The following is a 144179-nucleotide window of genomic DNA, read 5'->3' as shown; positions in this document are numbered from 1 at the left end:
ACAATGGGGTAGATTGCATGAGGGACCACCTGCTCTCTGGACACCAAGTGACACTTGACAGCTGTCACACTTGCTCCGGTGTCTCTGAGAGCTTCCACCCTATGGCCATTAATGGTCACCCACTGCCTATATTTCTTAGTGTTACTAGGCAGAGGGGTTGGAGGGACCATTTCCACGTCTCCTAAAGAGACCAGGGACATTTCTGCGGGACCCCACCCACCAGGGGCACCCATCTCGCTCCCTCCCAGGGCTACATTCGCTACCTGACGGGGGGTGCACGCGGCGGTGCATTCGAATCCTTCATGGGACACTGGGGATCATAATAACAGTGTCCCACCTGCTTACAAACGTAGCAGGTCATTGGGCCCCTGGGAACAGGTTTACCTGTTGGGACCTCTGGCTTCTTTACAGGGGGAGGCTGGGTTCCCTTGGTTCCCTTGGGGATTACTTTGGGGCCCTTTCTGAAACTCCCACTGTTTACCCCTGTCCCCCCCACTCTTCTGCTGGGGACCCTGCCCACCCTTGGCTGAGTCTCCCACTGGACCCTTGTGGACCCTGGTACTGACCCAGCGGTCCGCCTCCTCAGCAAGTTTTCTAGGGTTAGATATCTTGCTATCAATAAGGTGCTAGCGTAGCTCTGGAAAACAGTTATTAGACAAGTGCTCCCATGCAAACAAATCATAAAGAGCATCATAACTATCCACCTTGCTACCCCTTACCCAACCATCCATGGCTCTGCAAAAAAAGGACACATATTCAACCCACGTAGTACCAGGCAACTTCTTACATTCTCTAAAGGCTTGTCGGTACTTTTCTGGAGTTAAGCCATACCTCAACATTAAAGCATCTTTCATATGAGTATAAGACATCCTATCCTCAGCAGGCATGCCCAACAAGGTATCTCTCCCTTCATTGGCAAAGCGACACCACAACCCCGCTCCCCAATCTTTCTCAGGGACCCGGTGGGCCAACAATGCTAACTTGAACCATTGACCAATATCCTCATTTCTACTGTAATCTTTTATCACATCTTTGGGAAAATAAAACCTACTTTCTGCAGGCCCAGATGGAGTGCTGCCACCAGAGGGATTCAACTCTAAACTCTTAGTTTTAAGCTCCATCTCCCTCAACATCTTCTCACATTCAAACGCTAACTTCTCTCTTTCAAAATCTAATCTTTTGCTCTCCATTTCAGCTTCTCTCTTGCTTCTTGCATTCTCTAACTCCAACTGCCCTCCTAATTTAAGTTTTGCCATCTCTAACTTGTACTCCCTCTCCTTCTCCCTGTCTTCCAACTCTTCAGGAGAAAGGCTCTTAGAGGAGACACTGCTGCCGGGAGATGCCACGTGCCCATTCATGTCCTCTTCCTCTTCCGGTACCACCCCCGCATCAGAGGGATTTCTAGCCTCTAACCAGGCCTTCAGTGCTTTGAGGAAGTCGTCTCTCAATCTGAGACCTGTGGTAGGAACTTTAAACTGCTTGCAAAATTTCTGTAGCTCCTTTATCCTGTACTTATTTAACAATTTCTGATCAAATTCCCCCACAACAATCTCAGCAGATGTAGCAGCTCCGGCATCCTCCATGGTCAAAACTGGCAGTGTTTAAAAAATAAGCTCCAGGAAAGCGGAGAACAAAAATAGAATATCCTACCAAAACAGATTGTGGCTGCGCTATGGTCTGCTTTCACTATGTAGCGTACACTAATCACTGCACATGAGCAAAGTTCAATCCTCACCGCTGACCACCAATGTTAGAACCGGCGGTCTCTAGTTGGCAGAGGTATACACTTCTTGATCTGTGCCAAAGAAGATGCTCTCTGACTTATCCGGGTTGCATTATAGTTGGTTAATTGCTAGCCAGTTGAACGCATTAGCTAAACAACTTTTAATAATTTCGCCGTCAAATTCCACCCCTTTATTGCAAAAAAAAAAGAATCTGCGTGCCTTCAATGTACAATATCACTTTGGCACCAAGTGATTCAGCCAGAATGGCCAGAGGGGTTATGTAGACATTAAAAAGCATAGGGCTCAATGCTGAGGCAAAGAGGAGGTAAAAGGAGGGATCCATACCTCTTGGCTCCTATTGTCGAGAAAGGAGGTCAGCCAATTTAACGCCATTCCTCCAATTCCAATGTTGCTGAGGCGATCTAAAAGTCTGTCATGGGGGACGGTATCGAAAGCTGCCCAAAGATCCAACATGACCAGGACAACCTTGCCCCGCCATCCAGCTTCTCCTTCATATAACCGGTTGTCTCTGGCAAGGAGCCCTTTACCCCCTCAGTGAAAGAGACATTAAAAAGGCTCTTCAGAGTATCAACCCTTCTAATCACTTCAGTGACCCGTTGCCACCTTCCATCTTCAAAGAAATCAAGGATGTCGTCTCTCCCATCTGGACAAAGATTGTCAACGCGTCTCTGACACATGGCACAATCCCGGAGTGCCTAAAAGCAGCTCAGGTAACACCCATATTAAAAAAACCTACCGCAGACAGCGCTGACCTCAACGACTTCCTCCCTATCTCTTACATCCCCACCCTCGCCAAACTCCTAGAAAAATGTGTCCAGGCACAACTCTGTGCTCACATTGAGAATTTCCATCTCCTGGACCAACATCAATCTGGCTTTTGTACTGGGCATAGCACCGAATTGTCTCTCACTCACGTTATGGACGACATTTTAAAAATGCTTGATCAAAATGAATCGTGCCTCCTTATCCTCCTTGGCCTTTCCTCTGCATTTGACACTGTTAATCATGACAACCTCCTATCCATCCTAGAGCACAGGATGGGTCTGTCTGGTCCGGTTTTGCAACGGTTCTCGTCTTTCCTCCATCACAGATCCCAAAGAGTGAAGGCGAAAAACTCTCTCTCGTAGCCATCTCCAGTATCCATGGGTGTCCCACAAGGGTCCGCCCTATCTCCTTCAACTTGTTCTTGGAACCACTAGCTAATGCACTAAATTACATTGACATTCTTTTCCATATGCATGCGGATGACACCCAACTCTATCTGAAATTCTCCACCATGGATAACATCCCCTCACTCAACACTACACTACTGACTACTCAAAACTGGTTAACTGTGGACCACCTCCTGCTCAACACCTCCAAAACAGAATTCCTTCTCATCTCTCCTCCAAATCACACCCCTAAGCTAGACCTCTGGATGAATCACCTCACCGCCGTCAACTACTCCCCCCTCATTATTGACTCGGCTAAATTCCTCTGAATCACTCTGGACAAGCACTTGAACATGAAGACTCGTATTAGCAAAGTATGCAAGGGAGCTAACCACCTGTTGAGGATACTCATGAAGCTCAAACCTTTCCTCCCACAAGCTGACTTCAAACAAGTGGTCCAAGCGCTTGTTTTGCCAAGACTTGACTATGGCAGTGCTACGCTCTGTGGTCTCCCCAAATATAACTTGCCCCCACTAAGGGCCTCATTGAGTGCGGCAGCCAGACTGGTTACGGGTACCAAAAGAAATGTGCACATCTCTCAAGTCTTAAAATCCCTAAATTGGCTGCCCTACGAAGTGAGAATACAGCTAAAGATTGCTTGTCTATCTCACAATGCCATCCATTTCAAAACCCCCAGTTATCTAGTGCATAAACTGGAACTATACGGAGGGACTAGACCCTCTAGGAGTGCTAACTCTCTCCTCCTGAAACCTCAGATTTTTCGCAAAAAGAGAACATGCCACCGAGCCTTCTCCGGCTCAGCTCTGAAGATCTGGAACTCCCTCCCACCGGAAATTCGTAGAATCTCCTTCAAGGATGCCTTCAAATTGGAAGTAAAAAGATTCCTTATGGACAAGTTCTTACCTTACTAGGTTGTTGGATCGTCTGCTCTAATGCATTGGACTTACACCTTTAAGCCCTTGCGCTGGATGCTATTCCATCTCGATATGTACCAGTTATGTTCTTATTATTCTGCTGATCCCATGTACGTGTAACCGTTCTTGTCTTGTGAGTTCTATTTTGATTGGGATTTTGTCTGTATTCCTATTTGACACATGTACTGCAACGGTTACCTTTCTTTCCCCACCAATGGTAAAACGATCTCATATCCCTCGGGATCATGTACGCGCTATGTAAAACTTTATAAATAAATAAATAAATAAGGCTATTTCTGTGCTATATTTTGGTCTAAAGCTGGATTGACTGGGGTGCAGTATGCTGTTGCCCTCCAGGTGGCATCATATTATTAAGTTGACTTATTTTTCTAACACCTTCGAAAAGGTGGGAAGGAGAGAAATAGGTCTATAGTTGGCGGGACCTTGGGATCAGCGGACGACTTTTTAAGTACAGGAATCATTTTTATATGTTTCCATTTATGAGGCACTAGTTCTAATGAAAGCGAAGCATTTAGAACTTCATTAAGCACTGGTTTTATGGCTTGCGCCACCTCAGCCATAAGCGGGGAAGGGCATGGATCAGCAGGAGACCCCGACTTTAAAAAACTAATTGCCAACAGGGACACATCTAAGGATATAGGTGGAAATGGAGAACAGGAGGTATTTTATCCATGGCTTGCCCGGAAGCAGGCCATATAAAGGTATTGGAATCATCCCATGCCAAGTGATTTAAAATGGCTTCAATCAAAGCCACTTTTTCATGAAAGAAAAGTGCCATTCGAGTAGTCCATTCGGCTGTGGGTTGTTGGTGCTGTATGGTGGCTTCCGGATTTAAAAATGTCTTTACTATTTTTAAAATTATTTTAGATTTAGTATCAGATTCCTTAATTTTCCTCTCAAAAAAGGCTTTGTTCTCTAAATTAACCTTAGCATAATGTTCCTTGAGAGGTGCCTTGTAAATCAATTTGTTTTCTAGATTATACTCTTTACGCCATCTCCTTTCCAGGGGCTTGCAGTGGTTTTTACTTGACCTTAGCCTGTCATTGAACCAGGGGGCTGACTGCTTAGAACTTAGAGAGCGACGTTCCACAGGAGGGGCTAGCTTATCTATATTCTGTATAATCCAAGCTTCTAACTGACTAATGTCTGCCTCAGGATCTCCTGAGAGTTTAGGAGAGGACATTTCTAAGGCATCCATCAGATCAGCAGGCCGAATTGAATGCAAGGATCTTGTCAAAGGTTTTGTTTCAACAAGGGAGGAAAGTTTTTTAGAGCGTTTTGGCCAGTGAAAAAATATTAAGCAGTGGTCTGACCAGGTTAGGGGCAGTGGGACATGTAATTTGAGCATACTATTAGAAAAACTCAGATCCAAGATGTGGCCTGCCTGATGGGTGGGTTTAAACACGTAGGGGTCAAGACCAAAGGTTGATAGCATGTCTAGGAAGGATTTAGCCTCCGATTTCACTGGCTCTTCCAGATGGAGATTAAAGTCTCCCAGTACTAGAAAGTGGGCATATTTGATGAACCAGGGTGATGGGTTGTCATTTAATGATTGCAGAAAGGAACTGGGTGAACTGGGAGGATGATATATCAGAACTCCCGCCACCGACTGTCGGGGCGACTGAGAGCAGCAGAATTCCAAATACTCTGCTCCCTCCTCTAAGTCCCCATGGTTAACTTAGTTTAATAGATAACTGCCATCCCCGCCTTTTGGTCTATCTTTCCTAAAGATTTTATAACCCTGTGGGATAGTAGTGGCTATATTGGGGTTGTAGGAGTCAGTGAGCCATGTTTCTGTTAAGAAAAGTTGATCTAATTTACAATCTGCCCTCTAAACCGACATTTCAAGAGGTGGTGGTGGACCGTATATGGTCCAGACTACCGATCGGTGACTGGACTCAGGCCCTGGCAAATTCACAACCCGTAGCTGAGGCAGACCCGATTCAAGGAGACGCTGACCTCAACCGATGGTTGACTGCCTCGCTTGATGGTTTCATACCGGTGAAAACCCTACAGAAGAGGGAGAAACGAGTGGGTTCCGCCCCCTGGTTCACGGCTGAGCTCCGCCTGCTTAAGAAAGGATGTAAGAAACTGGAAAGGGCCTGGAGGAAGAAATTTGATGCGGCCAGGCGTAAGGACTACTGGACAGCGATGAGAGCCTATAAAGCGGCCCTCCGCCTGGCAAAAGCACAATTTTTTGAGGAGCGAATACAGCTTGCCTCAAACTCCTCCAGGGAGACCTTTAAGGTGGTGCAAGAACTGCTAAAAGTTCCTGAGCCAGCAGTCACCCATGACCCTGAGAGGTGTAAGGAGTTGGCCAATTTTTTCCACACTAAAATAGTAAAAATACTAGACTCTTTACCCCAGGTTGCTATATTTCATGGGATTCAAGAAGAACCCCTCCCTGTGGGGACAAAAGAGTGTCCTTTCTCCCTTGACATGTTCGGCCCAGTTTCAGAAAGTGAAACATTAAAAGCTATAGTTTCCATAAAAAGCGGTTCCCCTATGGACCCTGTCCCTTTCAAAATCCTAAAACAAGCGGCATTCGCTGTGGTTGGGCCCATTACGAACTTGATCAACGCCTCCTTCTCTCGTGGTCTGGTGCCACCCACCTGGAAAAAAGCCGTGGTCAAGGCTCTTCTAAAAAAATCTAACCTTGACGCAGCTGAGCTGGCCAATTTTAGGCCCATTTCTCTGTTGCCAGGTCTCAGCAAAATTGCTGAGAAACTTGCTAACCATCGACTGTCCAACTTTCTTGAGTCAAATGGTCTGCTCCGAGACTCGCAGACCGGCTTCCGTCCCGGCCATGGCACCGACACGGCCCTCCTGGCGGTCGTTGAGGAATCGAGGCGCATCTTAGATTCGGGAGGATCAGTGGCAGTGATCCTCCTGGATCTGAGTGCGGCATTCGACACCGTTGACCACCAGGTGTTGACCCAACGGCTGTCAAAGGTGGGTGTGGCAGGTGTCGCCCTGAAATGGCTCTGCTCATTTCTGGAAGACCGTTCCTATCAGGTCTGGGAAGGAAGCAACAAGTCTCCATCTATTTCTCTCCAGTGGGGGGTGCCGCAGGGCTCGTCCTTGAGCCCGACATTATTCAATGTCTATATGGCCCCCCTGGAGGATGTGGTGACCCCTTATAACATCAAAATCATCAGCTATGCTGATGATACTCAGCTTGTGGTCGCCCTTCCTCAACTGGTGGAGAACCCTGACTTGTTGTACGCATGTCTGGCGGACGTCCACACCTGGATGAGCAGTTCAGCCCTGAAGCTGAACGGCTCTAAAACAGAGATCATGCTGCTTGGAAACAAAGTGCCACCACTGTCACCTTCATGTTGGCCAAGCTGTATGGGTGACTTTCCAACCATGAAAGAGGAGATCAAGAGCTTAGGAGTCTGGCTGGAGCAAGATCTTTCCCTCAGAACTCACGCCAAAAGAACTGCGGGAGTCTGTTTTGCCCTGCTGCGGGCTGCGCGGAAAATTCTTCCGCTTCTTCCTTTTCCATCAAGGAAGTTGTTGATTCAGGGTTTGATAACATCTCGCCTTGATTACAGCAACAGTCTGTTTCTGGGCGCCCCTGAATCGACTTTTAACAAGCTTCAGCAGGTGCAAAACGCGGCAGCTAGACTCCTTATGGGTATCCCCCGAACAGAATCCGCCAGACCCGCTCTCAAGGCACTGCACTGGTTACCGGTGCGGGAGAGAGTACAGTTCAAGGCACTGTCCATCGCCCATAAAACATTCCAGGGCGGCGGGCCTCCTCTTTTAGGGAGCCTGGTAGTACCCTATAAAGCGAATAGAGCACTGAGGTCTGACCAGAGCTGTCTGCTCCAGGTCCCGAGAGTAAAAAGATCACGCACGGGAGGGAGGCGATTCTCTGTGCATACAGCAATGCTCTGGAACTCCCTCCCATTAAAACTCCGAGCTGAGACCTGTACCCTGCGTTTTCGCAGAGGCTTGAAAACACATCTGTTTCCCCTGTGAGTCGCTATCTTTATTCCATGGTCCCACGGTTGATGCACTGTTCATAGCGCCGGGATGCCCCAGGGTAGCTGTGCGCTTTATAAGTTTTAATAATAATAATAATAATAATAATCTTCGAGCAATTCAAAAACCTGCATATCATGCTTCTGTTGCGAGCGGACGTTCAACAAAGCCACCGAAAACTTTCCAGATTTGGAGATGGTTTTCTGGTTGCTATTGTAAGGGGTCCTCCCATCTGGTGGCAGCGTAATCCAGTTTCATTATAGACATAGAAGTATGTCGCTCTCTCCGCTGGCGAGAGATTTACGAGTGCAATTAGACTCTGAAGATAGCTTACATAGGGTGGTATTGCTATATACAAAATTATTTTTGTCAGTTACCTGGAAACCAGCAGCGTCCCGCAACACCTCTCTTTATAGGCAAATGGCCCAACGTTAGTAAACGACTGGAGCTTGCACTGCATTCAAGATGGTGCCTCCAAATGCCCCAAACAGGTAAAAATTACTGAATAGTTAGCCCGAGGTTGTTAAAAACATGCCCAAGGGATACAGCTCATCCGGGGGTTTCTTTTAAAAGATGTCCGGGAGGCCGCGTGTCTTTTAAAAAAACAAATTGCCGCTGATCCACTCACAAATTACCTGCAACATTTAAAAAAAATGCATTTAACCACTGGCAGCATCCCTGTGGGACCCCCCCACCATATCGGGGGAGTCAGGGTATTCCTCCCCTGCCCCCTTTTCTTTATTTTGTACTTTTTTTGTGGAACTCTGCTTCAAGCTGAGTCCAAAGATGGCTGCCAAAACTTCATTGTTGAAGTGTTGGCATCCAATCAAATTTCAGTAGGATCTGTGAGTACACTGCAAGGACTCACGTCCCCAGATATCTATATTTTTTAAATTTAAATATCTCTGAAAGTACTGAGTGTATTTACAACACATCACAAAAAGCACACTTTCTGGATCAACATCTAGCTTTCTGCCAAATTTGGTGTAATCTAGGGGCGAGGAGTTGGCCTAACGGCTAGGGCGGTCAACCTCAAATCTGGGGAACCAGGTTCATGTCTCTGCAACATCCTGTGATTCTGGGCAAATCACTTAATCTCCCTGTGCCCAACAAAAAAAAATGAATGTGTTCTCATGTAACGCAACTGGTGCTCGTTTAAAGCGCTCTGATAACTGATACCTTCGGGTCAAGTTCACGTTATATAAAACTCCGTAAAATAAATTAAAAAACCAAAACTAATTCCGTTCAGCGTTCGGAATGTAGTCGTGTTCAAAAAACAATTAATCCCCATAGACATAACATGGGGAAAACGCATTATGGGACCCCTGTTTTTCTCGGCCCCCGCTTGCCGGATCACCCCGAAACTTTAAATATAGTAGCTGAACCATAAAGGGGAGTTTATTGAAAATGTATTGAAGATTTGTCAAGCAGCACCAATGTTATTGACAAAACAAAAAACACTTTTCCTATGGAAACTTTGGTCCTAACTATAACTAGCTACTGGCTATCGGCAGTAGGTTTTATATATATTCAGTGAAAAAAACACAGGTTTCAGGGACGTTATGGTAAGAAATTAGCATTTAAAAAACCTTAGAAATTCACAGAAAAAAACATAGGTTACAGGGACATTATAGTTTGGCTAACCAGGTCATAAACAGTGCATTGTGGGGGCGTGAGTTATAGTTAGCTCAGCTAACTATAACGGCTGAATTTCTCTGGTTTTGTACTAGTGAAATGTCAGCCTACCTATAACTAGGGCTTTTTTCCACTCTAAAAGTGATGCACCAGCGGTTTGTAAATAAGCCCCTCAGTATCTTACAAACTAAACTGTGACATTAAAGTATTATGATGTAAAACCGCGTTGTAAAGTTAACCATGTTGTGATTACTGAGTTGTAATGAAGTGTGTGGTAATGAATTAATTAGTTTACATATGCTGATGTTTGCTGTATTTGTAAGATGTTGAATGGCTGAACTAATAAATTGGACTTTTCTTTCAGTACCTGTAAGCTGGATGTGTGAAAGTTCTAAGCCACGTTCTTTGAAATGTCTTGAGCATATTTTATGTTTTGGACATTAAAATGACTCATATCCATACTTGAAGCATCTGGTGGGCCAATTTTGCACTTACCTCGATCTCATTCCATTCAAACTTAAGTCTCTGGGTGAAGTAATGCAATTATATAGCACAATCTATTTTTATGGAGATGAGGGGTGAGAGGCTGAATTTTTTGATCTTCATTTATTTGTGAACTTTATTGAACATACCATAAATAAAGGGACAACTAACTACTATGAGGTTTAGTTAAAACGTGCTAATGAAATGTGACCAATATTTAATGTTGCATTTCACTGACAATATATCAACAGCCAGTGACATTCTCTATTTTCACTGTGCTTTTTCCATTCTTGTACTATTTATTGCTACTTTGTACATTTATGGGAATTACACTGGTGACTATTTAATAATAAATGCAAACTGAGATCAAATAAGTGAGGCCGTCAAACATGAAGGTGGTGGAGCTGGCTCTGACCCACCAGCCATTCACGCTTTACAGCCCTTTGTTCTTCCTGATTCTGGGCCCACACTGCTGAGCAACTAAGGGGCTTATTTACACTGTATGAAACATCACTGCTGTAAAACCTGCTGGAGTGGAGAAGGTATGGTAATGCAGAAAGTCTTGAAGCGCACACTCAGCTTCGCTAATTAAAATATATTATAAATGGCTGTACAATTAACTGCCTAGCTGCAAGCAAACACGAAGCGAAAAAGAAAACAAGCACATTTGTTCCAGGAATGGGACTCCTTTAGAAAGAGGGATGAATACACTCATTTCAGGCATTTTAGAGGTTGAATACTAATGCGCACAGCGTGAGATGCAGCGTTTCTTCTATCTGATTTCACTTTGACCGGGAGCCTGAAGATTGGGTCTATATTCAGCAGCAAAATCTGAGAGGAAAACAGCAGTTCATCTCACACATTTATGTGCATACATTGCACATTTTCACCACAGGGAAGGTTAACTTTCTTTCTAATAAGATAGGACCAACTGTGAAGGTCAAAATAAAAAACTCCTGGAGGGCCTGTGATTTGAACTTTAATAAACATTGAGGGGCTTAGATGATGTCTGTCTCCTCTGTTCTTGACTGCAATAATACGGAAGCACGGTATGTGTTACACGCAAATGAAAAATAAAATGAATAGGTATTGATTTAGGATGCTGTCAGGTTACTCCTTCAGCCATTGAATTTACGCAGTGCATTTGAGTCAATTTGGGCTTGGCTTTTTTTTACTTGATGCCTCGATGCCCGCACCTACGGTGAGCTAGTGTGGGAGTATACTTTCCACTGAGACTGATAGCATAATTCAAAAACATTTGTGGCTACAATACAGCCCTGGTAGAGAAAGAGATGCAAACAGAGACTGTGTGCTTTTTTTTGCTGAGAAAGTCCTGCAGTCCTTCAAGTAGGTACACACAATGCATGTCCCTGCGCGAGGAATAATGTCACACACAGTGGTTATGTGGGACAGTGGCGGCCGACACACATAAATACTGGTGGACGGGTGGATGGGGGTCAGGAGGAGAGGGGGCCAGCGGGATGCGTACATAACCAAAGGAGGAGTTTAATAATAATAATAATTAAAAAAACACTTAGTGCTGCTGGTTGCCACGCACTCCTCTGATTCCAGTTCCTGGCATCACGTACTTCCCATCCGATCCCTGCACTGCTCTAAAGCTTGAGAGTAGTGTGGGGATTGGCCAAAGCGGGCTGTATTAATTCTCGCTCAGGCACAGGTAGTCTGTGCGCATTTCAGACTTTTAAGTGTGCATGTCAGTTTGGCAAGCCTAAGACGGCTTGCCAAACTGACATGCACACTTAAAAGTGCACATCTACCAGGCCCTCTCCCATGGCCAAGCACCAATCCTTCCTGCACTTACTGGCTCAGAGCCAGCAGCTGAAAAATAAAACAATAGTCAAATATAATTTATTTTTTTCTGCTGCTGACTCCGAGCCAGTAGGGCGACGCTCCTCAGCCATTGGGAAGGAGACCCCGCTGATGGGGGAGGGTAAATATCAGTTAATAAGAGGGTGCTGTGGGCGTTTCTGGCCTTTGTCTGGTTGCATGGACGTCCTCAAAAAGGTAAGAGTATTTACAGATTGTGTCCACACTGGATGGACCTGCCACGTTCCTATCTACTCTGAGTATTCTGTTGAGCTGTCGCTGCCCCTCCCACCTGCCTAGCATGGTCAGATGGTTGATGCCTGTCCCTGCCACCTCCACCCTGCCAGTCCAAGTTAAATGCCCCTATACCTGCCCATCTCTCCTCCATGGTCCATTTTGCTGCCACTCCCTTCTGCCCTCCATGCACTGTTGTGCTGCAATTGCTCCTCCTATCTGCCTTGGATGGTCTGTTGTGAAGTCCCTACCCCTGCCCTCTTTTGTTTGTGTCCAGCCCTACCCTCCATTCTGTCCTCCATGGCCCTTTATACAAGCCCCAGCCCCCTCCCTCTTGCCCACCATTGCTTTTGTGCTGCCACTAGTCCTCCCACTTGCCACGCATGGTCTTCTGTGCTACCACAGTGTAGGAAACATTCTTATTGTTGATGTAATTTGGAATGTTGATGTGGGGGCTCTGAGAAATCAGTTTGTGAAGCTGTGAGCTGCTGGAGGTTGCAGTTTCCTGAGAAGGAATAATGAAACTTGAATTTACACTTGTGTGGTGTAGGTTACTACATATTTGGGCGACGAGTGACTGCGCAGGGGGCATATACTGGTAACAACCTCCACCCCTGGAGAGATTAGATGAAGCTCCATGAAAACACCTGGCAACTGTCAGTTTCTGCCATTATTTTATACCTGGACTGTAAAAGTTTCCCACAGCTGAGGACTGTCGTGGAATTGCTGTATTGGGACATTGATAATTTGTGAAGGCGATCCAGCATGTACCGACACTGATCTGATCAGTTAGTTGAGGGAAAGGGGTTTGTGTATGCTTGGAGCATAAAAGACTGTGAAGAGTTCTGTTATGTTACATTTCTCAGCGCACAAGAATTGTACTGCTTTGTACTACTGATTAGACTTGATAAGTGGCTCCGTGGGAATCATATTTTGGGAGATTGAGCTTTATTGAAATAATTTGAATATATCTGCCTGTGTGTGCACTCGAGTGTCTTTGGTCGCGCACTCTGAAGTTCGAAGGATCACGTTTCAAGGTTTGCGGGCTCCTTCTGCTTTTCCGTCTCGAGAGACTGTTCCTCGCGGCTCCTGCTGTGCTTGCGCACACCGAAGTTCCAAAGATACGTTTCGAAAGCTTGCGGCTCCTGCTGTTGCCTTCGTGTCTCAAGAGACTGTTCCTGAGGGGGCGTGGCTTCGAGCCCGAGCGAGATGGCCATGTGAGAGAGCAGCTCCACTCCTAAACACGCCTGACCACATCATCCGGCAAACATATCCGGCCCCCGCAGCAGTGACGGGTCCCTGAAGTGCTCCGGTCTTATCCTGGTCGGTCACCTGAGCGCCGCCGCACTAAACGGAGCACCCCAAGCCTAAGCCTCTTTGTGGCCTGCAAGTGGCATCTAGCCGGGACCTGGAGTATTCGGGTCCCCGTGTAACCAGCGGATAGGAGGGGCTGTGTCGCGCTACGCAAGGCCAGGTAAAGCGGCCTTCTTCACTGAGGCAGATCGGGAGCATTCCGGAGGCAGTGCCAACACCTGCATGACATCAGAGGTGCGGTGGAGGTAGGAGTGACTCCCTCCTGCACTCTCATTCCCCTCCAGTTGTGCCCTCTGCCTCTTCACTGTTTCAGCTACCGGGTGCCTGCCGGGGCGTCTGGGGTGGCGGAATTCCTTTGGTGTGGTCGACTGCGCTCCTGACTGCCTGTGTGGAGCACTGGCCAGGATGTCTGCCACACGTGCTATGCCTCCTCCCGCCGGCCCCCCGCCCTCATTGGTGATTGATTCGTCACGGGCCGGACTGGGGAGTGGACCCTTCGCCCTGTCAGCAAGATGGAGCAACGCCCTACCAGGGGCACTCAAAGAACTGGGCAGAAGGCCTTAAAAATCACTGCACTGCCCCCTTGAATATAGGGAGTGGCCGTGGTCCTCCCGTGACCTACGCTGGTGGCGCCTGGTGGATTTGACGTGGCTGTCAACATCGGGGGGCCTCAACCTCGCCATCTCTGATCCTCACCGGTCCCCCCCATATCCACCTTCTCTTGGGCCTCTCTGTGTGGCACCTGGGGTCTTTGTTAGATGCCAAGGATGACCGGCGACACCATGAGCGGGAGGGGCCCTAAGCAGACGCAGCAGACAAAATTGGATAAATACTCCTACTCCAGGGCCGCTGGGTCTGCGACGCCCTCCCAGCATGATAAAGCCAGGGGTGCAGAGGAGAGTTCCTCTAACCTGTCCTTAAAAGATGTCATGGAGGCGATAGCTGGGGTCCGGGCGTCAATGGAACAACGCACTGACGCAATAACGGTGGAGGTGACCCTCATTAGAGCAGACTTTGCAAAGATGAGGGAGAAGGTTCAGCAGCTCCAGGTGACCACATCCAGCCTGGTCGAAGACGTCTCGCAAATCCATACAGAGCTCCAAAATCTGCAGTCGTTCCGTAAATATGCAGAGGACAAGCTTGACGACTATGAAGGGCGCGCCAGGCGCAAGCAACGTCCACATCATTGGTGTGCCGGAAAGGGCGGAGGCGCAATCACCGGATTTGTTTGTGGAGGACCTGATCCTAAAGCACCTATGCCCTAAGGGACTGTCCAAGTTCTTTGTGGTGGAGAGGGCACACAGAGTTCCTGGGGGGCGTCCGAAGCCGGGGGCTCCCCCGCGTCCCCTTTTGGCCCAGCTGCTCAACTTTCGCGATCACGACACGATCCTACAATGTGCCAGAGTGGAACCCCTCTCAAATTTGAAAATGCAGATATTTCCTTCTTTCCGGACTTCACCCAGGCTGTGCAGAGGCAGAGGAGGTCCTTCCTGGCAGTGAAGAAGAAACTCAGGGGCAAAGGTATTAAGCACGCCATGCTCTTTCCAGCTAGGCTGCGAGTGGAGGCGGACGGCAAACCTTGGTTCTTCGACCGCCCAGAGGATGCGGAGGACTGGCTGGAGGGCTGGCACTCTGCAGCGGAACACAATGCTCATTGAGCCGGCCTTGGCGGGAGGCACGGATGCGCACCTGGTCCTGGCTTGGTAACCTCTTTCTAACTTGCCACTTGTACATTGGAGGTGCACTGATGGGTGTGCTTCCTACTGGCCTCTACTTGACCATGAAGACTCGGGACAACGTTCCTCAATGTTGTTTTCACTTGTTCATTGTGGTTGGCGGAGGAAGGGAGCACTCTCAGCTTTCCCCACCCTTAGGTCACTTAGTTTTGTGGGTTGGGCGACAGGCACTCTGGAAGTTACCCATCTAGCCGGGACCTGGAGTATTCGGGTCCCTGTGTAACCAGCAGACAGGAGCGGCTTTGTCGCGCTACGCAGTAAAGCGGCCTTCTTCACTGATGCGGATCGGGAGCATTCCGGGGGCAGTGTCAACACCCGCATGACATCGGAGGTGCGGTGGAGGTAGGAGTGACTCCCTCCCGCACTCTCATCCCCCTCCAGGCGTGCCCTCGACCTCTTCACCGTTTCAGCTACCAGGTGCCTGCCGTGGAGGTAGGAGTGACTCCCTCCCGCACTCTCATCCCCCTCCAGGCATGCCCTCGACCTCTTCACCATTTCAGCTACCAGGTGCCTGCCGGGGCATCTGGGGTGGCGGAATTCCTTTGGTGTGGTCGACTGTGCACCTGACTGCCAGTGTGGAGCACTGGCCAGGACGTCTGCCAGACATGCTGTGGCAGACTCCCGCCGGCCCCCCCGCCCTCATTGGTGACTGATTCGTCATGGGGCCGGGCGAAAGTGGACCCTTTCGCCCTGTCAGCAAAGTGGACAAAGGTATTAAGCACGCCATGCTCTTTCTGGCCAGGCTGCGAGTGGAGGTGAACGGCAAACCTTGGTTCTTCGACCGCCCAGGGGATGCGGAGGACTGGCTGGAAGGCTGGCACTCTGCAGCGGAACACAATGCTCATTGAGCCGCCTTGGCGGGAGGCACGGATGCACGCTTGGTCCTGGCTTGGTAACCTCTTTCTAACTTTTTACCTCCGGGTCGGGGGGGCCCCGTCTGACTTTTGGGAATTGCCACTTGTACATTGGGGGTGCACTGATGGGTGTGCTTCCTACTGGCCTCTACTTGACCATGAAGACTCGGAACGCCGTTCCTCATGGGGGACTATGTTGTTTTGACTTGTTCATTGTGGTTGGCGGAGAGAGGGAGCATTCTCACCTTTCCCTACCCTTAAGTCACTTAATTTTGTGGGTTGGGCGACAGGCACTCTGCAAGTTACCCATGGGTAGTTCTAGGCCCAATGCGCAGGGGAACAGGGAGGGGGGTGGTTGGTTTTGGGGAAGGAGGGGGGTTTGTTGGGGTTTGTTTGTTCGACGACATTGACTGAGACAACTCTTGGTGACAGACACACACTTAAAGTCACTCATGGCTACACAGTGGGATAAAGGTTTTACCCTGATGAGCTGGAATGTCAATGGGCTGGGCGACAGGGTGAAGCGTACATTGGTTCTCCAATATCTTAAACGACACTCCCCTGATGTAGTTTTCCTACAAGAGAAGCACCTGGTTGGTAATTCATGTAGAGCGTTAAACAGGTGGGGGGAACAAACTGATAGCCCATGCTGGTTTCACCTCCGGATCCAGAGGGGTGGGAATCCTGGTCAAAAACGCTTTCCCCTTCCATACACAGGTGACACACACCGATGGACTTGGCAGATTCTCTACAGTGGCGGGTCGATGGGAGGGAGGTACGCTCACCTTAACCCCTGTATACGTGCCGCCAGGCCTACAGGTGAAGACATTTGCTGACCTAGGGACCCACCTGCTTTCCCTGCCTGATGGTTTGCTCCTCATGGGAGAGGACTTTAACGCAGTTGGCTTAGGTTTACTTGATCGTTGCCCCCCCCCCGTGACGTCGGCCCGGCGCAAAACTGGCTACCTGACTTCTTAGACTCCTTTGGTCTGGCGGATGCCTGGCGGACGCATCACCCTGGTGACACTGAATACCCATTCTTTTCGGGAGCCCACAGCAGTTTTTCTCGCATTGAGTACCTCCTGACCCATGCAGCCCACACTCCACACATCCGGGAGATCCGACACCTCGCGCGGGGAATCTCCGATCACTCGCCACTATGGTCCAGACTGGTCATTGGGGACACCAGAGTGGGCGTGCTTGCGCCCATCAGTCCCTGGTACCTCCGCAATACAGCAGTTCGCAAAGCTCTGCTATCGGCGATTGACCATTATTTTCTAGAGAATCAGGAATCCGTTGACTCCCCTCTGACTCTTTGGGAGGCGTTCAAGCCGTCTCCCTCATTGCTGGAGTTAAAAAGGAAAAGCAGAAAGACCTGTAACGCATTGAGACGGAGATCATATCCCTTGAAAACAGTGCATCCAGGGACCTCGACCCAGAAACAATCCACCTCCTGCAGCTTAAGAGGGACGAATACAGAAGCATTGCGACAGACAGGGCCAAGAGTTGGGGGAGTGAGAGAGACGGGAGGGTATACGAGTGGGGCGATAAAGCAGGGTAACTCCTCGCTTGGCTGGACAGAAAGGAGAGGGCCAACAAGATAGTCCCTGAACTGGTTGACGACCGGGGTGGGGTCCACTCCGACCCTGGGGCCATAGTCCGCAAATTTGCATCCCACTATGGGAACATTTACCAGTCCACATCTCATTTTCGCGAGGAGGACTCTTTCAACCTCCTTCGCGATATCTGCTTGCCCACACTCTCTGAGGAAAATGCTAACTTCATAGACAGTACCATAACCAATGATGAAATAGCCCAAGCTATTCGGAGTCTTCGACCGGGTAAGGCACTCGTGCCTAACGGCCTACCCATCGAACTTTAAAACTGCATCCCGATGGCCTAGCTCTGTATCTCCGCACCATGTTTGAAGAGAGCAGGAGGGTTGGTGTCCTTCCCCCTGACCAGAGGCTGGCATCCCTGGTCGTTATCCCCAAGGAGGGGAAACCCAGAAATAAATGCACTTCCTATAGACCGATCTCCCTCCTGAACGCGGAACCTAATATCCTTGCCAAACTCCTAGCCACACGACTCACACGTGTGGTCACGTCTCTGGTGCACAAGGATCAGTCGGGTTTTATGCCCCACCGTAACACCGCCCTTAATCTGCGTAGGGTCCACGGGGTACTGGGCAGAGCTGCCACTGTGGATGAGCTTGCGGTAATAGTGTCCCTCAATGCCTCCATGGTGTTTGACACCATGGAGTGGCCCTACCTCTTAGCGGTCCTTGCTAATTTGGGGTTTGGGCCGGTCTTCATATCATGGGTAAGACTCCTTTATTCGGCATCAATGGCCCAGGTGATAGTGAACAATAAATCAAAAAGAGAATGGACCACTTGTCATGTGTAACCAGGGTCTTATTTGTGTTGATTCCATCATAAAAAACCCTCATATACATACACAGGTAGGGATGGCGGTATATCTTGGTTCTCCGCCTCGGTGTACTGTCATCGGGTTTTTGTTAGTATATATGCTGACCTCCACCGGGAGGAAGACCAACTGGTTTTTCAGTAGTGTCCAGAAATGAGGATAAAAAAAAGAGTGTAACTGTGCTTAAGTCGAGTGAAGTTAAAATTCTCTGCATCACTTTTTCCCAAAAAGAGAAATTTTATTCCAGGAGTAGTGATGTGGGAAATTAAAAATTTGGAGTGCGGGTATAGACCGAGTTACTAGTCTACCGTACTTTCATGGATCAACATGTTTCAGCCTTCTGTTGTAGTCTAAAAGCTTTCATCAGGACCGGATTTAATTTTTGGAACGCATTGTGGCTCCTAGTTTCGTGGTGATTTCCCACTTATATTGAAGAAGGTCAGATCTGTGGTATCTGTACCTATGGGAGAAAAAAGATATGTGCAGTAGTGATACTTATCCATAAATCTCCCTGCATATATAACAGTGTGGCTTAAGTCTTATACAAATAGGTGCTACTGTAACAGTAGTGGTGTGAAAATCTTGGTGACCTGAATAGTTCAGGTTTGCTATCATTGAGAGCAAAAGGAGGATAAGCAAATAATGCACTTATTAGGAGAAAGTCGGAAGTCATAAGGACTGGTATCAAAAGGAGGAATCATCTTAATGTATCTGTTAAAGCACTGGTACTTTAGTCTCTAATTGTCTTTATGTTATGAGCTTAGGTATTTTCTCATAACGACTGTGTTGTAAGGTATAGATTTAAATGGAGGTCATAGAAGAGAGTACAAAATATGTTTGTGTCTCCCTCGCAACAGCCTTTATTTTGGAAGAACTACGAATTCAGATACATTATACTGAATCCTAATGCTGACAAACACATCATGGTGATTGGAACTAGTGTGCAAGAGATTGGAGATGTGATAAATATAATACAAAGATTTCCTCATGTTTTTTCAGATAAATTGGGGTTATTGAAGGGCTTTACCCACAAAATTATTTTGAAAGAAAAAGCAAAACCAGTTGTGCACAAGGTAAGATCTATACCGCACTTGATGAGAGAGCCATTACATAAAAAGTTACTTGCAGAAGGAATTATAGAACCAATTGAATCTTTGGAGTGGCTATCTTCAGATGTTGTGGCTCCCAAGGATGGTGGAAAAATTAGTTTATGCATAGACTTAAGGGAGCTGAATCGCAATACATGGGTGGACAGAAAATCACTACCCAATATATCTGAAATGCTGACTATGATGGGGGTGGAAAATGGTTCAGTGTTCTTGATATGTCATCAGCATACCATCAAGTGAACTTACATGAACATTCAAGATCGCTGACTTCATTCATCACTCCACTGCGGGTTTTCCGTTACAGGAGAATACCATTTCGATTTGCTTCAGCTTCAGCTGTTTTTCAAAGGATGATGCAAGGTATTTTTAGTGGTATGCAGAAAGTCCTATGCTTTCAAGATTATATATTGGTGGTTGGTGGGTCTGAGGGAGAACATGATGAGGTGTTAAATGAAGTATTATCAAGAATAGAGAAGCATGGCTTGACCATAAAAAAAGAAAGATGTCAGCTAAAAAACATCTGGTTGATTATTTAGGACATGAAATTTCTGCGGCGGGTATTGAGACTAAGAAGAATATTGTAAAGGCTACATCTTAGGCACCCAGGCATCAAAATAAGGAGCAGTTAAAGTCTTTTTGGGGGCTTGTGGAGTATTGCTCTAAGTTTATAAGTGATTTTATTGAAAAAGTGGAACCCATGAGGATGTCATTTAAAAAATTTGGCTTTGTGCGGATGGGGAGAAGAGTGTGAACTTGCTTTTAATGATATCAAAATATCTATCAGTAAGTCACCAGCATTGTATCACTTCAATGTAAATATCAAAACAATAGTAACCGCTGATGCAAGCAATGTTGGATTGGGAGCTGTTTTGTCCCAGAGAGTAAATGGACAAGAAAGAATAATAGGATTTGCTTCTAGGAGATAGCAAGGAGCAGAACGATCCTATTCTACTATTGAAAAGGAAGCTTTGGCATGCTGTTGGGGGATACATCTTTTCAAATATTATTTGTGGGGTTTACCCTTTACAGTCCGAATGGATCACAGGCCCTCGTTGTACATATTCAAGTGTGGTAAAGGACTTGAAGGTGGTGTGACACCAAGAATATCTAGGTGGTTGATGTCGGTAATGGATTTTAATTTTGTGGTGGAATATGTTAAAGGAAAAAAAAACATTGTTGCAGATTGTTTGTCTCGAATGCCTGTTGAGGATGGTGGATGGGATAAAGAAGGAGAAGAGAACGTTAAAATGGATATTTGTGAAATTACTGGATTTGCTTTGACTGAGATTGACTGGCGTAGAGCTGCGGTGGTAGATGATGAATGTAGAAAATTGAAAGATCTGATTGCTGGGGATTGGAATCAAAATGGCGAGGATAGTCAGACAATGAAACTGTATGGTGTGGTCAAGGATGAACATAGGGGCAGGTTTATGAGCCCCTTGCGCCTCATTTACGCTGCCGTTGCGGGAAGGGGGGTGTTCCGGCGCAGGAACGCCTCCTAAAAGTGGCTGAGTGAAATCTATAAGATTTCACTCAGTCACTTTTAAGGCCATGCTGCGTCAAAACCCTGCGCCTGCTTGAAGCAGGCGTAAGGATTGATGCAGCATGTAAGGGATAGGGCACCCCCGAGCCTTGCTGGAGCTGCATCGCGCTTGCAACGCAACTCCAGCAATGCGCCGCCTTTCCGACGGGAGATGCATCACGCATCTGCCCATCCGAGTGCCACGGTGCGCCGCATTGTAAATGCGGCGCATCAATGGTGGCACATGGGTGGGCAGATGCGTCGCAACTCTTCTGGCGCATCTCTGCTGATTAGCAGAGATGCGCCAGACGTCATAAATCTGCCCCTAAGTGTTTGTGGATATAAGGTTCTACGAGCTGAGCGTGTAGTTTAAGAGCAAAGCTAATTGATATGGGACATGAAGGACATTTAGGTAGAAGTTTGACAAAGAGAAGGTTGAGACAGTTTTTCTGGTGCCAGGAATGGTTAGAGAGGTAGAGAATAAAGTGAGAGATTGCATGGCATGTGCCAACAGTGATAAGAGCAAATTAGCGAGAGAACCACCCTTATGTTGTAAGGAGATACATGAGAAGCCATGGGAACATTTGGCAATGGATTTTATTGGTCCAGTGAAGAAGTTGGGAAGATAGGCCCGGTTTTGATTGGTCATTGTTGATTATCATAGTAAATGGTTTGTTGTTAAGACTTTGGAGTACATAATGACGGAGAATGTGATGAGAGCCTTACAGGACATTTTTATGGAGGAAAGGATTCCTAGAGTAATTACCACTGATAATGGGGTACAGATTTATTAAAATCTGAACTGGTAACATTTTTGGATCACCTGGGGATCAAACACGAGAGGGTAGCATTGTTCAGACCTCAGACGAATGGTTTGGTTGAAAGGGTAAACTGTATCATAATGGAAAATACCCTACTTTCTTTGGCCAATGGATTGTCTTGGAGGGATGAGTTGAACAAGATAGTATGGGCTCACAGAGTGACTCCACACACAATTACAGGTGAATCACCATTTGTTGCTCTGAAAGAAAGGGAGCCTGCCACGAGAGAGTCATCAATGTGGTTGCAAGACAAGAAGAGAGTCTGGGTTGATCTGGATGCCATGAGATCCAGTGTGAGGGAAAGGCAGAGCATGAGCAAACAAATGTATGATCACAAAAGAGGGGTGAAATCTACTCACTGGAGATGTGGAGATTGGTTGGTAACAAGGGGTGGAGGTATTGTAAAAAAAAGGAGAGAGCAAGTACTCTCAACCTAGTAGAGTGGTTGGGGTTAAAAAAACATTGTGGTTGTATTGGAGGGTGGTAAGAAAGGGAGTTTCGGTAGTCTGAGCAAAGTGCTTGGTCCCACCCATTCTTGAGAATGGTGTCTTAATTATGTATAAATCAATCTTACTTGTATCATATCACATATTTTTAATGCTTTATTGGCAAATACCTATTTTCGATGTATTTTTCACATAGATTTTGGTTGTCTTTCTTTGTAGGGGTGAGATATGTAGGAAGCATTCTTATTGTTGATGTAATTTGGAATGTTGATGTGGGAACTCTGAGAAAGCAGTTGGTGAAGCTGTGAGGGGCTGGAGGTTGGAGTTTCCTGAGAAGTAATAAAGAAACTTGAATTTACACTTATGTGGTGTAAGTTACTACACACAGCCCCTCCCACATGCCCTGTGTAGTCAGCTTGCTGCCCCTGACCCCCTCTTACCTTCCCTCTGTGGTCTCTGTGTATGCCATTATAGTCTCACTATTGCTCTCAATGGTGTGTTGGGCTTCCAGTGCCCATCCCACCTGCCCTCCATGGCCAGCTTGCTGCTCCTTCCCTGTCTTTCCCCTGCCCCCTTCCTCCTGATCTTCATGGTCCGTTATACTGCAACAGTCCCTCCTATCTGTCCGCTGTGGTCAGCTTGCTGCCCTTGCCTCTTTACCCTCTGCTCCCTGTTGTCGATGTGCATGGTCCTGTTCCCTCCCTATTGCTTTACATGGTGTGTTTGCTGCACTGCTGTCCTGCTTGCCCGGTGTGATGTATTGTGCTGCTGCAACCCCTGACGCCTGCCCTGTAAGGTCAGTTTAGTGCTCCTGCCAATCTCCCTCCTGCCCACTCTTATCCGAGTCGGTGTCCTTACCTCACTCCTCATGCCCTCTGTGATTCAATGTACCAAACTTGCCAACATTTTGAACTTGGTATAAGGGAGATTTTGAAAACAAAACCTGGGGAATTGATTTTCCCCAATGACTTACATTGAAGAAGAGGAGATTTTAGGAAGGAGACAAATAAAATAAAGGCCTTTTGGGCTTAAAAACATCAGGAGTCTCCTGCCTGAATTGGGTGTGTTGGCATGTATGGTTGTACTGCCCCTGCCTCTTTCTTCTGCCCTCAATGTTCTTTAATATTGCCACAGGCTTTCTTGTCTGTACTGCATTGTTGGTTTGTTGCCCCTGCCCCCCTTTTCCCTGCCCTCCATGGTCCATTGTGCTGCCACTGCCCCTCCCACCTGCACAGCGTGGTCAACTTGTTGCCTCTGCACCCTCCTCCATGAGAGAGTCTTAGTCCTATAGAAAGTATGGCTAGTGCCTAAACACCTAACATGAGGACATATTTTCTAAGTTCTCAAATAGCAACAAAGCACTTTTAAATAATTTGCTCTCTTTATGTTTTTTTATCCAGTTGATTGCTTGATTATATATTACACTTGAGGGAGAGTATGTGGCACTACAGTCAGAGCTGCAGACTCTGCAACCGGGGAACCAGGTAAAGTTTCGATGTCAGCTCGACATCCTGTGATTCTGGGCAAATCACTTGATCTCCCCGTGCCTAAAATCAAAATGAATGTGTCCTTGTGTAATATAACTGATGCTCATGTAAAGCACTCCTTTAAATGTGGGTCAAGTCTGGTCTATATAAAACTGGAAAAAAACTAAATAATTAAGTGTTTTGCACACTTCTTTCATTGGGCTACATGTGGGCTACATTTGGGTGTTATTTGTGCTATATTTGGGCTCTTTTTTCTCCGCAGGCCATCTTGGGAGACCTATTTGTTATGGAGCTCCCTAATTTCATCATTTACTGCAGTATCCTCAGTAGAAAATACTTTCAGTTTTCCACTTTGATTCCATCAAGATGGCGTACGTATGTGCTACACCTTCGGCATAAATTCAGAATTTTAGGAGTCTAGTTGCTCATGAGAACACTATAGTAAAATTGCTGATCACCAGGGAGTTAGCTGGCAGTCAGCTGCTGGTGTTGAAAGGGCATGATTCAGTATGCATGTGTGCATATGTTGAGAGTGCATGTTTCAGTTTGCATGTCAGAATATTTTAATGAAATATAAGAACTATATTCGAGAACTCACATAAAACGTGTCCTAATTTTTCATTCTACAGCACTAACTATAATTTCTATGACAAACTGAACCCCCTTATTTTGTTTCTTTCTAAATTAAATGTTTGAAGTTTTACAAGTTTGATTCAATCAACATGGCTTCAGGTGTGCCATACTTTTGTCATAAGTAACACCATTAGTTGTTCTTTAGAACACTCTGGGAGGCTGCAGTAGAACACAAGGGAATCAACTAGCAGCCAATCAAATTTCAGTAGCATTTCAGTAGGATTTTGGGCTCCCAGATATCTATATTTTTTATACCTAAATATCTCTGTACTTCTCAACGGATTTACAATAAATCACAAAAAGCACGCTTTCTGAATGAACATCTAGCTTTCTGCTGAATTTGGTGTAGTTCCATTCAGCGGTTCAGGCTGTATTCATGTTAAAAAAATAAAAAATCTCCATAGTCACAACATGGGAAAAATGCATTTTGGGACCCACCCGTTTTTCTCGTCTGCCACTTGACAAATCACCCCGAAACATTCAACACAGCTGCTGAACCAAAAATGGTGAAGTTTTGTGAACAGTTCATGAAGATTTGTCAAGCGGCGCCAATGTTTTTGGCAAAAGAAAAAACGTTTTTCCTATAGAAACTTTGGTCCTAACTACAATTACCTACTGGCTAACACCAGTAGGTAATGTATATGTATGTATATGTGTATGTACATATATTATATACACTGAAAAAACCATAGGTTTCAGGGGCGTTATAGTTAGCTGCACATTTCCCTCGTACAAAACCTTAGAAATTCCCCCGTTATAGTTAGTTCAGCTAACTATAACTCGCGCCCCCGCAATGCACTGCTGATGACGTCACATATTACATCACTCATGACATGGTCAGTGACATCACTGATGACATCACTGATGACATCTCAAATGACATCACTGATGACATCACTGATGACGTCATCCATTGACTGTGTGTTTCTGTAAAGTTTAAATATGTTTTATATATATAGTGAAAGACCTATGGAAGAATGAGTGGGTGTATAAGTGTGTGAATGGATGATTTAGTAGGTGCGTGACTGACTCTATAAGTGAGTCATTAACCTTAATTTCACAAAAACCACTAAACAGATTTACACCACATCACAAAGAGCGCATTTTCTGGTTTAAGATCTAGTTTTCTGTCAAATTTGGTGTAACTCCATTCAGCCATGTAGGCTGTACCTACATTTCCAACTATAAAATGAATGGGGAAAACATGTTTTGGGCCCCCCTTTTCCTAAGCCCCTGCTTGACGGATAACCCCAAAACTTTTGAGGAATCAGCTGAGCTGGAAAAGCATTTTCATGAAAAGTTTTGTGAAGATTCGTCAAACAGCATCAACATCATTAGGAAAACAAAAAATGCTTTCCCATGGAAACATGATCCAAAATATGACTACCTAATGCCGACTGATCTCATAATGAAAAATTCATCCTTGACCCTACAGCACAAAGAGCCAGCCTATGACCGTGCACGGTTGGTCCCACAATTGCACTACTTTGAGGTTTTTCTTAACTTCACCAACTAACACCAAAATGTTGTGAAGCTCCACGGTTTGATAGAGGGACTCGCAGATACAGAGCATAAAAGTAACCATAGCTATTTGGAAGTTTTGTAAATGTAATCACACATTCACTATAATGTTAGTTAAAAAATGCTGGTTAACTTTTTATAAGAAATTTATTTTCGAAGCACAGAAGGCTTATCTCTGACTGCGGACATGCACATTTCCTGTGTTCTGACCCTAGCGACCCCTTTGAGCCCAAAGTATATTATGAATTGGTTGGGGGTTTAGAGGTCAAAATGTTGAATGGATGTCACCATTTCTAAAATTCATATCATATTAAAAAGCTTTTAACCCAGTGGATTAACAATAAATGTGATCAAAATCCAAAAATGTAATCCTTCAATCATCTGAACTGCACACCATTCTTTTTGTGGGTGGTGGATGGAAGGCAGTTTTGCAATAGTACAGTGTCAGAAATTGGATCCAAATTACCAATCTAAAAACACACACTAGTTAGGTCTCAACACAAGTTTCTGTGAAACCCTGCTCAACCACTTGCAGCTGTGGCACACACGGCAAGCAATTTCACAGAGACATGTGTGTTAAATTCAAGTAGTACCAACACTTTTAAAGTCAAGAAAACAAAACAATAAAATTCCCAAAGCAATTTAGAAAAAAAAGATAAATGTAATTAGGTAAAAGATACTAGGACATTTAAATTGGATGAGGGGAGCCAGAGATATGATTTTTTATAGTTTTAAGGCAAAAGTACTTAGTAAAAATAATGTGTCATTGAAAAATATTAGTTTGATATTGATCGGGTTCTAGATACAATTTCAGGCTGACCTCAATGGAGTGCAGGTTGGATATACAAAACTGGTTATCCAGTTTAACAGTATTTTCATTTGGGAATCGCGTTTTTTCTGGAGGTCAAATCTCAGTGGGGCAAAGTCCAAGACTTTAGGTGGTGAGGGTCCCTCAAAGCCAGATATGGTGTTGTTGAGCTCCTTAAGGTCTGACAACAACGACAACAACAACAGCATCAGCATTTGAATGCATACAAATAAAAAACACAAACTATCTGGCACAAACCTGTTAGGCTCTGAAAAGAGAAACCTTTTGTAACCGAAGCTGCATTTGTCCTGTTGTTGTAACTCGTTGGAAACAGTGGCCTACTCACTTGGATAATGTAATCGCATATCAGAATGTTTAATTCACCCGTTATTATTTGAAGTCCTTCTATATTGATATCATAGGACATGCATTCCAAATGTTAGTTTGATGCATCGGGCCAATTGCCAAGCAACTATTCTTACAAGTGCCACATTTCAGAGCATCTGCCTTACCGTGGTGCATACAATAATGATACAGTCACGGCAGAAATTATAGTGTAAGAGGGCCATAGTCAAGCAAATAGCAATGCCTGTAGATTGTCAATGCTGCGATACCAACATAACATGAACCCACTCTACATTCTGCCCAGGGTTACAATTGGGAAGATGGGCAAATATATACTTTTGGAGCATTAGTACGTTATGTTCTGCCATGGTTGACAATTAGGGCCTCATTAATGGCATTTTAGCTTACAACACCACAGTAAGGCACCTTGCTGCACTGGCCAACACCAAAGTGAAAGGGTAGTATGGTGCATTCCTGTCCTTTCTGCCTGCGCTGGTGCCATTTTGGCCACCTAGCACCAACGTAGGCACAATTGCATCATGGTGTAACAGTGCATCCAGTGCAGGAAGGATTGTTTTTGTGCAGGACTGTGCACCTTCCTGTACAAAAACAATTCTTCATGGAGTTTTCTTCTCAGAATGCAGAATGCAGCACACAAGGAAAGAGGAAAACATCAGGTGAAATAAACATATTTCTCCTTATTACGCCTGACCTCAGGAGGCGTATGGATTTGACGCTTACCCAGGCTTACATCATTTTATAAATCTGGGCCAGCATCAAATTATTGTTGCGTGGGAAAGCTGTTGGCACGCCTCCCGGGCACAGAGTAAATTGACGCAGCAATTTGCGCTGCGTCACCTTACTCATGATTTATGAGGGCACTCAAAGCCACACGGGTGGCTTTGCGTGGCTGCATAAATCATTGAGAGCCCTGTGACACACATGTACCACTTTAAGTGGTGCAAAAGTGACACAGGTCTCACAAAAATAAACCCCTCAGTTTCTTAGCAGTGGGGGCATAGTGATTATTCTCTTATAACACAACTGGTGAAAGAGGCTGCCTAACTTAGACAATCTGTGTTTTCAAATTCATGTGTAACCAGCCCCACAAAATCAATATCGTATTCTACTTCAAACCATACGTTCTTTTTATATTCGTAATTTTCATCAATTCAGAAAAATACACAAACTTCCATTCCTTACAAAGTTTCATTGATGTTTTGCGCTTCTGAACCCATGTGCCCAATCATGATTAAAATCACTATTTGTTGCAGTCGCTATCTAGTCGGATTTTAGCAGTGGGGATACATATACTTTCCTGTAAAGATGTATGCTAATGTAAGAGGCAGTAAAGTACATTTTCACTGCTTGCTTTGAAATCCTGATCTCCCCAAACAGTTTGTTCAGATTTGCTTTCTCTGGCAGTATTAATACCTAAGTATATTTGTTGTCTCTGTTATGATTATGGCACAGCTGTGATAATTGTCTAGCTGTTAACAATTATTCCAGCCTATAAAAAATGTTTTCCCAGAATAATCCCTGTGGATAAATCTGATACTATTTGCTGTACAAAGCATGCTCTGCAGTGCTCTGAAACATGACCTTGGAGCTAATGAAGAAGAACATGCCATACATAGCGTGGTGAGGACCAGCATCACTCCTAAACTGAGGAGACAAGATACAATTCTGACATTAGAAACCAAGGCTGTAGAATAATAAGCAATAGCGTAAGCCATTAAATATGCTCTTTACTGTCTCTCATTCCTCTTCCCACTTACGGCCTCATTTTGAGTGCTGCTGCTCCAGCGCAAATCTGGAAATGGAGAATAACATTTGCCGATATCCTCCCTGCGTTGCAGACCTGACGTCACACTAGCTCATTCACATACATATTCATTGGTGGGGCCCATAACACCAACACTCATACGTCTCTCTCACGAGTCTGCACACAGGAGGGATGAGTAATTCAAGCGCTGGACATGTGGGGGGAATACCTTATAATCTAAGGAGAGAAAAGTTAATTTACAAAATATACATTAACATCCTTCGCCTATAGATCCCTAATCTCAAACATCAAGGCACTCCACCCACTTGGTCAACGGACCAATTTAGTTGGATTTGTTGATGGTGATTTAGAACCAGCTAAAACACATTTTAGGACTCAGAATCCTTATTTCCCTTAATGAAACCACAAACTCATATTTGTTGCTAATCAATTTTTGTTTATCTACATTTTCGTAATGATTTTATATTTGCATTTGTCTCGTCAAACTTTAGAATTTTCAGATCAATTCAAATAAATTGCAGAACATCATATTTACCTAATCTGGCTATTTGTAGTCCTCTAATTCATTGGCTCTGCATAACTAAAATTTTGTCGTAAATTGTTCGAAAAAGCAGGCCAAAGCTCAAAGTCCTCTGCTCAGCACATTACAGCCCCAATTTATCGAAGGACCAGAAATCGTGCAAGCATCTATCATAGCCCGTGGATTTAGAAAAAGTTTGCAGTCATCAAGCGATTGGGCAGCATCTGGATCATCAGGAAAGACGTCACGAATAATGTCATGAAATGGAAGAAGGGGAAGAGCAGCAAGCTTTCTCCCTATTCTACTACCCCTTTTATAATACAATCAAGTTAAAGAAGATACAATTTTTAAGCTTTAGAAAAGTCGTGATTGGCTGGTTGAGATAGTTTGATTTTTATTCCCAGATTCTTAGTACAGTTCGAGGGGTGAGGTCATTGGTCAGCGAAGTGTCGGTTTGTTCCGGTTTACTGTAAGGTTGATTGTTCCCCTGTCTTGGCGAACGTCCCGTTTCATATCCTTGACCGGGTACATGATGAACAAAGGTCGCTACGAGGTTTAGGAGACTTCTTGCACATGCACAGCTCACTCCGCGCCTCATGAGACAGTGGCCACTTCTGCGTGTGGTGACAGCAGCCATATTGGATTTAGGCCCAGATGGCAACTTAAGCGAAACAAACCCAAAATAATAATTAATTCATAGAAATAGTGATTCTAATGTTAACCCCTTGCTAATCCCTCTAGGTGCTTGTATTTATCTAGCATATAGCGACATTTAAAGCCATTATCTTCACCTTTTTCGATCCTCCTCGAGGATGCAACATCACAAAGCAACATATATCATGCAGTATTCTATTACCACATATACTATTGTTAATATGCATACAGATTTTAGTTATAAGAGTTATTTAGCCATGCAAATAGAAAATCCCATGTGTAGTTTAAGTTTTAATAATGTTGATTAGTATACATGCAATACTCGTTTAATAATATTATAAGTAATAGATTATATAATTAGTATTTTCATGCAAAAATAGAGGAGGTATAAAAAATTTTGCACTACCTGCTCCATCACTGCCATCATTGTGAAATTTGAGCGCATTTCTCCAGGTAATACCTCACCAAGACACTGCAGAAAGATGAACACTATGCAAGTTTGCCGATCGGTACCATGGAAACCATAGATTGTTGCCTATTCCGACAGGAACAACTAGGAATCGGACAGTAAAGGTGCTGGTGGAAATTCCACAAGAATGCAGGAAAGATGTATAAAATTATAGACGTGCATCTGTGATTAACAGGGATACTTTTCACCAAGGGGTTCTCGCAGACATCATATTGACAATGAGCGCAAAGCTCGTTACTGTAGATGATGTCCACGAAGTGAAAAAAGGTCCCCTTTATGCAGTTACCAATCTTCACCTGTATGTTATGTATGGGCTCTGCATTTATTCTCCCCCAGTTATCATCAGCTGTGCAACAGTAGAGGAGTCATGGCAGAGTCATGCAACACATTACCTCACCTACACCTGCTCCTTATTAAACCTAGTGTCCCTGTCAAACACCCCCAACAGCCCCTCTGGCCATTCCTCCCTCCACCTCTCAAATTCATCCTCCTATCACATTCCCACACCACCCTCAGCATTACCCACCCTTCCCTATCCCACATTTAAAAAAAAACACTTATTATGTCACCCATCCACACACCACCCTTTCTTCAATCTAACCCCACCTCTGCCCAGCTATATAAAAAAATCCTGGTCTTCTGCCATACACCCCCAGAACCCACTGTGCTATCCCTCCCCATTCCCACACAAAGCTGTGTTCTTTTTACTTTCCATTGGAGCAGAGAGCCAGTGTTGTGCAGAAAAGCTATCTGTGACTTTGGGTAAGCACAGACAGGAATTCCTGTATGACATTGAAAGAGTGGGGCACAACTTTTGATTCCCACAGTTGCTATGGCATAGCAGTTAATACCCTGATACAGAATGTAGTTATTCATGCTAATGCCTTACAATGGAAGCAATGCATAACATATTGTATAGACGGATAACAATGAATAATAGGATGTTTGTCACAAAGACGTTCCTACTTTCAACCGCTGCATATGGGCAGAGGAGTAATGGGAAAGCCATACATTACATAGTCTCCTCTGTCTAGAGTGAACAGAAAATACCTGCCCGCCTGCCACCAACATAGCCTGGTGCCCTGCTAGCCACCCACACCACCCTCATGTCATTCCTTTCCTTGCTCAAATATAAAACAAATTCTAGCCTCCTGATGCCCACCATGTCCCATACTCTGCGCCTGCCCTCTCCCTCCCTGTAAAAGCTGAGCGCAGGGCCAGATGTATCAAAGGGTTTTACCCTTTTTGTGTCTATGTGAAAATGTGTTCTTACATATGGCCCTTAGAGCTCTCACACGAATGGAGAGCTGACTCTGCACTGACAGCCACTGGCCAGTGCAGCTTATGTTTCCGTTGTAGGCGTGGGTCTGCAGAGGCTCACGCTGAAGCAATAGAAGATTAGTGCAGGCACAACAACCCTCACGTTTTCCCACTTTGATTGAGTCTGTGGAGACCTGGGGGCTGCAGTAGAAGGTGTGCAAGAACGCCAAACCCAATTAGGCCTACTCAATCAAGTCTCAATGTACACAAGTGAGGCAGGGAAACACATCCGAAATCAGTGCTTCTTCTGGTGATGCAATAACAATGGGAAGCAACTTTTGTTTACCAATGATGTTGCATCATAGCAGTGAGAAACCAATGTTGAACTGCTTTCTTATGCTACAGTCTCTCTATGAGAGACATACTAAGCAGTTGGTTGGCGCTGAAGTAATTATCTCTATATCCCGTACCCGAACTTTGTCAAGTTGCTGCTCAGGACCATAAAATCTATTTCCTGTAAGGCAGACAACATTCATGTCATGATGTCATCGGATCATTTCCATTTATTGATCATTTTATTAAAATGTACACTTCTCTTCTCACACGTGTTTTTCCAATCAGGGTAACAGTCTATTCTGTCTAGTGGCTCCACCTTTTCTTGGAGGCCAAATTTGCAAAGTGTCACTTTCGCAGCACTGTGCTGTCCTTGTGCAACACAGTGTGCAAAAGGGACAGCCTTTGATTTGTGCCTGATGAACTGGATTTCTAGTTTTTTTGTACTTGGAGAGACAGGTAGCAATGTGCAAGATCACAAGATCCTGTGGAGTGGAGGGTTTCTTCTTTGCAGGATTTATCAAGATAAGAGTGGATGCCAAGATTGATGTGGTTTAAATACTGATCTGTATGCAAGATAATTGCTACTTCCTTGGAAAATCCTGCAGGAACAGTGTGGTGATGTACTCTTCCACCTGCATTCCATGTTCTGTGTTTGTGTTCAATGGAAGTGGAATGTAGTGGAATGAAGGTGGGTTGGAAGTTCTAGGAATGTCAGTGGCCAAGGCAGTTGCTGGATGGAGTTAATGACTGTGGCCAATAAACATATCTCTCATGCTATCCTGTGCGAGGTGTGTTGTGTTGGCTCACACTATGGCAAACTGCCACAAGAATTGGTGATTGCTCAGGAGTTTTGCTGAGACTGTGGACCATGGACATCCAAAAAACATCTCCAGAAGTGAGCAGAGGTGAGTAGGGATCTATGCTGGGAACAGGATTCTGGATTCTGGGGCCAAGCAGTTGTTCACTTCTAGGAAGGCCTTATGGGAGGAAGAGGCTTCGTGGCTGTATGGGTCATGACAGATACTGAAAAAACCCCACAACATCTAAGGTATTCTAATATTTACCTGAATCTCTGCCTTAAGAGCCCTGCCACTGAGCTGCTGAAGACAGCTTGCAAAAGAGAGTCCCTGCTGTAAGAGCCTATAATCCACGATGTAGCATCTCTGCTAAACCTGTAAGTGTATAAAGCTGTAAGACCGAGGAGCAGAGGATGCCTGCTTCTAGGTGGAAGTATACCCTGTTAGATGGTGAATTAGAAGAAGAAATGTGAGGCCTGTTGCCTAAGTTGTGTGGACCTGCCTCCAGCTATTCATACTGAAATGGGTGAGTTCTTTGGACCTAACCAGAGGAAATAAAATAAAAACAGTATTGGTAAAGTTCCCTTTACCAGACTTGGAATCCTTGAAGCCTTGTAGTCTTGTAATGTAATGTACAGTAAAGTGGATTCGTAGAGTGCTGCTTGTCACCTGTCAGGGTATCCAGGTGCTCAGTAGGTGAGTGTAGGTGTGTGGTGAGGATGGGCTTGAGTACAGGCAGTTTCTGTGGTCCTGCAATAAGACTAATTGAAAAGCCAGGTCTTCAGCTTCTTGCAGAATTCAGGAATTGAGGAGGAAGCCCTGATGTGTTGGGGAAGGTCGTGCCATGATATGGAGACTTAGTAAGAGAATTATCTACCTCCCATCTGCTTCTGTGGATGTGGTGTGTGTGTGATACTGAGAGTGATGCTGAGTGAAGTTGTCTGGTCGATTGGTGGAAGTAAAGCTGGTGACTGAGGTATGCAGGCCCCGTGTTGTGTAGTGACTTGAAAGCATGTGTGAGAAATTTCAACTGACAGTGCTTCAGGATGGGGAGTCAGTGGAGCTCTCTGAGGAGTCGTGTGGAGTGTGATTGGTGCAAGAGATCCAGGATGAGTCTGGCAGCTGTGTTTAGGATGGTTTGAAGTCTGTGAAGAAGATGCGTTGGGATGCAGGCTTAGAGTCTGTTGCCATATTTCAATCTACTTGTGATTAGGGTCTGCATGAAGGTACATCTGGTGTCCAGTGTGAGCCACATGAAGATTTTATGTAACATGCAGAGGAAGTGGAAGTATGCGGTGGTGACAACGTTAAAATGGGATTTCATGATGAGGTTGGTGTCCAGGATGAGGCCAAGGTTCCTTGCATGGTCGGTTGAGGTGGGTGTGAATCTAAGTTCGGCGGGCCACCAGGTGGTGTCCAAAGGTGAGCTCTTTTTCCTGAAGATCTGCACACCAGCAGTTTTGTCGGTGTTTAGCATGAGGTAGTTCTCTTTCATCCAATTGGCCACGCTGGTCATGCATCAATTAAAGTTTGTCTGGTGGTGCCGATGTCGTCTGAGAGAGAAAAAATTATCTGGGTGTTGTCATCGTTAGAGATGATGTTCATTTTGTGGGATCTGATGATATTAGCCAAAGGAGTCATGAACATATTGAGAAGTGTGGGGCTGAGTGATGATCATTTTTGGACTCCCCAGATGAGTTCCTTGGGTTCTGATGTGTACATCGTCAGCCTATCTAACTGTGCTCTTCCAGAGAAAAAGGACACTATTCATTTAAATGCTGGTCCTTGTGTTCCTCCTGTGTGTACTTTGGTGATGAGTATATGGTGGGAGACAGTGTTGAAAGCGGCAGAGAGGTCAAGGAGGTTGAGGGCAGGGGTCTGCTGAGGGTTTTTTGAAGAGGCCGGTCACTTCAGTGTGTTTCCTGCTATCTGGGAAGAAGGCTGTCTTGAGGGAGATGTTGATGAGTGAGTTGAGTGCAGTGCTAATCATGGCTCTTCCTAGGTTGAGGCTATTGTGGGGGCAGGGGTCTGTGGGAGCCCCAGAGTGAACTGTCTTCATTCTTGCTGAAGTGTCCTCGATGGATAGAGGGTTACATGCTGTCAGTTGGTAGTTTTTGGTTAATGAGGTTAGCAGACTGGGAAGGTCAATGGGGGAGGCTGGGGTTCAAAATTGCTGCAGATCTCAGTGATACTTATGTGGAAGAAGTTGGAGAGGTTGTTGCAGAGTTGTTGTGCCGGGGTGATGGTATTGGTTCCGACGTTTGAGTTGGTTAATTCCTTGATGATGGCCAAAAGTTCCCTACAGTTGTTGGAGCTAGATTTGATTCTTTAGGGTCCGGGCCTTTTTCTTGGTCTCTTTCACTTGATGGTGATAGTGTCTAAGTGCAGCTTTGTAGGTGTTTCTTGCAGTTGTTCCTTGGGTGGTTCTCCATTTCCTTTTGACTTGACTCAGACTCTCTTGGACTCTCTAGCTTTTTTTATGGATCTTTTCAGTTTGGTGTTTTTTAGGGGTGCAGGTCGTGATCTAATTGTTGAAGTTGTTTGTGTCGTTGAATAGGACATTGGTGCGTCTGGGTAGTGTAGCTGGAGGGCATTGAGGCATGGAGTTTCTGTAACTTTCTTCCAGCAGTGGCTTGTAGCATTGGTAGGATCTGTAGGAGTGGTTGGTGGTCAAGTTATGTAGAAGTGGACAATGGAGTGGTCTGTCCATGTGAGGGGAGGGATGTGGCTGATTTTAACCTTGCCACTGAAGGAGAAGATGGGGTCCAGGGTGTTTCCAGCTTAGTGGATTTTGCCTTGTATGTGCTAGGTGATGCCGATGTTTTGTAGACTTTCGAGCAAGTCCTTGTAGCTGGAGTCTGAGGGGTTGTTGAAATAAAAGCTGAGATCACCTAGGAGTATGAAGTTTTTTGTGTCCAAGGCGGGCTAGGGATATGGTGAGGCCTGTGAGGAGATTGTTGTAGTGGGTGCGAGGTCCTGGGGTTCGGTATGCGACAGTGTCTGTAAAAGTGCTTTTACAATCTGTCTGAAGCTTGAAGTGCGTGTGCTCCATAAAAGTGGCTTCTGGGTCAGTGTAAAAAGTACACTTGATGGTGTATTTGTGGATGATGACAAATCCTCCTCCCACTTTACGAGGTCAGTACTGGTGCAGGATTTTGTATGCAATAGGGATGGCTGTGGCAATGTCCGTTGCTGATGTGGGGTTGAGCCAGCTTTTGGTGAATTAGAAGAAATCCGGTGTGTTGGAGTTGACAAGGTACCACATTTCAGCAGAAGGCTTGCCGAATGAACATGTGTTGTGGAGCCTGCATGCGAGTGAGTGTTGCTGTGCTGGGTGGGAGTGTAGTGCTGTGTGAATGCAGGTCTTGAGTTTTGACTTGGTAAGGGGTGCAGTGTGTGTGTGGGTGGTGGGAGCAGGTGTGTGGAGGCATGCGAAGTGGCAAATCTAGCAGGCAAAGGGGCCCACCGTGAACTGAGGTGCAGCACAGAAGCAGCATTTGTGGCAGTGTTCAGGGTTTAGAAGGTGGAGTGCATCAGCAGTGTAGCTGCAGGAGGTATTTAGACTAGGATTCCTGGCATTGGATACAGTTCAGGTATGGGCGGGTGAAGATGGGCTTGCCATTGATGCAACTTCAGCACGCAGGTGGTGCAGCCATGCAGCGGCCTCCATTATGTGGGCTGTGGAGAGTGGGAGGAGAGCGGGGTGAGAAAGTCCATGGGAGGGGCAAGGTGGGAGAAAGCAATCAGCAGAACAAGTCAGGGGGGGGGCACAAACTGACAGAGGAGACCAAGATACAAAACAGGGCAGTAAGAGGAGCAAAGTCTGCAAAAAGCAGCAGTTGAGAGAAACAACAGATGCAAAAAGGAGCAGGGGCATTTTTAAAGTTTTTTATATAGCGCAAACTTGACCCAAAGGTATTGGGTATCAGAGCACTTTACATAGCACCAGTTGCGTTACATGAGGACACATTCATTATTTTTGTTAGGCACAGGGAGATTAAGTGATTTTCCCAGAATCAGAGGATGTTCAGGGTCATGGCCGAGACTCGAACCCACTTCCCCAGATTTGAAGTCGACTGCCCTGAACCATACAAACAAAGAAAGAGTGGTTACCGAGTCCGGGGCAGAATGAGCAGCTAACAGAAAAAACATCAGGAGACTGATACCAACATGAGTCAGAAGGGCAAGGCGAGGCCAAGGTCAAACTGAAGCAGGAGAGAGATGTCTGGGCACCTACTCCAGTGAAGGACTAGGAGTATTGCCAACTGATATTCATTTAACCCCATTTAAAACACAGCTGCCAAAAGGTACTGCTTGGTATTGTGCCTGGATCACTTAGTCTTCAAACCACATGAAAGTGTGCTCAGTGTTAGTTCACTGGACAAATGCTTTTAGTTATTTTTGCCACTGCAACAAGTTGATTTTGAAGTTGGCGGGAGGATTGCCTGCCCTCTGAGCCACAAGATGGTCTTTGCCTCCATCATCCCAGTGGAGGGCCTCTTGGCATTTTTAATGATTTCTCTGTACTTGGCATGTGTTTCCGTTCCTAAAGTGTATCTGCACACGCAGTACTGTAGGCAGAGCTAAATACCGAGTGGGCAGCATATCTTCAGCATCTTTTTTGCTTTTCTCAAATAAACCCTCAAACCAGGTGCTTGTTCGACTAAATAAAAAATAATTGTCTAGATGTTTAACGAGTTTTCAGTCTGCATAACAGGCCATTGTTTGTTTGCATGATGAGCTTTGGCAGGTTCCTTTTCATATCCAAGTTTAAAGATAAGAATTAGTGAAATTGGAGACCCAGCAAGGTGCCTAGAAGAACCATTGGTAGGGGGTTTAGCAAATGAGAAAGCATACTGAAGCCTACTTGAGAGTCTGAAATATATTCGGGCCAGAATCACTGTTCCTGAGGCAGGGTTCTGTGAGGTTTTACACGCTGACCATCATAACTCCTCTTCTCCCATTTTTATGATGTATTTTAACTTGGTAGGAGGAGGTAATTTTGTGTATTGCATTTTTATGTGGTTAGGGAGGGGTGGTTAATGTTGTGGGAGGGAAATTTAATGGGGTTTCAGATGAGTCAGTGTGTTGTAGGATGAATTTTAAGGGGGCCAATTAAGGGCCAATAGCCAATAAAGCGATGAAGTGCAGCTGGAGGGGTTAGGATAGGTGGGCGCACTACTTAAGTTTTTTTATATGTTTGTTTAGGTTAGGGAGTTTACCTCACTTGTGTGGGTGGGTTAAGTACCCGCGACAGGCAAGGGCCCGAAACCTATTGAGGCGACTTCAAAATTACCTATCACAAAATAACCTGGTTTTGCAAGGGGGGGGTCCCATGAGTTTTTGACCCTGGGCTCGGCGTAAATCTGGGAAACCTACCAAGCCCACACATTTCAGAAAACTCGACACCCTGGGGAGTCCAGTAAGGTATGGCTTGCATGGGTCCCCCAACATTTCCCTACAGAGAATTCCCTGCAAACCTCAACTTTAGATGAAAAAATCACTTTTTCTCAAATTTCTGTGTGGGAAAGTTCTGGAATCTGCGTGGATCCACAAAGTTCCTTCTACAGACCCGGGGGATTCCAGGGAGATGTGGCTTGCGTGGGTCCCACAACGTTTTCTTACCCATAATCCCGGGCTGACACAAATTTCCTACCACCCAGCGTTCCCCCAGGTCTCCCGATAAAAATGGTGCCTCACTCGTGTGGGAGGCCCAAGTACCCGCGGCAGGCAAGGGCCCAAAACGTATTGAGGGGACATCAAAATTCCCTATCACAAAACGACCTAGTTTTGCTAGGGGGGTCACCTGGGTTTTTGGCCCAGGGCTTGGCGGTCAGCTAGGGAAACCTACCAAACCCACACATTTCTGAAAACTAGACACCCGGGGGATTCCAGAGGGGTATGGTTTATGTGAATCCCCCAACATTGTCTTTCCCAGAATCCCTCACAAAAATCAAATTTAGCTGAAAAAATGACTTTTTCCACATATTTTTGTGTGGGAAAGTTGTGGCATCACCGGGCTGACACAATTATCCTACCACCCAACGTTCCCCCAGGTCTCCTGATAAAAATGGTGCCTCACTCGTGTGGGAGGCCCAAGTACCCGCGACAGGCAAGGGCCCAAAACATATTGAGACGACATCAAAATTGCCTATCACAAAATTACCTGGTTTTGCAAGGGGGTTACCTGGGTTTTTGGCCCAGAACTTGGCGGCCAGCTAGGGAAACCTACCAAACCCACACCCTTCTGAAAACTAGATACCCGGGAGATTCCAGGGAGGTATGGCTTACGTGGATCCCCAACATTTCCTTACCCAGAATCCCCTGCTAACCTCAAATTTAGCTGATAAAAACCACTTTTTCCACGTATTTATGTGTGGGAAAGTTGTGGCATCACCGGGCTGACACAAATATCCTACCACCCAGCGTTTCCCCAGGTCTCCTAATAAAAATGGTGCCTCACTTGTGTGGGAGGCTCAAGTACCCTTGACAGGCAAGGGCCAAAAACGTATTGAGGCGACATCAAAATTGCCTATCACAAAACGACCTGGTTTTGCAAGGGGGGTCACCTGGGATTTTGGCCCCGTGCTCGGCGGCCACCGTGGGGAAACCTACCAAACCCACATATTTCTGAAAACTAGACACCCACGGGATTTCAGGGAGGTGTGGCTTGTATGAATCCCCCAATGTTTTCTTACCCAGAATCCCCTGCAAACCTCAAATTTAGCTGAAAAAACCCACTTTTTCCACATATTTTTGCGTGGGAAAGTTGTGGCATCACCAGGCTGACACAAATGTCCTATCACCCAGCATTCCCATAGGTCTCCTGATAAAAATGGTGCCTCACTCGTGTGGGAGGCCCAACTACCTGCGACAGGCAAGGGCCCAAAACATTTTGTGATAGGCAATTTTGATGTTGCCTCCATACGTTTTGGGCCCTTGCCTGTCACGGGTACTTGGGTCTCCCACACGAGTGAGGCACCATTTTTATTGGGAGACCTAGGAGAATGCTGAGTGGTAGGAAATTTGTGTCCACCTCGTGATGCTACAACTTTCCCATACAAATATGTTTTGAAAAAGTGATTTTTTCAGCTAAATTTGAGGTTTGCAGGGGATTCTGGGAAAGAAAACGTTGGGGGATGAATGCAAGCCATACCTCCCTGGAATCCACTGGGTGTCTATTTTCTGAAATGTGTGGGTTTGGCAGGTTTCCCTAGCTGGCCACCGAGCACAGGTCAAAAAACTCAGGTGTTCCCTCTTGCAAAACCAGGTCGTTTTGTGATAGGCAATTTTGATGTCACCTCAATAAGTTTTGGGCCCTTGCCTGTCGCAGGTACTTTGGCCTCCCACACGAGTGAGGCATTATTTTTATCGGGAGACCAGGGGGAATGCTGATTGGTAGGAAATTTGTGTCAGCCCGGTGATGCCACAACTTTCCCACACAAAAATGTGTGGAAAAGGTGATTTGTTCAGCTAAATTTGAGGTTTGCAGGGGATTCTGGGGAAGAAAATGTTGGGGGATCTACGCAGGCCATACCTCCCTGGAATCCCCCTTGTGTCTAATTTTCAGAAATGTGTGTGTTTGGTAGGTTTCCGTTGCTGGCCACCGAGCACGGGACCAAAATCCCAGGTAACCCCCCGTGCAAAACCAGGTCGTTTTTTGATAGGCAATTTTGATGTCGCCTCAATAAGTTTTAGGCCCTTCCCTATCACAGGTACATGGGCCTCCCACACAAGTGAGGCACCATTTTTATCGGAAGACCTGGGAGAACGCTGCATGGTAAAGAAATTTGTGTCAGCCCGGTGATGCCACAACTTTCCCACACAAAAATATGTGGGAAAAGTGATTTTTTCAGCTACATTTGAGGACTTCAGGGGATTCTGGGTAAGAAAACGTTTGGGGATCCACGCAAGCCATACCTCCCTGGAATCCCCTGTGTGTCTAGTTTTCAGAAATATGTGGGTTTGATAGGTTTCCCTAGGTGGCCACCGAGCACGGGCCAAAAACCCAGGTGACCCTTCTTGCAAAACCAGGTCGTTTGGTGAATAGGCAGTTTTGCTGTAGCCTCAATACGTTTTGGGCAATTGCCTGTCGCGGGTATTTGGGCCTCCTACACGAGTAAGGCACCATTTTTATCTGGATACCTGGGGGAACACTGTGTGGTAGGAAATTTGTGTCAACCCGGTGATGCCACAACTTTCACACATAAAAATGTGTGGAAAAAGTGATTTTTTTTCAGCTAAATTTCAGGTTTGCAGGGGATTCTGGGGAATAAAACTTTGGGGAATCCACACAAGCCATACCTCCATCAAATCCCCCAGGTGTCTAGTTTTCAGAAATGTGTGGGTTTAGTAGGTTTCCCTAGGTGGCTGCCCAGCATGGGGCAAAAAACCCAGGAGACCTCCCCTTACAAAACCAGATCGTTTTGTGATAGGCAATTTTGCTGTCGCCTCAACACGTTTTTGGCCCTTGCCTGTCGTGAGTATTTGGGCCTTCCACACGAGTAAGGCACCATTTTTATCGGGAGACCTGGGGGAATGCTGGGTAGTAGGAAATTTGTGTCAGCCCGGTGATGCCACAACTTTCCCACACAAAATGTGTGGAAAAAGTGTTTTTTCAGCTAAATTTGAGGTTTGCAGGGGATTCTGGGTAAGAAAACGTAGGGGGATTCACGCACGCCATACCTCCCTATAGTCTACCGGGTGTCTAGTTTTCAAAAATGTAAAGGTTTGCTAGGTTTTCCTGGGTGCCGGCAGAGCGAGGGTTCAAAATCTACAGCTAGGCACTTTGCAAAAAAACGGGTCAGTTTTCACTGTGAAAATGTGGTGTGTCCATGTTGCGTTTTGGGCGGTTTCCTGTTGTGGGCACTAGGCCTATCCACACAAGAGAGGTACTATTTTTCTTGTAACACTTGGAGAACGTGGGGTGGGTGGAATTTTGTGGATTCACGCAGATTCCAGAACTTTCTACCACAGAAATGTGAGGAAAATGTGATTTGTTTGACACATTTTGAGGTTTGCAAGGGATTCTGGGTGACAGAACATGGTGAGAGCCAGTCAAGTCACCCCATCCTGGATTCTCCTGGGTATCTACTTTTTAAAAATGTATAGGTTTGCTATGTTTCCCTAGGAGCCGGCAGAGCTAGGGTTCAAAATCTACAGCTAGGCACTTTGCAAAAAAGGGTCAGTTTTCACTGTGAAAATGTGGTGTGTCCACGTTGCGTTTTGGGCCGTTTCCTGTCGTGGGCACTAGGCCTACCCACACAAGTGAGGTACCATTTTTCTTGTAAGACTTTGCGAAATGCGGGGTGGGTGGAATTTTGTGGATCCACTCAGATTCCAGAACTTTCCACCACACAATGTGAGGAAAATGTGCGTTTTTGACAGATTTTGAGGTTTGCAAGGGATTCTGGGTAACAGAACCTGGAGAGAGCCAGTCAGGACACCCCATCCTAGATACCCCTCGGTGTCTTGTTTTCGGAAATGTGTGGGTTTGGCAGGATTCCCTAGCTGGCCGCCGAGCACAGGTCAAAAAACCCAGGTGTTCCCTCTTGCAAAACCAGGTCGTTTTGTGATAGGCAATTTTGATGTCACCTCAATAAGTTTTGGGCCCTTGCCTGTCGCAGGTACTTTGGCCTCCCACACGAGTGAGGCATTATTTTTATCGGGAGACCAGGGGGAATGCTGATTGGTAGGAAATTTGTGTCAGCCCGGTGATGCCACAACTTTCCCACACAAAAATGTGTGGAAAAGGTGATTTGTTCAGCTAAATTTGAGGTTTGCAGGGGATTCTGGGGACGAAAATGTTGGGGGATCTACGCAGGCCATACCTCCCTGGAATCCCCCTTGTGTCTAGTTTTCAGAAATGTGTGTGTTTGATAGGTTTCCCTTGCTGGCCACCGAGCACGGGACCAAAATCCCAGGTAACCCCCCGTGCAAAACCAGGTCGTTTTTTGATAGGCAATTTTGATGTCGCCTCAATAAGTTTTAGGCCCTTCCCTATCACAGGTACATGGGCCTCCCACACAAGTGAGGCACCATTTTTATCGGAAGACCTGGGAGAACGCTGCATGGTAAAGAAATTTGTGTCAGCCCGGTGATGCCACAACTTTCCCACACAAAAATATGTGGGAAAAGTGATTTTTTCAGCTACATTTGAGGACTTCAGGGGATTCTGGGTAAGAAAACGTTTGGGGATCCACGCAAGCCATACCTCCCTGGAATCCCCTGTGTGTCTAGTTTTCAGAAATATGTGGGTTTGATAGGTTTCCCTAGGTGGCCACCGAGCACGGGCCAAAAACCCAGGTGACCCTTCTCGCAAAACCAGGTCGTTTGGTGAATAGGCAGTTTTGCTGTAGCCTCAATACGTTTTGGGCAATTGCCTGTCGCGGGTATTTGGGCCTCCTACACGAGTAAGGCACCATTTTTATCTGGATACCTGGGGGAACACTGTGTGGTAGGAAATTTGTGTCAACCCGGTGATGCCACAACTTTCACACATAAAAATGTGTGGAAAAAGTGATTTTTTTTCAGCTAAATTTCAGGTTTGCAGGGGATTCTGGGGAATAAAACTTTGGGGAATCCACACAAGCCATACCTCCATCAAATCCCCCAGGTGTCTAGTTTTCAGAAATGTGTGGGTTTAGTAGGTTTCCCTAGGTGGCTGCCCAACATGGGGCAAAAAACCCAGGAGACCTCCCCTTACAAAACCAGATCGTTTTGTGATAAGCAATTTTGCTGTCGCCTCAACACGTTTTTGGCCCTTGCCTGTCGTGAGTATTTGGGCCTTCCACACGAGTAAGGCACCATTTTTATCGGGAGACCTGGGGGAATGCTGGGTAGTAGGAAATTTGTGTCAGCCCGGTGATGCCACAACTTTCCCACACAAAATGTGTGGAAAAAGTGTTTTTTCAGCTAAATTTGAGGTTTGCAGGGGATTCTGGGTAAGAAAACGTAGGGGGATTCACGCACGCCATACCTCCCTATAGTCTACCGGGTGTCTAGTTTTCAAAAATGTAAAGGTTTGCTAGGTTTTCCTGGGTGCCGGCAGAGCGAGGGTTCAAAATCTACAGCTAGGCACTTTGCAAAAAAACGGGTCAGTTTTCACTGTGAAAATGTGGTGTGTCCATGTTGCGTTTTGGGCGGTTTCCTGTTGTGGGCACTAGGCCTATCCACACAAGAGAGGTACTATTTTTCTTGTAACACTTGGAGAACGTGGGGTGGGTGGAATTTTGTGGATTCACGCAGATTCCAGAACTTTCTACCACAGAAATGTGAGGAAAATGTGATTTGTTTAACACATTTTGAGGTTTGCAAGGGATTCTGGGTGACAGAACATGGTGAGAGCCAGTCAAGTCACCCCATCCTGGATTCTCCTGGGTATCTACTTTTTAAAAATGTATAGGTTTGCTATGTTTCCCTAGGAGCCGGCAGAGCTAGGGTTCAAAATCTACAGCTAGGCACTTTGCAAAAAAGGGTCAGTTTTCACTGTGAAAATGTGGTGTGTCCACGTTGCGTTTTGGGCCGTTTCCTGTCGTGGGCACTAGGCCTACCCACACAAGTGAGGTACCATTTTTCTTGTAAGACTTTGCGAAACGCGGGGTGGGTGGAATTTTGTGGATCCACTCAGATTCCAGAACTTTCCACCACACAATGTGAGGAAAATGTGCGTTTTTGACAGATTTTGAGGTTTGCAAGGGATTCTGGGTAACAGAACCTGGAGAGAGCCAGTCAGGACACCCCATCCTAGATACCCCTCGGTGTCTTGTTTTCGGAAATGTGTGGGTTTGGCAGGATTCCCTAGCTGGCCGCCGAGCACAGGTCAAAAAACCCAGGTGTTCCCTCTTGCAAAACCAGGTCGTTTTGTGATAGGCAATTTTGATGTCACCTCAATACGTTTTGGGCCCTTGCCTGTCGCAGGTACTTTGGCCTCCCACACGAGTGAGGCATTATTTTTATCGGGAGACCAGGGGGAATGCTGGTTGGTAGGAAATTTGTGTCAGCCCGGTGATGCCACAACTTTCCCACACACAAATGTGTGGAAAAGGTGATTTGTTCAGCTAAATTTGAGGTTTGCAGGGGATTCTGGGGAAGAAAACGTTGGGGGATCTACGCAGGCCATACCTTCCTGGAATCCCCCTTGTGTCTAGTTTTCAGAAATGTGTGTGTTTGGTAGGTTTCCCTTGCTGGCCACCGAGCACGGGACCAAAATCCCAGGTAACCCCCCGTGCAAAACCAGGTCGTTTTTTGATAGGCAATTTTGATGTCGCCTCAATATGTTTTAGGCCCTTCCCTATCACAGGTACATGGGCCTCCCACACGAGTGAGGCACCATTTTTATCGGAAGACCTGGGAGAACGCTGCATGGTAAAGAAATTTGTGTCAGCCCGGTGATGCCACAACTTTCCCACACAAAAATGTGTGGGAAAAGTGATTTTTTCAGCTACATTTGAGGATTGCAGGGGATTCTGGGTAAGAAAACGTTTGGGGATCCACGCAAGCCATACCTCCCTGGAATCCCCTGTGTGTCTAGTTTTCAGAAATATGTGGGTTTGATAGGTTTCCCTAGGTGGCCGTCGAGCACGGGCCAAAAACCCAGGTGACCCTTCTTGCAAAACCAGGTCGTTTGGTAAATAGGCAGTTTTGCTGTAGCCTCAATACGTTTTGGGCAATTGCCTGTCGCGGGTATTTGGGCCTTTTACACGAGTAAGGCACCATTTTTATCTGGATACCTGGGGGAACACTGTGTGGTAGGAAATTTGTGTCAACCCGGTGATGCCACAACTTTCACACATAAAAATGTGTGGAAAAAGTGATTTTTTTTCAGCTAAATTTCAGGTTTGCAGGGGATTCTGGGGAATAAAACTTTGGGGAATCCACACAAGCCATACCTCCATCAAATCCCCCAGGTGTCTAGTTTTCAGAAATGAGTGGGTTTAGTAGGTTTCCCTAGGTGGCTGCCCAGCATGGGGCAAAAAACCCAGGTGACCTCCCCTTGCAAAACCAGATCGTTTTGTGATAGGCAATTTTGCTGTCTCCTCAATACGTTTCGGGCCCTTGCCTGTCGTGGGTATTTGGGCCTCCCACACGAGTAAGGCACCATTTTTATCGAGAGACCTGGGGGAATGCTGGGTAGTAGGAAATTTGTGTCAGGCAGGTGATGCCACAACTTTCCCACACAAAATGTGTGGAAAAAGTGTTTTTGCAGCTAAATTTGAGGTTTTCAGGGGATTCTGGGTAAGAAAACGTTGGGGGATTCACGCACGCCATACCTCCCTATAGTCCACCGGGTGTCTAGTTTTCAAAAATGTAAAGGTTTGCTAGGTTTTCCTGGGTGCCGGCAGAGCGAGGGTTCAAAATCTACAGCTAGGCACTTTGCAAAAAAACGGGTCAGTTTTCACTGTGAAAATGTGGTGTGTCCATGTTGCGTTTTGGGTGGTTTCCTGTTGTGGGCACTAGGCCTATCCACACAAGAGAGGTACTATTTTTCTTGGAACACTTGGAGAACGTGGGGTGGGTGGAATTTTGTGGATTCACGCAGATTCCAGAACTTTCTACCACAGAAATGTGAGGAAAATGTGATTTGTTTGACACATTTTGAGGTTTGCAAGGGATTCTGGGTGACAGAACCTGGTGAGAGCCAGTCAAGTCACCCCATCCTGGATTCTCCTGGGTATCTACTTTTTAAAAATGTATAGGTTTGCTATGTTTCCCTAGGAGCCGGCAGAGCTAGGGTTCAAAATCTACAGCTAGGCACTTTGCAAAAAAGGGTCAGTTTTCACTGTGAAAATGTGGTGTGTCCATGTTGCGTTTTGGGCCGTTTCCTGTCGTGGGCACTAGGCCTACCCACACAAGTGAGGTACCATTTTTCTTGTAAGACTTTGCTAAACGCGGGGTGGGTGGAATTTTGTGGATCCACACAGATTCCAGAACTTTCCACCACAAAATGTGAGGAAAATGTGCGTTTTTGACAGATTTTGAGGTTTGCAAGGGATTCTGGGTAACAGAACCTGGTGAGAGCCAGTCAAGACACCCCATCCTGGATACCCCTCGGTGTCTTGTTTTAAAAAATGTATAGGTTAATATGGCTCTGAAGGTGGCACCCCACCTGCTGAACCTCTACAAGGAGTGCTATGAGACCGGCGCCCTTCCAACCGACATCCGCACAGCTACGATAGTGGTGATCCGCAAACCCGGCAAACCTGCGGACAAATGTGCTTCATACAGGCCCATTTCCTTGATCGCAGTGGAGGCCAAGATCCTAGCTAAGCTGCTGGCCAACCGACTGCTCCCCTACCTCGCGGATTTGATTCACCCAGATCAGTCGGGTTTCATGCCGGGCCGTAACACCGCACAAAATCTGCGGCGCGTCCATGGCGCCCTGGGCCGGACGGCGACACTCCGGGAAGATGCGCTGTTGTTGGCGCTAGATGCCAAAATGGCATTCGATACGGTGGCCTGGGAGTATCTATTCGCGGTTTTGGCCCGGGTGGGACTGGGCCCTCGGTTGCTTGGAAGGATCCGACTATTATACACCCGGCCTACGGCCTGTGTATCGGTCAATAACCACCGCTCGACCTCCTTCTCCCTGGGTCGCGGCACGAGACAGGGCTGCCCTCTGTCACCGCTCTTGTTTGCCCTGGCGCTGGAGCCCCTGGCGGTCTGGATCCGTAATGACCCCGAAATTCGGGGCCTCAAATGGACAGCGGATCATGAAGACCGCATTTCGCTGTACGCAGATGATATCTTGCTATACTTGGCCTCCCCCGCTCGATCGCTTCGCCGGGTACTGCATATTTTTCATATTTTTGGGGCCCACTCAGGATACCAGATCAACTGGTCCAAATCCCAGATGTACTCACTACGGGGCGATCCGCCGCTTAGCCCTAGGGGGTATACCACACCGGTTGCAGTGCAGGGCTTTCAATATCTAGGAGTTTTCATACCATTAGATGCAACACTATTCTATGTGCGAAACCTTGAAGGCCCTTTGCAGAGGTTCAAATCTGACCTGCTCCACTGGAAAACGCTGCCCCTCACGCTCCTTGGCCGTGCAGCCCTCTTCAAGATGCTAGCGCTCCCCCGTTTCCTCTATGCCCTGCAGAATACGCCTATCCCGGAAGCCTATTTCTTACAGGTTGACGCGACACTGCGGGGATTGTTGTGGGATACCGGAACGCCGCGTATCGCAATGCAGAAACTAACTATGGGCTGGTATGATGGGGGGATTGGTCTGCCGGACCTACATCTTTATTATCAGGCCACACAACTTATTGCGATCAACCAGTGGGTGTTCGGGGCGCATGATGACCCTAGCTTCCGCACCGACCGCTGGCTCATGGGGAAAGGTGGATATAACCGAGCACTGTACTCAAACCGAAAGAAACGGGGTCTTACTGGACCCACGGCCAGAACGGTGGAAATTTGGCATCTCCTCCAGAAGCGAATGGGGTGGTCAGGGCGGCTGACTAAGGCCACTCCGCTGTGGGAACCGGATTGCCTGGGACGGCTGAGCACATGTGTGGGGTTCAATAAGTGGGACCTCATTGGCATTTCCACAGTGGGAGACATGTGGGTTAAAGGTAGAAGGGCGACGTTCGCAGAGCTGCAGATTAAATACCAATTGGCCCCTTCGGAGCAGTTCAGATACTTACAAATTAGCCATGCAATTGACGGCGCCCTGCCCGCTGAGGCCCCGCTTCCAGCCTCCTCACCCTTGGAAGACAGATTGTTGCTTGACCCAATGGACCGTAGGGCGACTTCCCTAACATATAAGAAACTAATCAATAACCGAGAGGACCCGATGCGGAAACTGCGGGCCAGATGGGAGTCAGATGTGGGCGAGCTGTCTGACGAGGGATGGAGAGATGCGCTGGCCTCCCCTCGGGAGGTGGCAATATCAATGCGCCTCCACCTGGTCCAACTCAAGGTTCTACACCGGGTTTATTTTGATGCGGTCCTGTTGTGCAGTTTGGGTCGGCGCCCAGATGAGCGTTGTATCCGGCAGTGCTCTCAGGTAGGCACGTTCACGCATATTCTATGAGCGTGCCCCCCCATACAACACTTTTGGACAGAAGTCACCCGGGAATATGTCCGGATCTCTGGTAGACCCCTAATCAACTGCTATGACCTTTGGATCGAGTTTGTCACTGAACGAATTTACCCTTGTTGTGCTGATGATCGCTAATGATGCCTTTAAATGTACTCTGTAAAATTGCATATTGCCTAATGATCACGATTGCTGTAACTGCTGCAGATTTTAATGTTAATAAACAGTTATTTAAAAAAATAATAAAAAAATAAAAAAATGTATAGGTTTGCCAGGTTTCCCTAGGTGCCGGCAGAGCTAGGGTTAAAAATCTAGAGCAAGGCACTTTGCAAAAAAAGGGTCGGTTTTCACTGTGAAAATGCGGTGTGTCCACATTGCGTTTTGAGCGGTTTTCTGTCGCTGGCACTAGGCCTACCCACACAAGTAAGGTATGTTTGTTCTCGGAAGACTTTGGGAAATGCAGGGTGGGTGGAATTTTGTATATTCACACAGATTCCAGAACTTTCCACCACAGAAATGTGAGGAAAATGTTGTTTTTTTGACAAATTTTGAGGTTTGCAAGGGATTCTGGGTAACAGAACCTGGTGAGAGCCACACAAGTCACCCCTTCCTAGATTCCCCTTGGTGTCTTGTTTTCAAAAATGTATAGGTTTGCTAGGTTTCCCTAGATGCCGGCAGAGCTAGTGTTCAAAATCTACATCTAGGCACTTTGCAAAAAAAGGGTCAGTTTTCACTGTAAAAATAAAGTGTGTCCATGTTGCGTTTTGGACCGTTTCCTGTTGCAGGCAGGAGGTAACATTTTTATTGGGAGACTTAGGGTAACACAGAATTGTAAAGCAACTGTTATTACCTATTGACTTTTGATGCACTTCTGCCTTCCAAATGAAAGACAATGTGTAAAAAAGAAGTCATTTTGAAATATTACCTATAAGTCTCATGCTAGTATGGGTACTCACAATTTCGGAAATGTGCAAATATATACTGTTTCTAAACTCTATATTTTGTTCCAATTTCAGAAATACATAGGTGTCTTTCATATCGATTTTTTCATGTATATATTTTCCCAAATGAATTGCTATATACCGGGTACATAATGAAAAACCATTGCAAGATGCTGCTCTTGTTATTGGCCCTGGGTTCGTCGGGTTCTTGGTGAACCTACAAGTCCTAGATATCCTCACAACCAGAAAGGTATAGCAAATGTAATGGTATATTGCTTTCAAACAGCTGTCACAATTAGAAGAAGTTACAGGTGAAAACGTTGGCACAAATTGCTATATTCAACGGTTAGTTTCTATAAAGAAACCTTGAAGGATCTACATAAATGACCCCTTGCTGAATTCAGAATTTGTGTACTTATCTAAAATGTATATCTTTCCAGGATCCATTATTGCTTTCATACCCATTTCAAACCATTAACCGGTAAGAGGTTGAAAGCACAAAAAATAGCAAAAATAGGTTATGTCCTAGAAAAATGCTAAAACAGTGTAAAAAATGTTGGTTTTCTGACAAAAGTCTGTTTGTCCCTGAAAGCTGGAAAGATGGGGATTTCAGCACCACAAGCCCATTTTTTATACCATTTGCAGGGAAAAAATGCTTTCATCTGTAGCCCTTTTTAACCTGTATTTTGGCTAATTTGTGGGTCCCCTCCAGGGGAGTCCACAAACCCTGGGTACCTTTAGAATCCCCATGATGTTGGAAAAAAAGGATGCAAATTTGGTGTGGATACCTTATGTGGTCAAAAGGCTACAGGGGCCGAAGGGCGAACTACCCCAAATAGCCAAAAAATGGCTTAGCACTGGGGGGGAAAAGGCCTAGCAGCGAAGGGGTTAACAATCATAAACTCTTACAAAATACTTACACTCACTGGATGATGTCATCAGTGATATCAATGACCATGTCATGAGTGATGTAATATGTGAGGTCTTAAGCAGTGCATTGCGGGGGTGTAAGTTATAGTTAGCTCAGATAACTATAACTGCCGAATTTCACTGGTTTTGCACAAGTGAAATCTGAGCCTAACTATAATGTAACCTTTGGTTTTTTCATGGAATATATATATGTATCTATGTGATCAAGGCCGCATGTCTGGCAGCCGAAAAGCGTCATTTGGACACTTGATGCTTGAATAAATCATCATTTAACTCTCAACTTTGCCTTTGGAGTCTGTTTCCTGGTGTTGCGCCTTTCTTTGGATGGTGGTACCCCTGGGATCCTGCTGTGGAATATATATAGATATATAGATATATATAGAGAGATAGAGAGATAGAGAGATAGAGAGATAGAGAGATAGAGAGATAGAGAGATAGAGAGATAGAGAGATAGAGAGATAGAGAGATAGAGAGATAGAGAGAGATAGAGAGAGATAGAGAGAGATAGATAGATAGATAGATAGATAGATAGATAGATAGATAGATAGATAGATAGATAGATAGATAGATAGATAGATAGATAGATAGATAGATAGATAGATAGATAGATAGATAGATAGATAGATAGATAGATAGATAGATAGATAGATAGATAGATAGATAGATAGATAGATAGATAGATAGATAGATAGATATATGAGCTACTGGTGGTCGCCAGTAGGTAGTTATAGTTAGGACCATGTTTCTATAGGAAAAGCATTGATTGAGTAGTCTATAACTTTGGTGCTGTTTGACGAATCTTCACAAAGTTTTCCCCAAAAATTGTGCCAGTGATTTTTGTTGTGTATTGAAAGTTTTGAAGTGATCCATCAAGCAGGGATGAAGTAAAAGAGGGGGGTCAAAAAAACTGCATTTCCATGTTAATTCCCTTTGGAGTTATGAACACGACTACAGTCCAAACCTCTAGATGGAATTACATCAAGTATGGCAGTTTCCAGTTTTTCGGTGTAAATCCATTCAGTAGTTTTTGAGAAATTAAAAGAAATCCACATTTGTTTATCTGACATCGCTATGACTTTGTGAATAATAACAAGCTTGTGCAGGGAAATGAAGAGCTCTGATTGGCTGCCAACACTTCAACCAGGAAGTGTTGGCATCTATCTTGGGACTCGGCTTCAGTGAAAAAAAAGAAAAGGGGGGTGGCGTATGAATACCCTGACCACCGACAGGGCAAAAAAGCTTTATTTAGAAAAATAAATTGCAGTAAATTCACAAAATTCTAAAATTTGTGGCAAAAAAGTTTTAAAAAAACAAGCGTGGGCTCCCGTGCTTGTTTTCGAATGGCCCCCCAGGTCCCGGGGTAATTTTATTAAAAAGAAGAGGGTACACAGGGCCCTGCTCCTGAGGCTCCTGGAGCCAGAGAGACCATCATCTCTCCGGGGCTTTTTTTTTCAAATAAGGGAGAGGGTTCTCACCGACCCCACCCATGAGCAGCAAGAGGCAAAATAAAGGTGACAAACGAGCAGAAAGAGGCAAAATAAAGGCAAGAAATGAGCAGAAAGAGGCAAAATAGAGGTAAAAACCAGCAGCAAGAGGCAAAATAAAGGTGGGAAACGGTCAGAAAGAGGTAAGATAAAGTTGAGATATGAGCAAAAAGAGGCAACATAAAGGTCAGCAATCTACAGAAAGAGGCAAGATTAAAAGGTGAGAAACAAGAAGAAGGAGGCAGAATAAAGGTCAGCAATCTACAGAAAGAGGCAAGATTAAAAGGTGAGAAACAAGAAGAAGGAGGCAGAATAAAGGTCAGCAATGAGCAGAAAGAGGCAAGGTAAAGGTGAGCAACGAGCAGAAAGAGGCAAAATAAAGGTCAGAAGCAGGCAAAAGAGGCTAAATCAAGGTCAGCAATGAGCGGAAAGAGGCAAGATAAAGCTGAGAAATGAGCAGAAAGAGGCAGAATAAAGGTCAGAAACGAGCAGAAAGAGGCAAAATAGAGGACAGAAATGAGCAGCAAGAGGCAGGATAAAGGTCGGAAACAAGCAGAAAGAGGCAAAGTAAAAGAACAGAAACGAGCAGAAAGAGGTAAGATATTAAGATAAATGTCAGAAACAAGCAGAAAGAGGCAAAATAGAGGCCAGCAACGAGCAGAAAGAGACAAAATTGAAATCAGCAATGATCAGAAAGAGACAAAAAATAGAGGTCAGAAATAAACAGACAGAAGCAAACTGATGATCAGAAATTAGCAGAAAGAGGCAAAGTAAAGCTCAGAAATTAGCAGAATGTGGAAAATAGAGGTCAGAAATGAGCCGAAAGAGGGAAAATAAAGGTCAGAACCGAGCAGAAAGAAGCAAAATAGACATCAGAAACAGGCAGAAAGAGACAAAATAAAGGTCAAAAGTGAGGCGAAAGAGGCAAAATAATTGTCAGAAACTAGCAGAAAAAGGCAAAATAGAGGTCAGAAACGATAAAGAGGCAAAATAAAGATCAGAGCTGAGCATAAAACAAGCAGAACCAGCTCAGACACTCATGCACCAGTCACAGAACAAATCAGGCACTCTCGCAGCCACTTACAGATCCATTCAGACACTCATGCACCCACTCACAGACCCAGTCAGACACTCATGCATGCACTTACAGAATCATTCATACTCTTTCTTACCCACTAACAGCCCTATTTGGAGACTCAAGCACCAACTAACAGACCTACTCAGAGACTCACACACCCACTCACAGACCCACTCAGTCACTGATGCACTCACTCACAGACTGACACACTCATGGAGGCACTCACAAATCCACCTAGATACTCTCACACCCACTCACAGACCCACTCAGGCACCCACTCAGACACTCACACACCCACTCACAGACCTACTCAGACACTCAAGCACTCAATCACACACTCAGTGAGACATTCACGCACTCGCACACACACTCACAGCACTCACAGCACAGTGCCATCTATGCTGAGCTGTAAAATGACAAAAGCCTTTTACCATTCCAGGGCTATTTGAGGTGAACACATTTAGAGTGTTGCTGGTGTTGAGGGTGCTTTATACAGGAGTGGCTGTCCACCTAAACTTGGGAACTACCCAGAGTTCTCTGCTTCTTTTTTGCACACTGTATGTGTCACTCTATGCCCAAAAGAGTTTTGTTTTGACATATACTGGATGCTCGCTTGTGTCTGGGCAAAGCTAAACTGCTCATAAGAGCTGTAATGACAGTATAACACATGTCAGGGGTTGCTTTTATTCATTGTTTTGTTGGTATTTTGCCAATTCAAATCTGTAATACTGTGCCTGGAGTGATAAAAGCCTTTTGTCATTTTACAGCTCAGCATGAATGGGACTGTGCTAATCCTATGCTTCAAAACGTTGCTGTAGAAATGTCAAAATACTTTGTCTCTTTCTATCTCAGCATGGATGGCACTGTGCTAATCCTATGCTTAAATAATTTGATTGGAAAGCAGGCATTTGAGGTGAGCAGATTTAGAGGGTCACTGGTGTTGAGGGTGCTCTCTACAGGAGCTGCTTTCTACCTAAACTTGGCAAATACCCAGCATTCTCTGGTTCTTTTTTGCATAATCTACGTGGCACTCTATGCCTGAAAGGGTATTGTTTTTTTTAAACAGATTTTATTCATTTTCTGCATAGTATAGCACATTTTGACTGTACGGTTTGACAGTATTTATGCCTGTATGAACAGCATAATTAAACAATTGTGCATAATTTTCCATGAAACAGTGCACCCTTACATATGATATTCAGGACCGGTCCTAATTTAGGTTAAGCCAGTCGATCATTGGGTTGTTATCTTGTACATCATTGCAACTATATTGTGAGGTACTGAAAAAGAAAAAAAAAGCATTTTTTTAAAAAGAACACAATATTTCTGTAACAAAACTTCCGCCCCACCCTCCCTGCTGACGAGTGCAAGAAGGACTAGTGTGCACCGCCTGGTTGGTGCAAGCCTGGCTGGGTATGTATGCAAATGCGTTTGAGTCGGTAAGGGAACCATATATTTAATGATTGCTGTGCTTTGATGTATAAGATTTGAGGCACTGGAGAGCGTAGAGATAGTGAGGCTCATTTACGAATGCGGATCCGCGGGGGAAGTACTTCTGTCACCTAAAGGGGGAAAACTAGGTTTGGGGCGTGAGAAGGGTGCATGTGCAGATGTAACGGTATCATTGGGGGCTGAGCATGTCAGAGGCTTTGAATGCTTCTAATAAAGCATCCCAGTTCATGGCTATAGGGTTCTTTTGGAGCCTTCTATTTTCTTCTCTGCGAATAGCTACACTTTCCGCTAAACCCCATATTTCGACTTTTTCCTTCCAGTGTTGTATCTTAGGGGGTGACGATGATTTCCACCTCCTTGTGATGCCCCTTTTCGCTAGTATAAGAGTTAGATCTGCAAACTTGGAGGGTACTTTGTATCCCTTTTGCCGCCGGTATATACCTAATATGCACGTTTCTAGTGTTTGCCAGCCAGTGTCGCCCTCCACCTCAGTCAGGGTAGCACTTATCTTTCCCCAGTACTCTTGTAGTCTTTTGCAGGACCGTATCATGTGGATGAGATCTGCATCTTGTTCAGGACATCTGGGCAGGAAGCCGCGACACTGGGGTAGATGGAGTGTAACTTGTGTGGCGTCAGGTATACTGTTTGAGTTATCATGTATTGCATACATTTAAATCGGGTGGTACTGGATACTCGTTTAGGATATTCTAGTATTATTATCCATTCTTTGTCCGAGAACGGTTTGTTAACCGTTTGTTTCCATTTGGTGCGTATTTGAATCAAAGGGGATGGTTGATGAGTACGTATCCCATAGTAGAGCCAGCCTACCTATGCCTACCCATACCCATGAGGTATATTAAGTGAACAAATTCGTTTGTGGTGAGTTCCAGTCCCTGGGGTGCCCAGTGCTTCTTAATTTACCATGTCAGGCTGGCATGAATTAGAAATAGTGTTCCTGTGACCCCTTGTTCGTTTGTGAAATCTGTGTGCGATAGGAGCGTCCCTTCTCCAAAGAGGTCGCCCACTGTATTTACCCCTGCTTGTGTCCAGAGATCTAGTTTGCGATTCGTGAGAGTGCCCATGTTGGTGGGTATGGCCAAGAGTGTAATATTGGGAGCATAATGCTGGAGGTACTTGTGTATTTTAGTGCCTGTTTCCAGTAAGCAATTGCAGTTCTGAGTAGCGTCTGCGCAGTGGGTGGAACCACATCACTCGGGCACAGCAACCTGTGCAGTAGCCCCTGTGCGAGCATTTGGTTTGTGTGGGCTATCCTTTGTAAGTTTCGGCCTGCTAGCCAGTGTGAGAGCCACTGCAGCTGCGGTGCTAAGCAGTAGGCATAGAAATCAGGTGCTCCCATCCCTCTGGCATCTGACGGGAGTTGTAGCTTCTTTAAGATAATACGTCTGCAGCCCATACTCCTTACTAGATTGGTAATAACGTATTCATTGTTTTGAATATGGTTCAGGGAATCCCTACTGGCAGGTTCGTAAAAAAGTAGAGTAGGTGCAGGAGCATTATCATTTTCGACACGGCTAGTCTTCCTGCTACAGATAAGGGTAGAGACTAAGCCTGGGCAAAGCACTACGCTACGCTCGCGTAGTTTGCGAAGTTCGCGCTAATTCTCACTACGCGAATTGCACGTAGCACAGTGCGAACACGCGTAGCATAGTGTTGCGTAGTACTGCGGTCATTTTTTGCTTGCTCGCGGTCCTCAACGTCAACTTGGCGACCGCGAGCAAGCAAAATGACATCCCGGCGAGACTTTTTCCTTGTTCGCGATCAGCAACATCAAGTTGGCGATCGCGAGCATGGAAAAGAAACCTCCCGGCGAGATTCCCAACACGAGGAGGTCAGGTTTCTCATTGCGAGTGGTCGCGTATGCTCGCGACCGCTCGCGATGAGAAACTACCAGTTTGCGTTGAGAAAGCTGCCGCTCGAGTAAAAATCTACTCGAGCAGCAGAAAACTACAGCTTGCACTGTGCAAGATGCCATTTTCAATGATTGCACAGTGCCGGTTGCTTGTCCGCACTGTGCAATCATTGAAAACGACATCTGGCACAGTGCGAACAAGGTACTACGCAGTTCGCAAAGTGCTACGCGTAGCTCGCGTAGTGCAAACTGCACTTTGCATAGCTTCGCGAAGTGCTACTTCGTGAACTACGCCCAGGGTTAGTAGAGACATCCAAAAGGTAATCTGAGCCCTTAGTGCACTTGTTGCTTTTTGTAAATTCTCTTCTATGAGGTCCTGTTGGTTTATGTATACTTGTATCCCTAAATACCGGAATGTGGTGTGAGCTGTGGTTATAATGTGGTTTCCCAAGGGGATGGTTAGGCCTTTGTTTCCATTTCCACAGCGAAATGCATACAATTTTTCATAGTTTATGGCCAACCCCGCAATGGATTCAAACTGTGCAAAGATTTGCGCTACAGTGTCCAGATTGTCCTGCAGCCTTCTGGTGTAGACTATAATATCGTCTGCATAAAGTAATAATGCATAATAGGTGCAGTTTATAGTGATATCCCAATCATTGGATACCGCCCATATTCTGTGGGCTAGTGGTTCAAGTGCAAACACAAATAACATGGGTGATGGGGCCATCCTTGTTGTGTGCCCCTTTGTATATGGTATATCTGTGATATATGGGATCCAGTACGTACCCTGGCCATTGGGAGGTAGTAAAGCAGTTGGATCCATCTTATATATATTGTGGGATTCCAAATTTCTGCAGGACGGTCAGCATATAATCCCAGTTTAGTGCATCAAATGCCTGGGAGATGTCTAATAAAAATACATCCCGCCTCCGGTGCCTCTGTGGCACAAGCAAACATTATGTTGCATAGCCTGCGTATATTGAGGAATGTATTACGTGCTGGTATAAAGCCGCATTGGTTGATATGGACTAGTTTTGTAAGGAGGAGTTGTAAACGGTTGGCTAGAATTTTGCTTCGAATTTTGTACTCTGTATTCAGCAGGTAGAGTGGGCGGTATGCCGTTAAATTGGTATGATCTCTACCAGGTTTGGGCAGCGAAGTTATTAAAGCTTGAACTGCAGTGGGGGGCAGAGCACCAGTCTCGTAAGCTTCATCATTTAATTTCTTAAGGCAGGGTATTAATTGTGCAGGGGTGGTGTATAGTTCTGCTCGCAAACTGTCTAGTCCTGGAGTTTGTTTTAGGGAAGCCCCTTGATTGCTGCCCCTATTCTGGCTGATGTAATAGGGTTGGCCAGTGCATTTCAGGCCTCTTCTGTTGTTTGGCGTGAATTGGTTATGTCCAGAAAGGAGTGGAGCTCCTGTGGGTTTGCTCCTTGTGGGGCAGTGTGTAATAGTTTGTAATGATCGTAGAAGGCTTTATTAATGTCCACTTGCGTGGCCGCCCTGGTGCATTGGGGTGTCATAATTTCAATTATTGGTGTTGGAGGAAGGGCGTTTTTAAGTATGCACGCTAGTAATGTACCTGGTCTGTCCTCTTCGGCTTGTACTTTATACATGTAAGCTCGTGATCTATGATGCGTAATTGTTCCAAAGCACAACATATTGTATGCCGTCTTCTTGGAGCTCCGGCTTTGTAGACAGATCAAGGGCTGCCTGATTTTTGAGTTTACTTAATTTATCTTTGACTTGCGTTAGCTCCCTATTCACCTGGTGGTGAGCTCCTGTACCGGTACCGATTGCAGTGCCGCGCAGACTACTTCAAAAGCCTCCCACTCCACACTCGCTGAGGATGTTAAGCTGGCATTTTCAGTATAGTAGTTTGCGATGGTAGTAGCCAGTGCGTCTCTGAACACCCCGTCTTCTAAATGGCAAAGATTTAGACTCCATGTGGGAACACGGAAGGGGACACGTCCCCAAGCGATTGTGGATTCCAGCGCTCTGTGGTCTGATATTGTTTTCCCTATGTACGCCATGTGAGTGACTTGTGGTAGGAGCAACACACTGCAGAATATGTGGTCAATTCTAGTATGGAGGTCGTGTGTTGGTGAATAGTAAGAATATTCTCACATTTCCGCATTATGACTTCGCCACATTTCTCTTAGGGACCACCCTTGCACCGAGATCTGCAATTACTAAGCTTGGCCTGTCGTGAGAGCGCCGGAGAGGGGTGGGTCGGATCGGTCCAGTGTGGTATCTAGTAATCGCCTCCTAGTACCCAGGAAAGTTAGGTCCAGTCTGCGAGAGCGGCACCTACTTGTGTGTAACAAGTGTGTAAAAAGTGTCCTGTTCTGTAATAGGGGCATATAAACTCCCCATCACTAGTGGTCTACCATCCAAGACCCCTTGAAGTAGCACATACCTGCCTTCCTTGCCTATTTGTCTCTCTTGTACAACAAAGGGAATCCCTGAGCATATCCACACAGCTGCTCCCCGCGCAAATGCGGAGTAAGTTGTGGCATGAAATTGTCCCCTCCATTTTTTTGTAGTTTAGTGGTGACTGCTGCTATTAAATGTGTCTCCTGTAATAGCACTATCTGTGCTTTACGCCTGGCTAGTTGTGCATGTATTCTGTGTCATTTGTGTAGAGATCCCTATCCCCGTATGTTCCAAGTGAGATAATTATAGTGCTGCATTGACTCCATATTGGGATTTGTAATGTCATGTTAAAAAAAAAACAATCGGTCCTAAGTGTAAATGTTATGATGCCCGTCAGCATCCCCTTGAAGTAACCCAATATTCGGTCCAACTGTGGAACTTTGTTTGACCAAACTTTGTGAACAGTTCTTATTAACTCTACGGTTAACGGATTTGCAACTGCAATGGAGGCCATGGTTGTCTTACGATGTTTGGGGTCTTCAAAGACTCCTGGTTAGTCACTCTGTAAAGGGTGTAGCTTCCCATCCCAGGAGTCCAGCCCGCTCCAGCCTAACATTAGTATTCAAGTCTCCGGGCCAAAAGTAGTGTCCCCCTGTGAGAGTCTGATGTAGGCCTCAGTTCATGTAAGCCTCCGGTATAATGACTAATCATAGATGATTCTTGTTACCTCATTGCACAGTGGGGTTCCTTCATTTCTACGTTGCTCAGTAAGCCTGGTTTGGCGATGCGGGTTTCTCACCTTCATCTGGAGAGGCCTCCCAGTGATAAGGTATTAGCCTCTGCATCTTTTTGGCTATTGTTTTACATCTACACAGCACAAGTGCAGCCTCCAGAATTGTGTCTCAAAAACGGGAAACCCAATAGGCCCTTGGAGGCTTGGGCAGTTAAATAAGCAGATAAGTGTGCCTACAAGGGATTTGTTCAGATATGTGTTTATAGCAATTGAAAAATTTATTTTAGGCAAGCTCTATCAAAGTGGCTTACAGTTGGATTACTCCAAAAACAATTCTATTAATTTATCAATGTATAAATCATCCATGTAAAGATAAGAAAGATACCTGCCTCCAGAATTGGGCTGCGGGGCAATAAGGATCCATGTTGACTGGTATTAAGTTGAGCAATTCATTTGCCGTCTGAGGAGTCATAGATGGGAAGAGCAGTTGGCTGGTGTCTAGTTTTGACTGTGATTACTCTGGATTCTCGGAGTGTGGCTGCCGCTATCAATGCCAATGTTCGCCCTTCCAACATTTGCTCAGGTGTAGGTGCTAGGTCCTCTTCTTGCCTCCGTGCATCCGGGCATTCGGGCGCCGGTGCTGGGTTAGCCGCCTTCCAGGCCGTGGTTTGGCATTTCAACTAAGGGCCGGATTGATGGGTAGGTCAGGGAAGGTGTGCTCCAGCCAGTCTCACGCTTCGGTTGGGGTGTCAAAAAAGTTACTTTTCTGATCATGCAAGATTTTAAATTTTGCTGGGTACAGGAGGGCATATTTTAGGTTCCGAGATTGAAGGTGTTGTTTGACGCCTTGATATGAGGCACATTTCTTCTGGACTTGTAGCCTGTGCTCTGGAAATAGTGAATTGCGCACAGTGTCATGTTTGAACAACACTTTTTCTCTAGTCACTTTAAGAATTTGGTCATGGTCTCTATAGTTGAGCACTCGAGCAACAATAGGGCGAAGCGGCAATCCGGGCACTCTTCTCTTGGTGAGGACTCTGTGGGCCCTTTCCACGCTAAATGTTTCAGTTAATCTTCCTTCAGGCATCAAGGTTCGTAGCCACATTTCTATGAATAGCGTGGCGTTCTGACTTTCGGTGTTTTCTGGCAGCCCTATCATGTGAACAGTATTATGGCGTGATCGTCCTTCTGCGTCTTCCACCTGTTACTGCAGAATTGCGATTTGGTGTTGAAGTTGTTCAATTGTTGCAGAATGCTCTTTTGCTTTGGAATCAGTTCTTGCAGTGTGTTTTTGTTGGCGCTCCCCTGACTGCCACCTTCTTGTGGTCAGCTCTAACAAGGGCAACCTCTGTGGTGGGCGATCCCAGTTGCTGTTCCATTACTGTGCGAGATTGCCTTATTTCCTGGAAAATAAGGTATAATTTATCCAGTTGCGGGCCTTCCGCGGTGGAGGTCACTGCCTCTGTGGGTGCATTGGCAGAAACAGTGTTTGTCTCTTCAGCTTCCTGATATCTCCGCTTTGTCCATCCAATTTCTGTGCATATGATCTCTCCACGGTGTGAAGATTGCTCATGCCAGCCAGCTTTGTCCGATAATGCGGATTTGCAGTCGATGTGGCGGGGATGTCGGATCCCGGGATGGGAGCTCTGCAATTTTACCACCCCCATGTTCGGTGTATGTTACGCCCCCCCCGAGTGATGACTTAAAGGTCTCAAGGTGCTGAGTGGAGGAGGGTGGATCTGTGGTTCAGTCGAAGAGCCAGGTCTTGAGGTCCTTACTGAATTGTGGCAGCGACGATGATTGTGTGAGGTGCAGAGGCAAGGAGTTCCAGGTCTTCGCAGCGATGCAGGAGAAGGATCTTCCTCCAGACGTTGTCTTGCAGATCCGTGGGCTGGTGGCCTGGGGCAGTTGGGTGGAGTGGAGATGTCTGGTAGGAGTGTAAAAATCAATATAAGTATATATGTCAAAACAAAACCCTTTCAGGCATAGAGTGACGCATAAATTATGCAAAAAAAGTAGCAGAGAACTATGTTTAGTTCACAAGTTTAGGGGGAAAGCAGCTCCAATGTGGAGCACTCTCAACACCAGCGACAGATCCAGGCCAACATGAATGAATAAAAGCAACCCCTGACACATGTTTTGCTCTCATTACAGCTCTTCAGAGTGGTATAGCTTTGTCCAGACACAAGGGTCACCCAATATAAGTCAAAACAAAACCCTTTCAGGCATAGAGTGATGCATAAATTATGCAAAAAAGAAGCAGAGATCTCTGGGTAGTTCACAAGATTAGGTGGAAAGCAGCTCCAATATAAAGTACTCTCAACACCAGCGGCACTCTAAATGTGCTCACCTCAAATGTCTGCTTTTCTATCAAAGTCTTTAAGCGTAGGATTAGCACAGTGCCATCAAAAGCAGGCATTTGAGGTGGGCAAATTTAGAGTGTCCCTGGTGTTGAGAGTGATCTCTATTGGAGCTGCTTTCCACCTAAACTTTTGAACTACCCAGAGTTCTCTGCTTCTTTTTTTGCATAATTTATGTGTCACTCTATGCATGAAATGATTTTGTTTTGACTTATACTGCATCATTTTAATGATAAACTGAACCCCAAATCAATTTTTCAAAGCTTCACTATAGATTGCAGTCCCCAGATTATGCAGCAGATGATGGATTATGTGGCAAATGTGGCAAGACCATAAACATGTTGAAAAAACTGTGGCTTCAAAATCGCATAATTCTAGAGGTCTATAGCCAGGGCTACTAGGACTGTGCAGCAATGGAGGACGACATCATGCAGAAGCGTTATCTACATTAGGAGGCGAGAAAAGCTCAATTGTGGGGCATTATGTGGCACGTTATCTAACTGCATTATTTCGGTCCATCGGAGCTTGAATCAACATCTTATGTTTACATTTGTAAATGGTGCTGCAAATATGGGGTAAATGTGGTGAACATATAATTATGTGACAACGCAGCAGTCACAGAACTCTATAAATCGACAACCTCTGATTAGTGTCCTTTTCTTATCAATGCTCTGTTAAAAAAATGTACCTGACAGGTAACATGGGTAATGTTGCCAATTCTGGGGGTTTGGTGATGCACACATGCCAACACACACACTGATAGAAAAAGAGATATATGAAGCTTTCACATTTCGTTTGGGTTTTGAAATGCCATTATTAATTCACTTCAAGCAGTGTAAAATAAAGCACATTGATATTAAGGCAAAACACATCTTAAATATTGTTTTAGTTTATAACCTGAAGTAGTAGAGGTCAATGCAGAAGTCCTCCAGCACATTGCTTCACTACTTACTTACTTTGGATGCCATAATGTCTGCTATGATGTATATTACTATACCAAAGACGTTTTGTGTTTTTTTTAAAATATATTTTTATGTGCAGTTGTCCTGATTTATGTATAATTTTATTACGTATAAATCAATGAAACCCAGAGAAGCTGTGACTGCCCCAATTGTAAAATAGCCATGAATCTCCAAGGTAATAAAAAAATATAAAGACAATTTTGAGTGTGTAAAAAACTCATGTGTGTAACGTACACATGCACGTACTTAACCTACTTTACACTTGTGCGTGTTTTTTAGTGTGCCACAGAATATGACACGTTTTTCGAATCGGTGTGTTATACTATCTTAAATTAGGATTACACTCTACTAGAGTTAAATATGCACAGAGGCTTAAAAAGACAGAAGGAAGCGTGAATAGCATACGCTCATGACTTTTCTCTTCTGATTGGCATCATTTACACTTGTTCCTATTAAATATTGTGTCTAAAATAAAGTGATCAACATCCACGCGAAAACCCATCATTTACGCTCACTGCCAGTTATGGAAATAGTAGCCCGAGTGCGTCATCTTTGCCTGTGATAATCCCAGCGCGCGCGGTTTCGCTTTGATTTATAAGGGACCATCGGCAAGAAGAGAATGTCACCGATTCAATAATGTAAGGCGTTGCCCACGTCAGTCCCAATACCCCTTTTCAGTTGTTCAGGCTACATTTGTGTTGACATGCTAAACGCATCAAACATTACAGATAATTATAATAATCGGATTAAATGCAGCGCAGAACGCTCAAGTTTGGCCATATATTTAGCAGTTTTTATTTGAGTACATGATTCTCATCAGCCTGAAAGATGTTTAGACATAGAACCAAACGCATCTGTAGATGCTGTTTATTTAATATAAGTAGAAGGTAGGACGTGCACACTTCGCAGGCAGGAACTAGATTTCATACCTAAAAACAAAGATGAAAATGCTTTTTAAGTTTGCAAATGTTTTCCTTTGTAAAAAAATACACATGTATTAAACATATCTTTAATAAGTTGGTGGAAACATGAAGGCATCGATCGTTGTGCTCAGCTTTACTATTGTATATCGTCCAATCTTATCAAGACCATCTACCACAAAGCCGCATCAACAAATAATTGAATGTATTACAAGCGAACCGGAGGGCTGTGGCGGTCAGCCGGGCTCGTCCTGGACTGCTTATAACTCAGCGGAAAAGAATTATGAAAGCTGACTGCTTTTTTCAGATTTCTTTACCAGAGCACCAGTTGTGTTACAGATGGACACATTCATTTTTGTTGGGAGGGAGAGGTGCAGGCAAACACTGACCACTTTGTTTAACCCGTTGTATGCTCATGACGAGCCCAGCTCGTCATGAGGCACAGTGGAGCTGTGCTCATGACGAGCTGGGCTCTTCACAACGGTCGCGCCACTCCCACGCGTAATTGATTCCCCGCCTGTGCGGGAGAATCAATTAGTGGGCGGAGTTGTGACGAGCCCAGCTCGTCATGAGCACAGCTCCACTGTGCAGCATGACGAGCTGGGCTCGTCACGAGCACAGCGCCGCCGCCGCCGCCACCGTCCCCCTGCGCCGTGGGCGAATTACACCCACGGCAAAGTGGTTAATAGAAACAAGTGCACATCACAAAACTTCCTGGCCAACCGCCTTACAAAACTAAAACTCCAGAGAACAAGCCCCTATCCGACCCCAACCTCTACGAAACCCCCAAACATGCCCACCTTGTAGATAGCTCATTAACTGTACTGCAGTTCAACATTTCTAAATTGAATTCCCCTTACATCCTATTAGTATCTATATGAATCTGTAAGTAACCAAGGGGCGTATTTAAAAGAGTAGTCACAGAGCGTGGGGTTAACCTCCTTGGCTTAACTCCACGCTCCGCCACTTCTGAAACGCAGGGCTGCACCGTATTCACAAGAATAGGGTGCAGCCCTGCACTTCCCCCTGCGCTGGCACTAATTTAGCTGCCTAGTGCCAATGCAGGCACCTTGCACCATAGTGCAAGGGTGTCTGCGTTGAAGGGGAATGATTGTTTACAATGCAGCACAAATGGCAACAGCAAAAACGAGGAGATATAAAGCATTTGTGCTCGTCGTTTCGCCTGTTTAAGTCCAGGTTTTCCTTGGCCTCAATTTTGGCGCAGCCCCATATTTATGCCACCCTTGTAACTGTGGAAGAGGTGTGGCGCCGCGGCCAGGGCGACTGACGCCGGAATCTGGGGATCACGGTTCGATCCCCGGCGCTGGTGGCAGATTAGCCCAGCACCATGTGACTCTGGGCAATAGCTTCCTTAATCTTCCTGACGGCCCCCAGCACCTAGAGACCCTTACGGGTGATTGTTCACGCTTTACAAAGGTGAATTATTATTATTATTATTATACTATGGGTCAGCATCAAAAGCAATGGGTGTTGCGGTGGAATGCCCACCACAACACCCATTGCCCTCCCCTTTCACGCTGAGTGTAGCGTGAAAGGGTGGCTTATTTACAAGGCAGAGTTAATGAATAAATGAGCAAAACGTCCGGGCACCGAGACCCTACCATAATCCCATTTAATGTGTGCAACAATTACCTCCAGAACATACTCCCTTTCCTGAAACCTGAAACAAACGGTCATCAAAACCCAAATTGGACCCCACCCCCTTCTGTCCTGCTTGGATGGCTGCCCATTTTACCAACAATTGGCCCACTATCCAAATCACCACCGCCTCTGCCTCAGGCCCTGTACTGCACCCAGAAAGAGACAAAGGAGCAGTAAGCGTTTACATTGTTCCTTCCGCCGCACTAGCCTCCACCCCTTAACCCCAGACATAGTGCCCGTAGCATCCTGACAACCAACTTCTCAAGCACATGAAATCCTCCCGCGCCCATTCCCAGGATGCTGCTTGTGACGCAGACCCAACTCGGAAAGAATGCATGCCGTACTCAGTAGCCCACACCCCAAACCTACCCAGCACCAACTGGAGCACCACCGGTAGCTGATATGCTGTCACCCTTCCCCCTTGCATATAAAGGAAAACCACCCCACTATCCCTCTTGCAACCTTCTGCCCAGCACTTGCCGCATGCCACTGGGCACGGTCCCGAAGTACCCATGTCGCTCAAAATAACCTGCTTCGTTTGAGCCCTCTGGTCAGTCTTGGATTGCTGAATCACCACCTCCCATCTCCCTGGCGTTTCAATCCCAGAAAAGTCTTCTAAAAAAAGATGGATTTAGGCACAGATCTATGTACTGGGATGAATGTATGACGTTGTTCTGCATTCTGTCTATCAATTATTGTTTTTGCATTTGTCACCCCGAGTTGGATGGGTATGCCCAGACGTGGATCCTGTGCTCTTCATGTCACTGGAGTCAAGTTATCCTGGCTGATGAGGGGTGAAACCCCGAAACTGGTCCTATGATGCTTGTTTCCAGTCCACGGAGGAAATGGCCTGGCAGTTCGGTCAGGACTGTTCCCATTGGGCGCAGGGTTAAGACTGATTTGCATATGGCTGGGTTCGAACTGGAATGACATGGGGAGGAAAACAACTATGGATTTAGGCCCAGATCTCTGTACTGGAATGAATGTATGACGTTGTTCTGCATTCTGTCCATCAATTGTTGTTTTGCATTCGTCACACCGAGTGGGATGGGCATGCCCAGACGTAGGTCCAGTGGTCTCCATGCCACTGGAATCAAGCTATCCTGGCTGATGAGGGGTGAAACCCCCAACCCGGTCCTAGGATGCTTGTTTCCAGTCCAGGGAGGACCTGGCCTGGCAGTTCAGGCTGGACTGTTCCCATTGGGCGCAAGGTCAACACTGATTTGCATATGGCTGGGTTCAAACTGGAATGGCATGTGGAGGAAAACAAAAGATGGATTTAGGCCCTGATCTCTGTACTGGGATGAATGTATGACATTGTTCTGCCTTCTGTTATGTTATGTTACTAGGTATTTGTTAAGCGCGCGGCTACTCCCAGGAGTGTCCCGGCGCTGTCCATCAATTGTTGTTTTCAAGCTTCCCAGCAATGGTCACCCGAGACAAACCTTTGTCGATCAACCTCAAAATGTATTTATTGCACTATGTCTTCGCTGCATGCCCATCCCGATGCACTGCGCAGTGCCCCTGATGCCAAAAGCTCTTTCTAAGCCTGTAAGTATGCCCTGCACACTTAATCTGCTAATGATCCTCCCTCCAGTTGTACCATCCACTGTTGCCGACGGGTGTCTGTCCGCTTCGTTTGTTAACCCACGGAATCTTCCCCACTGTGAATGAGACAAAGCATCCTCAAAGTCATTGTCCACAACTGGAACGTGGTCCACTCTGAAAGATATGTCATGGCACAAGCAGCCCATCACGAACACCCTCAACAACTTCAGCACCTGCATGTCCCTGGTTAATAGTCTGATTACCACCTGTACCACCACCATGTTGTCCACCCGGAATAACACCCATCTGTGTGCCACCTCTCTGCCCCAAAGAGTCACTGCTACCACCAACGGAAAGAGTTCCAGGAAGGTGATGCTCCTCCCTCTGTGAGCCCATGCCACTGGCTACTGCTCCACTCACCATCTACCCTGCCAATACACAACAATACCCAGCCCTTCGGCTGTATCAGAGAAAATTTGCACATCCCACTCAAGATCCCCCTTCTCGCCAAAGGAATTCTGTTGAAATCCCGCAAGAATTTGCACCACATCCTCAGATCCTCTCAAATTCCCACCGCAATTTTTATGTAATGGTGGGGAAGAGCATTCCCCGACAACGATCTCTCCAGCCTTCTGTAAAAAGACCTTCCCGCACGTACAAGTCTGCACACAAAATTGAGATGATCCAGCAGAACTTGAACGTCCTTCACTTTGACCTTCTCCTTCTCCAGCATGCACCTTACCAAAGCCAGAATCTTTTCCCGCTTAGCCTCCTGTAGTCTGGCTTCCATTCGAACCAAATCAATTTCAATGCCCAAGAACAACAGCACCGTGTTGGGCCCTCTGTTTCTCTAGTGCCAATGGCACCCATAGGTCACCCATGAGCTCCTGGAAGCTAGCCAGCAACTTCTGGCAGTCCACCGAACCGGGTGCCCCACCAAAAATAAATCATACAAGTAATGTGTCACCAGTTGATGGTCTGTCTGCCATGTGAATACCCATTGCAAAAATGTGCTAAAGAACACAAACAATGCGCAAGCTATTGAGCAGCCCATCTGCAGCACTTTATCCACGTACCATTTGCCATCAAAATGCATACCCAGTAGCTGAAAATCCTCTGGGTGTACCGGAAGTAGCTGAAAAGCTGATGTTGCACTTTGTCATCAATACACATGGGCCCGCCGCCACTACCAGTGAAATGGCCTCATCCACTGACAAGTAGGACACTGACATCACCTTCTCTGTGATAAAGTCATTTACCGACTTACCCGCCGGCCATGAAAAATGCTGGATAAATCAAAATTGCCCTTCCCCCTTCTTGAGAACAACCCTGATTGGAGACACAATAAGGTTCCCCATAGGCCAATCACCCAAGGTTCAGCCATTACTCCCTCCCGAACCTCCTTTACTAACTTGTCCCTCACCACCTGCTTGTATTCTGCTGCCGAACACAAACTACCTGCTCATCGACGCATTCTCGGACCCTCATACCCCAACCTAAAACCCCAGTGAAATCCCTCCTGCAGCAACTCTGCATCTTCCGCTCGCCCGTAAAATCCTAACCAGTACTCCAACCTCTCGAGGTTAACAAGAGTATGAGTCCTTTGCCCCAGGGCCTTTGCCCCCCTCTACCCGCTGTTGGGTCTGTACATTTCTGCTGATGTCCTCCCTATCCTCCCCCATACTAGTGCCACTGCATCCCGCTGTGAGTGTTGTATGCACCCCATGCCCCATAACAGTTGACCAGGGGGTGTCTACCTGAACACTTTGAACATTCGTGGTGGAATTTGCAATACCCCAGAGTGCACAACTCATTGTTAAATCCCAACAAGTCCCTCCTGTCCCTGGCAAAAGATTATGAGGGTCCACCCACCCCTCCCCGGGTGGGACACCCTTTAAGGGACCATATACATTACGCAGACCACTTGCTGTGAATATAGTCTTTCTCCCTTTGACAGCCCCTATAGTGTGCTGTCACAAATCAAAATCCAATTTACCCCACTTGGCTTCCGGGTCCCACGCCCATCGCGCCTGAAAATCCTCATCGCACTGCACCTAAGCATCCCCCTACCGTGAATTAGACGTTCCAAATCACCTCCATGTACTTAAATTGGGCCACAAAGCGATCTGGATATTTCTTGCAATATATGCTGGCATATATTAAGAAAGCCGCCATCCAATTTTCTATCATAAGAGGAACTTTTAGCTGCTTGGCCAATTCATATTTTTCCTCCTTAGAACCTTCTTTCAACCTCACCTCTCTATGCAGGAGTTTTAACATTTCCACTTACTCCCCTTTCCAAATGTGCTCCTTTGTAGCCAACATCAAATGGACACCCAACGGTTTTGTCACTCCCATATGAGGTATGTCTTAAACTTCAACACCTTACTATCTGGCCTGTCTTTCTTTCCTCCCCCCCTGCAGCCACCCCTAAGTCCTCTGTTTTGTTGGAGCCCCCTCCTGTGCCCCATTACCCACCTCTTGCTTCCTTTTTTGAACCATGCACTGGCATCCATTGTAGGAGTGTAAACCTTTTTTATGGCCTTACCTGATGCCAAGGTTGGTGCCCGTGCTGATGCCATCCGACTTGTCGTCCTGCATCAGCCTTACGCACCTGCAATATACAAGACACCTTGTTAGAAGGCTACACCCCCGCTAGCTTCCGGCTCTTCTTCCTGGAGCTCGGCCTTTTCCAAACAACTGTTTTCATCATAGTCCAACGTAAACCCACCCATTGGTCATCCAAACACTCATTGCCCAGCACCTCCAGTGCCTTATACTCTCCAACCTTCACCGCTGCACTGCTACGCCCAGCCCCTTGGAGAGCTGAAGCCACCCTGCCCTGCCGGTTTGCTGCTGCTGTTCATGACCTACCAGCTGCTGGAGCCAACTGGGTCATTCCGGACATTCTTGCATTGTACGCTTTGGGATTAGGCCTGAGCGGCCAAATCCAGGCTGGCCCCCCGCACACCTGCCCCTCCCTCCTCCCAATCCGGCTCCATTTCCTCGCCTCCCTCACAGGCCTCTCGAAGAATCCGCCCTTCCCCCACCCCAGCCGACTTCTGATGACTTCTTGGCTCATGCCCATCCCCAGGCCCCTCCTCCCACCCAGCCCCCCTCCTCCCCTCTCCCGGCAGCAACGCTTAAATCTAAGGGGTCCACTGAGGTGGCTCGTCTCATTGGGCCCTTTACCTCCTCGTGTCTGGGGAAGGTGGGTGGCTCCACAGATTCCCCTTTTTTGCCCTTGCTCATACCTGCGGACCCGTATATGCGCCTGCACCCTTTGCCCCGCTCTCCCGGGCCCGGCTGCACCCTCCTACTGCTCTGCGCACGGGCTGGCCAGCCCAACAGGATTGTGTAAGACACGCGCTACCCTCCCCTCCTTTCCCAACGCTGACCCTGACCACAGCAGGCCTGGCCTCTGCCCTCGATGTGGCCACATCCCTGAGGACTGAGCAGCCGCGAAAACTCACTTTTCGGGGCACAACCCCTGATGTCCACCCAGCCCAGAGCGGCGATCATGCCAGCACAGCCACCGCCACCCCGGCAGATGTCTGGGGAGGCACATGAGTTGGGCAGGGTGGAGCTTCCCCAACCGCCAGGTCCATCCTGCCAGCTTCTCTCAAGAGACGCATCATCTCCGCCACTAACATCTCGCTGCTAGACATGGTAAGAGTGGAATTCCTATTCAACACTAGACGAAAACACATAATGAACTGCGACAAAGAAGCAACCAATGACAAGGGTTACCAGCCACCAGGTCACCTGAACCTAAAATGGTGGCCGGTAGCCCAAATTGTACTCCTAAATTGATGTTGCGCTATCTTTGGGCTATTATATAGCCCAACACAAAATGGCAGTCGCTGGATTGCACCACCCTCTTAATCTGCCTAGGGGACAGACTTCCCCCTGGTCGGCTGCCCTCAAAACCCCCTTTGGGCACGGAGAGATTAAGTGATTTGCCCAGAATCATAGGATGCTGAGCGTCCAGCCCCTGTGAACTGGGTTCCCCAGCTTCGAGGCTGACTGCTCTAGCCGTAAGGCCACATCCTCTCAGCTGTTGATAATAAAATTCAGTTCTCTGTGGAGGTAAAGTGCCTCCTCCTGCTCAGCAAGACTGTCCTTGGAAACTTTTGCTTATCTCTCGGACAACTGACAGGTCTGATATATTAGAAACCTGATTTTTCAATAACAATGGATATCTATTTGTCAATTAAAAACTTCTAAACATTTTCATTGTAAAGGTACTCTATTCACACACTCTTACACTGCGGATGACATCACAGGCTTTGCCTCTTAAGGGTAAGAGAAAACCTAAACCTGATTTAACCAAATGAAACTGATCAAACCCTGTACAATTCAGAAGCAAAGGACACTGCCCTTCAAATTTCAGAGATATAGTTAGTCAACTGCAGCTCTCTATCCATTGGGCTGCCTCCTCACTAAATTAACATCCTTCAAAAGGTCTGAAAGACTGCTCTACACCTCATTTATGGCCCATGGAAACCCCATATATCACCCAACATCGCAGAAACCTTTACCAGGCTACTCCGCTCTAACAGCGACTACTATCTTGCAATCCCTAAAGCAAATGTATGCCCTAAAGAGACAGACACATTTCAATGACCTGGCCTCGCCTCAGGAACAACCTGCCTCGACATCTACTTAACTCCAACGACCTCCTGGCATTCACAAAAAACTTAAAACCATTCTATTGTAATCTTTGACTCTTTTGGTCCACATTGCTCTCACTCTCTCTCTAGCACCTAGAAGCAATTTACTGATGCCATCAGTGCTACACAAATATTTTTTAATAATCGAGTAAGTAATGGAAATCGCAGAAAGTAGAGACATTATACTTTCTGTTCTTCCAGTTACTTTATGTACCCTCAGACAAGGGGTACCTATGGCAGTGCCATAGAGCCCAAAGGGCCAGCCAGAGGCAGAATCTGCTACCCCACCCCTAATTCACATTTGTGTGTCTTACTGTATGTTCCAGGTGAACAAATAAATAGTTGTAGGAAAATGCCCCTGTTTGCTTGCTTACCCCCATTTTTTGCTATATTTTGTTGTTGTTGTTTTGATTTTGGACACTGCTGTCAAGTGCCCGGTGCATGTGGTCTGATCCCTAAAGCATATCAAAATTACTATGACTACACTCCTGATTGGCATATTTAACTAACCTATAAGTCCTGAGTAAATAGTAAAAAAGTGTACCCAGGGATTTTAAGTTAAATGTCACTAGTGGACTGCAGCACATATTGTACCACTGCTAAAATAACTGTGCAAATCATGTCTCAAGGCCTGCCCCTGTAGCTGTGTATGCAGGTTTGACTCTACAATTTTGAGCTGGCAAAATAAACCTTTTACCAGGCCTAAACCTTTGTTTCAAATACTTATCAGTTCACCATAACATAAGCCCTAAATGCCAATGGGGCAGAGCGCATGGCATTTAAAAAGTATAACATGTGTATTTTATGTTTCACACGTACTGGCAGCGGAACAACTCCAAACTCATTTTTCACTGTGGCAAGGCTGACTTTCTCTTAGGGGAGTGCTGGGTTGCATTTAAGCACCTCATAAAGAATAACTTGAGTTTGGGAGTAGCTGGAAAATTATTTAAGAACTCATCTCAATAGTATTTAAAATCCAAGTAAATGGTCAAGTGGGATTTTATATTACTGCTGTCATATTTTATATTACTATTTTGAAAATGGTATTCTTAGAAAAGTTATCATTTTTCTGCCTTAGCCAAACGTGCATTTCTGACAATGCCCACTGTCACTTAGGAGCTGAATGGCTCCTTGATTAGGTGTGAAGTTGCTCCAGAACTGATATAAAGGGAGAGGGATTGACCTTTCCCTGACAGGATGGGCATCTGGCTTGAGCCCAGGAACTTAATTAACTTCAAAGGATGCCTACCTTGTACTCATAATAGGGACTACCCCCACTATTAACCATTTAGCCAGTCAGCCACGAATCCCTGTGGGAGAGGAGAAACCCCAGAACTGGTTTGGAATGGCCACAAGGAGGGGGAGGGTCCTTTATCATGGCCCCATCTCTGGGTGGGCACAGGTAGCTCTGCACAAGAGAAGATATGTTCTGCCATGTTGATTTGGGTAAAGAGAGACACTGTAGGATAGGTAAAAGTAAAACACCCAGGAACTGCTGAAAACATGGGTAGGGACACAACTGCAAACTTTTCCTCCATTGGTTAGGAGGAGTCCTGGAGTTTACCCCACCCACATGCTAGCACTCGGCATAAATGGGGCACCTCCCAATAGCCTCTTCAAAACAGCTCTAGACCTGTGGAATAAAGACAAAGGACTGCACCTGCTATAGTGATATGTGAGGAGAACCCCAACAGTTGGACCTGCTTCTATTTGTCTCCAGGACTGAGAAGTGGACTATAAGGGTCATTTGGCTGACCTTCTGTTAAGCTAAAGGGACGCAAAAGCTGAAAGAAGCACAATTTCCTGAAGAGCCTAGCTAACCAGGTCTAACTGAACCTGCCCAGGAACTTGCTGGTGGCCTCTACTGCAGTGAATCCTGAACCCTAAGTGGTGTCTCTAAGGACATGGGGCTCCTAGATAAGTGCCAGAGTTTACTTCTCCTGCATAACCCTAAAAGCTGGGACTTAGAAACTCTATCATTTTTGACTGGAGAACCAACAGGTGACCGGGACAAACCTGCCAAGCCAATCTGACAAAAGTGCTTTGCCCCAGAGCCAAAGATTCAGGTTGCAACTGATCAGAGCTTGTCTGCAGCTGCAAACCCATTTCTAACCAGGGTTTAGATTTTTTTATTCCTATTCCAGTCAAAGCGAAACTAGGAAAAGGTTTGGACTTCGGAAGGGTAACATTGACTATTCCCACTGCAGCCTAAGCAACTGTAGGGAAAGTGTTGGACTTCAGAAAGGTTAAGTTTACTATTACCACTACAGCTTCAGTCTAAGCAAAGGTAGGGAAAGTGTTGGAATTTGAAGAAGTCAGATTTACTATGCCCAATCCAGTCCAAGCAACAGTAGGGAAAGTGTTGGACTTTGAAGAATTCAGATTTACTATTCACACTCGAGTGTAAGCATGAGAAGGGAATGAATTGGACTTCAGAGGGAATAAATATAAGAATACAAATCCTATTCATTTATTATGAATATTTAAAAACATAATACAAGTAAATAATTGAATTATATCACATAAATCAAATACATACTACAGTATTTAACAAAAACAAGAACCTATTTTAAATCATGAAATAAAAAAACATAATGAAATTGCTTCTAATTACATCCACTCCCCTGCCTTAAAAAAACATGAAAACTTACAAAATGTCAACATAAGTAAAAAAATATTTATGTTAAATAATTACCTAGGAACTGATCATTTCACATACAAAATTATAAAAACACTTACCAATAAATTAATTGGGAATTGAAATAAAACAATTGATTAACATAATAAGTAAAACATTAAAATTATGCATAATTAATATCAATTAACCGTGTGTAAAAAACAAAACTTGAAAAATACGTTATTACTCTGCAAGAAAATGCCACAGTATTAACAATTACATTTCTAACAAACATATACAAATTAAACTAGCCATTAAACAAACACTAAATAAATTGAACAACAATTATAAAGCTAAGTAATTTATGAATTTAATGATAAATTAAAATGTAATTTAACATTAAAAAATAGATGAAAACTAAAATATATAATTTTAATTGAATTACTCACCCACCCATTTCCCATATAAACCCAACCTGCTACTAAAATATAATTTACTATTGAAAATAATGCAAATAAAATATACATTAAAATAACTTAAACTAAAAAATATAAAATAAAAACTGAGCAATTAATTTACAACAAGCTAATTAGTAATAAGTTTAATTTAACTATGACTTAACTTCCCACTGAGTTTCCTTAACAGCCCAACAACATGTAACTACATTATAAATTAGTAATATATTTAAAAATAAAACACTAAAGCGCTTACAACTACAATCATTATTTGAAAATATATAAATTATATTAACAATACTAAGACCTAAAATAAATATATTAACTAAAACATATTAAGTTAATTTAAAAAATAATATTTTTTATAACTATATCAAAGAAAAAGATAATAAAAACAACAATAATCTTGAAAACAATAGTATAAACAGAAAAAACAACATGTTTACCTACTATATACTTCCTGTCCCACGATATTTCAGTAATAATGATATTTTTGAAGCAATATTTGTCCCACGATATTAAAAAACAATATTCTTGCCAAATACCATGTTTTGCGATTACTGTTATTGATTTACCAGCAAGTTTTTAAAAAGCCAAGACAAGTTTCTCATATCTCTTTCAAGACAGCGACCATTTCCGACTTACTCACATGACTCCTTTCCTTTAAATAATGGGCAGTTTTGTGACTGACATTGTTTACAGATGGCACCTTTGAAAGTGCACACTCACCGTTTCTCCATGCGCTGAGAATTTACTGCAAGGCAATTTTAACCTCCCTAACCTTTGCCAGCTCCACTAAACAGACCAACAATTAATCCTGAAGGTTGACCCTGAGGGAAATATGATCGACTTCATATCCAGACAAGACATAGCCCCATGGCAGCTAAGCAAGTGCCTGGCATGCTATGCCATCGAATCCCTATTTACATGCAGGGACATCTCCACTTTGAACTACACTTTTGTACGTGGTGCAATACACATTACTTACAAGAATTATGAAATTAGGCAACATCAGTCCTGCGGCCACCTTCCTTAGAGAATGTACCTTGGGTTATTTGACTGCGCAGTAACACAAATGAACTCTGTAGGCGCATCGTTGGGTGAAGAGAACCATGTACTACTGAGACGGCTCAAATATGGCAAATCCAGTGTATTCAGGTTCAATCAATGGAAGATGACCTTCAACTGGCCTAAAAATCTGCGTGACCTCACTCAAGGATTAATTCTCCTACCATCCTAGGCCGACATTATTAAATCCTGTATCAAACCTCAAAAGAAAGACACAAAATCAATTGACCAAACAAAATTTACTTGGGTGTTTCAAATAACCCATGGAACACTGCAAATATACAAAAAAGCAGCAGGGTATGAAGACTAGCACCAAGAGAATATAAAAAAAACTGTCCAAAAAAAGGACTCCAACAAAGGGTACACGCCTTAAGAAATTCACATCTCAAACTGGTATGGACAACTAAGGCCAAATATTTTGAATCAGAATGGGCACATGTTCACTCCCTTCCAGGGTCACACAATCAAGCAAAATTCTGGCAGTACGTCAATAAATTAAACAATAAAGCCAGTGTAAGGGGTAACGGAGTCACTATGGAAAACTGAATTAAACACATTGATGGTTAGCACAACGGCTAACTCTATTTAAGGCTGAGACAGACTACTGGGCCAAGATTCTCACCCGTTCTACTATCACTGCTTCCAAATGGCCCACAATTTGGAGTGGACTGCAAACTCCACTCCTCCGGTGGTGCTGGCAGAGTTTTGCGTAGAGTTCTGAAAAAACTCTACCAACCGCTGCGTGGCGGAGTTTTTTCTGGCGCGCCGCTCGCCAACGCTAAGTTGCCAAGTATGAGCTAGGAAATCGAGTGCTAGACTGCCTCCCGGTGAGATTTCTCAACGTGGGCGGTCGCAGCAGGTCGCTACCGCTCGCGTTGAGAAAGCTGTCGCTTGCGTTGAGAAAGCTGCCGCTCCAGAAGAAAATCTACTTGAGCAGCAGAAAGAAGCAGTGCCCTATGGCGCGCCGCATGGTGCTGTTCGTGCTCATTTTAGAGTACGGGACATGCTACCAGTACTAAAAATCTGTGCGAGCAGCAAGACGTAAGAAACTCTGCATCTTGCAGAACTCAGCTGAATTTCGCAGAGTTCTTAAGTAACTTCACAGAATTTCACAGTGTGAAACTCCGCGATTTCCACCCATCTCAACCAAAAATCCACACTACTGGAGAGGACCCATATAACATCCAATTCATAAGAAAGGTTTCAACACTGACCCACCAAACTATTTACTAATAGCTTTGTTACATGTAGAGACCAAAGCCTAGAAGAACTAGAGGCATGGTCCACTGAGGGAAACATAATTCCATACTAACAAACCAGGTTCAGGCCTAAGTCATCAACAATAGAGAACACAGTTGCCTTGGCTGAGGAGGGAGAACATGGCGGCCGGCGAGTAGCGGGTCGCAGAGGCTCCTGGAGCTATGAGACTTTCTCATTCACCAGAACGGTTGAAGTTACGGACATAGGGGTAATGACTGGGACAATGAGGAGGAAATAAAGAAATTAAGGGAGCTTACTGTAATTGGGGGCTGAATGAGCGACACAACCCCTCCCCCTTTCATGCCAGTGGGCCAAGCAGCAGCGCCATCAGTTGGATTACCCGACCGGGACTCCCATTGGGCTCGAGCAGCACTCGAGCTCGGCAGAGGGCGAAAAGCCACTGCCCAGCTCTCAATCCAGGGGAGCGATGGTAGAGGCAGCACAAGGGCTGCAAGTCCCCGAAAGGAGGAGGAAAGAAGGTCGGCGAATGTGGAGTCAAGTAAGGAGGAAGACAGCAGAAGGACACTAGAAAACCTCAGAAGGATTGGTGGAAAGGGAGGTATTATTTTTAATGAGGAGGCAAGTCTGAGAAAAAAGCAGTATAGTCGCTGTTAGGCAACAGGAAGGTTTGCTCGGTGGAAAGTAAAGGCAACTCAAGACCCGGACAGTGGCGCGAAGGTACAGGAAAGGAGCACTACCCAGGGCAGATATTTCCTTAGAAGTTTAGATCCATATAACATCCAATTCATAAGAAAGGTTTCAACACTGACCCACCAAACTATTTACTAATAGCTTTGTTACATGTAGAGACCAAAGCCTAGAAGAACTAGAGGCATGGTCCACTGAGGGAAACATAATTCCATACTAACAAACCATGTTCAGGCCTTAGTCATCAACAATAGAGAACACAGTTGCCTTGGCTGAGGAGGGAGAACATGGCGGCCGGCGAGTAGCGGGTCGCAGAGGCTCCTGGAGCTATGAGACTTTCTCATTCACCAGAACGGTTGAAGTTACGGACATAGGGGTAATGACTGGGACAATGAGGAGGAAATAAAGAAATTAAGGGAGCTTACTGTAATTGGGGGCTGAATGAGCGACACAACCCTTCCCCCTTTCATGCCAGTGGGCCAAGCAGCAGCGCCATCAGTTGGATTACCCGACCGGGACTCCCATTGGGCTCGAGCAGCACTCGAGCTCGGCAGAGGGCGAAAAGCCACAGCCCAGCTCTCAATCCAGGGGAGCGATGGTAGAGGCAGCACAAGGGCTGCAAGTCCCCGAAAGGAGGAGGAAAGAAGGTCGGCGAATGTGGAGTCAAGTAAGGAGGAAGACAGAAGAAGGACACTAGAAAACCTCAGAAGCATTGGTGGAAAGGGAGGTATTATTTTTAATGAGGAGGCAAGTCTAAGAAAAAAGCAGTATAGTCGCTGTTAGGCAACAGGAAGGTTTGCTTGGTGGAAAGTAAAGGCAACTCAAGACCCGGACAGTGGCGCGAAGGTACAAGAAAGGAGCACTACCCAGGGCAGATATTTCCTTAGAAGTTTAGATCCGGGGGAGGGGGGTTAATGAGGTCAATGGGATCATCAGGGCCAAGGGAGTGTGCAACTTGCAGGAACAAAGGAAAGCATCACAGATTCAGTAAGGGAATCTTTGGGATTAAACTTAGAGCAAGTAACAGCTGAAGACTGGGTTATTCCCAGGAAAGGGAAAGGGAAACTCAAGAAGAAAAAAGCAAACACAGAATTTTAAAATCACTCCCTCTCTGAGGACTTTTCTTAAGGTGATGCCAAAAACTGTAATTCTAAAAAACTCAGGTATACCCTCTCTGACCATCATTTCACCACCTGTGAAGGGTGACGGTGTTGTAAGTCCGAATAGGTTCCAAGTTCTGGCCGAGGCACCCCAGTTTGCTGAAGCTACCACCCCCAGCATCTTGAAGATGGAGGGGGATAAAATAATGCTGGTTTTAGATAGGGACTCCGCACCCCCTTCCCCACCCCAGCAGACAGTGGGCCAAGGAGGCTCACAGTCAGGATCTACAAGACGAGATGTTGAGGATAAACATTCAAGAAAGGGGGTAAAACAAGACCTAGTACCCTTACCTCCAGCTCATTCATCACCACAATCAGTATCCAACTTAATCCAACTCTTAACGACGAAAGTCAGGAGTAGATTTGAAACCTCCGAGCTGAATCAGATGATAAAGTAGAAAAGAAGTTGGATGACCTTACGGCCAGGACGTTAATATTGGAAACCTCAGAGAAGGATTTGACCCTTCAAACAGAGGCTAATAAAAGAGAGACTACCCTGTTGAAAGGTAATGGAAAGGGGATGCAAGAAAAACTAGGTTCCTTGGAGAACAACCAGAGTAGGAACAATCTGCACCTGTTAAAAGTGCTGGAGGAGGCAGAAGGGGATGACTAAATCATTTGTCGTAAGATTGATCAAAGAAGGGGCCAAGGGTGTGCTTCAATCACACTGTCACGGGAGAAGATGACGGCCGGCTAGACTGACCGGTCGGGAGCTCCGTGCTCACGAGGCAGTACACAGAGAACTACATACGGACACGAGCCAGGAAAATGCCTAATCGAAAAATAATTAAGAAATGCCATTGTCACTAGAGAAGATCGCTGCATCCGGAAACACCGGAGAATCTGTAAACAAGCTCAAACTCACCACGCTGCTGGAGAACGGCAAGGAAGCGACCCGGGTCAGCAGCGGTGCTCTCCGTCTGTTTACCAGCTTGTGGGCGGTGGCTTCAGCGGGACAACGGAACTGCCGAAGGGCGGCCGCAAGAGTCCCTTTCTCCTTCCGGGGCACCGTGAGAAGTGCAGCGCAAGGCAAGCTTTCCCCCCTCTCCGCGTTGAGCATGAGCGGGGCGAGATCAGTGGGAGGTCAATCGGCGGCCACGGAGCCATCCGGACTGCAGGAGACGCGTGCAGCGACCACCGGAGCTCTCCTGGAGACGTCCTGCATGAACCGGGTAAGCGGATTAGATTGCCTGGAGGGGGGATTCTCGCTGGAAAACACGGCGCTGGCAACGGGGGGAGGAGGAATTAGCACCACCGTACCAGGGGAGGAGCGGGGGGACATTTTCACTACTTCCAGCTCCTCAGTGACAATAATAACGGCAGATAAAGAGCAAGATAAAAAATCAAGTTACTGACTCAGAAATAGACAGTTCGTGGAAACCACCCTGACTGCCACTATCAATCAAAATGCCGTGCTTCGAAGTACGAAAAGGGGAAGTAAAAAACAGGCTACAATAGCAGTCCCTATCCCCCGAGCCAAAGGGAAACAAGCAAACGAAAAAGGGCCAAGAGGAGGAGAGGGGGTCCTAGGCCGTAGAATCAAGGTTACTCCATCCCTGAGATCATTTTTTAAAGTCCAAGTACAAGATCAAGTGACGAAACCAAATTATCCCGGTAAAATCCAAAGTTTTGATAAATCCATGAATAGTAAGGAGACTAAAAAGACTATGGATGGGGATAGAGCGCTAGCCCCTCAACAGATGCAAGTAACAAATGACACACCTAGCGTGGAACATACAGAGCAGCATTTAAACCCTCCTGAGCCCACCCAAAACTCCACAGATCAAATTCTGGAGAGAATGTTGCAAGAAATGAGGGCAAAATTCGCAATCTCTGAGGATAACCAGTCTAAGATACAAGAGGCTTGTGAAATGCTAGACGCTAAGCTGAATGTATTAGGGGAGAGAGTAACAGCAGTGGAGGCGGCTGTGGAGATCCTCAGTAAAGAAGCGGAATTAAATCAGAAGGAAATTAAGATGTTGAAAATAAATGATGAAAGCACTAGAGGTAAGCTAGAGTCCTTAGAAAATCAAGCAAGGAGGAATAATCTAAGAATTTTGAACGTGCCGGAGGGACAAGAAGGGGATGACATTAAAAAATATATTGTACTTCTACTAGAAGAAAACTTCCCCTGGGCAAAGGCGGAAGTCTTAACAGAGGATATACAGAGGGTGCATCGAGACCCCTTCAGTAAAAACAAAATGAGAAAAAACCCGAGGAAAATCTTAATAAACTTCAAAACCTACACCCTCAAGGAAAAAATGTTGAATGAGGCCTTAAAAAAGGGCTCTCACAACAAAGATGATTGGTCCTTTAGAATTAGATCGGATATCTCTAAGGCAACCCAGGACAGACAATAGGAACTTGGACAACAGATGCAGCAATTAAGATCTCTAGGGGCCACAGTCCAGATGAAGTTCCCTGCGGCTCTAAGAATGATGTGGAGGAATAAAATGCATACCATTAGGGAACCAAAGGAGGCTGAGCTTTTCCTGGAACAAATGTGAGGTCAAACGCAAGAAAAATAGTAGACTACCAATTTAAAATTACCGAAGCGAGCACGGAGCCCAAAAGGGCTATTAATATTGCCCAGTGAAGAAAGAAGGGAGGCTTCTCCAGGGATGGATGAATTATTAGAAATAAAAGTGAAAAAATTTAAACACATGGGTGGGAAACAAACTAGGGAAAAAAATAAAAAAGAGTCCTCACAAAAAAAAAAGATGAAGGAGAATGGGACCTGTAAATTAGTGGAGAGACCCCCGAACAAAAAAGAAATAAAAGAATGAAGAAAGGCTCAGCAGTAATTAACATACTCTCTTGGAATGTTAATGGTCTTAGAACTAAGAGCCAGAGAAGGAGAATATTTGAATATTTAAAAACAGTAGATAGTGAAATTCTAATATTACAGGAAACGCATCTCTTGAAAAATGAATGGGAAGAAATAGGAAGGATCGAAATAGAGATGGATAGATTCATATGTATGTACAAACTAGGACTGTTGTATTAAAGGAGTAGCAATATTATTCAAAAAATCTTTTAAAGCAAAAATACAATCAGTGGAAGTAGACAGAAAAGGGAGATGGGTGGTAACCAACGTGAGAATAATCAATAAACAGTACACCATTGTTGGTTATTATGGGCCCAACACAGACGACGCAGATCCGTTACAAAAGCTGTACACACACTTATTGTTGGTATCCTCCCTAATAATCATGGGGGGAGATTTTAATATAATCCTGGACCCCAAGGTGGACCACCTCCCCCCAAGAAAGGAAGCAAACCTTTTTAAAATGAGGGGTTGGTTGGGGATCTGTATAAAAGATCTGGGTTTGGCAGATATTTGGAAGGAGAAAGGAGATAAAGTGCAAGCTTTTACATTCCAAAATAAAAAATTAGGGTAGTGGTCCAGAATAGATTACTTTCTGCTGGACAGAAGTCTAATAGATAGCACGCAAAAGGTGGAACAACTACCCGCTCACCTATCCGACCACTCAGCAGTTCTACTAAAACTCCAAATGAAACAAAATACCACCGTAGTAAGATGGACGGTAGACCGCACAATTCTCCTGGATCCACAGAATATAAAAGCTCTTAGGAAAGAAACGGAACACTATTTTCAAATGAATAAAAAAAGCACCTCTATTCAAGTAACTTGGGATGCCTATAAGGCAGTAATAAGAGGAAAGCTACTCAGTATAGCTGCATATAAATCTAAAAAATGAAATATAAAATTGCCGAACTTGAAGGCATAATAAAATCTCTTGACATGCAATTAATCACACAAACTGTGGGCACAGAAAAGGAAAAAATAGAACTGGAAAGGTCAATAAATAAAGAAGCCCTTGCGGAAATATTGGAAAATATTGTGAAAGAGAAATGGGAGGCCAGTAAACTGTCCCATTATGAATATGGAGAAGGATGTAGTAAAATGCTGGCGTGGAAGACAAAAACTGACCAAACCAGAAATAAGATAGTAGGTATACAGCCCGAGAACTCTGCTGAAATAAGCACTGAAGACTCCGTAATTATACAGGAGTTTGTTAAATTCTTTGAAGAGCTGTATACAGAAGACATCACGCCAACAAAGGAACAACTCCAAAAATATCTAGAGGGGTTAGATCTCCCAATACTATCACAAGAAGAAGGAGAAGACCTAAACGCTAGAATTACAGATAAAGAAGTAGACGCTGTCATCAGAAGTTTAAAGGGAGGCAAGGCTGCCGGTCTGGACGCCCTGCCCAATGAGCTCTTTATCAATTTAAGAGAATTTCTGGTTCCCCCTCTTGTGGATCTGTTAAATAATATTTTTGAAGAGAAAGGAGAATTTCCAGACTCTTGGAATGACGCAGTAATCAATATCCTCCTAAAACCAGGGAAAAACCCAGGTAAATGCGAGTCTTACCGCCCAATATCTTTATTGAACTGCGACTACAAAATATTTACACAGATCATGTCAAAGAGGTTGGGGAGAGTAGCTGGCCTTCTGATTAATACCGACCAAAAGGGGTATGTAAAGGGAGACAGTTACTGGATTTAACACATGAACTAATTGGATCAATTGACTTAGCCATAAAAGAGCAGATACCCCTATCTATAATTACCTTCGATGCGGCTAAAACATTCGACAGAGTGAATTGGTCTTTTTTGAATAGCCTTTTGGTCAAATATAAACTGGGAGAACTTTCAGGGAATGGTAAAGAGACTATATAGTAATCCAAGGGCCAAGATCTTAATAAATGGGAGCCTCACAGAAGATATAAGGATCAAGAGAGGTACAAGATTGGGATGTCCCTTGTCCCCCCTACTTTTTAATCTATATATCAAACCCTAGCACAAACTCTCAGAAATAATCCGGAGATACCCCCCTTCCGACATCAAGGATGGGAGAAAAAAGTCACTCTCTACGCAGACGACTTAATGATCTTTACGGAAGGCTTCATGGGATCAATAAACACCATAGAAGAAACATTGGAAAATTTTGGAAGAGTATCGGGATACCTGACCAATCAAGCAAAAACGGAAGTAATGGAATGGAATACCAATAGCAATAATCATCTTGTAAAAGAAAAGATAAGGTATTTAGGCATAGAACTGGTCAAAGACCTGGATAAAGTAGCCCAGATAAATTTAAAAAAACCTCTTTGTAGAGACAAGGAAACTACTTAAAGTATGGGGGGCCTACCACTGACCTTCCTGGGGAGGTCGAACATAATCAAAATGTCAATCTTACCCAGATTCACCTACATTAGCTCAATTCCAATAGAGTTTAAGAGGGAATCAATAAAGAAGCTACAAGGGGAATTAAATAGTTTTATATGGTCATCAAAAGCGACAAGAATAGCCTGGCAAAAACTAAGGAGGAAAAAAGAACAAGGCGGGATAGCTAGCCCCGATTTGCTAGAATACTGTAGAGCTTTTCAATTTAAATACATGAGGCTATTACTAAAAGAGTATGAGTACTATCCCGCCTACCTACAAGCAATGATCGTAAGTGGATGGCATTTTTTATATAAATTCGGACACCCAAAATTCTTTAAAAAGGTGAAGCTGAAGGTTCTCAAATCAGCCGTAAAGTTATGGTATCACATTAGAAGTACTCTTAGGATACCCTATTACAGCAAATATGCCACTATATGGGACTCACCAGGGACCCCGGAATGCCTCAAAGACAGGCTTGCAGTTCCACTAAGAACATCCGGAATACTCAAGTGGGGTCAACTGATGTCAGAGAACAAAATCATTGAGTGGGATCAATTAGAACTAACAACAAAGGGTTCCTTGTCAAAATTTAAATTTTATCAACTTTTAAGTTGGGCAAAAACTTTAACAGAAAACAAAAAAGGAAACAACAAAATGGAGAAGGAGATGCAGGAAAACTCACCCCCCCCAAAAAAAAGAAGTTTCTAGATGGTATTGGGCCCTCATCTCAGCTGGTGAAGAACACTTTGCGGTCCCGGATGAGACCTGGGAAAGAGATCTGTTAATGCCGGATGTACAAAATATCTGGCAAACATCTATGGAAAAATGTTGGTCCATAGTGAAACCTGCTGCCTTAAGGAGAAATCACTTGTTTACCACCCATAGAGCCTATTAGACCCCGAAGAGGCTGTCAAAGTTCAGAGGGGCTACAACGAAGAAATGCCGAAAATGCGGTAAGGAGAAAGCAGATGACCTGCATATGTTCCGGCAGTGTCCACATCTCGAAGAATTTTGGCATGAAGTGGGTAAGACGCTCGGTGCACTATTAGAAAGACCAATTGATGTAAGTATTGATCTTGTTATATTTGGGATTGACCAGTCTGAACACCTAGTTAGGCCAACCAAGAAACAAGAGAATCTACTATTTTTGTTAATTTTATTAGCAAGAAGGGAAATATGCATCAAATGGGTAAGCCCTGCACCCCCCACATATAGGGATTGGTTGGCATCAATTCATAAAATAAACAAGCTGGACAGGAGGGGCAAAACCAGCAAAAAATATAATTTTTGGGAAATTCGGGAACAGTTTAAACAGCTTTAAATGTCTTTACCCGATCTTGCCAACTACCTACACTTCACCCGATAGTTTACCCCATGTTGTTCAATGTCCAAGGATTATGCAATGGCAATAAATAAATAGGCAAAGTGCCTGTTTGAGTAGCCAAATGGCTACCTCCCCCCCTCGGAAATATTTATTGGATCTGGTTATGGAAACAAAGGGACCCTTACCGCTATGCCAAGGGAAACACCTCCGCTGGTCTACAAAAATACGGGGAAATGAAAGGGTCGGTGCGATGAAGGTGGGGTCCCCGAAAACTCCTTACACCAACTATTGCAGTATGAGTACAAAAAAAAAAAAAGAAGGGGCCAAGGTAGATTGGCCTGAACAAGACATAATGAATGACATTCAGAGGGTACATAGAGACCCCTGTAGGTTAGCGCCGAACAAAACAATACCTAGGAAAATTGTGGTTCACTTCCATACATATAGAATAAAGCAAGAAATCCTCACTAAGGCCTTACAAACTAAGACGTTAACCATGGGTGGTACCAGATTTGAGTTAAGGTCTGATGAGTCTCAGATTACTGCAAACAAGCAGTGGGAGTTAGGCAAGCTCCTTGACCCATTAAGAAAACTAGGTGCCACAGCGCAACTTAGATTCCTGGCAAACCCTACGCGTAATGCACAACAACAGAATGCAGAAATGTAGACATGCAGAAGATGCAGAGGAGTTTATAAAGTCCTTATCAAATGCAGAGACACACTGGAGTGGGTTAAGAGGGTTAAGGGGCAGAGGAAAGTATTAAGGTTTTTCTTCCTTTCTTTCTTTCTTTCCCTTGCTCTTAGGCTCCTGGGTTTCTTTATTTTCTTACTCTACTTCTAATCACTCCCTAGGTGGGTTTGTAAGTTCAGTAAAGCAGTGGGCAGTTCTGGTGGTACTCTACAATAAGAGGTTTTTTTTGTAGACTCCGGGAAGTGTTGGGTTCACTAAGTGGGGAGCAGTGTGAGAAAAAATAAAATTATGATTTTAGGCGTCCCTGATACATTTGGCTTATGGGGTGGAGGATGTGCTTGGACCTGAGCGTTCGGATTGAGTTCCTGTCATGGAACATGAACGGGCTAATAGTCAAACACAGGAGGGAAAAGATATTGAAATATTTGAGGGATATTCTAGCTTAAGTGATAATTTTGCAGGGAATTCATTTGACTGGACAAAAGATGAGAGAGATTTTTAAGTCTAGAATATGGGTTCAAGAAACTATTTTTAATAGCCAGCAGATTACTATAAAAGGTGTGGCAATCTTGGTTAAAAAAAACAATAGAGTAGAGTAGAATTCATAAGGCAGGCAGGTGGGCTATTGTAGATTAAGGTGCTACCATCGCACATACACGGTTGTTGGCTGTTACGGCCCCAACCTAGATGACCCTGGTCCATTCAGTGACCTGCTGACAGAGCTTTTAGATTTCCCGGACAAAATTGTTTTAGCAGGGGATTTTAACGTGGTGCTCGACAATAATTTGGATTGCTCATCTAAGAGCAAAGCGATAGCAAAGAGCAAGATGCAGGCTTTAATAAAAACCACTATGAAGCAGTTGGGGTGGTGTGATATATGGAGAGTGAAAATGGGGGCTGTAAAGAGCTATACCTTTTTCAATAAAAACTACGGTCACCAATCAAGGATTGACCTCTTTTTGACCAGTCAATGACTAAAAGATCAGGTTCAGGCAGTAAGGCTTGTAGGAGCAGATATGTCAGATCATTCAGCAGTAATTTTAGTCCTAGATGTAGGAGAACCCACACCTCAGAGGAGAAGGACTATGGACCAAACTATAATACTGGATGATGGGGCAATCGAGAAACTAGGTTTAGAGTCCCAGGAGTTCTTTGAAGTTAACTTGGATACCGCCCCAATGGGGGTTGTCTGGGATGCGTACAAATCGATCAATCAATCAGGGGTTTGTATAACGTGCTTCTCGCGCTGTGGGGGCGGCTCCGGATCAGTCGAAAAGCCAGGTCTTGAGGTCCTTTCTGAATGCGTGCAGGGTAGGGGAGCATCTGATGTTCACAAGGAGCTTGTTCCAGGTCTTGGCTGCGATGTAGGAGAAGGCTCTTTCACTCATTCTGCTTCTGCGGATGCGGGGGACCTCTGCCAGGGTGAGGTCGGAGGAGAAGAGGTTCCTCTTGGGTACGTGGAAAGATACAAAGCCTTTTTGAGGGGGAGAATTATGGCTAGCCAAGTACTTAAAAGCAGAAAGTATAAAGCTGAGGTAGGGGAAATTGAGGGCAATATACGGTGCAAGGAACTGCCGCTTTTAATGAGTGGGGTACAACAGGGGCAGGGACAGCTACAAACAGCTCTTCAAACCCTAAAGCTAGATCTGGTGGGTGTGGTAGAGGAGAGAGTACAAGAAAGATGACAGGCAAGTAAACTCGCCCACTTTGAATATGGAGAAGGGTGTGGGAAAGTCTTAGCTTGGAACGTGAAGAAGAACCAGGCAAGAAGCTTTATTAAGGAAATTAAGTGTGAGGAAACACGAAGGTGTCTTTCAACTAGAGATGGAATTGAAGAGGTTTTTTTCATTCATTTTAGGAAAGTATATCAAGAAGATATGCTCACCACGGTTAAAGAGGTGGACGGTTGGTTGGGCGAGGATGTCCCCATCAAAGTTAGTGAACTGAAGGAAGAAACCATCAACAGTAGAATCACAGAGGGGGAGATCAGGAAAGCTATAAAGGGGGGAAAACCAGGTAAAGCTGAAAGCTCGGATGGATTACCCGCCGAGGTATATCAAAAATTGGGCAAGTTCTTTATACCAGCAATGGCGAAGTTATTTGGGGCGATCTTTGAGAATGGTAGCAAGCTGCCAACATCATGGAATGAGGCCATTGTGACCTTGAGCCCTAAACCAGATAAACCTCTGAATATATTAGCAGAAAGATGAAATGGGATGGCAGGGATTTGTTAAATGAAGATCAAAAAGGTTTTGTCAGGGGAAGGGGTATACGAGACCTCATGTATAACCTAATAGGAGCGATTGCTATAGCTTACGTTCATAAAGCTTCCCTGGTAACTCTGCCAAGTGCTTTGATAGGGTGAACTGGATGTATCTTCAGAAAATACTGAGGTTGACGAACTTGGATGAAAAGTTTTGCAGGACTGTAGAAATGATGTATAAGAACTCAACAGCAAGAACCTTGGTAAATTGGAATCTCTCTAGGTCCTTTAAAATCTCAAGGACAACCAGACAAGGTTGTCCACTGTCCCCCCCTCCTATTTAACCTATATATTGAACCCCTTGTGGTAAAAATCAGGGAGAGTGATGGAATAAGTCCCTTCAGGTATAGGGGTTGGGAGAAAACAATGGGGCTGTATGTGGACAACCTATTGATTTATACGTCTGATTTGCTCTCCTTGGTCCTGTTAATTTACGATATGACTGCACATTTTGGGCGCATCTCAAGCTATGAGGTAAACAAACATAAAGCGAAATTATGGCTTGGAACATAAATACACAGCAAGATCGCACTAAAGGGGAAATGAGATATCTAGGTATCAGATTTACACAGAATATAGAATAAATCCCCGAAGCTAATTTCAAAAAGGTTAATAGGGAAGTCTGTAAGCTACTATCAAGTTGGGCCCACCTGCCGTTGAGGATCATCGGAAGGGCGAACCTTGTTAAAATGTCGATCCTCCTAAAATTTACCTTCCTGTTTCGAAACATACCTATGGCCTTTAAGGAACAATGGCTTTAAAAGGTTCAGGCTAAGATCTCTAGTTTCATTTGGGCATCTAAAGGAGTACGGATCGCTTGGAAAAAGCTTAGATGAAAGGAAGATAAGGGAGTCTCTATCTACCGGACTTGTCCTATTATGCCTGGGTTTTTCTTTAAAAAAATGGAAGGATGCTTTTGAACGAACCAGATGGATTGGACATTGGGAAAATTCTCAGGGCAATGCTATCAGAGGTGAAAGGGGGGACAAAAGGTTTCATGTTTAAATTTGGAGACCCGAGATTTCTAAAAAAAAGTACGCCTCAAAACTTGACAGGGATTCACTACCACATGGTATAGAATCAGAAAGGAGACGAAGCTCATCTACTATAGTGGGCGGGCCCCTACATGGGATGCCCCAGATTCCCCTCAGTGGACTAAGGATAGCTTGGCTGTAGCTTTAAAATCAGCAGAAGTACTGAGATGGGGTCAGATTGTAGATAAGGGGTGCTTGATCCCATGGGAGAAATGGCAGGAGATCACTAACAACAAGCTATCCAGGTTTAAATATCTACAAATTAAAAGCTGGCATCACTCGGCTGGGGTTGACAACGGCTCCTCGAACAAATTCAAGACTCTGATGGCTGGAAATATCAAAAGGAGAAAGGAAGTGGCTAACTGGTAATGGCTCCTAATGAATTTAGCAGATGGTGACTTCAGATTACCAACGACCTGTGTGCAAGAGACTTGCCGGTGACGGAGCTAGAAGACCTATGACAAGTATCTTGCAGTATTTTGTACTCCACGGTTCGCGCTGCAAATTTAAGGAGGAACCATCTTTTCTGTCTTCACAGGGCCTACTGGACACCTTAAAAAGCTGTCTAAATTGGGGAAAGGAGCCATTCCTAGCGGCCCAAAACGTGGTCAAGAAAAGGTGGATGATATCCACATGTTTCTGTAGTGTCCCGGGATCCAATGTTTCTGGTCGGACGTGAGTAACTGTATGTCTGGGATTCTTGGTAGGACGCTCCAGATAAGCAAAGTATTGGTTTTCGTTGGGGTCCCGATAAATTATGAGATATTTTCAACCAATGGAAGAACGTTTACTTTTTATTTGGTGCTTTTGGCACGTAGAGAGATCTATAAAAATTGGATAAAATCTGTGCCTCCGACTAAGGTAGACTGGACTAATTCTGTAAAATACACAATCCGGTTAGATAGAGCTTCAGAAAACAAGAGCAATGAGTTTTGAGTGCTATACGAACAGTGGGTAAATGACTTGAATTCAACGACAGTCCTGTGATTAGGCCTTTATTACTTTACTATTCTGGTGGCTGGCTCACAACGGTGGTGCTGGAGTGAGTGGACCACGGAAAGAGAAGTTCTGTGTAAAGCGCTTTGCCATTGACCCAAAAACAAAGATCTCTTGTTGGCGCTTTGTCAAGGGGGGCTACAGAGTACGTTGCTTTTTTCTTTGTTTCTTCAAGGCGAATGAGGACTAAAAAAAAACCAACAAAAAAAAACATGGTTGCCTTATTCTTTCTGGTTGTCCATACCTCGCAGGTTTTCAATCCTCCCTCCTTCATCTGCTTTATAAACTACTCAGCTGGATTTGATGGTGTGGACCAAACATACCATGATCAAAGCTTGCACAACAAGGCATTTCCCCCTTCCTTTTGAAGGCAATAATTTTCCTGTACTCTAATACATGGCTCAGTGTCAAGCTAGGCAATGGGAACAAGGTCACATCCGAAATACCAAAATAATCGCGGCTTGAAACAGGGCTGCGCGTTAACACCTATTTGTTCAACCTTTACACAGCTGACTTAGGTCGAGCCAAATCCAAAGCCAAAACAGTTCCTCCGTGGCTCGGCATACACAAACTTCCCGTATTCCAATATGCGGACGACTTTCTTATTCTGGACCAAACCAGAAATACATTGCAGAGAGCTTTGGATCAACTTAATCTGTATAACCTCAGCAACAAGCTTATAGCCAATGCTTGGAGAAAAAGGCCATGATATTTGGAAAATAAAAACATAAATCCAAACAGACATTGAGGCTTGGAAAACTGAAAATCAACAACACTACAAAAAACAATTATTTTAGAGGTTTTTTTCCAACAACCGCAAGACCATTATACAACTACAGTTCCTCACAAAAAAAGGTTCAGCACAATTATTCACTCTATGTAAAATAAATACACACATACACTGCCCTTTGGCCTAAGCAATCTTACGAGTTGTGCGAGCAAAACTGCTACCCATTGTTTGGAATGGCCATCTAACCTTGCATGGGAAACTGTTGGTTGCACCGGACAAAATTCAGTGCGCCACCTATAGGCGAATCTTTAATTTACCTAACTACACAAGGAAATTGCTGCTTCGCCTCGAGTTCGGTCTGACCAGACAAGACCTGGAATGCAAGTGGTCTCATATTAAATGCTAATATTCACTTCTTGACAGCATACTCTGGAACTCGAAAACAGGTATTATTGGAGTCTTTAAGGCCTCAAACAAGCCCTGGGAAGCATACCTAAAAAATGCTGCAAACCTAGAGACAGTAACAACATTGCCTATAACGTTGATGCTCAAAGTACGGCCTGGCGGCCGCATTCGGCCCTCCTGACCCTTAGATGATGCCCCCTGATCAACAGCAACACTGGACTGCTGTTTATTGGCCTCAGCAGTAACAATAAAAGGATGTTAAACAAGCAGCCATGCATTTATTTAAAGGCTAAGGAGTGTTAAATAAAGGATGCAGCTAGGGAGTCCTGAACCACTTCGCTTTAGGAACACCTTCATTTTTAAAGACATCTTGCAGCAAAAGTGTAAGATTTGATAAAATCTCTTTAAAATTCAAACAGTGTATTTAATTAACATGCAGAATCCTTTCAATTTAGCACATCAGATTATATCAGTACATTGACAAGTATTAATCAAAAAGTGATAGTTTTCAAACATTAATTCTTATCTCCACCCTGACAACAATGTTAATAGTGAACTAAAGAGGCAAGTCAGTTGTTATGCACATTCTTTGGGTGGCTAGGGTTCCTATCTTGCATGAATATTATAGTTTAGTAAATCCAAACCAGGAGAAGGTTTTGTACAGTGCACATCTTGAAGTTATGTATTTCCTGGTCCTCTTATATGTGATAATGAAGAATAAGGAGGGAGCGTGAAATAAAACATTTGACTAGCATCACACAATTTGATCATGTGGGGAAGCCGGTATTAATCCCAGGTTTTCTGGTTTCACATTGTTCAATTCAACCACTAGATGTATATGTTTTGCTCCTGCTACACCCACCTTACTGCTAATCCCCTATCCCTATGTCCGAGTGCCCTGCTGAAATAACGCGGCCCGGCCTCAGTCACATCACGGAACAAACTTTTTGGCCCTGCAAAAATGTTCGTGAGTACCCATGGTCTATAACTACTCAGGCTATCAAGGCAATGCTGAAAAACAGGTGCTGGCCATTTCTCATAAAGCAGATATAGAGAAAAATCTGGACGCACCTTACGCACACATAATTTCAAGCTCTTACAAAACAACATAGATGCAGCCTTAACTAAAAAAGGGCGTCAGTAGAAAGAGCCTGTGCTTAATACTACGTGCAAGATTAATGACACTGCTGATTCAAGAAAATTGGACCAACTGGGCAACTCAGGCTGGTCGGCAGAGCTGCAGGTTTTGCGACTACAGGAGAGAAACAATGCTTCACCTCTTATGTTGCTTCCCAGTGTTTTTAGCAGAGCACTGTACTCTGTTGAGGCCAATGCATTTAACTCATGGAATCTGTACTAGTAAAGAAAAATGGGCCTTTTGTCTATGCACCAACAGACCGATGGCCTTAGCCCGGTTTGGCAAATTTATAAATATTTTGCACACCACAATAAAAAGACTGGACATCGGAATATAACTGGGGGGCTGTACCCGCTCACCCAGGTAGGTCCCAAAGACTCTTGGTCAGGGCCGGACCGGCTGTAGTGGGCATCGAGATTTTTACTGGGAGGCTGGAAGGGTGGGGGTTGGTTTTGAAGTGGTAGGGGCCAGTTTTGCAGCAGTGCTGCAATATCGGCTACAGTAACAAAAACAGCAAACAAGCATTTCCAGCCTCTTGGGGCAGGCAGTGCTTCTCCAGGAGTCATCCTGACACCTCACCCCTCCCCCCAGGACTGGCCCAAGAAAATTGCCATGACTGTCTTTGGTTCCCAGTCCGGCCCTGCTCCTGGTATGGTTTTACTGTTATTCAATTATTACGGTTTAATAATTTAAAATATTTTACTAATAGTAGTCTTCACATATTTGCATATCACACAATTCTATGTTTTTAATCTGTGTTTTTTGCACCAATTTTTATTAAGTGACCCAATAAAGGATTTGCTTCTTACTTCTGATAGGTGAAGGGGACATGCTAATTATGATCGGAGCCTTTATTATTTCTTTCTACATTTTTTACTTTTTGTGCACATTGTGGTTTACATGCCGGCTAAATTTTTAGTGTTCACAGGATGTGAGTTGCCGACTACGTTTAGCTCACTGGTAATCAACACCCACATCACCATTAGCTGTTTCTTTTCTAATTGAGATGCTGACTAAACATGCTATGTTTTAACATTTCTTGTAAATGTTGATGTCAGTGGGTCATAGCTCTCTGATTTTATTGTGGATCGACGAATTGCAATTTGCTTTGATTTTTTCTGACTTACATTGTTCAAATCTCCTAACAGTTAGGTTTTGCAATAATGCACTGGGGCAGCTTGCTCTGGTCATTTCTGTAGCACACATGTGAGTAAGTTTCCTTGGTGGTTGTGCTTCCTTGTGAACTATTCCAATTTGATTCTTTTCATGTTTACAGGATATTCCCCCCTGATGAAGGACCATCAAGGTCTGCTACGTACTTTGCTATCATTACCTCTCTTAGAAAGAATATTTAGTTCCTTCCAGCCCCATGTAGAAATGCGATAGTACATACACTTATTACCTCTAGGCGTGGTACGCAAACTCGCTGTACCTGAGCCTTTCTCTAAGCTGGATACGAAAATTACAGGTGGTACAAAAAGTGGCAGCGTGCCTCCACGTCAGTTTTCTTAACAGTGGCAGCTGCTACCTGGACGCAGCAATGGGGCGAGATGGGGAGAAAGGGGTGAGGGGATCGGGTTAAATAAAAAAATTATCACTTACTTCCTTGCCGGCCAGCTGGCCAGCCACCGACGCCTCTCCTACGTCCTCTTCCTGGCTTCTTCGGGTAAACAGGAAGCACCAGGGCTCACACACTCACTGCAGCCAATCACAACGCTGCAATGCGATTGGTCTGAGCACCGTGACACGGTGCTCAGCCAGGGGCTGAAGGGATGGGCATGTTCTCCACAAAGGCTGTAACGCAGCCTGCATGGAGAACATTCTATGTATGCATGACTGTTTGGCCAGCCCGAGAGGGCCGGATAATCACTCATGCTCTCATAGGGACTGCAAACCAATCCTCACCCTGCTCTGAGAGCAGCCCCGCCCCACAAAGAAGTCTCAACAGGAAAAATTTAAATAATAACCTCAAGTTGTCATTTTACTTTTTTAACACTGCATAAAGCAGTGGGGCGACGCTCCTCCGCCTTAGCGGAGGAGCCGCCACTGCTCCTTATTCACTGCTCAGTCACTTCCAATTTGATGCACTTGCGTTGGCCCGTTGAAAAAAGGATTACGTTTACATTCTAATTCTCATTCACGGGGCTGTCCATGAAACTGGCCCTTTTAGTCTTCAAACCTATGTTACAATCTATTCAAAAAGCTTGCGATTATCCAATTCAGGCTGGCTTCTCCCTCCCAAGTATCCGGAGAGGCGAGGGGGCTTCACGTTCGCAGTCTTAGGCACAACTTGATGAACCATAGAGTCTCCTTCCAGTGTTCTTTAAAAACTTAAAACGAGGCTCTTTAAAGCTCTGGTGTCGTCTGTTAGCTCCATCCCATCGTTCTCAGTCATCAGTGCCTAGAAGCCCACTACCTTGGGCATTGTTGAGTCTTTACAAATCAGACATAATAATTTGTTTTGGATCAACCAATTGCAATTTACAGACTATCATTGTTTCATAAGCTACGAACTGCTATCAATGTATACTCTAAATTATTGCAAGATATGTATGAATTTAATAAATACTCTTGGTTAAACCATACAAACACTGTGGTGAAAATGTCTCAAGCGTCATTGAGGCTGGGCAAGTGACAGTGCTCTTTGGGACTATTTTCACTCCTGGAAATAACAATTACTACATAAAACACACCCACATGTACATATTGGATCAATTCACATAGGATTTTGTTTTTTAAACGGGAGTGCGCAACGGAACCTCTTCTGTGTTTTGTTCCTAGGTGGGAAACACTGCCATGCCCAGAAGTTTTTAACAAGTAGAGACGTAGTGAATTTCAGGTAGGTGAGATGCACCAGCACCGATCTGTTTTTTCACAGAATGCTCTGCAAACATTAAACTATAGCTAAAAAGCACCATTTCCCCATATTTCTGTGTTATATAAGACCACAATTCTCTGTTAATGGGAAACATTCTACGTTTCTGTGTTTCCACATATTTTCTAATAAAAATGGTAAGCAGTGAAGTAGGTGAGCCGAACGAAGAACAGCCCACAAGGGAGACCGCGGCAAACGAGTTTGTAAGATGAGAATGTCATAGGCCTTTGCAACAAGAGAGGGCTTTAGTGTTTGACCCCAAGATGGACAGCCAAGAAGGGAACCCTAAAATCGTCAAAAATATTTATACAAACTGTGACCTAGAGGAAATAAGGGAGGTCTTATCTGGGTGGTCTGCGCCAGATATATTACCTCGATTACCCTTTAAACTTAAAACTATGGCTAGAACATAACTTCAACACTTTAGGCGAAGAAACCATCGAGTTGTGCCTAAGAAGGCAATTTTCTCATATTTATGCGTCGTACAACACTGAAAGGTGATGCCAAAAACAGCATTTCCACCGTCCTCTAGTGCCGCTCTCTTTCTCTGAAAATGGTGCTTCGTATATGTGGTTTGGTTCACTGCAGTATTAAGAAACAGACCAAAACTGCAATTATGCCAGCTGTTTTAAAGAAGCTCTCTTTTTGTTGTGCAGATATTTGGCACATGGGCTGGTGTCAGCAGGGATTTTTGCCTCGGGTTGGTCACTACACAGGGAAACCTCAGAAATGTCCGAAAGTGCGATAACCTGAGAAATCCAGGGAGACTTGGCTCGCATGGATCACTTCATATTTTCAAAACCAGCATGACCGGCAAATGTTAAGTTATGGTTAAAGAAATCACACATTTCCTCACGTGTATGTGCGGACAACACTGTGCTGCCAATGTCTCCATTCATGCCATACTGCAAATCTCCCTCTAAAAAATAATAGGCAGCTATACCAATTGATATACTGTGCAGAATCAGTCCCAAGAAAGCTGTAGTAACATTTGTCAAATTTCTTGGAAATAGAATCACTCTCGATGCACTCAATGGTAATTTTACATATATTTGGCACGTTCATCTTCTGTGCAGAATGTTGATTCTCACGTGTGGGATTCAATTTCTTCACTAATGATTGACTAAACTGTCATGCAATGCAACGCAGTGTTGCATGAAAGAGAGAGAGCAGAAATGCATCATATTTAATAAGATATGGTACACTTCTGCTCTCTCCTTGAGATGGCGCACTTGTGGTAGCCTAGAACCAACATAGGCACCCTTTTTCTCATGGTACAATGATACCTGGGTTATGGGCAGGATTATTTTTGTGCAGCAATGAAGCTATTTCTCCTCGTTTCGCCAGCATCAGCTAGGCACACCATTTTGGCACAAACCCAGGTTTATTGACTTTAATAAACCTGGGTTTGTGTCAAAATACATGGGTGGATATACTGCAATGCCCATGCTTTTCTCATGTATCCAGGGCACAAGTCCTATAAAAAGAAGTGGGGGGACTGACCAAATAAGACAGTATGCAAATGACATCATGACGTAACAAGGTAGCGCTATAAAAGAAATAAAATAGTGCTATTTAAATTATTTGTGTAAATACTGGGACAGACCAACCCATCTGACAGTCTTACAGTGTCTGTATTCAAATACAGGGCCAGAACAAAGGCAAAAGCATGCATCACTTAAGTGCCTGTGAAGAGATAGCAAGCTGTGTGTCTTTGCTTCCCTTTGTGGCATTCACATTTAAGCGTGAGGGGCCACCAGTCAGCATATACAAACAAAAGGAGGCCGCATGGCCCCTTAACTTAGGCCCAGCTGGAGGTGAAAAAAAGCCCCCTCGCTGCCTGCACATAGCTGCTGGGAATTGAAAGCAGGCAACGTGCAGGCCCTGCTGGACGTGTCCTTGTGTCTTACTCTAGGAGAAGTTCAACGTATTTCTATGGGGCCTAACTTTTATGGCGGGGGGATGGTGTCCACCTTGTGAAAATAGTGGGTGGACGCCGTGTACCTGTGTGTACCCCCGACCCCCGGTGCAAGTTAACGTAAGGCAGCGCAAGGCCACACGAATATTGATTTGTGTGGCATTGTGCCACCTAAGCACCTTTGTTCCCTTGTGACGACTTGCATGATGCAATGACAATGGAAGCCCTTAGCGATTCTGGAATCTTGCTGCTTAACAAACATAGGTGTTGAATTATTGTTTTAGCAATACTACAGCATTTGGAAAATACCCAGGGTAAGAAACGCTGCTGTGATTCAAGCAGCCATAGACTTCCTAGCTATTTATGAAAAAGTGGCGCACTGCAGCAAGTCACCTTGCTGCGCTACATCACTGGGAAAGGGCAGGAATGCGCTGTAAAGAAGGCATATGGCGCATTCCTGACTTTTCCCCTTTCGCTGGAACTCAATTAGCTGCCTAGCGCCAACACAGGCACCCTTGCACCATGGTGCAACAACGCCTGCATTACATGCAGGTTTTTTTTGTGCAGGAAGGGAATCCTTCCTGCACAAAAACAATCCTGATAGGCATATCCTTCTATCTATGTGTGCTGCACATAGAAAGAGGAAGTAACAAACAGAAATAAAGATATTACTCCTCGTTACACCTCTCCAGGGGAGGCGTATCCTTTTGGTGCATTCTCAGGTTTACAAGCTCTTGTTAATATGGGAATGAGTCAAAACCCATGGGAGTTGCATGGGAACACCCAGGCAATGTCCAGGCAACGCCCATGGGATGCCTTCGTACCACAGAGCAATGCAACGCTGTGATTTTCTCTGTGTTGCGTTACACCAGATTTTTGGAGCCACTCAAAGCCATGCAAAAGGGCTTTGCATGAATTCAAAAACCTAAATTAGAGGTTGGCGTCACACATGTACCATGTTGCGTGGTGCAAATGTGATGTAACCCTCTCTTAAACATGCCCCCTAGTTTTGGGAAATGTCTTGGTTTTGGAGGTGTCTCTTGAGTGCTAGGTAACTCCAGCACTGGGCCAAATACTGCACACATTTTACAGGTTAAATGCCTGTAAAAAAAAGAGCCATTTAAAAGCATTTTAAATAGTCAAGTGTTCAGTCTGTGCAAATAAAAATCTACACATTTATGGGGCTGTATTTATAGGACATATCTTATGCAGGCTGCGTTGGTTTGGAAACGGATGTTCCTATGTCTCTTTTGAGACTGTGGGAATGTTTGTTGGCCATTCGTCAATTGATGGGTCACAATTTTCTGAACCTCTTCACTAATAAAAACAAGTTGCCGATTGTTGAAAACATCTTATATCACGGGGAGAATGTATTTTGGTCTAACTGCTAGGGGTGACTTTGAAAACAGTCACTGATCGCTGGGTCAGTGTCCTGTGGCCTCCGTGCACAGGGTGACTTTGAATTCAGCCACTAAAGTCAAGTCTTCATGGGTCTGATTAGACCCGAGGTTATATCTGAAGTTGCAATTTAGCACTTTGACTAGTTCCAGATTCCACATTCTTTGCCCCTCAGAAAATCTCCCTTTCCTCCCTTTAATATTACAGAAGGGGATGCATATGCTTGTGCAGCCTCTTCTGTAATATCAGTAGCGTTGGTGCACATAAAGCGTCAGAGCTCTCTGCAGGGGCGTTCCCTCATAATGCCTCCATCATTGGTCTATGGATTCTCTTTGGACTGGATTACTGTAACACACTGTACCTCAGTCTACCCACAAATCTGGTAGCCATTTTGCAACAAGAGCAGAACTTTGTAGTCAGGACAGTTTTAAACTTCAAATTTCAATCATGTTTTTGTTTCACAAACAACATTGTACTGGTTGACAGTGGAGCATAATGCACACTTCAAATGTTTGTAGTTGACTCACAAATCATTTTATTGCCATGAGACTATTCTCTAACCCACTCTCGGGATTCTGAAAATCTTTTCTGGGTCTGCACCCCTTGGATCAAAAGGGTAACACTTCAGAGGTTTTCTTTTAGGTTTTCAGTTTATAACTCGGGAACAATCAGCCACTGGAGCTGAGAAAACGCTGATTACCATTTGGAATTCAAAATGGCTCTGAAAACCTTTCTCGTCTGTTAATCCACTTTAGTGACCTCATTGCTTTTCTTGGAGATTCTTTGTTTTCTCAGTAGCTTGCAGCTTCCTTGTACAATTGCTCTCCACATCCTTAAATCAATAAACCACAGCATTATCAGTAAGAAAAGCTCGAGAGATCGATTCCTCCCTGTATATCAACAGGGTCCAGCGTTAGTAGTGGTCCTTGGATACAGGTCTTCCCCTAGCTGAAAACCGCAGGCATGCCCGAGATTTTCAATGGGGAATACGCCATGGCAAATGGGTAGCGTCATCCCCGTCCCCTGTTTGCAAACAACCTTTTATCCTGCTGGGATGTTAATTCATGTATCCGCTCCCCAGTTCAAAGTAGGCACCAGTCATAGGAAAAGCTGAAAACCTTCAACCCTGTACAGCCCAAAAGGATTCTTGACAGTCCTCCACAGTCCTGAATCAGGAATCCTTTTGGGGGAGAACAATTGGAAAGAGGGATCACTGAAACCCCAGCCACTTTCTTTGATGGTGAATGACAGTAAACGACCCCTACTGCTCTTTCCTTTCCTCTCAGGACGGAAGATTGAGAGAGTCGAAGCAGTGACACCTGGAACCGTATTACATAAAGTGCCCCAGGGGAGCAACGGGCATTTGCACCCAATTAGTGCTCCCCAGGTCGCTTTAATATTACAGAAGGGGATGCATATGCTTGTGCAGCCTCTTCTGTAATATCAGTAGCGTTGGTGCACATAAAGCGTCAGAGCTCTCTGCAGGGGCGTTCCCTCATTTGCATGGGGGAGTGCCCCAAGCGAATGAGAGAATCCCATTGCCTCTGCCCCCGCAGTTTTACAGACATGGGTGCAGAGACAAAGAGGCCTTCACGTGGCGCAGTGTAAGTGCGCCATCTAAAAGGTGGTACACTGTCAGTGTCCCCCCTAATGGCAGCCCTCTGGAGTGGAAAAAGGGGTTCCCATGGCCCCAGACATCCCCTTGGAAGTGGGTGCAGTCACTGTCTGCACCTTGTTGCAAGGGGATCTCTAAGTGTGGGCAAGTTGCCGCCTGCACTGTGAAAACATGTAGTGGCTGTAAAGCAGCTGCTCCGTTTTTCACAGCAATATATTCTGCTACCAGGGCAGCCCAAGTTCATGGCTGCCCTGGGGGCAGCGCATCCATGATAATGGGGCACATTTTCACTGTTTACACCTGTGTACCCAATGAAAATGCCCATTTACAGTGATACACCCCTAATCTGCTTCCCCTGGGAAAAAGGAAAGATTATTTTAGGAGAGTTTCCACTTTTTAACAGTAACACTCTTGTCTGTTTTTTTGTGTGCAGGTTATTATTTTGGATATATGTCACAATATTGAGTGACTGTAGGAAAGATAATTAATTGGGGTGGATGGAATTCCACCACAAGTAATAAATTAACTAACCTGTTAGATCCGGCAGCGGCGTCACTAGGGTTGGGGTCACCCAGTGCAGGTAACTCATGGTGTCACCCCCTCACGACTTGGGCACCCGGTGCCCACGAGAACCCGGAGAGAAACTGCAGGGAGCAGGATCTGGCAGAGGTGCCCCTGCTGCCGGCGCTGGGTCCATTCATTCCGGGCCAGCCTGGAGAGCATGGGGGGCAAACCTGCTGCTGTCACTCCCAGCTGGGGGGGGTTGGGTGGGAGGAAAATGAACGGGGCGGTTGAAGTGTGGAAGATGCGTTGTGACAGGACCTCTGTGGGTTCCAGTGCTGGCGACAGGAGTCAGGGTGTGATCTTGGGCGAGTCGCCCAATGCCGGTGAGATTACATTTTGCGTGAGTGCCTTAGAATTTAAGCAACTGTTTTCAGGCACATTTCACACCCGATACTGTGCTCACGTGGTTACTTACATCCTTATTGTAAGTCTCCCACAAATCCGCACGGTCTGCGCCATGTCATCTGAGGCAAGCAGTTAGTCATCCCGGTGGGCCAAGTTATTGTGAGTGTACGTGGTTAGGGGGCTGCCACACGGCAGACAGGTGCTGTGTGTGATCTTCGGCAAAGGATTACTCATATCCCAGCAGGCCAATACGGCCTGCCCCAGTGATGCGTAAATTATACAGAACCTGCTTGGGGTGTGCTGTGAGGGGTAGGAGGACTGATAGAAAGGTGTTTCTGGATGCCCACTTGGAGCAGGAAGCAGTCAAAGCGCTCTCGTGGCATCTTTATAGGGCACGTTTGCGAATGATATGGACTCTACCCGGTTACCATGCCTATGCACAGGTTTGAAAGACAGCATGCAATTCCCACCCAGAAGATGCCCCCTAGTGCCCACACGGAGGGCACACTGGCCCATTGAAACTTTGGCAAGTCATATTCTCGGCTTGTCGTTGCCCATTTCAACCCAGCTGGCACCAGAAGAGGCAGAGGATTCACCTACTCCCTCAGTGTAGGGGTACGGGCATGAGTTCAGTAGTGCTGCATGCCCATTACAGGTAAGGTGCTTCGAAAGTGTGGGCGGGGACTGACGGTGTCACCCCATGTGATGGTGTCACCCGGTGCGGTCCGCACACCCCTAGTGACGCCACTGAGATCCGGTAAGAGGTTTCAGTAATTTAAACCCAAATTCAACCCCAGGTAGACACAGATTAGACAGGCTTAACTTAAAGCAAATGTGTAAAGCATTTAGAAGCACCAAAATAGCTAGACAGTGAAGAACACACTACAATACAAATCCCAGTTCAATTTAGGACAATAGAATAATATTTAATAAACAGAAGGACCCCAGAATGAAAACTATCCAATAAGGGGAACCAGAGATATGAATTTTGGAAGATTTAATGAAAATGAGTGTAAACAAATCACTAAGTGCCAATGATAGACTATGGACACAGTGGACCAAGGCTTAGGCATGATTTCAGGCTGATCATGATGGCAAGTGGGTCACACATACAAAGTAGGTCTCTTTCGGTCAGAGATTTTACCTCGTGAGTCTCCGAAATGGAAGTTGAAGTCCTCCACCAGGACAAGGTTGCAGGCTGTATCAGAGGAAGTCCTTTTGGAATCAGTTACGTTCCCACTGAACCTGCTGGTTTTGGCAGGAAAAGCTCTGAGAGAAACAATTTAAATGTCATACCCAGAGAAGTTCTCACATTGGGTGTATACTTTTGGAGCCTTCCCTCAGTCAAGATTTCTACCTTCGGACTGAGTCTCTTTTTTTGAACTCAGAATCCTCCAGCAGGACAAGGTTGATGGCTGTATCTGATGATGAGTTCCACAAGGCTTTATTTCATCTCCCAGGGACCCACTAAAATAGATTTGCTGCTGCTGAGAAGCTTCAAGTAGGCTAAACCTAATCCTTCAGCCCAGCAAAATCCTGCCTTGGGTGGGTTGCCTTAGGTGGTTGGTTCCGGTCCTCCGGAGAACTGGAAGTCTAAAAATGTTTTTAGTCCCAGCTTATAAGGATTGTTAGGATCTTGACAAAGCCAAATGTCCCAGGACCTCAGGAACAGCATTTGGGGGTCAAGACTCACTCCAACAGAGGTCACCATCAGGGTCCAGGCCCAGTTGCTACTGGTCAGCTGGGCACTAATGGGGAAAATGCTTCTTGCCGCTGAATGCATCTCTGTAGCCACACACGAGGTCAGCCAACTGGCTCATGGATTTCACTTCTTTCTTCTGGGTACAATTGGGAACAGGTCTTGCCCTCAGGTCTCCTCACAGGTCTCAAACAGCAGATGCAGTTCTTCTTCTGTTCTTTCACAGGTCATTGGAGGAGGTTATCTTGGGGTGCCTCCCTAATGTACGGGGTACAAGTTCCTAGGGCAACTAGGACAACCCTATTCAACTTTGCAGCAGTTACTGTTTACCCTACTGTAAACAGTACCACAGTGCAACTTAATCGCAAAATCTGGAATAGGATAACCCGTAATCCTTTGCGAAGAGCTTGAGCACCCACCCAGTCAGTCCCCTTTTCTTGGTCAGTCAAAACCACTTTTGAGAGTAGCTCCCTTTCCACTGGGTTTGGTTCCAATGTGCCTAAGCAAAGAAAAGGTTGTCTTTTGTAGCTCTCATCTAACATTTACTTGTGAAAGGGCAGGCCAAGTTAATTAAGTTCCTGCATGGTATTTTACCAATCCAAAGCTGTAATACTGTGCCTGGAGCGTTAAAAGCCTTTGGCGTTTTTCAGCTTGGTTTGGGTGGCACTAGTTAATCCTATGCTTAAAGACATTGCTGTAAAAATGGCAAAAAGCTTTGTCAAATTGTAGCTCGGCATGGATGGCGCTGTATATATTTTGATTAGTAAGAACTTTGTCACCTTTTGACGAAACTCCACTAGACTTTGCAGATCGATTGCTTTTTCTACATTGGCTGATGATGCAAAGATTTGTGGTAATTAGATAAGGGGGTGCAAAATAGAAAGGAGGTCCCAAATTAATTTTTTCTACCACAGTATTTCCCATAGACTTTTTAGACAGGTGTAGTGACAAAATGACTGAACTGATTTTCATGCAATTGGGCAGGAATATAGATTATGGTATGGAAAAGGGATCTTTTTTGGTATTTGATGTGAATTCAGTCAATCGTTTACACAGTGGCGAAGGAAGGGGGCCTGAGGTGACATGTCTGCAAACACGCCCTGTGACGCGTTTTAAGTTGGAGAATTAATTCCTCCTCAATCCTGAGGGTCCCTGGGGGCCAACCAGCCCACCAGGTACCTCCAGTATGCTCCAGAGAGGTGTTCAAAGGCCACGCCCCTTTTTACAACACTCTGCAACGCAGCTTGTGGCGCTTACTGGAGGTACCTGGTGGGCTAGTTGTCCCCCAGGGACCCTCAGGATTGAAGAGGTATTAATTCCTCAACTTAAAAGGCACCTCAGGGCATGTTTGCACCCATGGCACCTCAGGCCTCGCCCCCTTCCTTCACCACTGTGCATACGCACCCCGTGGCGCATTTTTAGTTGGGGGATTAACTCCCCTTGAATCCTGAGGGTCCCTGGGGTTCAACTAGCCCACCAGCTACCTCCATTAAGCACCACAGAGCTGCTTTGCAGAGAGGTGTTAAAGGAGCGTGCCCTCAGAACACCTCTCTGCAATGCAGCCCCCTGGCGCATACTGGAGGTTCCTGGTTGGCTAGTTGGCCCCCAGGGACCCCCAGTATTCAAGGGGAATTCGTTCCCCATCTGCAAACGCGCCAGGGGGCACGGTTGCCGAGTGCTGCAAGGAGGGGGCGTGGCCTCCGGTGCGATGCCGGTCTTTTTTTTTTTTCTTTTAAGAAGGGGGACTGTGTGCCCCCCCTTCTTTTTCTAATTTATTGGCCCTGGGGACCCCATCTCCCTGGGCCTGCCCCCGAATATTTGTTTTTTTTCAATTAAACAATTTGGAAGGGGGCCACGTGGCCCCCTCCCAAGGCCTTAATAGGCCCTGGGGACCCCATCCCCCGGAGCATGGGCTTTTTTTCAAAATTTTAATTTTTAACAAAATTTTGGGGAGGGGGGCCTCGTGGCCCCACTCCCGGGCCACTTGTAGCCCTGGAGACCCCATCGCCGGGGCTGGCCCTCTCCGTTGGGGACCGTGGGAGGGTCCCCAATCCCCCCACAGTCCCGCATGGTCCCCACATCCCTCGGGAGCCGGCATTGCTTTTCCACATTTGGAGCTGCTAAGATGCAGCTCTCCGTGTAGAAAAGCAATTTGGTTTGCCCTTTGAAAGAGAGAGCAGGTTTCCCTGCTCTCTCTTTCAAAATCCAAACTAAGTTTGCTCTGGCAGTGCGGGAGCCGCGAGGCTCCCGCACTGCCATAGCAAACTACAGTGTCCCGTGGGTGGGCACCCCGGGACACTACAGGAGCCGGCCCTGGGGGGTGGCGGTCCCCAGGGCCATCAAGGGCTCCAGGAGGGGGGCCGTGCGGCCACCCTCCCAACATTTGAAAAGCCCTGGGGAGGTGGTGGTCCCTGGGGCTGGGGGGTCCGTCACGGACCTCCCAATTATAATATTTAGAGCCCCAGGGCGGTGGTGGTCCCCAGGGCATTTGCGGGGGCTCGAGCCCCCCCACACAGGTTATTTTGTTTATTTAAACAAAAAAAACAAGCCCCGGGGGTGGCGGTGCCCGGGGCTGTGGGGGGGCTGTGAGCCCCCCGCATATATTGTCGGGGGGGGTGCTCCCTGGAGATTGGGGAGCCTTTGAGCCCCCCACCCATTTATTTACGACCCACTGGGCCCCCCATTACAATTAAAATATTGCCCCCTGGGACTTGGCCCACCCGGTGGGCTAAATAGTAACAAAACGCGGGAGCCCACGCTTTGCTTGTTTTTTTTCTCGGCAGGATCCGCGCACCCTACACGGATTTTGCCGATTTAAAAAAAAAAATTAAAACATTTTTGGCCCTGGGGGTCCTTGTGGGACCCCCTAAGCAGGCCTAGGGGGTCAGGGTGTTTCTACCCTGCCACCTTTTTGCGTTTTGCGCACTTTTGTTGCTGATTTCTTGTGCCTCGGTTCTTCCAAGGCACAAGATGGCTGCCAACACTTCCTGGTTTGGAGTGTTGACAGTCAATTAGCATACAGCTTGTGATCGAGAGGGTGAGCGGATCCTCTGCGGCCATAGATATATATGTGTTTTTACTTTTGATTTTCTCAGCAACTACTGAACGGATTTACACCATTTAACAAATTTGTTGTAATTCCGTTCAGCTGTTCGGGCTGTAGCTGTGTCTAAAGTTTCCTATGGGAAATTGCATAGGGAAAACACGTTTTGGGACCCCCCCTTTTTTCTTGGCCCCCGCTTAACGAATCACCCCGAACCTTTCAAGATAGGAGCGGATCGGACCACCTCACGAGTTTTAAAAATTTCACGAAGATTCGTCAACCGGCGCCAAAGTTATTGGAAATAGAATGTTGTGAATTTCCTATGGAAAATAGGTCCTAACTATAACTATCTTCGGGCGACCGCCAGTAGATAATATATATATATATATATATATATATATATATATATATATATATATATATATATATATATGCACAAAAACACCTTCTCCTTGCCGAAAAGATGAGAGGGACACAGCGGAGCACGGTGAGGCAGTCTTTATTAATCTTTAAGGCATGACGCGTTTCGGAAATATCTTTTTCCTTTCTCAAATGCCATAGTTCTCATAGCTGATTAGACTGCTTGTATGTCTTAAAGTAGTCCAGCCTCTCCTTAAATAGAGTGAGCACACCTGATCCCCATGAACTCTAGCACCACCCATGCAGCTTAAGATGTAAAAACTACTTGTCCCACAATGCAGCACGATGTCAGGCTGTTGCGGGTGATACTTGTGGTCTGGATTGTAGTTACTCACAGTGAGTGAAGGGCCAAATTGAGAGCGTGGTCAGGTGAAAAATTACAGCTTGAATTGAAGAAAACTGCCTCGCTTGCCCCTACTTCCAGCCGCACTTCCCCACTTTGGGCCAAAACTGGAGACGACGGCACAGTGTCCACGGCTCTCCATACAATGATGGACTGGCTTGGCCAGCAGTTCTTCTTCCCTCGTAGGTCGGGTGGCGGTTCTCAGCTGCCGATTCCTCGGAAAAACGAAAGTGTTGCCACTGGTGCCTTTGTTGCTGAGAACACTTGAACGGAAGGGTCCCTCTTGCGTGTCAAGGGCCAACACGCCAAACATGCACAAAAACACCTTCTCCTTGCCGAAAAGATGAGAGGGACACAGCGGAGCACGGTGAGGCAGTCTTTATTAATCTTTAAGGCATGACGCGTTTCGGAAATATATTTTTCCTTTCTCAAATGCCAGAGTTCTCATAGCTGTTTAGACTGCTTGTATGTCTTAAAGTAGTCCAGCCTCTCCTTAAATAGAGTGAGCACATCTGATCCCCATGAACTCTAGCACCACCCATGCAGCTTAAGATGTAAAAACTACTTGTCCCACAATGCAGCGAGATGTCAGGCTGTGGCGGGTGATACTTGTGGCCTGGATTGTAGTTACTCACAGTGAGTGAAGGGCCAAATTGAGAGCGTGGTCAGGTGAAAAATTACAGCTTGAATTGAAGAAAACTGCCTCGCTTGCCCCTACTTCCAGCCGCACTTCCCCACTTTGGGCCAAAACTGGAGACGACGGCACAGTGTCCACGGCTCTCCATACAATGATGGACTGGCTTGGCCAGCAGTTCTTCTTCCCTCGTAGGTCGGGTGGCGGTTCTCAGCTGCCGATTCCTCGGAAAAACGAAAATGTTGCAACTGGTGCCTTTGTTGCTGAGAACACTTGAACGGAAGGGTCCCTCTTGCGTGCCAAGGGCCAACACACTAAACATGCACAAAAACACCTTCTCCTTGCCGAAAAGATGAGAGGGACACAGCGGAGCACGGTGAGGCAGTCTTTATTAATCTTTAAGGCATGACGCGTTTCGGAAATATCTTTTTCCTTTCTCAAATGCCAGAGTTCTCATAGCTGTTTAGACTGCTTGCATTTCTTAAAGTAGTACAGCCTCTCCTTAAATAGAGTGAGCACACCTGATCCCCATGAACTCTAGCACCACCCATGCAGCTTAAGATGTAAAAACTACTTGTCCCACAATGCAGCGCGATGTCAGGCTGTGGCGGGTGATACTTGTGGCCTGGATTGTAGTTATTCACAGTGAGTGAAGGGCCAAATTGAGAGCGTGGTCAGGTGAAAAATTACAGCTTGAATTGAAGAAAACTGCCTCGCTTGCCCCTACTTCCAGCCGCACTTCCCCACTTTGGGCCAAAACTGGAGACGACGGCACAGTGTCCACGGCTCTCCATACAATGATGGACTGGCTTGGCCAGCAGTTCTTCTTCCCTCGTAGGTCGGGTGGCGGTTCTCAGCTGCCGATTCCTCGGAAAAACGAAAGTTTTGCCACTGGTGCCTTTGTTGCTGAGAACACTTGAACGGAAGGGTCCCTCTTGCGTGCCAAGGGCCAACACGCTAAACATGCACAAAAACACCTTCTCCTTGCCGAAAAGATGAGAGGGACACAGCGGAGCACGGTGAGGCAGTCTTTATTAATCTTTAAGGCATGACGCGTTTCGGAAATATCTTTTTCCTTTCTCAAATGCCAGAGTTCTCATAGCTGTTTAGACTGCTTGTATGTCTTAAAGTAGTACAGCCTCTCCTTAAATAGAGTGAGCACACCTGATCCCCATGAACTCTAGCACCACCCATGCAGCTTAAGATGTAAAAACTACTTGTCCCACAATGCAGCGCGATGTCAGGCTGTGGCGGGTGATACTTGTGGCCTGGATTGTAGTTACTCACAGTGAGTGAAGGGCCAAATTGAGAGCGTGGTCAGGTGAAAAATTACAGCTTGAATTGAAGAAAACTGCCTCGCTTGCCCCTACTTCCAGCCGCACTTCACCACTTTGGGCCAAAACTGGAGACGACGGCACAGTGTCCACGGCTCTCCATACAATGATGGACTGGCTTGGCCAGCAGTTCTTCTTCCCTCGTAGGTCGGGTGGCAGTTCTCAGCTGCCGATTCCTCGGAAAAACGAAAGTGTTGCCACTGGTGCCTTTGTTGCTGAGAACACTTGAACGGAAGGGTCCCTCTTGCGTGCCAAGGGCCAACACGCTAAACATGCACAAAAACACCTTCTCCTTGCCGAAAAGATGAGAGGGACACAGCGGAGCACGGTGAGGCAGTCTTTATTAATCTTTAAGGCATGACGGGTTTCGGAAATATCTTTTTCCTTTCTCAAATGCCATAGTTCTCATAGCTGATTAGACTGCTTGTATGTCTTAAAGTAGTCCAGCCTCTCCTTAAATAGAGTGAGCACACCTGATCCCCATGAACTCTAGCACCACCCATGCAGCTTAAGATGTAAAAACTACTTGTCCCACAATGCAGCACGATGTCAGGCTGTTGCGGGTGATACTTGTGGCCTGGATTGTAGTTACTCACAGTGAGTGAAGGGCCAAATTGAGAGCGTGGTCAGGTGAAAAATTACAGCTTGAATTGAAGAAAACTGCCTCGCTTGCCCCTACTTCCAGCCGCACTTCCCCACTTTGGGCCAAAACTGGAGATGACGGCACAGTGTCCACGGCTCTCCATACAATGATGGACTGGCTCGGCCAGCAGTTCTTCTTCCCTCGTAGGTCGGGTGGCGGTCCTCAGCTGCCGATTCCTCGGAAAAACGAAAGTGTTGCCGCTGGTGCCTTTGTTGCTGAGAACACTTGAACGGAAGGGTCCCTCTTGCGTGCAAAGGGCCAACACGCTAAACATGCACAAAAACACCTTCTCCTTGCCGAAAAGATGAGAGGGACACAGCGGAGCACGGTGAGGCAGTCTTTATTAATCTTTAAGGCATGACGCGTTTCGGAAATATCTTTTTCCTTTCTCAAATGCCAGAGTTCTCATAGCTGTTTAGACTGCTTGTATGTCTTAAAGTAGTCCAGCCTCTCCTTAAATAGAGTGAGCACACCTGATCCCCATGAATCTAGCACCACCCATGCAGCTTAAGATGTAAAAACTACTTGTCCCACAATGCAGCACGATGTCAGGCTGTTGCGGGTGATACTTGTGGCCTGGATTGTAGTTACTCACAGTGAGTGAAGGGCCAAATTGAGAGCGTGGTCAGGTGAAAAATTACAGCTTGAATTGAAGAAAACTGCCTCGCTTGCCCCTACTTCCAGCCGCACTTTCCCACTTTGGGCCAAAACTGGAGACGACGGCACAGTGTCCACGGCTCTCCATACAATGATGGACTGGCTTGGCCAGCAGTTCTTCTTCCCTCGTAGGTCGGGTGGCGGTTCTCAGCTGCCGATTCCTCGGAAAAACGAAAGTGTTGCCGCTGGTGCCTTTGTTGCTGAGAACACTTGAACGGAAGGGTCCCTCTTGCGTGCCAAGGGCCAACACGCTAAACATGCACAAAAACACCTTCTCCTTGCCGAAAAGATGAGAGGGACACAGCGGAGCACGGTGAGGCAGTCTTTATTAATCTTTAAGGCATGACGCGTTTCGGAATTATCTTTTTCCTTTCTCAAATGCCAGAGTTCTCATAGCTGTTTAGACTGCGTGTATGTCTTAAAGTAGTCCAGCCTCTCCTTAAATAGAGTGAGCACACCTGATCCCCATGAACTCTAGCACCACCCATGCAGCTTAAGATGTAAAAACTACTTGTCCCACAATGCAGCGCGATGTCAGGCTGTGGCGGGTGATACTTGTGGCCTGGATTGCAGTTACTCACAGTGAGTGAAGGGCCAAATTGAGAGCGTGGTCAGGTGAAAAATTACAGCTTGAATTGAAGAAACTGCCTCGCTTGCCCCTACTTCCAGCCGCACTTCCCCACTTTGGGCCAAAACTGGAGACGACAGCACAGTGTCCACGGCTCTCCATACAATGATGGACTGGCTTGGCCAGCAGTTGTTCTTCCCTCGTAGGTCGGGTGGCGGTTCTCAGCTGCCGATTCCTCGGAAAAACGAAAGTGTTGCCACTGGTGCCTTTGTTGCTGAGAACACTTGAACGGAAGGATCCCTCTTGCGTGCCAAGGGCCAACACGCTAAACATGCACAAAAACACCTTCTCCTTGCCGAAAAGATGAGAGGGACACAGCGGAGCACGGTGAGGCAGTCTTTATTAATCTTTAAGGCATGACGCGTTTCGGAAATATCTTTTTCCTTTCTCAAATGCCAGAGTTCTCATAGCTGTTTAGACTGCTTGTATGTCTTAAAGTAGTCCAGCCTCTCCTTAAATAGAGTGAGCACACCTGATCCCCATGAACTCTAGCACCACCCATGCAGCTTAAGATGTAAAAACTACTTGTCCCACAATGCAGCGCGATGTCAGGCTGTGGCGGGTGATACTTGTGGCCTGGATTGTAGTTACTCACAGTGAGTGAAGGGCCAAATTGAGAGCGTGGTCAGGTGAAAAATTACAGCTTGAATTGAAGAAAACTGCCTCGCTTGCCCCTACTTCCAGCCGCACTTCCCCACTTTGGGCCAAAACTGGAGACGACGGCACAGTGTCCACGGCTCTCCATACAATGATGGACTGGCTTGGCCAGCAGTTCTTCTTCCCTCGTAGGTCGTGTGGCGGTTCTCAGCTGCCGATTCCTCGGAAAAACGAAAGTGTTGCCACTGGTGCCTTTGTTGCTGAGAACACTTGAACGGAAGGGTCCCTCTTGCGTGCCAAGGGCCAACACGCTAAACATGCACAAAAACACCTTCTCCTTGCCGAAAAGATGAGAGGGACACAGCGGAGCACGGTGAGGCAGTCTTTATTAATCTTTAAGGCATGACGCGTTTCGGAAATATCTTTTTCCTTTCTCAAATGCCAGAGTTCTCATAGCTGTTTAGACTGCTTGTATGTCTTAAAGTAGTCCAGCCTCTCCTTAAATAGAGTGAGCACACCTGATCCCCATGAAGTCTAGCACCACCCATGCAGCTTAAGATGTAAAAACTACTTGTCCCACAATGCAGCGCGATGTCAGGCTGTGGCGGGTGATACTTGTGGCCTGGATTGTAGTTACTCAAAGTGAGTGAAGGGCCAAATTGAGAGCGTGGTCAGGTGAAAAATTACAGCTTGAATTGAAGAAAACTGCCTCGCTTGCCCCTACTTCCAGCCGCACTTCCCCACTTTGGGCCAAAACTGGAGACGACGGCACAGTGTCCACGGCTCTCCATACAATGATGGACTGACTTGGCCAGCAGTTCTTCTTCCCTCGTAGGTCGGGTGGCGGTTCTCAGCTGCCGATTCCTCGGAAAAACGAAAGTGTTGCCACTGGTGCCTTTGTTGCTGAGAACACTTGAACGGAAGGGTCCCTCTTGCGTGCCAAGGGCCAACACGCTAAACATGCACAAAAACACCTTCTCCTTGCCGAAAAGATGAGAGGGACACAGCGGAGCACGGTGAGGCAGTCTTTATTAATCTTTAAGGCATGACGCGTTTCGTAAATATATTTTTCCTTTCTCAAATGCCAGAGTTCTCATAGCTGTTTAGACTGCTTGTATGTCTTAAAGTAGTCCAGCCTCTCCTTAAATAGAGTGAGCACACCTGATCCCCATGAACTCTAGCACCACCCATGCAGCTTAAGATGTAAAAACTACTTGTCCCACAATGCAGCGCGATGTCAGGCTGTGGCGGGTGATACTTCTGGCCTGGATTGTAGTTACTCACAGTGAGTGAAGGGCCAAATTGAGAGCGTGGTCAGGTGAAAAATTACAGCTTGAATTGAAGAAAACTGCCTCGCTTGCCCCTACTTCCAGCCGCACTTCCCCACTTTGGGCCAAAACTGGAGACGACGGCACAGTGTCCATGGCTCTCCATACAATGATGGACTGGCTTGGCCAGCAGTTCTTCTTCCCTCGTAGGTCGGGTGGCGGTTCTCAGCTGCCGATTCCTCGGAAAAACGAAAGTGTTGCCACTGGTGCCTTTGTTGCTGAGAACACTTGAACGGAAGGGTCCCTCTTGCGTGCCAAGGGCCAACACGCTAAACATGCACAAAAACACCTTCTCCTTGCCGAAAAGATGAGAGGGACACAGCGGAGCACGGTGAGGCAGTCTTTATTAATCTTTAAGGCATGACGCGTTTCGGAAATATCTTTTTCCTTTCTCAAATGCCAGAGTTCTCATAGCTGTTTAGACTGCTTGTATGTCTTAAAGTAGTCCAGCCTCTCCTTAAATAGAGTGAGCACACCTGATCCCCATGAACTCTAGCACCACCCATGCAGCTTAAGATGTAAAAACTACTTGTCCCACAATGCAGCGCGATGTCAGGCTGTGGCGGGTGATTCTTGTGGCCTGGATTGTAGTTACTCACAGTGAGTGTAGGGCCAAATTGAGAGCGTGGTCAGGTGAAAAATTACAGCTTGAATTGAAGAAAACTGCCTCGCTTGCCCCTACTTCCAGCCGCACTTCCCCACTTTGGGCCAAAATTGGAGACGACGGCACAGTGTCCACGGCTCTCCATACAATGATGGACTGGCTTGGCCAGCAGTTCTTCTTCCCTCGTAGGTCGGGTGGCGGTTCTCAGCTGCCGATTCCTCGGAAAAACGAAAATGTTGCAACTGGTGCCTTTGTTGCTGCGAACACTTGAACGGAAGGGTCCCTCTTGCGTGCCAAGGGCCAACACACTAAACATGCACAAAAACACCTTCTCCTTGCCGAAAAGATGAGAGGGACACAGCGGAGCATGGTGAGGCAGTCTTTATTAATCTTTAAGGCATGACGCGTTTTGGAAATATCTTTTTCCTTTCTCAAATGCCAGAGTTCTCATAGCTGTTTAGACTGCTTGTATGTCTTAAAGTAGTACAGCCTCTCCTTAAATAGAGTGAGCACACCTGATCCCCATGAACTCTAGCACCACCCATGCAGCTTAAGATGTAAAAACTACTTGTCCCAGAATGCAGCGCGATGTCAGGCTGTGGCGGGTGATACTTGTGGCCTGGATTGTAGTTACTCACAGTGAGTGAAGGGCCAAATTGAGAGCGTGGTCAGGTGAAAAATTACAGCTTGAATTGAAGAAAACTGCCTCGCTTGCCCCTACTTCCAGCCGCACTTCCCCACTTTGGGCCAAAACTGGAGACAACGGCACAGTGTCCACGGCTCTCCATACAATGATGGACTGGCTTGGCCAGCAGTTCTTCTTCCCTCGTAGGTCGGGTGGCGGTTCTCAGCTGCCGATTCCTCGGAAAAACGAAAGTGTTGCCACTGGTGCCTTTGTTGCTGAGAACACTTGAACGGAAGGGTCCCTCTTGCGTGCCAAGGGCCAACACGCTAAACATGCACAAAAACACCTTCTCCTTGCCGAAAAGATGAGAGGGACACAGCGGAGCACGGTGAGGCAGTCTTTATTAATCTTTAAGGCATGACGCGTTTCGGAAATATCTTTTTCCTTTCTCAAATGCCAGAGTTCTCATAGCTGTTTAGACTGCTTGTATGTCTTAAAGTAGTACAGCCTCTCCTTAAATAGAGTGAGCACACCTGATCCCCATGAACTCTAGCACCACCCATGCAGCTTAAGATGTAAAAACTACTTGTCCCACAATGCAGCGCGATGTCAGGCTGTGGCGGGTGATACTTGTGGCCTGGATTGTAGTTACTCACAGTGAGTGAAGGGCCAAATTGAGAGCGTGGTCAGGTGAAAAATTACAGCTTGAATTGAAGAAAACTGCCTCGCTTGCCCCTACTTCCAGCCGCACTTACCCACTTTGGGCCAAAACTGGAGACGACGGCACAGTGTCCACGGCTCTCCATACAATGATGGACTGGCTTGGCCAGCAGTTCTTCTTCCCTCGTAGGTCGGGTGGCGGTTCTCAGCTGCCGATTCCTCGGAAAAACGAAAGTGTTGCCACTGGTGCCTTTGTTGCTGAGAACACTTGAACGGAAGGGTCCCTCTTGCGTGCCAAGGGCCAACACGCTAAACATGCACAAAAACACCTTCTCCTTGCCGAAAAGATGAGAGGGACACAGCGGAGCACGGTGAGGCAGTCTTTATTAATCTTTAAGGCATGACGCGTTTCGGAAATATCTTTTTCCTTTCTCAAATGCCATAGTTCTCATAGCTGATTAGACTGCTTGTATGTCTTAAAGTAGTCCAGCCTCTCCTTAAATAGAGTGAGCACACCTGATCCCCATGAACTCTAGCACCACCCATGCAGCTTAAGATGTAAAAACTACTTGTCCCACAATGCAGCGCGATGTCAGGCTGTGGCGGGTGATACTTGTGGCCTGGATTGTAGTTACTCACAGTGAGTGAAGGGCCAAATTGAGAGCGTGGTCAGGTGAAAAATTACAGCTTGAATTGAAGAAAACTGCCTCGCTTGCCCCTACTTCCAGCCGCACTTCCCCACTTTGGGCCAAAACTGGAGACGACGGCACAGTGTCCACGGCTCTCCATACAATGATGGACTGGCTTGGCCAGCAGTTCTTCTTCCCTCGTAGGTCGTGTGGCGGTTCTCAGCTGCCGATTCCTCGGAAAAACGAAAGTGTTGCCACTGGTGCCTTTGTTGCTGAGAACACTTGAACGGAAGGGTCCCTCTTGCGTGCCAAGGGCCAACACGCTAAACATGCACAAAAACACCTTCTCCTTGCCGAAAAGATGAGAGGGACACAGCGGAGCACGGTGAGGCAGTCTTTATTAATCTTTAAGGCATGACGCGTTTCGGAAATATCTTTTTCCTTTCTCAAATGCCAGAGTTCTCATAGCTGTTTAGACTGCTTGTATGTCTTAAAGTAGTCCAGCCTCTCCTTAAATAGAGTGAGCACACCTGATCCCCATGAAGTCTAGCACCACCCATGCAGCTTAAGATGTAAAAACTACTTGTCCCACAATGCAGCGCGATGTCAGGCTGTGGCGGGTGATACTTGTGGCCTGGATTGTAGTTACTCAAAGTGAGTGAAGGGCCAAATTGAGAGCGTGGTCAGGTGAAAAATTACAGCTTGAATTGAAGAAAACTGCCTCGCTTGCCCCTACTTCCAGCCGCACTTCCCCACTTTGGGCCAAAACTGGAGACGACGGCACAGTGTCCACGGCTCTCCATACAATGATGGACTGGCTCAGCCAGCAGTTCTTCTTCCCTCGTAGGTCGGGTGGCGGTCCTCAGCTGCCGATTCCTCGGAAAAACGAAAGTGTTGCCGCTGGTGCCTTTGTTGCTGAGAACACTTGAACGGAAGGGTCCCTCTTGCGTGCAAAGGGCCAACACGCTAAACATGCACAAAAACACCTTCTCCTTGCCGAAAAGATGAGAGGGACACAGCGGAGCACGGTGAGGCAGTCTTTATTAATCTTTAAGGCATGACGCGTTTCGGAAATATCTTTTTCCTTTCTCAAATGCCAGAGTTCTCATAGCTGTTTAGACTGCTTGTATGTCTTAAAGTAGTCCAGCCTCTCCTTAAATAGAGTGAGCACACCTGATCCCCATGAATCTAGCACCACCCATGCAGCTTAAGATGTAAAAACTACTTGTCCCACAATGCAGCACGATGTCAGGCTGTTGCGGGTGATACTTGTGGCCTGGATTGTAGTTACTCACAGTGAGTGAAGGGCCAAATTGAGAGCGTGGTCAGGTGAAAAATTACAGCTTGAATTGAAGAAAACTGCCTCGCTTGCCCCTACTTCCAGCCGCACTTTCCCACTTTGGGCCAAAACTGGAGACGACGGCACAGTGTCCACGGCTCTCCATACAATGATGGACTGGCTTGGCCAGCAGTTCTTCTTCCCTCGTAGGTCGGGTGGCGGTTCTCAGCTGCCGATTCCTCGGAAAAACGAAAGTGTTGCCGCTGGTGCCTTTGTTGCTGAGAACACTTGAACGGAAGGGTCCCTCTTGCGTGCCAAGGGCCAACACGCTAAACATGCACAAAAACACCTTCTCCTTGCCGAAAAGATGAGAGGGACACAGCGGAGCACGGTGAGGCAGTCTTTATTAATCTTTAAGGCATGACGCGTTTCGGAATTATCTTTTTCCTTTCTCAAATGCCAGAGTTCTCATAGCTGTTTAGACTGCGTGTATGTCTTAAAGTAGTCCAGCCTCTCCTTAAATAGAGTGAGCACACCTGATCCCCATGAACTCTAGCACCACCCATGCAGCTTAAGATGTAAAAACTACTTGTCCCACAATGCAGCGCGATGTCAGGCTGTGGCGGGTGATACTTGTGGCCTGGATTGCAGTTACTCACAGTGAGTGAAGGGCCAAATTGAGAGCGTGGTCAGGTGAAAAATTACAGCTTGAATTGAAGAAACTGCCTCGCTTGCCCCTACTTCCAGCCGCACTTCCCCACTTTGGGCCAAAACTGGAGACGACAGCACAGTGTCCACGGCTCTCCATACAATGATGGACTGGCTTGGCCAGCAGTTGTTCTTCCCTCGTAGGTCGGGTGGCGGTTCTCAGCTGCCGATTCCTCGGAAAAACGAAAGTGTTGCCACTGGTGCCTTTGTTGCTGAGAACACTTGAACGGAAGGATCCCTCTTGCGTGCCAAGGGTCAACACGCTAAACATGCACAAAAACACCTTCTCCTTGCCGAAAAGATGAGAGGGACACAGCGGAGCACGGTGAGGCAGTCTTTATTAATCTTTAAGGCATGACGCGTTTCGGAAATATATTTTTCCTTTCTCAAATGCCAGAGTTCTCATAGCTGTTTAGACTGCTTGTATGTCTTAAAGTAGTCCAGCCTCTCCTTAAATAGAGTGAGCACACCTGATCCCCATGAACTCTAGCACCACCCATGCAGCTTAAGATGTAAAAACTACTTGTCCCACAATGCAGCGCGATGTCAGGCTGTGGCGGGTGATACTTCTGGCCTGGATTGTAGTTACTCACAGTGAGTGAAGGGCCAAATTGAGAGCGTGGTCAGGTGAAAAATTACAGCTTGAACTGAAGAAAACTGCCTCGCTTGCCCCTACTTCCAGCCGCACTTCCCCACTTTGGGCCAAAACTGGAGACGACGGCACAGTGTCCACGGCTCTCCATACAATGATGGACTGGCTTGGCCAGCAGTTCTTCTTCCCTCGTAGGTCGGGTGGCGGTTCTCAGCTGCCGATTCCTCGGAAAAACGAAAGTGTTGCCACTGGTGCCTTTGTTGCTGAGAACACTTGAACGGAAGGGTCCCTCTTGCGTGCCAAGGGCCAACACGCTAAACATGCACAAAAACACCTTCTCCTTGCCGAAAAGATGAGAGGGACACAGCGGAGCACGGTGAGGCAGTCTTTATTAATCTTTAAGGCATGACGCGTTTCGGAAATATATTTTTCCTTTCTCAAATGCCAGAGTTCTCATAGCTGTTTAGACTGCTTGTATGTCTTAAAGTAGTCCAGCCTCTCCTTAAATAGAGTGAGCACACCTGATCCCCATGAACTCTAGCACCACCCATGCAGCTTAAGATGTAAAAACTACTTGTCCCACAATGCAGCGCGATGTCAGGCTGTGGCGGGTGATACTTGTGGCCTGGATTGTAGTTACTCACAGTGAGTGAAGGGCCAAATTGAGAGCGTGGTCAGGTGAAAAATTACAGCTTGAATTGAAGAAAACTGCCTCGCTTGCCCCTACTTCCAGCCGCACTTCCCCACTTTGGGCCAAAACTGGAGACGACGGCACAGTGTCCACGGCTCTCCATACAATGATGGACTGGCTTGGCCAGCAGTTCTTCTTCCCTCGTAGGTCGTGTGGCGGTTCTCAGCTGCCGATTCCTCGGAAAAACGAAAGTGTTGCCACTGGTGCCTTTGTTGCTGAGAACACTTGAACGGAAGGGTCCCTCTTGCGTGCCAAGGGCCAACACGCTAAACATGCACAAAAACACCTTCTCCTTGCCGAAAAGATGAGAGGGACACAGCGGAGCACGGTGAGGCAGTCTTTATTAATCTTTAAGGCATGACGCGTTTCGGAAATATCTTTTTCCTTTCTCAAATGCCAGAGTTCTCATAGCTGTTTAGACTGCTTGTATGTCTTAAAGTAGTCCAGCCTCTCCTTAAATAGAGTGAGCACACCTGATCCCCATGAAGTCTAGCACCACCCATGCAGCTTAAGATGTAAAAACTACTTGTCCCACAATGCAGCGCGATGTCAGGCTGTGGCGGGTGATACTTGTGGCCTGGATTGTAGTTACTCAAAGTGAGTGAAGGGCCAAATTGAGAGCGTGGTCAGGTGAAAAATTACAGCTTGAATTGAAGAAAACTGCCTCGCTTGCCCCTACTTCCAGCCGCACTTCCCCACTTTGGGCCAAAACTGGAGACGACGGCACAGTGTCCACGGCTCTCCATACAATGATGGACTGACTTGGCCAGCAGTTCTTCTTCCCTCGTAGGTCGGGTGGCGGTTCTCAGCTGCCGATTCCTCGGAAAAACGAAAGTGTTGCCACTGGTGCCTTTGTTGCTGAGAACACTTGAACGGAAGGGTCCCTCTTGCGTGCCAAGGGCCAACACGCTAAACATGCACAAAAACACCTTCTCCTTGCCGAAAAGATGAGAGGGACACAGCGGAGCACGGTGAGGCAGTCTTTATTAATCTTTAAGGCATGACGCGTTTCGTAAATATATTTTTCCTTTCTCAAATGCCAGAGTTCTCATAGCTGTTTAGACTGCTTGTATGTCTTAAAGTAGTCCAGCCTCTCCTTAAATAGAGTGAGCACACCTGATCCCCATGAACTCTAGCACCACCCATGCAGCTTAAGATGTAAAAACTACTTGTCCCACAATGCAGCGCGATGTCAGGCTGTGGCGGGTGATACTTCTGGCCTGGATTGTAGTTACTCACAGTGAGTGAAGGGCCAAATTGAGAGCGTGGTCAGGTGAAAAATTACAGCTTGAATTGAAGAAAACTGCCTCGCTTGCCCCTACTTCCAGCCGCACTTCCCCACTTTGGGCCAAAACTGGAGACGACGGCACAGTGTCCATGGCTCTCCATACAATGATGGACTGGCTTGGCCAGCAGTTCTTCTTCCCTCGTAGGTCGGGTGGCGGTTCTCAGCTGCCGATTCCTCGGAAAAACGAAAGTGTTGCCACTGGTGCCTTTGTTGCTGAGAACACTTGAACGGAAGGGTCCCTCTTGCGTGCCAAGGGCCAACACGCTAAACATGCACAAAAACACCTTCTCCTTGCCGAAAAGATGAGAGGGACACAGCGGAGCACGGTGAGGCAGTCTTTATTAATCTTTAAGGCATGACGCGTTTCGGAAATATCTTTTTCCTTTCTCAAATGCCAGAGTTCTCATAGCTGTTTAGACTGCTTGTATGTCTTAAAGTAGTCCAGCCTCTCCTTAAATAGAGTGAGCACACCTGATCCCCATGAACTCTAGCACCACCCATGCAGCTTAAGATGTAAAAACTACTTGTCCCACAATGCAGCGCGATGTCAGGCTGTGGCGGGTGATTCTTGTGGCCTGGATTGTAGTTACTCACAGTGAGTGTAGGGCCAAATTGAGAGCGTGGTCAGGTGAAAAATTACAGCTTGAATTGAAGAAAACTGCCTCGCTTGCCCCTACTTCCAGCCGCACTTCCCCACTTTGGGCCAAAACTGGAGACGACGGCACAGTGTCCACGGCTCTCCATACAATGATGGACTGGCTTGGCCAGCAGTTCTTCTTCCCTCGTAGGTCGGGTGGCGGTTCTCAGCTGCCGATTCCTCGGAAAAACGAAAATGTTGCAACTGGTGCCTTTGTTGCTGAGAACACTTGAACGGAAGGGTCCCTCTTGCGTGCCAAGGGCCAACACACTAAACATGCACAAAAACACCTTCTCCTTGCCGAAAAGATGAGAGGGACACAGCGGAGCATGGTGAGGCAGTCTTTATTAATCTTTAAGGCATGACGCGTTTTGGAAATATCTTTTTCCTTTCTCAAATGCCAGAGTTCTCATAGCTGTTTAGACTGCTTGTATGTCTTAAAGTAGTACAGCCTCTCCTTAAATAGAGTGAGCACACCTGATCCCCATGAACTCTAGCACCACCCATGCAGCTTAAGATGTAAAAACTACTTGTCCCAGAATGCAGCGCGATGTCAGGCTGTGGCGGGTGATACTTGTGGCCTGGATTGTAGTTACTCACAGTGAGTGAAGGGCCAAATTGAGAGCGTGGTCAGGTGAAAAATTACAGCTTGAATTGAAGAAAACTGCCTCGCTTGCCCCTACTTCCAGCCGCACTTCCCCACTTTGGGCCAAAACTGGAGACGACGGCACAGTGTCCACGGCTCTCCATACAATGATGGACTGGCTTGGCCAGCAGTTCTTCTTCCCTCGTAGGTCGGGTGGCGGTTCTCAGCTGCCGATTCCTCGGAAAAACGAAAGTGTTGCCACTGGTGCCTTTGTTGCTGAGAACACTTGAACGGAAGGGTCCCTCTTGCGTGCCAAGGGCCAACACGCTAAACATGCACAAAAACACCTTCTCCTTGCCGAAAAGATGAGAGGGACACAGCGGAGCACGGTGAGGCAGTCTTTATTAATCTTTAAGGCATGACGCGTTTCGGAAATATCTTTTTCCTTTCTCAAATGCCAGAGTTCTCATAGCTGTTTAGACTGCTTGTATGTCTTAAAGTAGTACAGCCTCTCCTTAAATAGAGTGAGCACACCTGATCCCCATGAACTCTAGCACCACCCATGCAGCTTAAGATGTAAAAACTACTTGTCCCACAATGCAGCGCGATGTCAGGCTGTGGCGGGTGATACTTGTGGCCTGGATTGTAGTTACTCACAGTGAGTGAAGGGCCAAATTGAGAGCGTGGTCAGGTGAAAAATTACAGCTTGAATTGAAGAAAACTGCCTCGCTTGCCCCTACTTCCAGCCGCACTTACCCACTTTGGGCCAAAACTGGAGACGACGGCACAGTGTCCACGGCTCTCCATACAATGATGGACTGGCTTGGCCAGCAGTTCTTCTTCCCTCGTAGGTCGGGTGGCGGTTCTCAGCTGCCGATTCCTCGGAAAAACGAAAGTGTTGCCACTGGTGCCTTTGTTGCTGAGAACACTTGAACGGAAGGGTCCCTCTTGCGTGCCAAGGGCCAACACGCTAAACATGCACAAAAACACCTTCTCCTTGCCGAAAAGATGAGAGGGACACAGCGGAGCACGGTGAGGCAGTCTTTATTAATCTTTAAGGCATGACGCGTTTCGGAAATATCTTTTTCCTTTCTCAAATGCCATAGTTCTCATAGCTGATTAGACTGCTTGTATGTCTTAAAGTAGTCCAGCCTCTCCTTAAATAGAGTGAGCACACCTGATCCCCATGAACTCTAGCACCACCCATGCAGCTTAAGATGTAAAAACTACTTGTCCCACAATGCAGCGCGATGTCAGGCTGTGGCGGGTGATACTTGTGGCCTGGATTGTAGTTACTCACAGTGAGTGAAGGGCCAAATTGAGAGCGTGGTCAGGTGAAAAATTACAGCTTGAATTGAAGAAAACTGCCTCGCTTGCCCCTACTTCCAGCCGCACTTCCCCACTTTGGGCCAAAACTGGAGACGACGGCACAGTGTCCACGGCTCTCCATACAATGATGGACTGGCTTGGCCAGCAGTTCTTCTTCCCTCGTAGGTCGTGTGGCGGTTCTCAGCTGCCGATTCCTCGGAAAAACGAAAGTGTTGCCACTGGTGCCTTTGTTGCTGAGAACACTTGAACGGAAGGGTCCCTGTTGCGTGCCAAGGGCCAACACGCTAAACATGCACAAAAACACCTTCTCCTTGCCGAAAAGATGAGAGGGACACAGCGGAGCACGGTGAGGCAGTCTTTATTAATCTTTAAGGCATGACGCGTTTCGGAAATATCTTTTTCCTTTCTCAAATGCCAGAGTTCTCATAGCTGTTTAGACTGCTTGTATGTCTTAAAGTAGTCCAGCCTCTCCTTAAATAGAGTGAGCACACCTGATCCCCATGAAGTCTAGCACCACCCATGCAGCTTAAGATGTAAAAACTACTTGTCCCACAATGCAGCGCGATGTCAGGCTGTGGCGGGTGATACTTGTGGCCTGGATTGTAGTTACTCAAAGTGAGTGAAGGGCCAAATTGAGAGCGTGGTCAGGTGAAAAATTACAGCTTGAATTGAAGAAAACTGCCTCGCTTGCCCCTACTTCCAGCCGCACTTCCCCACTTTGGGCCAAAACTGGAGACGACGGCACAGTGTCCACGGCTCTCCATACAATGATGGACTGACTTGGCCAGCAGTTCTTCTTCCCTCGTAGGTCGGGTGGCGGTTCTCAGCTGCCGATTCCTCGGAAAAACGAAAGTGTTGCCACTGGTGCCTTTGTTGCTGAGAACACTTGAACGGAAGGGTCCCTCTTGCGTGCCAAGGGCCAACACGCTAAACATGCACAAAAACACCTTCTCCTTGCCGAAAAGATGAGAGGGACACAGCGGAGCACGGTGAGGCAGTCTTTATTAATCTTTAAGGCATGACGCGTTTCGTAAATATATTTTTCCTTTCTCAAATGCCAGAGTTCTCATAGCTGTTTAGACTGCTTGTATGTCTTAAAGTAGTCCAGCCTCTCCTTAAATAGAGTGAGCACACCTGATCCCATGAACTCTAGCACCACCCATGCAGCTTAAGATGTAAAAACTACTTGTCCCACAATGCAGCGCGATGTCAGGCTGTGGCGGGTGATACTTCTGGCCTGGATTGTAGTTACTCACAGTGAGTGAAGGGCCAAATTGAGAGCGTGGTCAGGTGAAAAATTACAGCTTGAATTGAAGAAAACTGCCTCGCTTGCCCCTACTTCCAGCCGCACTTCCCCACTTTGGGCCAAAACTGGAGACGACGGCACAGTGTCCATGGCTCTCCATACAATGATGGACTGGCTTGGCCAGCAGTTCTTCTTCCCTCGTAGGTCGGGTGGCGGTTCTCAGCTGCCGATTCCTCGGAAAAACGAAAGTGTTGCCACTGGTGCCTTTGTTGCTGAGAACACTTGAACGGAAGGGTCCCTCTTGCGTGCCAAGGGCCAACACGCTAAACATGCACAAAAACACCTTCTCCTTGCCGAAAAGATGAGAGGGACACAGCGGAGCACGGTGAGGCAGTCTTTATTAATCTTTAAGGCATGACGCGTTTCGGAAATATCTTTTTCCTTTCTCAAATGCCAGAGTTCTCATAGCTGTTTAGACTGCTTGTATGTCTTAAAGTAGTCCAGCCTCTCCTTAAATAGAGTGAGCACACCTGATCCCCATGAACTCTAGCACCACCCATGCAGCTTAAGATGTAAAAACTACTTGTCCCACAATGCAGCGCGATGTCAGGCTGTGGCGGGTGATTCTTGTGGCCTGGATTGTAGTTACTCACAGTGAGTGTAGGGCCAAATTGAGAGCGTGGTCAGGTGAAAAATTACAGCTTGAATTGAAGAAAACTGCCTCGCTTGCCCCTACTTCCAGCCGCACTTCCCCACTTTGGGCCAAAACTGGAGACGACGGCACAGTGTCCACGGCTCTCCATACAATGATGGACTGGCTTGGCCAGCAGTTCTTCTTCCCTCGTAGGTCGGGTGGCGGTTCTCAGCTGCCGATTCCTCGGAAAAACGAAAATGTTGCAACTGGTGCCTTTGTTGCTGAGAACACTTGAACGGAAGGGTCCCTCTTGCGTGCCAAGGGCCAACACACTAAACATGCACAAAAACACCTTCTCCTTGCCGAAAAGATGAGAGGGACACAGCGGAGCATGGTGAGGCAGTCTTTATTAATCTTTAAGGCATGACGCGTTTTGGAAATATCTTTTTCCTTTCTCAAATGCCAGAGTTCTCATAGCTGTTTAGACTGCTTGTATGTCTTAAAGTAGTACAGCCTCTCCTTAAATAGAGTGAGCACACCTGATCCCCATGAACTCTAGCACCACCCATGCAGCTTAAGATGTAAAAACTACTTGTCCCAGAATGCAGCGCGATGTCAGGCTGTGGCGGGTGATACTTGTGGCCTGGATTGTAGTTACTCACAGTGAGTGAAGGGCCAAATTGAGAGCGTGGTCAGGTGAAAAATTACAGCTTGAATTGAAGAAAACTGCCTCGCTTGCCCCTACTTCCAGCCGCACTTCCCCACTTTGGGCCAAAACTGGAGACGACGGCACAGTGTCCACGGCTCTCCATACAATGATGGACTGGCTTGGCCAGCAGTTCTTCTTCCCTCGTAGGTCGGGTGGCGGTTCTCAGCTGCCGATTCCTCGGAAAAACGAAAGTGTTGCCACTGGTGCCTTTGTTGCTGAGAACACTTGAACGGAAGGGTCCCTCTTGCGTGCCAAGGGCCAACACGCTAAACATGCACAAAAACACCTTCTCCTTGCCGAAAAGATGAGAGGGACACAGCGGAGCACGGTGAGGCAGTCTTTATTAATCTTTAAGGCATGACGCGTTTCGGAAATATCTTTTTCCTTTCTCAAATGCCAGAGTTCTCATAGCTGTTTAGACTGCTTGTATGTCTTAAAGTAGTACAGCCTCTCCTTAAATAGAGTGAGCACACCTGATCCCCATGAACTCTAGCACCACCCATGCAGCTTAAGATGTAAAAACTACTTGTCCCACAATGCAGCGCGATGTCAGGCTGTGGCGGGTGATACTTGTGGCCTGGATTGTAGTTACTCACAGTGAGTGAAGGGCCAATTTGAGAGCGTGGTCAGGTGAAAAATTACAGCTTGAATTGAAGAAAACTGCCTCGCTTGCCCCTACTTCCAGCCGCACTTCCCCACTTTGGGCCAAAACTGGAGACGACGGCACAGTGTCCACGGCTCTCCATACAATGATGGACTGGCTTGGCCAGCAGTTCTTCTTCCCTCGTAGGTCGGGTGGCGGTTCTCAGCTGCCGATTCCTCGGAAAAACGAAAGTGTTGCCACTGGTGCCTTTGTTGCTGAGAACACTTGAACGGAAGGGTCCCTCTTGCGTGCCAAGGGCCAACACGCTAAACATGCACAAAAACACCTTCTCCTTGCCGAAAAGATGAGAGGGACACAGCGGAGCACGGTGAGGCAGTCTTTATTAATCTTTAAGGCATGACGCGTTTCGGAAATATCTTTTTCCTTTCTCAAATGCCATAGTTCTCATAGCTGATTAGACTGCTTGTATGTCTTAAAGTAGTCCAGCCTCTCCTTAAATAGAGTGAGCACACCTGATCCCCATGAACTCTAGCACCACCCATGCAGCTTAAGATGTAAAAACTACTTGTCCCACAATGCAGCGCGATGTCAGGCTGTGGCGGGTGATACTTGTGGCCTGGATTGTAGTTACTCACAGTGAGTGAAGGGCCAAATTGAGAGCGTGGTCAGGTGAAAAATTACAGCTTGAATTGAAGAAAACTGCCTCGCTTGCCCCTACTTCCAGCCGCACTTCCCCACTTTGGGCCAAAACTGGAGACGACGGCACAGTGTCCACGGCTCTCCATACAATGATGGACTGGCTTGGCCAGCAGTTCTTCTTCCCTCGTAGGTCGTGTGGCGGTTCTCAGCTGCCGATTCCTCGGAAAAACGAAAGTGTTGCCACTGGTGCCTTTGTTGCTGAGAACACTTGAACGGAAGGGTCCCTGTTGCGTGCCAAGGGCCAACACGCTAAACATGCACAAAAACACCTTCTCCTTGCCGAAAAGATGAGAGGGACACAGCGGAGCACGGTGAGGCAGTCTTTATTAATCTTTAAGGCATGACGCGTTTCGGAAATATCTTTTTCCTTTCTCAAATGCCAGAGTTCTCATAGCTGTTTAGACTGCTTGTATGTCTTAAAGTAGTCCAGCCTCTCCTTAAATAGAGTGAGCACACCTGATCCCCATGAAGTCTAGCACCACCCATGCAGCTTAAGATGTAAAAACTACTTGTCCCACAATGCAGCGCGATGTCAGGCTGTGGCGGGTGATACTTGTGGCCTGGATTGTAGTTACTCAAAGTGAGTGAAGGGCCAAATTGAGAGCGTGGTCAGGTGAAAAATTACAGCTTGAATTGAAGAAAACTGCCTCGCTTGCCCCTACTTCCAGCCGCACTTCCCCACTTTGGGCCAAAACTGGAGACGACGGCACAGTGTCCACGGCTCTCCATACAATGATGGACTGACTTGGCCAGCAGTTCTTCTTCCCTCGTAGGTCGGGTGGCGGTTCTCAGCTGCCGATTCCTCGGAAAAACGAAAGTGTTGCCACTGGTGCCTTTGTTGCTGAGAACACTTGAACGGAAGGGTCCCTCTTGCGTGCCAAGGGCCAACACGCTAAACATGCACAAAAACACCTTCTCCTTGCCGAAAAGATGAGAGGGACACAGCGGAGCACGGTGAGGCAGTCTTTATTAATCTTTAAGGCATGACGCGTTTCGTAAATATATTTTTCCTTTCTCAAATGCCAGAGTTCTCATAGCTGTTTAGACTGCTTGTATGTCTTAAAGTAGTCCAGCCTCTCCTTAAATAGAGTGAGCACACCTGATCCCATGAACTCTAGCACCACCCATGCAGCTTAAGATGTAAAAACTACTTGTCCCACAATGCAGCGCGATGTCAGGCTGTGGCGGGTGATACTTCTGGCCTGGATTGTAGTTACTCACAGTGAGTGAAGGGCCAAATTGAGAGCGTGGTCAGGTGAAAAATTACAGCTTGAATTGAAGAAAACTGCCTCGCTTGCCCCTACTTCCAGCCGCACTTCCCCACTTTGGGCCAAAACTGGAGACGACGGCACAGTGTCCATGGCTCTCCATACAATGATGGACTGGCTTGGCCAGCAGTTCTTCTTCCCTCGTAGGTCGGGTGGCGGTTCTCAGCTGCCGATTCCTCGGAAAAACGAAAGTGTTGCCACTGGTGCCTTTGTTGCTGAGAACACTTGAACGGAAGGGTCCCTCTTGCGTGCCAAGGGCCAACACGCTAAACATGCACAAAAACACCTTCTCCTTGCCGAAAAGATGAGAGGGACACAGCGGAGCACGGTGAGGCAGTCTTTATTAATCTTTAAGGCATGACGCGTTTCGGAAATATCTTTTTCCTTTCTCAAATGCCAGAGTTCTCATAGCTGTTTAGACTGCTTGTATGTCTTAAAGTAGTCCAGCCTCTCCTTAAATAGAGTGAGCACACCTGATCCCCATGAACTCTAGCACCACCCATGCAGCTTAAGATGTAAAAACTACTTGTCCCACAATGCAGCGCGATGTCAGGCTGTGGCGGGTGATTCTTGTGGCCTGGATTGTAGTTACTCACAGTGAGTGTAGGGCCAAATTGAGAGCGTGGTCAGGTGAAAAATTACAGCTTGAATTGAAGAAAACTGCCTCGCTTGCCCCTACTTCCAGCCGCACTTCCCCACTTTGGGCCAAAACTGGAGACGACGGCACAGTGTCCACGGCTCTCCATACAATGATGGACTGGCTTGGCCAGCAGTTCTTCTTCCCTCGTAGGTCGGGTGGCGGTTCTCAGCTGCCGATTCCTCGGAAAAACGAAAATGTTGCAACTGGTGCCTTTGTTGCTGAGAACACTTGAACGGAAGGGTCCCTCTTGCGTGCCAAGGGCCAACACACTAAACATGCACAAAAACACCTTCTCCTTGCCGAAAAGATGAGAGGGACACAGCGGAGCATGGTGAGGCAGTCTTTATTAATCTTTAAGGCATGACGCGTTTTGGAAATATCTTTTTCCTTTCTCAAATGCCAGAGTTCTCATAGCTGTTTAGACTGCTTGTATGTCTTAAAGTAGTACAGCCTCTCCTTAAATAGAGTGAGCACACCTGATCCCCATGAACTCTAGCACCACCCATGCAGCTTAAGATGTAAAAACTACTTGTCCCAGAATGCAGCGCGATGTCAGGCTGTGGCGGGTGATACTTGTGGCCTGGATTGTAGTTACTCACAGTGAGTGAAGGGCCAAATTGAGAGCGTGGTCAGGTGAAAAATTACAGCTTGAATTGAAGAAAACTGCCTCGCTTGCCCCTACTTCCAGCCGCACTTCCCCACTTTGGGCCAAAACTGGAGACGACGGCACAGTGTCCACGGCTCTCCATACAATGATGGACTGGCTTGGCCAGCAGTTCTTCTTCCCTCGTAGGTCGGGTGGCGGTTCTCAGCTGCCGATTCCTCGGAAAAACGAAAGTGTTGCCACTGGTGCCTTTGTTGCTGAGAACACTTGAACGGAAGGGTCCCTCTTGCGTGCCAAGGGCCAACACGCTAAACATGCACAAAAACACCTTCTCCTTGCCGAAAAGATGAGAGGGACACAGCGGAGCACGGTGAGGCAGTCTTTATTAATCTTTAAGGCATGACGCGTTTCGGAAATATCTTTTTCCTTTCTCAAATGCCAGAGTTCTCATAGCTGTTTAGACTGCTTGTATGTCTTAAAGTAGTACAGCCTCTCCTTAAATAGAGTGAGCACACCTGATCCCCATGAACTCTAGCACCACCCATGCAGCTTAAGATGTAAAAACTACTTGTCCCACAATGCAGCGCGATGTCAGGCTGTGGCGGGTGATACTTGTGGCCTGGATTGTAGTTACTCACAGTGAGTGAAGGGCCAATTTGAGAGCGTGGTCAGGTGAAAAATTACAGCTTGAATTGAAGAAAACTGCCTCGCTTGCCCCTACTTCCAGCCGCACTTCCCCACTTTGGGCCAAAACTGGAGACGACGGCACAGTGTCCACGGCTCTCCATACAATGATGGACTGGCTTGGCCAGCAGTTCTTCTTCCCTCGTAGGTCGGGTGGCGGTTCTCAGCTGCCGATTCCTCGGAAAAACGAAAGTGTTGCCACTGGTGCCTTTGTTGCTGAGAACACTTGAACGGAAGGGTCCCTCTTGCGTGCCAAGGGCCAACACGCTAAACATGCACAAAAACACCTTCTCCTTGCCGAAAAGATGAGAGGGACACAGCGGAGCACGGTGAGGCAGTCTTTATTAATCTTTAAGGCATGACGCGTTTCGGAAATATCTTTTTCCTTTCTCAAATGCCATAGTTCTCATAGCTGATTAGACTGCTTGTATGTCTTAAAGTAGTCCAGCCTCTCCTTAAATAGAGTGAGCACACCTGATCCCCATGAACTCTAGCACCACCCATGCAGCCTAAGATGTAAAAACTACTTGTCCCACAATGCAGCACGATGTCAGGCTGTTGCGGGTGATACTTGTGGCCTGGATTGTAGTTACTCACAGTGAGTGAAGGGCCAAATTGAGAGCGTGGTCAGGTGAAAAATTACAGCTTGAATTGAAGAAAACTGCCTCGCTTGCCCCTACTTCCAGCCGCACTTTCCCACTTTAGGCCAAAACTGGAGACGACGGCACAGTGTCCACGGCTCTCCATACAATGATGGACTGGCTTGGCCAGCAGTTCTTCTTCCCTCGTAGGTCGGGTGGCGGTTCTCAGCTGCCGATTCCTCGGAAAAACGAAAGTGTTGCCGCTGGTGCCTTTGTTGCTGAGAACACTTGAACGGAAGGGTCCCTCTTGCGTGCCAAGGGCCAACACGCTAAACATGCACAAAAACACCTTCTCCTTGCCGAAAAGATGAGAGGGACACAGCGGAGCACGGTGAGGCAGTCTTTATTAATCTTTAAGGCATGACGCGTTTCGGAAATATCTTTTTCCTTTCTCAAATGCCAGAGTTCTCATAGCTGTTTAGACTGCGTGTATGTCTTAATATAGTCCAGCCTCTCCTTAAATAGAGTGAGCACACCTGATCCCCATGAACTCTAGCACCACCCATGCAGCTTAAGATGTAAAAACTACTTGTCCCACAATGCAGCGCGATGTCAGGCTGTGGCGGGTGATACTTGTGGCCTGGATTGTAGTTACTCACAGTGAGTGAAGGGCCAAATTGAGAGCGTGGTCAGGTGAAAAATTACAGCTTGAATTGAAGAAACTGCCTCGCTTGCCCCTACTTCCAGCCGCACTTCCCCACTTTGGGCGAAAACTGGAGACGACTGCACAGTGTCCATGGCTCTCCATACAATGATGGACTGGCTTGGCCAGCAGTTGTTCTTCCCTCGTAGGTCGGGTGGCGGTTCTCAGCTGCCGATTCCTCGGAAAAACTAAAGTGTTGCCACTGGTGCCTTTGTTGCTGAGAACACTTGAACGGAAGGGTCCCTCTTGCGTGCCAAGGGCCAACACGCTAAACATGCACAAAAACACCTTCTCCTTGCCGAAAAGATGAGAGGGACACAACGGAGCACGGTGAGGCAGTCTTTATTAATCTTTAAGGCATGACGCGTTTCGGAAATATATTTTTCCTTTCTCAAATGCCAGAGTTCTCATAGCTGTTTAGACTGCTTGTATGTCTTAAAGTAGTCCAGCCTCTCCTTAAATAGAGTGAGCACACCTGATCCCCATGAACTCTAGCACCACCCATGCAGCTTAAGATGTAAAAACTACTTGTCCCACAATGCAGCGCGATGTCAGGCTGTGGCGGGTGATACTTGTGGCCTGGATTGTAGTTACTCACAGTGAGTGAAGGGCCAAATTGAGAGCGTGGTCAGGTGAAAAATTACAGCTTGAATTGAAGAAAACTGCCTCGCTTGCCCCTACTTCCAGCCGCACTTCCCCACTTTGGGCCAAAACTGGAGACGACGGCACAGTGTCCACGGCTCTCCATACAATGATGGACTGGCTTGGCCAGCAGTTCTTCTTCCCTCGTAGGTCGGGTGGCGGTTCTCAGCTGCCGATTCCTCGGAAAAACGAAAGTGTTGCCACTGGTGCCTTTGTTGCTGAGAACACTTGAACGGAAGGGTCCCTCTTGCGTGCCAAGGGCCAACACGCTAAACATGCACAAAAACACCTTCTCCTTGCCGAAAAGATGAGAGGGACACAGCGGAGCACGGTGAGGCAGTCTTTATTAATCTTTAAGGCATGACGCGTTTCGGAAATATCTTTTTCCTTTCTCAAATGCCAGAGTTCTCATAGCTGTTTAGACTGCTTGTATGTCTTAAAGTAGTCCAGCCTCTCCTTAAATAGAGTGAGCACACCTGATCCCCATGAACTCTAGCACCACCCATGCAGCTTAAGATGTTAAAACTACTTGTCCCACAATGCAGCGCGATGTCAGGCTGTGGCGGGTGATACTTGTGGCCTGGATTGTAGTTACTCACAGTGAGTGAAGGGCCAAATTGAGAGCGTGGTCAGGTGAAAAATTACAGCTTGAATTGAAGAAAACTGCCTCGCTTGCCCCTACTTCCAGCCGCACTTCCCCACTTTGGGCCAAAACTGGAGACGACGGCACAGTGTCCACGGCTCTCCATACAATGATGGACTGACTTGGCCAGCAGTTCTTCTTCCCTCGTAGGTCGGGTGGCGGTTCTCAGCTGCCGATTCCTCGGAAAAACGAAAGTGTTGCCACTGGTGCCTTTGTTGCTGAGAACACTTGAACGGAAGGGTCCCTCTTGCGTGCCAAGGGCCAACACGCTAAACATGCACAAAAACACCTTCTCCTTGCCGAAAAGATGAGAGGGACACAGCGGAGCACGGTGAGGCAGTCTTTATTAATCTTTAAGGCATGACGCGTTTCAGAAATATTTTTTTCCTTTCTCAAATGCCAGAGTTCTCATAGCTGTTTATACTGCTTGTATGTCTTAAAGTAGTCCAGCCTCTCCTTAAATAGAGTGAGCACACCTGATCCCCATGAACTCTAGCACCACCCATGCAGCTTAAGATGTAAAAACTACTTGTCCCACAATGCAGCGCGATGTCAGGCTGTGGCGGGTGATACGTCTGGCCTGGATTGTAGTTACTCACAGTGAGTGAAGGGCCAAATTGAGAGCGTGGTCAGGTGAAAAATTACAGCTTGAATTGAAGAAAACTGCCTCGCTTGCCCCTACTTCCAGCCGCACTTCCCCACTTTGGGCCAAAACTGGAGACGACGGCACAGTGTCCACCGCTCTCCATACAATGATGGACTGGCTTGGCCAGCAGTTCTTCTTCCCTCGTAGGTCGGGTGGCGGTTCTCAGCTGCCGATTCCTCGGAAAAACGAAAGGGTTGCCACTGGTGCCTTTGTTGCTGAGAACACTTGAACGGAAGGGTCCCTCTTGCGTGCCAAGGGCCAACACACGAAACATGCACAAAAACACCTTCTCCTTGCCGAAAAGATGAGAGGGACACAGCGGAGCACGGTGAGGCAGTCTTTATTAATCTTTAAGGCATGACGCGTTTCGGAAATATCTTTTTCCTTTCTCAAATGCCAGAGTTCTCATAGCTGATTAGACTGCTTGTATGTCTTAAAGTAGTCCAGCCTCTCCTTAAATAGAGTGAGCACACCTGATCCCCATGAACTCTAGCACCACCCATGCAGCTTAAGATGTAAAAACTACTTGTCCCACAATGCAGCACGATGTCAGGCTGTTGCGGGTGATACTTGTGGCCTGGATTGTAGTTACTCACAGTGAGTGAAGGGCCAAATTGAGAGCGTGGTCAGGTGAAAAATGACAGCTTGAATTGAAGAAAACTGCCTCGCTTGCCCCTACTTCCAGCCGCACTTCCCCACTTTGGGCCAAAACTGGAGACGACGGCACAGTGTCCACGGCTCTCCATACAATGATGGACTGGCTCGGCCAGCAGTTCTTCTTCCCTCGTAGGTCGGGTGGCGGTCCTCAGCTGCCGATTCCTCTGAAAAACGAAAGTGTTGCCGCTGGTGCCTTTGTTGCTGAGAACACTTGAACGGAAGGGTCCCTCTTGCGTGCAAAGGGCCAACACGCTAAACATGCACAAAAACACCTTCTCCTTGCCGAAAAGATGAGAGGGACACAGCGGAGCACGGTGAGGCAGTCTTTATTAATCTTTTAGGCATGACGCGTTTCGGAAATATCTTTTTCCTTTCTCAAATGCCAGAGTTCTCATAGCTGTTTAGACTGCTTGTATGTCTTAAAGTAGTCCAGCCTCTCCTTAAATAGAGTGAGCACACCTGATCCCCATGAACTCTAGCACCACCCATGCAGCTTAAGATGTAAAAACTACTTGTCCCACAATGCAGCACGATGTCAGGCTGTTGCGGGTGATACTTGTTGCCTGAATTGTAGTTACTCACAGTGAGTGAAGGGCCAAATTGAGAGCGTGGTCAGGTGAAAAATTACAGCTTGAATTGAAGAAAACTGCCTCGCTTGCCCCTACTTCCAGCCGCACTTTCCCACTTTGGGCCAAAACTGGAGACGACGGCACAGTGTCCACGGCTCTCCATACAATGATGGACTGGCTTGGCCAGCAGTTCTTCTTCCCTCGTAGGTCGGGTGGCGGTTCTCAGCTGCCGATTCCTCGGAAAAACGAAAGTGTTGCCGCTGGTGCCTTTGTTGCTGAGAACACTTGAACGGAAGGGTCCCTCTTGCGTGCCAAGGGCCAACACGCTAAACATGCACAAAAACACCTTCTCCTTGCCGAAAAGATGACAGGGACACAGCGGAGCATGGTGAGGCAGTCTTTATTAATCTTTAAGGCATGACGCGTTTCGGAAATATCTTTTTCCTTTCTCAAATGCCAGAGTTCTCATAGCTGTTTAGACTGCTTGTATGTCTTAAAGTAGTCCAGCCTCTCCTTAAATAGAGTGAGCACACCTGATCCCCATGAACTCTAGCACCACCCATGCAGCTTAAGATGTAAAAACTACTTGTCCCACAATGCAGCGCGATGTCAGGCTGTGGCGGGTGATACTTGTGGCCTGGATTGTAGTTACTCACAGTGAGTGAAGGGCCAAATTGAGAGCGTGGTCAGGTGAAAAATTACAGCTTGAATTGAAGAAACTGCCTCGCTTGCCCCTACTTCCAGCCGCACTTCCCCACTTTGGGCGAAAACTGGAGACGACTGCACAGTGTCCATGGCTCTCCATACAATGATGGACTGGCTTGGCCAGCAGTTGTTCTTCCCTCGTAGGTCGGGTGGCGGTTCTCAGCTGCCGATTCCTCGGAAAAACTAAAGTGTTGCCACTGGTGCCTTTGTTGCTGAGAACACTTGAACGGAAGGGTCCCTCTTGCGTGCCAAGGGCCAACACGCTAAACATGCACAAAAACACCTTCTCCTTGCCGAAAAGATGAGAGGGACACAACGGAGCACGGTGAGGCAGTCTTTATTAATCTTTAAGGCATGACGCGTTTCGGAAATATATTTTTCCTTTCTCAAATGCCAGAGTTCTCATAGCTGTTTAGACTGCTTGTATGTCTTAAAGTAGTCCAGCCTCTCCTTAAATAGAGTGAGCACACCTGATCCCCATGAACTCTAGCACCACCCATGCAGCTTAAGATGTAAAAACTACTTGTCCCACAATGCAGCGCGATGTCAGGCTGTGGCGGGTGATACTTGTGGCATGGATTGTAGTTACTCACAGTGAGTGAAGGGCCAAATTGAGAGCGTGGTCAGGTGAAAAATTACAGCTTGAATTGAAGAAAACTGCCTCGCTTGCCCCTACTTCCAGCCGCACTTCCCCACTTTGGGCCAAAACTGGAGACGACGGCACAGTGTCCACGGCTCTCCATACAATGATGGACTGGCTTGGCCAGCAGTTCTTCTTCCCTCGTAGGTCGGGTGGCGGTTCTCAGCTGCCGATTCCTCGGAAAAACGAAAGTGTTGCCACTGGTGCCTTTGTTGCTGAGAACACTTGAACGGAAGGGTCCCTCTTGCGTGCCAAGGGCCAACACGCTAAACATGCACAAAAACACCTTCTCCTTGCCGAAAAGATGAGAGGGACACAGCGGAGCACGGTGAGGCAGTCTTTATTAATCTTTAAGGCATGACGCGTTTCGGAAATATCTTTTTCCTTTCTCAAATGCCAGAGTTCTCATAGCTGTTTAGACTGCTTGTATGTCTTAAAGTAGTCCAGCCTCTCCTTAAATAGAGTGAGCACACCTGATCCCCATGAACTCTAGCACCACCCATGCAGCTTAAGATGTTAAAACTACTTGTCCCACAATGCAGCGCGATGTCAGGCTGTGGCGGGTGATACTTGTGGCCTGGATTGTAGTTACTCACAGTGAGTGAAGGGCCAAATTGAGAGCGTGGTCAGGTGAAAAATTACAGCTTGAATTGAAGAAAACTGCCTCGCTTGCCCCTACTTCCAGCCGCACTTCCCCACTTTGGGCCAAAACTGGAGACGACGGCACAGTGTCCACGGCTCTCCATACAATGATGGACTGACTTGGCCAGCAGTTCTTCTTCCCTCGTAGGTCGGGTGGCGGTTCTCAGCTGCCGATTCCTCGGAAAAACGAAAGTGTTGCCACTGGTGCCTTTGTTGCTGAGAACACTTGAACGGAAGGGTCCCTCTTGCGTGCCAAGGGCCAACACGCTAAACATGCACAAAAACACCTTCTCCTTGCCGAAAAGATGAGAGGGACACAGCGGAGCACGGTGAGGCAGTCTTTATTAATCTTTAAGGCATGACGCGTTTCAGAAATATTTTTTTCCTTTCTCAAATGCCAGAGTTCTCATAGCTGTTTATACTGCTTGTATGTCTTAAAGTAGTCCAGCCTCTCCTTAAATAGAGTGAGCACACCTGATCCCCATGAACTCTAGCACCACCCATGCAGCTTAAGATGTAAAAACTACTTGTCCCACAATGCAGCGCGATGTCAGGCTGTGGCGGGTGATACGTCTGGCCTGGATTGTAGTTACTCACAGTGAGTGAAGGGCCAAATTGAGAGCGTGGTCAGGTGAAAAATTACAGCTTGAATTGAAGAAAACTGCCTCGCTTGCCCCTACTTCCAGCCGCACTTCCCCACTTTGGGCCAAAACTGGAGACGACGGCACAGTGTCCACCGCTCTCCATACAATGATGGACTGGCTTGGCCAGCAGTTCTTCTTCCCTCGTAGGTCGGGTGGCGGTTCTCAGCTGCCGATTCCTCGGAAAAACGAAAGGGTTGCCACTGGTGCCTTTGTTGCTGAGAACACTTGAACGGAAGGGTCCCTCTTGCGTGCCAAGGGCCAACACACGAAACATGCACAAAAACACCTTCTCCTTGCCGAAAAGATGAGAGGGACACAGCGGAGCACGGTGAGGCAGTCTTTATTAATCTTTAAGGCATGACGCGTTTCGGAAATATCTTTTTCCTTTCTCAAATGCCAGAGTTCTCATAGCTGATTAGACTGCTTGTATGTCTTAAAGTAGTCCAGCCTCTCCTTAAATAGAGTGAGCACACCTGATCCCCATGAACTCTAGCACCACCCATGCAGCTTAAGATGTAAAAACTACTTGTCCCACAATGCAGCACGATGTCAGGCTGTTGCGGGTGATACTTGTGGCCTGGATTGTAGTTACTCACAGTGAGTGAAGGGCCAAATTGAGAGCGTGGTCAGGTGAAAAATGACAGCTTGAATTGAAGAAAACTGCCTCGCTTGCCCCTACTTCCAGCCGCACTTCCCCACTTTGGGCCAAAACTGGAGACGACGGCACAGTGTCCACGGCTCTCCATACAATGATGGACTGGCTCGGCCAGCAGTTCTTCTTCCCTCGTAGGTCGGGTGGCGGTCCTCAGCTGCCGATTCCTCTGAAAAACGAAAGTGTTGCCGCTGGTGCCTTTGTTGCTGAGAACACTTGAACGGAAGGGTCCCTCTTGCGTGCAAAGGGCCAACACGCTAAACATGCACAAAAACACCTTCTCCTTGCCGAAAAGATGAGAGGGACACAGCGGAGCACGGTGAGGCAGTCTTTATTAATCTTTTAGGCATGACGCGTTTCGGAAATATCTTTTTCCTTTCTCAAATGCCAGAGTTCTCATAGCTGTTTAGACTGCTTGTATGTCTTAAAGTAGTCCAGCCTCTCCTTAAATAGAGTGAGCACACCTGATCCCCATGAACTCTAGCACCACCCATGCAGCTTAAGATGTAAAAACTACTTGTCCCACAATGCAGCACGATGTCAGGCTGTTGCGGGTGATACTTGTTGCCTGAATTGTAGTTACTCACAGTGAGTGAAGGGCCAAATTGAGAGCGTGGTCAGGTGAAAAATTACAGCTTGAATTGAAGAAAACTGCCTCGCTTGCCCCTACTTCCAGCCGCACTTTCCCACTTTGGGCCAAAACTGGAGACGACGGCACAGTGTCCACGGCTCTCCATACAATGATGGACTGGCTTGGCCAGCAGTTCTTCTTCCCTCGTAGGTCGGGTGGCGGTTCTCAGCTGCCGATTCCTCGGAAAAACGAAAGTGTTGCCGCTGGTGCCTTTGTTGCTGAGAACACTTGAACGGAAGGGTCCCTCTTGCGTGCCAAGGGCCAACACGCTAAACATGCACAAAAACACCTTCTCCTTGCCGAAAAGATGACAGGGACACAGCGGAGCATGGTGAGGCAGTCTTTATTAATCTTTAAGGCATGACGCGTTTCGGAAATATCTTTTTCCTTTCTCAAATGCCAGAGTTCTCATAGCTGTTTAGACTGCTTGTATGTCTTAAAGTAGTCCAGCCTCTCCTTAAATAGAGTGAGCACACCTGATCCCCATGAACTCTAGCACCACCCATGCAGCTTAAGATGTAAAAACTACTTGTCCCACAATGCAGCGCGATGTCAGGCTGTGGCGGGTGATACTTGTGGCCTGGATTGTAGTTACTCACAGTGAGTGAAGGGCCAAATTGAGAGCGTGGTCAGGTGAAAAATTACAGCTTGAATTGAAGAAAACTGCCTCGCTTGCCCCTACTTCCAGCCGCACTTCCCCACTTTGGGCCAAAACTGGAGACGGCGGCACAGTGTCCACGGCTCTCCATACAATGATGGACTGGCTTGGCCAGCAGTTCTTCTTCCCTCGTAGGTCGGGTGGCGGTTCTCAGCTGCCGATTCCTCGGAAAAACGAAAGTGTTGCCACTGGTGCCTTTGTTGCTGAGAACACTTGAACGGAAGGGTCCCTCGTGCGTGCCAAGGGCCAACACGCTAAACATGCACAAAAACACCTTCTCCTTGCCGAAAAGATGAGAGGGACACAGCGGAGCACGGTGAGGCAGTCTTTATTAATCTTTAAGGCATGACGCGTTTCGGAAATATCTTTTTCCTTTCTCAAATGCCAGAGTTCTCATAGCTGTTTAGACTGCTTGTATGTCTTAAAGTAGTCCAGCCTCTCCTTAAATAGAGTGAGCACACCTGATCCCCATGAACTCTAGCACCACCCATGCAGCTTAAGATGTAAAAACTACTTGTCCCACAATGCAGCGCGATGTCAGGCTGTGGCGGGTGATACTTGTGGCCTGGATTGTAGTTACTCACAGTGAGTGAAGGGCCAAATTGAGAGCGTGGTCAGGTGAAAAATTACAGCTTGAATTGAAGAAAACTGCCTCGCTTGCCCCTACTTCCAGCCGCACTTCCCCACTTTGGGCCAAAACTGGAGACGACGGCACAGTGTCCACGGTTCTCCATACAATGTTGGACTGGCTTGGCCAGCAGTTCTTCTTCCCTCGTAGGTCGGGTGGCGGTTCTCAGCTGCCGATTCCTCGGAAAAACGAAAGTGTTGCCACTGGTGCCTTTGTTGCTGAGAACACTTGAACGGAGGGGTCCCTCTTGCGTGCCAAGGGCCAACACGCTATACATGCACAAAAACACCTTCTCCTTGCCGAAAAGATAAGAGGGACACAGCGGAGCACGGTGAGGCAGTTTTATTAATCTTTAAGGCATGACGCGTTTCGGAAATATCTTTTTCCTTTCTCAAATGCCAGAGTTCTCATAGCTGTTTAGACTGCTTGTATGTCTTAAAGTAGTCCAGCCTCTCCTTAAATAGAGTGAGCACACCTGATCCCCATGAACTCTAGCACCACCCATGCAGCTTAAGATGTAAAAACTACTTGTCCCACAATGCAGCACGATGTCAGGCTGTTGCGGGTGATACTTGTGGCCTGGATTGTAGTTACTCACAGTGAGTGAAGGGCCAAATTGAGAGCGTGGTCAGGTGAAAAATTACAGCTTGAATTGAAGAAAACTGCCTCGCTTGCCCCTACTTCCAGCCGCACTTCCCCACTTTGGGCCAAAACTGGAGACGACGGCACAGTGTCCACGGCTCTCCATACAATGATGGACTGGCTCGGCCAGCAGTTCTTCTTCCCTCATAGGTCGGGTGGCGGTTCTCAGCTGCCGATTCCTCGGAAAAACGAAAGTGTTGCCGCTGGTGCCTTTGTTGCTGAGAACACTTGAATGGAAGGGTCCCTCTTGCGTGCAAAGGGCCAACATGCTAAACATGCACGCAAACACCTTCTCCTTGCCGAAAAGATGAGAGGGACACAGCGGAGCACGGTGAGACAGTCTTTATTAATCTTTAAGGCATGACGCGTTTCGGAAATATCTTTTTCCTTTCTCAAATGCCAGAGTTCTCATAGCTGTTTAGACTGCTTGTATGTCTTAAAGTAGTCCAGCCTCTCCTTAAATAGAGTGAGCACACCTGATCCCCATGAACTCTAGCACCACCTATGCAGCTTAAGATGTAAAAACTACTTGTCCCACAATGCAGCACGATGTCAGGCTGTTGCGGGTGATACTTGTGGCCTGGATTGTAGTTATTCACAGTGAGTGAAGGGCCAAATTGAGAGCGTGGTCAGGTGAAAAATTACAGCTTGAATTGAAGAAAACTGCCTCGCTTGCCCCTACTTCCAGCCGCATTTTCCCACTTTGGGCCAAAACTGGAGACGATGGCACAGTGTCCACGGCTCTCCATACAATGATGGACTGGCTTGGCCAGCAGTTCTTCTTCCCTCGTAGGTCGGGTGGCGGTTCTCAGCTGCCGATTCCTCGGAAAAACGAAAGTGTTGCCGCTGGTGCCTTTGTTGCTGAGAACACTTGAACGGAAGGGTCCCTCTTGCGTGCCAAGGGCCAACACGCTAAACATGCACAAAAACACCTTCTCCTTGCCGAAAAGATGACAGGGACACAGCGGAGCACGGTGAGGCAGTCTTTATTAATCTTTAAGGCATGACGCGTTTCAGAAATATCTTTTTCCTTTCTCAAATGCCAGAGTTCTCATAGCTGTTTAGACTGCTTGTATGTCTTAAAGTAGTCCAGCCTCTCCTTAAATAGAGTGAGCACACCTGATCCCCATGAACTCTAGCACCACCCATGCAGCTTAAGATGTAAAAACTACTTGTCCCACAATGCAGCGCGATGTCAGGCTGTGGCGGGTGATACTTGTGGCCTGGATTGTAGTTACTCACAGTGAGTGAAGGACCAAATTGAGAGCGTGGTCAGGTGAAAAATTACAGCTTGAATTGAAGAAAACTGCCTCGCTTGCCCCTACTTCCAGCCGCACTTCCCCACTTTGAGCCAAAACTGGAGACGATGGCACAGTGTCCACGGCTCTCCATACAATGATGGACTGGCTTGGCCAGCAGCTCTTCTTCCCTCGTAGGTCGGGTGGCGGTTCTCAGCTGCCGATTCCTCGGAAAAACGAAAGTGTTGCCACTGGTGCCTTTGTTGCTGAGAACACTTGAACGGAAGGGTCCCTCGTGCGTGCCAAGGGCCAACACGCTAAACATGCACAAAAACACCTTCTCCTTTCCGAAAAGATGAGAGGGACACAGCGGAGCACGGTGAGGCAGTCTTTATTAATCTTTAAGGCATGACGCATTTCGGAAATATCTTTTTCCTTTCTCAAATGCCAGAGTTCTCATAGCTGTTTAGACTGCTTGTATGTCTTAAAGTAGTCCAGCCTCTCCTTAAATAGAGTGAGCACACCTGATCCCCATGAACTCTAGCACCACCCATGCAGCTTAAGATGTAAAAACTACTTGTCCCACAATGCAGCGCGATGTCAGGCTGTGGCGGGTGATACTTGTGGCCTGGATTGTAGTTACTCACAGTGAGTGAAGGGCCAAATTGAGAGCGTGGTCAGGTGAAAAATTACAGCTTGAATTGAAGAAAACTGCCTCGCTTGCCCCTACTTCCAGCCGCACTTCCCCACTTTGGGCCAAAACTGGAGACGACGGCACAGTGTCCACGGCTCTCCATACAATGATGGACTGGCTTGGCCAGCAGTTCTTCTTCCCTCGTAGGTCGGGTGGCGGTTCTCAGCTGCCGATTCCTCGGAAAAACGAAAGTGTTGCCACTGGTGCCTTTGTTGCTGAGAACACTTGAACGGAAGGGTCCCTCTTGCGTGCCAAGGGCCAACACGCTATACATGCACAAAAACACCTTCTCCTTGCCGAAAAGATGAGAGGGACACAGCGGAGCACGGTGAGGCAGTCTTTATTAATCTTTAAGGCATGACGCGTTTCGGAAATATCTTTTTCCTTTCTCAAATGCCAGAGTTCTCATAGCTGTTTAGACTGCTTGTATGTCTTAAAGTAGTCCAGCCTCTCCTTAAATAGAGTGAGCACACCTGATCCCCATGAACTCTAGCACCACCCATGCAGCTTAAGATGTAAAAACTACTTGTCCCACAATGCAGCACGATGTCAGGCTGTTGCGGGTGATACTTGTGGCCTGGATTGTAGTTACTCACAGTGAGTGAAGGGCCAAATTGAGAGCGTGGTCAGGTGAAAAATTACAGCTTGAATTGAAGAAAACTGCCTCGCTTGCCCCTACTTCCAGCCGCACTTCCCCACTTTGGGCCAAAACTGGAGACGACGGCACAGTGTCCACGGCTCTCCATACAATGATGGACTGGCTCGGCCAGCAGTTCTTCTTCCCTCGTAGGTCGGGTGGCGGTTCTCAGCTGCCGATTCCTCGGAAAAACAAAAGTGTTGCCGCTGGTGCCTTTGTTGCTGAGAACACTTGAACGGAAGGGTCCCTCTTGCGTGCAAAGGGCCAACACGCTAAACATGCATGCAAACACTTTCTCCTTGCCGAAAAGATGAGAGTGACACAGCGGAGCACGGTGAGGCAGTCTTTATTAATCTTTAAGGCATGACGCGTTTCGGAAATATCTTTTTCCTTTCTCAAATGCCAGAGTTCTCATAGCTGTTTAGACTGCTTGTATGTCTTAAAGTAGTCCAGCCTCTCCTTAAATAGAGTGAGCACACCTGATCCCCATGAACTCTAGCACCACCCATGCAGCTTAAGATGTAAAAACTACTTGTCCCACAATGCAGCGCGATGTCAGGCTGTGGCGGGTGATACTTGTGGCCTGGATTGTAGTTACTCACAGTGAGTGAAGGGCCAAATTGAGAGCGTGGTCAGGTGAAAAATTACAGCTTGAATTGAAGAAAACTGCCTCGCTTGCCCCTACTTCCAGCAGCACTTCCCCACTTTGGGCCAAAACTGGAGACGACGGCACAGTGTCCACGGCTCTCCATACAATGATGGACTGGCTTGGCCAGCAGTTCTTCTTCCCTCGTAGGTCGGGTGGCGGTTCTCAGCTGCCGATTCCTCGGAAAAACGAAAGTGTTGCCACTGGTGCCTTTGTTGCTGAGAACACTTGAACGGAAGGGTCCCTCTTGCGTGCCAAGGGCCAACACGCTATACATGCACAAAAACACCTTCTCCTTGCCGAAAAGATGAGAGGGACACAGCGGAGCACGGTGAGGCAGTTTTATTAATCTTTAAGGCATGACGCGTTTCGGAAATATCTTTTTCCTTTCTCAAATGCCAGAGTTCTCATAGCTGTTTAGACTGCTTGTATGTCTTAAAGTAGTCCAGCCTCTCCTTAAATAGAGTGAGCACACCTGATCCCCATGAACTCTAGCACCACCCATGCAGCTTAAGATGTAAAAACTACTTGTCCCACAATGCAGCACGATGTCAGGCTGTTGCGGGTGATACTTGTGGCCTGGATTGTAGTTACTCACAGTGAGTGAAGGGCCAAATTGAGAGCGTGGTCAGGTGAAAAATTACTGCTTGAATTGAAGAAAACTGCCTCGCTTGCCCCTACTTCCAGCCGCACTTCCCCACTTTGGGCCAAAACTGGAGACGACGGCACAGTGTCCACGGCTCTCCATACAATGATGGACTGGCTCGGCCAGCAGTTCTTCTTCCCTCGTAGGTCGGGTGGCGGTTCTCAGCTGCCGATTCCTCGGAAAAACGAAAGTGTTGCCGCTGGTGCCTTTGTTGCTGAGAACACTTGAACGGAAGGGTCCCTCTTGCGTGCCAAGGGCCAACACGCTAAACATGCACAAAAACACCTTCTCCTTGCCGAAAAGATGACAGGGACACAGCGGAGCATGGTGAGGCAGTCTTTATTAATCTTTAAGGCATGACGCGTTTCGGAAATATCTTTTTCC

The 144179-nt window shown here is 46.4% G+C and overlaps 1 protein-coding gene across 1 annotated transcript; it reads right to left on the bottom strand.

The window, feature by feature from the left end:
• Window positions 1–29245: 29245 nt before the first annotated feature.
• Window positions 29246–94580, bottom strand: LOC146801946 (uncharacterized). Its single transcript, XM_085621463.1, has 4 exons — window positions 94497–94580; window positions 69782–69847; window positions 30411–30476; window positions 29246–30011 (listed from the first exon to the last, which is right to left on the bottom strand). The coding sequence occupies exons 3-4, from the start codon at window positions 30447–30449 to the stop codon at window positions 29745–29747; spliced, it is 306 nt and encodes a 101-aa protein (XP_085477589.1). The 5' UTR covers window positions 30450–30476; window positions 69782–69847; window positions 94497–94580; the 3' UTR covers window positions 29246–29744.
• Window positions 94581–144179: the final 49599 nt, after the last annotated feature.

This window comes from Triturus cristatus, chromosome 8 (genome assembly GCF_964204655.1).
Source record: "Triturus cristatus chromosome 8, aTriCri1.1, whole genome shotgun sequence".
Lineage (NCBI taxonomy): Eukaryota > Metazoa > Chordata > Amphibia > Caudata > Salamandridae > Triturus > Triturus cristatus.
Note: the sequence above shows the minus strand (reverse complement) of the source record. Positions and strands in the feature narration are given on the sequence as shown.

Bases quoted from the DNA above. Each gene is read 5' to 3' on its own strand.
- LOC146801946 (XM_085621463.1), bottom strand. From the start codon at position 30,449: ATGCGCTCAAATTTCACAATGATGGCAGTGATGGAGCAG. The intron at 30,012-30,410 runs GTAGTGCAAAAT...GTTTCGCTTAAG, and splicing joins TGATGGCAGTGATGGAGCAG to TTGCCATCTGGGCCTAAATC.